The sequence below is a fragment of the Pelobates fuscus genome, chromosome 9 (assembly GCF_036172605.1).
Source record: "Pelobates fuscus isolate aPelFus1 chromosome 9, aPelFus1.pri, whole genome shotgun sequence".
NCBI classification, from domain to species: domain Eukaryota; kingdom Metazoa; phylum Chordata; class Amphibia; order Anura; family Pelobatidae; genus Pelobates; species Pelobates fuscus.
Genome location: NC_086325.1, coordinates 153417643 through 153561821, shown reverse-complemented (window position 1 = coordinate 153561821; position 144179 = coordinate 153417643). Strand labels below are relative to the sequence as shown.

The following is a 144179-nucleotide window of genomic DNA, read 5'->3' as shown; positions in this document are numbered from 1 at the left end:
GGACACTAGGTCCCCCCTCGTTCTAATGTAGGGCCTCCACCCACTGCTCAGGGGTGGGGCCAGGGGGGAGGACACTAGGTCCCCTTCATTCTAATGTAGGGCCGCCCACACCGCTCAGGGGTGGGGGCCAGGGGGAGGACATTAGGTTCCCCCCTAACTAGTATTTAGAGCCCCCACCCACCGCTCAGGGGTGGGGGCCAGGGGGAGGACATTAGGTCCCCCCCATTATTTTATTTTAGGGCCCCCACCCACCGCTCAGGGATGGGGCAGGGGGGGAGGACAATAGGTCCCCCCCTATTATTTTATTTTAGGGCCCCCACCCGCCGCTCAGGGATGGGGGCCGGGGGGGCAAAAGGTCCCCCCTTATTCTAATTTAGGGCCCCCACCCGCTGCTCATGGGTGGGGGCCGGGGGGGGGGCAATAATCCCCACCTTTAGTTTAAAAGCAGGGAGGGGGGACCCTTTTTTTTAACAGTGCGGTATAGCGAGTAGGGGCATAATTTACTAATACTAAGTAATCTTTACTTAGTATTAGTAAATTTGGCTGAAAGACCAATTTAGGTCTTTCAGTCTTTTGGTAGATAACTCCCTAATACCGTGGGAATTAGGGAGTTATCTACCAAGGGGCTGCAAGAGAAGTTCCGAAATTCCGAAGTGCCGAAGTGTAGAAGTGCCGAAGTTGCCGAAGTTCTGAAGTGTTGAAGTGCCGAATTGCCAAAGTGCCGAATTGCCGAGGTCTCGAAGTTCCGAAATTACAGAATTTCCGAAGTGTCGAAGTGCTGAAGTTCCGAAGTTCAGAAGTTACGAAGTGTCGAAGTGCCGAAGTTGCCGAAGTGCCGGATTGCCGAATTCCCGAATCGAACCGAAATTTTTTCCCATGCACATGCCTAATACATACTTTGATATATTATCTATAAGTGCTGTATTTTTATAGTTGAGATTTTTAAATCTCTCCGTGCTGGATTTACTCTTGAGTTTGTTTGAAGCGCTCACACACCTTTATACATTTTTTGTTCAATACACTTTTTAATTGCTCTCTTGTGTGGTGAAGCAGCCCTGATATAATTTTATTCAACTGGTTACTTATTTTCCATTAATTTATATTCAGTTACTGATTTTTTATAATTTCTCTATATATTTAAATTAATTAATAAAATAAATTTAACCCCTGAGGGTTAAAAAAATAAAAGTTGACCCTCAAGGGTTAAAAAAAATCAGCAGCCCTGATATAATTTTATTCAACTGGTTACTTATTTTCCATTAATTTATATTCAGTTACTGATTTTTTACAATTTCTCTATATATTTAAATTAATTAATAAAATAAATTTAACCCCTGAGGGTTAAAAAAATAAAAGTTGACCCTCAAGGGTTAAAAAAAATAAATCAGCTCACAGTACAATGTAGTCCCTGCCAATTTATCACTGTAGTCAGTGATCAATTGGCAGGAAGAGATTCATTTTTATTTAAAATTGATAAAGGGGGGTGGGATTTTGAACTAACTTTATTTATTATTTTAACAGAAGGTAGATCAGCAGTGATCCGTCTCCCTGCACTTAACACAGAATGCGGAAGAGCAGGCGGATCAGAAGTCCCTACAGCACATGTGCTCACAGCTGCAGGGACAGCGGCGATCTGGGGTTAACATTAGCGCATAACGGACCCGGTTCAGTGCTTTCCTGGCATGACGGACCGGGTCCGTCATTCATCATTAAGGGGTCAACCCCTTAACGACCAAATTATGGTCTATGCCGTCAGGTAGTGCAGGGCTTTAACTTGCATTGATTACCTCTTCTCACCAACCCCTCTCTGTCGGCGTCCCCCAAGGATCTGTCCTCGGCCCCCTACTGTTCTCTATCTATACTGCCTCCCTTGGTAAACTCATCAGCTCCTTTGGTTTCCAATATCATTTATATGCAGATGACACGCAAATCTACCTGTCCTCCCCTGATCTCTCTCCGCCCACCTTGACTCGTGTTTCTGACTGCCTCTCTGCTATTTCCAACTGGATGGCTGCTCACTTCCTTAAACTCAACCTGTCCAAAACAGAACTTCTAGTTTTTCCTCCCTCAAGTGCTGCTACTCCTGTTGTCTCCATCCAAGTCAACGGCGCTACTATCACCTCTATCTCGCAGGCTCGCTGCCTAGAGGTTCTTTTCGATTCTGACCTCTCTTTTACTCCCCATGTCCAATCGATAGTCAAATCCTGTCGCTTCCAACTCAAGAACATAGCGCGCATCCGCCCATATCTAACGCCGGACGCGGCTAAGATATTGGTTCATGCTGTTGTTCTCTCTCGCCTCGACTACTGCAATCCCCTTCTAACCGGTCTTACATGTTCCCAGCTTGCACCGCTGCAATCTGTAATGAACGCGGCTGCGAGGCTTATTTTCCTGTCCGGTCGCACCTCCCACGCCTCCACGCTCTGTCAGTCCCTGCATTGGCTTCCAGTTAGATATAGGGCCCAATTCAAAATTCTGGCACTTGCTTACAAATCCCTACATAATGCTGCTCCAACATACCTATCCTCCCTCATACACAAGTATGTCCCGTCGAGACCCCTGCGCTCATCCCAAGACCTACGCCTATCCTCTGCCCGGATCACGCTCGCCTTCAAGACTTCTCTAGGGCTGCACCTATTCTGTGGAACTCACTTCCCTCCTCAATCAGACTTTCACCCAGCCTCCACTCCTTCAAAAAATCTTTGAAAACTCACTTCTTCGTTAAAGCGTATCAATTAAACTGTCAGCAGGCTTCTCATCCCCCACCCCTTGACTCCTTCCCTGCAACTGTCAAAAATGACCTACCAAGCACTCAATAAACCCTTCTCTAACAAACTATTTAATTCCCCTACTTTAACCCGTTTGTGTCACTATACCCCACTCCCTCTAGCATGTAAGCTCATTGAGCAGGGCCCTCAACCCCCTCTGTTCCTGTACGTCCAGTGGTCTGATCTCAATTATGTGTCTGTTAGTCCACCCATTGTACAGCGCTACGGAATTTGTTGGCGCTATATAAATAATAAAATAATAATAATAATAATATTAATAATTACATAGATGCTTAGATGCTTTAAAAATACCAGTAGAGCTTAATAACTGCTAGTGCCAAGGAGCCCCAGGCGTCTTTTGTCAGCTGAAACCACAGTTAGTGGCCGCAGACTGACAGATGAGCTATGTTAGCGCTAATTTAAATACTGCAGCTGAGTATTCATGCTAAGCCGTGGTAATTCTGAAGTGTGCCCCAGTTTAATAGAGGAAGATACCTGAGGGTCCCTTCTGTCAGCTGGGGTGAGAATTAGACAATTAGTGTCTAATTTGACAGATGAGCTATGTGCATTGCTCAAAGTGAGAGCTGTACATGGTCCTTTAAATTTATTTAAACACAGCAGCTGAGCGATCGTGCTCAGCCATGGTGATTTTTAGTCTGCCCTCATGATGGGATAGAACCCCAGGGTTTGAAATGACTGTGCATGTCCCTCTGCTCAGTGATTAATGCTGTCCAGCTGTCCAGCTCCGAAGCTGCAGCATGAGAGGGTGATCTCCTTTTAATGGTGCAATTACACAGTACAGAATGCTCACTGAGCCCTTTGTAATGTGTGAGCTGGCAAATCCTTCTGCTGATAATAGATCCAATATGCACCGGGTGTGTTGAAATTATTAAATTATTATTAAATTATTAAATATAAAAGTGAGAATTTTCCATTCTCTATTCTCTATTTCTATTTTTTAATGTTTTATTCCTTTTTAATATTGTGCTATGTATACATATAGGATATGAAAAGAAAGTCCTGTTTCTCCTTTAAAAAAGATAAACAGGTGATACTCAAAAAATTAGAATATCATGCAAAAGTTCATTTATTTCAGTAATGCAACGTAAAAGGGGAAACTAATATATGAGATTGACGCATTACATGCAAAGCAAGATAGTTCAAGCCGTGATTTGTCATAAGTGCGATGATTATGGCTTACAGCTCATGAAAACCCCAAATCCACAATCTCAGTAAATAAGAATATTACATGCAATCAGTAAAACAAGGAGTGTACATAGAACAATATCGGACCTCTGAAAAGTAGAAGCATGCATATGGACTCAGTACTTGGTTTGGGCCCCTTTTGCAGCAATTACTGCCTCAATGGAAGCTATCAGCCTGTGGCACTGCTGAGGTGTTACGGAAGACCAGGATGCTTCAATAGCGGCCTATAGCTCTTCTGCATTGTTCGGTCTCATGTCTCACCTTTCTCTTGGCAATGCCCCATAGATTCTCTATGGGGTTCAGGTCAAGCGAGTTTGCTGGCCAATCAAGCACAGTAATCCCATGGTCCTTGAACCAGGCTTTGGTGCTTTTGGCAGTGTGGGCAGGTGCCATGTCCTGCTGGAAAATTAAGTCAGCATCCCCATAAAGCTCGTCTGTGAAAGGAAGCATGAAGTGCTCCAAAATCTCCTGGTAGACGGCTGCATTGACTCTGGACTTAATGAAGCACAGTGGACCAACAACAGCAGATGACATGGCTCCCTAAATCAACACAGACTATGGAAACTTCACACTGGACTTCAAGCATCTTGCAGTGTGTGCCTCTCCATTCTTCCTCCAGACTCTGGCTCCTGGGATTCCAAATGAGATGCAAAAGTTGCTCTCATCAGAAAAGAGGACTTTGGACCAATGAGCAACAGACCAGGTCTGTTTCTCTTTAGCCCAGGTAAGACACTTCTGATGTTGTTTGTTGTTCAGGAGTGGCTTGACAAGAGGAATATGACATCTGAAGCCCATGCCCAGGATCCGTCTGTGTGTGGTGGCTCTTGATGCACTGACTCCAGCCTCAGTTCACTCTTGTGAAAGTCACATTGGAATGACCTTTTCCTGACAATCCTCTCCAGGCTGCGGTCATCCCTGCTGCTTGTGCACCTTTTTCTTCCACACTTTTCCCTTTCACATAACTTTCTATTAATGTGCTTTGATACAGCACTTTGGGAACATCCAACTTTGCAATTACCCTTTGAGGCTTTCCCTCCTTATAGAGGGTGTCAATGATGGTTTTCTGCACAACTGTCAGGTTAGCAGTCTTCCCCATGATTATGATTCCTACTGAACCAGACTGAGAGACCATTTAAAGGCTCAGAAACCCTTTGCAGGTGTTATGGCTTACTTAGCTATTTAGAGTGGGACACTGTGAGCCTAGAATATTGCACCTTTTCACAATATTCTAATTTATTGAGATTTTGGATTTGGGGTTTTCATGAGCTGTAAGCCATAATCATCGCACGTATCTTGTTTTGCATGTAATGCGTCTATCTCATATATTAGTTTCCCCTTTCACGTTGCATTACTGAAATAAATGCGCGATATTCAAATTTTTTGTGTATCACCATTTATAATATGTATGGGTGCACAATAACAGAAAGGTATAAAATTGTGGTAAAATGATCGCATGGGAAAAGTTAGTCTTGGTCCTTAAGAGATAAAGATACTATATAAAATGGAATCTCCTAATCTTTTAATGATTTCAGTGATGTATCAGATTTAAAATTTAAAACACACGGTACATTCCCTACTAGCATGGGGTAGGCATGTCTGTATGTCTGTGGGTCTTTGCAGTTATTTCAGTCATATTCTGATATTTTCTTTAACTTTTTGCAAATACTTTTTGTGTTCCCTTGCACTGGCATAAGTCATGACCTGTATATCGCAATTCATATTATTGCATTGTACTGTTTGTTTTGATTCCTGTGGTGTTCTCTCTCCTGTACCTCAATTAATTTATTTTTATTTGCCTAAATTTAAGGGATGAGTGTAGGTCAGATCTCTCCTTGGATTAAGAAGATATTATCCCCCAAATTGAAAATTATAACCCTGAATATTATGTTTTGCAAGTATTCAACTAGTTGTAGCTTTAACATCTGTACAGACTCTGATAAAACCACCTCTTCAGGCAAAGAATTTCACATCCTTACTGTTTTTACTGTAAAAAACCTTTCCTTTGCCTTAGACTAAATCTCTTTTGTTTCAGTCTAAATGCGTGACCTTGTGTCCAATGTATAGTCTTGTTTATAAATAGGCTCATCAATTTATTTTCAAAGGAAATGCCAAAAGGTTTCTAATCCTGCTCTTGGCACTCGCTTTCTTTTTCCCCACTATTCCATTTTCAAGCTCACATTTGCTAAATCTAGGCTAATAATAGGGCAAGTTGTCCTTTAATTTACCAACCTGAAGTAATGACTGATGTCGCGAACATAAAATTTTCGGCCATAGACTTCACCGCCATAGACTTCAATGGGCAGGCGAATTTTAAAACCCACAGGGACTCTTTCTGGCCACAATAGTGCTGGAAACGTTTTTTCAAGGGGACTAACACCTGGACTGTGGCATGCCGGAGGGGGATCCATGGCAAAACTCCCATGGAAAATTACACAGTTGATCCAGAGTCTGGTTTTAATCCATAAAGGGCATACATCACCTAACATTCCTAAATCACAATGGATATGGATTGACAACTGATATATGACATATTGACACCTTGACATATGGATTGACACCTGTCCTCAGAGACCCTGATACACACTGACACAGAGCAGAATAGGGACTGTTCCCCCTACATAGGGTCACTTGGCAGATATGGACTGACACCTGTCCTCAGAGACCCTGATACACACTCACACAGAGCAGAATAGGGACTGTTCCCCCTAAATAGGGTCACTTGGCAGATATGGATTGACACCTATCCTAAGGATCGCTGATACACACTGACACAGAGCAGAATAGAGACTGTTCCCCCTACATAGGGTCACTTGGCAGATATGGATTGACACCTGTCCTCAGGGACCCTGATACACACTGACACAGAGCAGAATAGGGACTGTTCCTCCTACATAGGGTCACCATTTTTAGCCCAAGGCAGCTCATCTCATCAGACCTTTTTTAGTCAAATGTATCGCCCACTGTCAGTCCCTTCGGGATCCATCCCTCATTCATCTTAATAAAGGTGAGGTAATCTAGACTTTTTTGACCTAGGCGACTTCTCTTTTCAGCGACAATACCTCCTGCTGCACTGAAGGTCCTTTCTGACAGGACACTTGAAGCGGGGCAGGCCAGAAGTTCTATCGCAAATTGGGATAGCTCAGGCCGCAGGTCAAGCCTGCACACCCAGGAATGTCCTCCATCAACAACACGTCTTTAAAGCATCCTGTCCTTGCCGGCGTGGTCGTGGGAGGAGGAGGATTACTTTCACCTCTTCCCCTGTTAGATTCCCGTTGTTCTGTGACATCACCCTTATACGCTGTGTAAAGCATACTTTTTAATTTATTTTGCAAATGCTGCATCCTTTCCGACTTGTTGTAATTTGGTAACATTTCAGCCACTTTCTGCTTGTACCGGGGGTCTAGTAGCATGGACACCCAGTACAGGTCGTTCTCCTTCAGCCTTTTTATACGAGGGTCCCTCAACAGGCACGACAGCCTGAAAGACCTCATTTGCACAAGGTTGGATGCCGAGCTACTCATTTCCCGTTCCTCCTCCTCAGTGATCTCAATGAAGGTATGTTCTTCCCCTCAGCCACGTACAACACCATGGGTACCAGATAGGTGACAACGAGCACCCTGGGATGCCTGTTGTGGTTGGTCTTCCTCCTCCTCCTCCTCAAAGCCACATTCCTCCTCTGACACCTCTTCCTCACAATCCTCTTCCAGAGTTGCCGCAGGTCCAGCAAGCGATGCTGATAAGGCTGTTTCTGGTGGTGATGGTGACCACAACTCTTCCTCTTCCTCTTCACGCTCATCTACGGCCTGATCCAGCACTCTTCGCAGGGCACGCTCCAGGAAGAAAACAAATGGTATGATGTCGCTGATGGTGCCTTCGGTGCGACTGACTAGGTTTGTCACCTCCTCAAAAGGACGCATGAGCCTACAGGCATTGCGCATGAGCGTCCAGTAACGTGGCAAAATATTCCCAGCTCCCCAGAGGCTGTCCTAGCACCCCGGTCATACAAATATTCATTAACAGCTTTTTCTTGTTGGAGCAGGCGGTCGAACGTTAGGAGTGTTGAATTCCAACGTGTCGGGCTGTCGCAAATCAAGCGCCTCACTGGCATGTTGTTTCGCCGCTGGATATCTGCAAAGTGCGCCATGGCCGTGTAGGAATGCCTGAAATGGCCACACACCTTCCTGGCCTGCTTCAGGACGTCCTGTAAGCCTGTGTACTTATGCACAAAGCGTTGTACGATAAGATTACACACATGTGCCATGCACGGCACATGTGTCAACTTGCCAAACTTCAATGCCGCCAACAAATTTGTTCCGTTGTCACAAACCACTTTGCCGATATCCAGTTGCTGCGGAGTCAACCACTTTTCCACCTGTGCGTTCAGGGCAGACAGGAGTGCTTGTCCGGTAAAACTCTCTGCTTTCAAGCAAGTCAAACCCAAGATGGCGTGACACTGCCGTATCCGGGATGTGGAATAGTACCTGGGGAGCTGGGGGGGTGCCGTTGATGTGGAGCAAGACGCAGCAGCAGAAGAGGACTCAGCCGAGGAGGTTATGGAAGAGGATGGAGTAGGAGGAGTAGAGGAGGAGGCAGCAGGCCTGCCTGCAAGTCGTGGCGGTGTCACCAACTCCTCTGCAGAGCAACGCATTCCATGCTTGGCAGCCGTCAGCAGGTTTACCCAATGCGCAGTGTAGGTGATATACCTGCCCTGACCATGCTTTGCAGACCAGGTATCAGTGGTCAGATGGACCCTTGCCCCAACACTGTGTGCCAGACATGCCATTACTTCCTTTTGCACAATCGAGTACAGGTTGGGGATTGCCTTTTGTGAAAAGAAATTTCGTCCGGGTACCTTCCACTGCGGTGTCCCAATAGCTACAAATTTTTTGAACGCCTCAGACTCCACCAGCTTGTATGGTAAAAGCTGTTGGGCTAATAGTTCAGACAAGCCAGCTGTCAGACGCTGGGCAAGGGGGTGACTTTCTGACATTGGCTTCTTACGCTTAAACATGTCCTTGACAGACACCTGACTGTGGGCAGATGAGCGGGAACTGCTCAAGCCGAGAGACGGAGTGGCGGATGGTTGAGAGGGGGCAAGGAGGACAGCAGTTGTTGACGTGGCTGAAGATGCTGGAACAGGAGGAGGATGGCGGCTTTGAGTTTGTGTGCTGCTTGTACTCATGTGTTGATCCCATAGGCGTTTGTGATGTGCGATCATGTGCCTACGCAAAACAATTGTTCCTAGGTGGGTGTTGGACTTCCCACGACTCCGTTTCTTTTGGCACATGTTGCAAATGGCATCGCTGTTGTCAGAGGCAGACACAGAAAAAAAATTCCACACTGCTGAGCTCTGCAATTACGGCATTCTGGTGGTGGACACAGCATGCGTTTATTGGCGTGCTGTTGGGCTGACCCCGGGTGCCGATGCATGCTGTCTGACTGTGCCACTAGCTCCTTGCGACAACCTCCACCTGCTTCCCTCGTCTCCTCCTCCTCTCTGTCTCCCCATCTGAACTTTCGTCCAGTTCTTCTTCTTGCCGAGCAGGCACCCACGTGACATCCATGGACGCATCGTCATCATCAACCGCTTCACTTGCATCTGAAAACTCAGCAAAGGAAGCAGCAGCGGGTACAACATCATCATCATCACACCGTACGTCCATGTGTTTAATGCTGCCTGACTGAGACATATCCCTGTTATCTACATCCTCTGGCAATAATGGTTGCGCATCACTCATTTCTTCAAACGGATGTGCAAATAACTCCTCTGACAGATAAAGTGAAGTGGCTGTGGTGCTAGTGTTGGTGGTGGCGGCAGGCGGGTGCCCGAAGCTAAGCTGGAGGAGGATGGTGCGTCAAGGTTCCGAGCGGAAGCTGTAGAAGATTGGGTGTCCTGTGTAAGCCAGTCAACTATGTCCTCAGAACTTTTCAAGTTCAGGGTACGTGGCCTCTGAAAATTGGGCATTATTCTAGGGCAAAAGGGAATCACAGCACCACGACCACCACGGCCTGCCTCTGCCTGTCATTTTTTTGGGATTAGTGGTACTATGCGTGCAAGCTACTGTGAGACCAGATATGAGTGGCACTGTGCAGTGGCAGAGGTTGGCAGAGTACACGATGTAGGCCTGACACACCTGCTTGAAGACAACTAACTGCTATTCAATCTATAACAGTGAAAAAAGTTTTTTTGTTTTTAAATGCACGCTATTGTGTCACCTGATATGAGTGGCAATGTGCACTGGCAGAGGTTGGCAGAGTACATGCTGTAGGCTTGACACACCCGCTTGCAGACAACTAACTGCTATTCAATCTATAACAGTGAAAAAAGTTTTTTGGTTTTAAATGCATGCTATTGTGACACCAGATATGAGTGGCAATGTGCACTGGCAGAAGTTGGCAGTGTACACGCTGTAGGCCTGACACCCGCTTGCAGACAACTAACTGCTATTCAATCTATTACAGTGAAAATAATTTTTTTGTTTTTAAATGCACGCTATTGTGACACCAGATATGAGTGGCACTGTGCAGTGGCAGAGGTTGGCAGAGTACACGCTGTAGGCCTGACACACCTGCTTGAAGACAACTAACTGCTATTCAATCTATAACAGTGAAAAACGGTTTTTGGTTTTAAATGCACGCTATTGTGACACCAGATATGAGTGGCAATGTGCACTGGCAGAGGTTGACAGCGTACACACTGTAGGCCTGACACAGGCGCTTGAAGACAACTAACTGCTATTCAATCTATAACAGTGAAAAACGTTTTTTGGTTTTAAATGCACGCTATTGTGACACCAGATATGAGTGGCACTGTGCAGTGGCAGAGGTTGGCAGAGTACATGCTGTAAGCCTGACACACCCGCTTGAAGACAACTAACTGCTATTCAATCTATAACAGTGAAACATTTTTTTTGTTTTTAAATGCACGCTATTGTGACACCAGATATGAGTGGCAATGTGCACTGGCAGAGGTTGGCAGAGTACACGCTGTAGGCCTGACACACCAGCTTGCAGACAACTAACTGCTATTCAATCTATTACAGTGAAAATAAAAGGTTTGTTTTTAAATGCACGCTATTGTGACACCAGATATGAGTGGCACTGTGCAGTGGCAGAGGTTGGCAAAGTACACGCTGTAGGCCTGACACACACGCTTGAAGACAACTAACTGCTATTCAATCTATAACAGTGAAAAAAGTTTTTGGGTTTTAAATGCACGCTATTGTGACACCAGATATGAGTGGCAATGTGCACTGGCAGAGGTTGGCATAGTACACGCTGTAGGCATGACACAGGCACTTGAAGACAACTAACTGCTATTCAATCTATAACAGTGAAAAACTTTTTTGGTTTTAAATGCACGCTATTGTGACACCAGATATGAGTGGCACTGTGCAGTGGCAGAGGTTGGCAGAATACACGCTCTTGGCCTGACACACCCGCTTGAAGACAACTAACTGCTATTCAATCTATAACAGTGAAAAATGTTTTTTGGTTTTAAATGCACACTATTTTGACACCAGATATGAGTGGCATTGTGCACTGGCAGAGGTTGGCAGAGTACACGCTGTAGGCCTGACACACACGCTTGAAGTCAACTAACAGCTATTCAATCTATAACAGTGAAAAAAGTTTTTTGGTTTCAAATGCACGCTATTGTGACACCAGATATGAGTGGCAATGTGCACTGGCAGAGGTTGGCAGAGTACACGCTGTTGGCCTGACACAAAGACGCTTGCAGACAACTAACTGCTATTCAATCTATTACAGTGAAAATATTTTTTTTGTTTTTAAATGCACGCTATTGTGACACCAGATATGAGTGGCACTGTGCAGTGACAGAGGTTGGCAGAGTACACGCTGTAGGCTTGACACACCCGCTTGAAGACAACTAACTGCTATTCAATCTATAACAGTGAAAAAAGTTTTTTGGTTTTAAATGCACGCTATTGTGACACCAGATATGAGTGGCACTGTGCACTGGCAGAGGTTGGCAGAGTACATGCTGTAGGCCTGAGACCTGCTTGAAGACAACTAACTGCTATTCAATCTATAACAGTGAAAAAAGTTTTTTTGTTTTAAATGCACGCTATTGTGACAGCAGATATGAGTGGCAATGTGCACTGGCAGAGGTTGGCAGAGTATACGCTGTAGGCCTGACACCCGCTTGAAGACAACTAACTGCTATTCAATCTATAACAGTGAAAAAAGTGTTTTGGTTTTAAATGCACGCTTTTGTGACACCAGATATGAGTGTCACTGTGCACTGGCAGAGGTTGGCAGAGTACACGCTGTTGGCCTGACACACAGACGCTTGCAGACAACTAACTGCTATTCAATCTATTACAGTGAAAAACATTTTTTGGTTTCAAATGCACGCTATTGTGACACCAGATATGAGTGGCACTGTGCACTGGCAGAGGTTGGCAGAGTACACGCTGTTGGCCTGACACACAGACGCCTGCAGACAACTAACTGCTATTCAATCTATAACAGTGAAAAACATTTTTTGTTTTTAAATGCACGCTATTGTGACACCAGATATGAGTTGCACTGTGCACTGGCAGAGGTTGGCAGAGTACACGCTGTAGGCCTGACACACAGACACTTGCAGACAACTTACTGCTATTCAATCTATTACAGTGAAAATATTTTTTTTGTTTTTAAATGCAAGCTATTGTGACACCAGATATGAGTGGTGGCACTGGGCAAGTGGGCACAGTATCCACTGTGATCCTGACACAGAAGCTGACAGGCAGGCAACTGCAATTAGATTACACCGGAAAAAAAAGCAGACTGATGTTCTAGCCCTAAAAAGGGCTTTTTGGGGTGCTGTCCTTACAGCAGAGATCAGATGAGTACTTCAGGACTGTAGTGGACACTGAATACACTAGCCTAGCTATCCATTTCCCTATCAAATGAGCAGCAGCTACACTTTCCCTCCTCTATTTAAGAATGCAGCTTCAGAATGAATCTAAAATGGATGTTGTACAGGAGGTGGGAGGGTCTGGAAGGGAGGGTCTGCCCCTGATTGGCTGTAATGTGTCTGCTGACCGTGCGGCACAGGGTCAAAGTTTACTCAATGATGACGAATAGGGGGCAGATCGAACCGCGCATGTGTTCGCCCGCCGTTCGCCAGGTACTATGTTCGCCAGGAACTATTCGCCAGCGAACAGTTCGGTACATCACTACTATTGAATACTTTACTGTGTATAGACCTTTGCCTTACATTATTGATAGTTCCTCACCACGGATGTTGCTGTTTTCCATTTATTTAAATAGTCTTGATTGATAAGTGTAACATCGTGGCATGCTCCCTGAGTAGATAATATGCAGCAATTAACAAAGAAGGGACTGCCTGTATATGTTATTCCACTATGATACAAAGGATCTCTTGTGTCCCCACCCTATTTTTAGTGTTCTCACTTTGCACACCAATTATTCCTTTGTTTAAACTTGGATTCCTTCTACGGGTTGTCACCTGCCTCAACCCTTTTTATGTGAGTGAATGAATGAGAAACATTTCTACAACTCCTACTCCTGTCTTTGTTTTATTGCCTAGTCCTACTGTAGCACAGCTTGCTTTGTCTGTATTTAAAGGGATACTATAAGCACCCAGACCTCTTCGTCTAATTAAAGTGGTCTGGGGGCTGTGTCCCTATTGCTCTTAGTCCTGCAATGTAAAACATTGCAGTTTTAGAGAAACAGCAATGTTTACATTGCAGCACTGAGACAGCCACTAGAGGTGCTTCCAGGATCTTACCGGACTTTAGGTCGGTCAACACTGGACGCCCTTACGCTCTGCACGAGAAAATCCAGCATTTGTGAAAACCCTATAGGAAAACATTGATTTAATGCTTTCCTATGGGCAGGGCCTAATGAGCTCGCCGCCATGCACATTATCCACCATCATGGATGATGTTGGAGGAGGCAGAGCACAGACCCAGCGCCGAGTGACATCAGTACTGGAATTGGGTGAGTAAAAGTTTTTTTTTGCCTTTTATTGGCCGGGGGCAAAGGGGCTGAGGAGGGTGGATAGGGGAGGCAGAGGGAGCTATAGTGTTAGGAATACAGCTTTGTATTACTAACACTATAGTATCCCTTTAATAGCAAGAGCAAATAGATTCTCTTTAAAAATGTATCCTAGCATAAAAAGCAAACCATTGCTTTCCATGTGACTCTCTTGTGCAAAAACAATGGGAGGGGGAGAGTCCTTTATAAAAAAAAATGCAACCTAAGCCCTTAATATGAGTCACACAACCTTCAGGTAATTCTGTAATATATAATATATAATATTCATTATGAAGTATTTAGGCAGACTCCGGTGAACAACAAATTACTTGAATCATGGTCCAACTGGTTAACAAACCAAAATGTTACCAGCCCGAGAAAAATGTCCTTAACAATAGATACAAAAGATGAAAATCTTAATGAGACATTATAATTATGGCTGTATAATATTATGATTCCAAAATGGCAAGGTCCAGACACACAGGGGGATGCAACACTATAATCACTAGGAGTATTTAGCTCCTGATTACACTTACTCATTAGTATATTAAGGAAGCAATATGCAAACATATTTTCAACATAAATAATTTTTCAGTAAACATGAAACAAGTGAAAACTTCAATGATAAAGTACTGGTTAATCAGTTATATTAATTTAAAGGGACACTCAGGAACCCTAAAGCACTTCAGTTTGTTGAAATGCTTTATCTGTGAATCGCGTGTCCTTCTTTCATTTTACAAAATGAGCAGATTTCAGAATTGACACTTATTTTAAACCTAAATTAAACTTGTCACATCCCCCCTGGTTGTCAATCAAATAGCCGGTCCTGTTACTTCCTGGTTTGGTTAGCTCAGTGGAACTAAACTCAAAAAGCAGCAATAGCCCAGAGCACCTGGCTTGTAAAGACTTCTCATTGAGCTGCATTGGGAAATCTGTGATTGGACAGCCACATAAACTCAGGGTGTGGTTAGAAGGGAAGGGTGTCCAGTTATAAAGGGGAACCCAACACTCACAAACCCTAATCTGCTAAGCAAAATATAACATTATATAATGTTATGGGGTTATTGCATGTTTTGGGGTCCCTGTGATATGTTTTATAATACTGTATTTCTCTGCCTGTGATAATTATATTAACCATTGTGTTCAGTAATCATATCACAGGCAAAGGGGATGATTTTGTGTGGGAGTGTCTGTGTGTATTGTACGGATTGATTGGTTGTATTTCAAAACCCTGTGGGCAGTACTATGTTTGTAGAATGTGAATAAAAGAGGTTGTATGTGCCAGTACAGTCAGTTCTACTTCACCCTCAATTTGGAGTGCCGTCTATTATTGGGGGAATCTGCTACAAGGGATTGCTATGCTCTGCATATTTCCTTGCTGTAATCACTCCTAAGCTCTTGTAAGAGCTTGTTAGTTTTGCTCTCTGGAGGAGTCTACGGTGGTTATGGTGTCTGCTGCAGTGCTTGGAGTCCTCAGGAAGCACTAGGAGCATCCTTCAACGGAGGTACCCAGTCGGGGTGCCAGGTGATCCGTTACAATTGGTGGCAAGCGGTGGGAAGGCGTCCTAGTGTGAGGAGAAGAAGCTCGGAGACACTGGTAACGTTTGGAGTTACAAATTGAGGGCAACGCTAGTATCCGTACAGTGCCCCTGGCTGCAGCAGGATGGAATCGGCTAGTTTTCGGACAGCGTTCCATGATGATGATGAGGAGGTGGCCGCGGACTACAGGGATGCAGACAGAAAGGAACTCTGGTATGATGCCCTGGAAGATGCCCAGTGGCGGCGAGGTGAGAGTCTCCCCAGTGATGAGCAGCGGCTACAGAAGCGTGTGGTGATGCGGATGTATCTATTGGGAGAGCAGCCCCTGGATGAGTGGTTGACAAGACAAGAGACCCTGGTATGGCAAGAGATCTGGCTGGACATACCAGGCCCTCTGGTGGCATACCGTTCGACTTACCCCCTGGACGGCCGAGCACGACTTACCGGAGGGGGATGATTATGATGACCCGGGTTTATTATGGGATCCCTTGGAGGACGACATTGATCTTGGCAGCACGGAAGGGTCTAGGTTTTGGGACATCTACGACTACCGGATGGGCATGTATGTCTGGGCTGACGAACGTGAGGTGAGCAAAGACATGACCCACCTGGTAACAAGGGAGTGGGAGCTGGAGCAGGACTACCAACACCTGCTCAGCTTTGTGCAGCCCCAACCTACACGACAAGCAGAACCAGACCTCATTGACTGATCCTGGGATGACCTCCAGATGGCAGGTAGAGATGGGACCGAGGTCTCTCTACCGGCCCTACAGGGATGCTGGGCAGCCAACCCAGATCTCCAGCGACAGTGTGAGTACCAGGGAGCCGAAGGTGCCGTCCTTCCTCCCCAGCAGCAGTGTGAGTTCCAGGGAGCTGAAGGTGTCGTCCTTCCTCCCCAGCGGCAGTGTGAGTTCCAGGGAGCCGAAGGTGTCGTCCTTCCTCCCCATCGGCAGTGTGAGTTCCAGGGAGTCGAAGGTGCCATCTTTCCTCCCCAGTGGCAGTGTGAGTTCCAGTGAGCCGAATGTGTTGTCCTTCCTCCCCAGCGGCAGTGTGAGTTCCAGGGAGCCGAAGGTGTTGTCCTTCCTCCCCAGCGGCAGTGTGAGTTCCAGGGAGCCGAAGGTGCCGTCCTTCCTCCCCAGCGGCAGTGTGAGTCCCAGGGAGCCGAAGGTGTCGTCCTTCCTGCCCAGCGGCAGTGTGAGTTCCAGGGAGCCGAAGGTGCCGTCCTTCCTCCCCAGCGGCAGTGTGAGTTCCAGGGAGTCGAAGGTGCCATCTTTCCTCCCCAGTGGCAGTGTGAGTTCCAGGGAGCCGAAGGTGTTGTCCTTCCTCCCCAGCGGCAGTGTGAGTTCCAGGGAGCTGAAGGTGTCGTCCTTCCTCCCCAACGGCAGTGTGAGTTCCAGGGAGCCGAAGGTGCCGTCCTTCCTCCCCAGCGGCAGTGTGAGTCCCAGGGAGCCGAAGGTGTCGTCCTTCCTGCCCAGCGGCAGTGTGAGTTCCAGGGAGCCGAAGGTGCCGTCCTTCCTCCCCAGCGGCAGTGTGAGTTCCAGGGAACCGAAGGTATTGTCCTTCCTACTCAGCGGCAGTGTGAGTTCCAGGGACCAAAGGAATTGTCCTTCCTCCCCAGCGGCAGAGTGAGTTCCAGGGAGAGGAGACAACCGGTCTCTTTCCCCAGCGGCAGTGTGCCCCCCAGGGAGCCGTAGGTGCCGTCCTTCCTCCCCAGTGACAGAGTGAGTTCCAGGGAGTGAAGACAACCGGTCCTCCTCCCCAGTGGCAACTTACCCCACAAAAAGGGGACACTAATCTCCCAGAAGGTGCAGATGGGACCATGGTCTCTGCACCCGACCTACAGGGATGCTGGAGGAGGGGGTAAGTACTATTTCCCCTCCCCAGCCAAGGCCTAACCCAGCTGCCCCAGCAGAAGCGCTGGCATCGGGGCAGAGTGCAGTTGGCCTCTGCCCCCCAAACCCCCACAGTGTGTTACCCAATGACCTCAGAGGAATACCCAGGTGCAGTAACTGTTTGTTGTGGGTGGGCTGCTCTTGTACTTTACTGTTGTGGGTGTGTTGTCAGACTAACTCAGGCACCGACCGACAGAATGTCAGGTACCTTGTTAGTCTATTCCCCAAAGGGGAGATATGTGGCGAAAGTGACCTCGCCACTGGTTTTTGGAGGGGCCTGTTTGCCAGCCTCCTGCCCTGCGACTATGGCCCTGGGATGTATTGCCCTTCTAGGAACTGATTTGGGCATATTGTATTTTATTATGCTGCTGCTGGCCCTTTAAGGACCATCTGGGGACATACTGTGGAGTTACTTGGTGGCCACCATTTCATGTATCAGAGGCACATGGTGAGAACAATGGATGAAGCACATGGTGAGAACAATGGATGGCGGCCATTTTAACTCACAGACACTGTTTTGACTTTTCTACACAGTGCCATCTCGCTGGTATTTGGTGCACAAAGACATCGTTCAGTAGTTTTAAATTACAGAACAGGGGACACATTTAAGAGTAATTATTCTTCATATAGCTTGTATATGTTCTGCGGAATCTGCATATCTTCCAAACTACTGAACGAATCTGGGTGAATCCCCTGGTTCCAAGGATATATTTATGGGGGTTATTGCATGTTTTGGGGTCCCTGTGATATGTTTTATAATACTGTATTTCTCTGCCTGTGATAATTATATTAACCATTGTGTTCAGTAATCATATCACAGACAGAGGGGAGGATTTTGTGTGGGAGTGTCTGTGTGTATTGTACGGATTGATTGGTTGTATTTCAAAACCCTGTGGGCAGTTCTATGTTTGTAGAATGTGAATAAAAGAGGCTGTATGTGCCAGTACAGTCAGCTCTACTTCACCCTCAATTTGTAGTGCTGTCTCTTATTGGGGAAATCTGCTACAAGGGATTGCTATGTTCTGCATATTCCCTTGCTGTAATCACTCCTAAGCTCTTGTAAGAGCTTGTTAGTTTTGCTCTCTGGAGGAGTCTACGGTGGTTATGGTGTCTGCTGCAGTGCTTGGAGTCCTCAGGAAGCGCTAGGAGCATCCTTCAACGGAGGTACCCAGTCGGGGTGCCAGGTGATCCGTTACAACCAGTAAAAATATTCTATTAAACAATATAATATATCCACCTTTTATGTTTCATTATGTTTGAAAGGGTGATAATTATGACACTAAAAAAAAACTAAACACAAAAAAATAGCATTAGGCAGTTTCAATATAAGATATTTCTAATGCCACGTGTAAATGAAAGACTTCCTGCCTCAAAATACATTAAATTAATAATTAGCTTATAAACACACAATATGAAGTAAGAACAATTTTACAACGCATGGTTCAAAATACAAAACAAATAAATAATAAACCAACAAACTCACATTGCCAAGAAACAATGATTCAGTTTGGATTAATTTCCTCCCATCCCAAGGATAAAATATTCCCACCCCAACAACTTCAACAAGATTAACCAAACAAACTTCACTTAAATATATTTACAGTGGCCCCTGGACATGTGAGTATGGTTAAACCACAAAGTAACTACGTTGACATTCGGTAAGTTCAGGTATAATACCAATTTGTATGTAAGGAAATGTCTATTGAATATTTTTGTTTCAAGGTTGGTTCCAGATAGTTGATAACAGGTTTCAATGCAATGGCAAAAAAACAAACAAACAAAAAACAAGCAAAAAAAAAAAGAATTAACCCTTTTCAAAGTACAGAACTTTTTTTTTTTTGAGCATATAACTCAATTATTCAGGCACATGCAAATGTGACGAATAAAAAACTTTAACAAAAAATATGCTAAAGCTAAAGGGATACTCTGGGCACCATGAAAACTTCCTTGAAATTAAGTAGTTATGGTTCAAGGAGGTACAAAGAGATGGCTTACCTCAGGGGGTTAGAATGGTAAAGCTTGTACGAAATGATGACCCTCTTACAAGGTTATTCTTTAGGGAATGTGGACAAATGAGACACACAGACAAGTGTATGTAAAAAAACATATATTAATATTAGTTGTTAAGGCTACCGTTACAGTTTTGTTATCAGTATAAGCATAAAAATATTGTATTAATACATAGGCCCTGAACACAATATAATATAATATTTATACTTATGTATAAATCGCTTGATTTCCTTGGTCTGCCATGCTGGTCACCAGAGCTGCCATCAGAAATTTCGGGGCCCCTGACACAGTTCAAAGTGTGGGCCCCCTGGGCCCGCCCCCGAGGGCCCATTCTGAGTCCACCCACAAGGATGGCCTGTGTGGTGTGTAAAATGGATACAGATTGCACATTTGTATAATGAATGTAGTTTTGTGTGTTTTAGATAAAGTGTGTGTTTGTGTAGTGAATGCAGAGTGTTTGTGTTGTGGTTTTAGTGTGTGTATGGTGAATGTTGTGTGTGTTTGTGTTGTGGTTTAAGTGTGTGTATGGTGAATGCAGTGTGTGTTTGTGTTGTGGTTTTAGTGTGTGTATGCAGTGTGTGTGTTGTGGTTTTAGTGTGTGTATGGTGAATGCAGTGTGTGTTTGTGTTGTGGTTTTAGTGTGTGTATGCAGTGTGTGTGTTGTGGTTTTAGTGTGTGTATGGTGAATGCAGTGTGTGTTTGTGTTGTGGTTTTAGTGTGTGTATGCAGTGTGTGTGTTGTGGTTTTAGTGTTTGTATGCAGTGTGTGTTTGTGTTGTGGTTTTAGTGTGTGTATGCAGTGTGTGTGTTGTGGTTTTAGTGTGTGTATGGTGAATGCAGTGTTTGTTTTTGTTGTGGTTTTAGTGTGTGTATGGTGAATACAGTGTGTGTTTGTGTTGTGCTTTTAGTGTGTGTATGGTGAATGCAGTGTGTGTGTTGTAGTTTTAGTGTGTATATGGTGAATGCAGTGCGTGTTTGTATTGTGGTTTTAGTGTGTGTATGGTGAATGCAGTGTGTGTTTGTGTTGTGGTTTTAGTGTGTGTATGGTGAATGCAGTGTGTGTTTGTGTTGTGGTTTTAGTGTGTGTATGGTGAATGCAGTGCATGTTTGTGTTGTGGTTTTAGTGTGTGTATGGTGAATGCAGTGCGTGTTTGTGTTGTGGTTTTAGTGTGTGTATGGTGAATGCAGTGCGTGTTTATGTTGTGGTTTTAGTGTGTGTATGGTGAACGCAGTGTGTGTTTGTGTTGTGGTTTTAGTGTGGGTATGGTGAATACAGTGTGTGTGTTGTAGTTTTAGTGTGTGTATGGTGAATGCAATGTGTGTTTGTGCTGTAGTTTTAGTGTGTGTATGGTGAATGCAGTGTGTGTTTGTGTTGTGCTTTTAGTGTGTGTATGGTGAATGCAGTACATGTTTGTGTTGTGGTTTTAGTGTGTGTATGGTGAACGCAGTGCGTGTTTGTGTTGTGGTTTTAGTGTGTGTATGGTGAATGCAGTGTGTGTTTGTGTTGTGGTTTTCGTGTGTGCAGTGTGTGTGTTGTGGTTTTAGTGTGTGTATGCAGTGTGTGTTTGTGTTATGGTTTTAGTGTGTGTATGGTGAATGCAGTGTGTGTTTGTGTTGTGGTTTTAGTGTGTGTATGGTGAATGCAGTGTGTGTTTGTGTTGTGGTTTTAGAGTGTGTATGGTGAATGCAGTGTGTGTTTGTGTTGTGGTTTTAGTGTGTGTATGGTGAATTGAAAAGCAGACTTGATGAGTCAGAACAGGTGGGGCGCCCCCTAGTAGATAACTAAACATATATACAGAGAATTTAAAACATAACCTTTAATTGTTACTGCAATAAGATAATCATGCCTATAATAGGAAACTTGAAAAAAGGAAAGAAAATTTATAAAAACACAGGAGAATAAAGATGGGAGAACGTGTCTGGATGGGGATAATTGTCTCAAGGGAGTCACCTTAAGAATATAGCAAAAAATCCCCTCATCATGTATAGTCCGTCTCTCAGTAACAGTACCCCAGGAGAATGTCCTTAATACGGAAACATTCCTACCACAAATGCTACAGAACACTCCCTTCAAAATCCCCTGACAGTGACGAAATCAAAGTCTGTTGGGGTGAGAAAGTAGCAAATAGTCGTCTACTTGGGAGAAAAAGGAGGTAGCACAAAGTGGTGATAAGGGAGGTCTATATACAATGTGATCAGCCCTTAGTCAGGATTCGACAGCTGGATGGATACAGTGTAGCAGGTTACGTGACAACTGCTTAAACACTGTATCTGGGAGAGGGGAATTATTGAGGGAAGTAAGCGTGGCACAGAAAACGTGTGAACTAAAGGATAGCACTGAAAATAGCCTCTCCTACGATACACATAACGTTATCTGACGAATAACTGGAGATTCCCCGTCAATCACACCTTCACCTTCCCAACCCTCTCTTTCCTCTAATGAATCAAAACGAAAGTGCTGAAAATCAACTAACTGGCTGAGCATACACAGAGAGACAGTACTAGTAGGAGACCAGGTTCTCAACTATCCTTCCTGCCTGCTACCTAACACGTGTTTCGGCGCTGCTAAACCCGCCTTCTTCTGAGGTTTAACAGGTGATGTGGGCATCGGCGACTCCTTAAATAGCCCTATACACTCAGTTAAAACTGGGGGCGCGTGTATCGTGTTCGCGCCAAAAACGGCCGAACGTGGTCAAGCCCCGCCCCCAGTGACGATCCATCCTCTGATAGGTGAGTATTGGGTGAATGAATGGTGCATTCGTTAACCCTGTGTGTACCGCAATTGCGTGGCTATTGAATTAGATAGATTGTATCTGTGTAGATCTGCAAACATGGGTGAATATATTCAAATGTGCATAAGAGGAATATATAGTCGGAATTAAACTTGGTGGGGTATATGTAGCCAACATGGTTTAAAACAGACCATAGGTATTTACCATGATAGATTGCAGGATCGAAATTCAATGAAATTACCGTATATGTGGGAGCTGGGACTAGGTAATAAATCAACCGATCTATAGATAGTCCATATCCCATTATTTTGAATAATTAATATACAAAGGTGTAGAACCCAAGGGAAACATAAAGCAATTTATGTTATATTGACAGAAGCTATATAACTGGTCATAGTGACCATGGGTTTAGTACACCAGTGCCAATCACCAAACATGGTCCTAAAATCAGGTAAATTTATCAGATGTAAATGGATAAGTTGTTTTTTAATTTATAAACGAGTGTATATATTCAGGGTTAAGTGATCCACCGATGCTTTGACTGAAAAAAAAGGAAAAAAGTGAAAATGTATACAGTGTGAATAAAAAATATGTACATATATAATACAATTGTGTAAGTATTATTCCTTGGTGCCATTACTTTTCAATAAAGGGAGTGAATGTAAACCCCTCATTTAATCCATTGGGGGCCAATGTTTTGAATCTATAGATCCAGTAACACTCTCTTTTGAGGAGGGTATGGTCAAGATCACCTCCTCTGCGACCAACAGTCACTTTCTCAATCGCACACCTTCGGGATCCCCAGAGTGTTGGTTTCTTATGTGTCTCGCCACTGGGGTATCCCTCTGGTTTCTCACCGAGTGTATGTGCTCCATGATTCGCCTTTTGAAGGGGCGGATCGTTTTGCCCACATATCTGAGGCCACATGCACAGACCAGAAGGTAAACTAGTCCCTTGGTGCTACAATTAAAGAATTGCTTAACATTACAGACCATTTGATCACATGAATCTTTGAGGAGTTTGGAGTCTTTGCAGATGTATCTGCACACCACACATTTACCAGATTTATATGTCCCCTGTACAGAGAGCCAGTTGTAACCAGGTTTTGTAGAGGAGAAGTGACTAGGCACTAACATCTCTTTTAGGTTTCTACCTCTCCGAGCTGTAAGGGATACATATGGGGTCACAGCCCCTTTAAAGTGGGGGTCTTGAGAGATGAGTGGCCAAAATCTGCCCAATATCTTTTTTGCCTGATCCCACCCTGAATCGAAATTCACAATACAGCGGATGAGTGCTTGTTCGTTAGGGATTGGTTTATTCTTTAGAAGTTCCATTCTATCGCTGTGAGGCGCTCTCTGGTATGCTTGCTTTAGACAGCGGTTAGGATATCCCCTCTCCTTAAATCTGACTTTGAGGGACTTAGCCTGGGAGATGAATTCATCCATACTCGAACAGTTCCTCCTCAGCCGGAGGTATTGTCCATCAGGAATGCCTCTCTTTAGTGTGGTCGGGTGGTGACTTTACCACCTCAACATGGTATTAGTTGAGGTGGGTTTCCTGTATAGTGTTGTCTCAACGGTCTGTTGAGAGGTGGTACTGAGCGTACAATCAAGGAAATTAAGGGAAGTACCCCCTATTTCCATCGTAAACTTCAAATTAAGGTCATTGGAGTTCAAATTCTCCACAAAAGTCATGAAGCATTCCCTTGTGCCTGTCCAGACCACTAGGACGTCATCTATATACCTTTTCCACATGAAAATGTGCTTGATGTATTCAGTATTTATGTCAGTGAAGACCACATTCTCCTCCCACCAACCCAGGTGCAGGTTCGCATATGATGGGGCACAAGATGTACCCATATCTGTTCCCTGCACCTGGTGGTAGTATAGGCCATCAAAAATAAAGAAATTGTGAGTTAGGACAAACTGTAACAAATCTAGTACAAAGGAGGTGTGACGTTGGTGTTTAGACCCACGTGTTTCCAGGTAGTGTTTAGTGTGCCTTAACCCAACAGACTTTGATTTTTGTCACTGTCAGGGGATTTTGAAGGGAGTGTTCTGTAGCATTTGTGGTAGGAATGTTTCCGTATTAAGGACATTCTCCTGGGGTATTGTTACTGAGAGATGGACTATACATGATGAGGGGATTTTTTGCCATATTCTTAAGGTGACTCCCTTGAGACAATTATCCCCATCCAGACACGTTCTCCCATCTTTATCCTCCTGTATTTTTATATATTTTCTTTCCTTTTTTCAAGTTTCCTATTATAGGCATGATTATCTTAATGCAGTAACAATTAAAGGTTATGTTTTAAATTCTCTATATATATGTATAGTTATCTACTAGGGGGCGCCCCACCTGTTCTGACTCATCAAGTCTGCTTTTCTATCTATACACTTATGTGAGGGTTACCCCCTATCCGGGGCGCCCCTAGACACACACCCAGTTGTTCCCTTTTTGGGTATCCAACTTTCTCTCTGTGTATGGTGAATGCAGTGCGTGCTTGTGTTGTGATTTTAGTGTGTGTATGGTGAATGCAGTGTGTGTTTGTGTTGTGGTTTTAATGTGTGTATGCAGTGTTTGTGTTGTGGTTTTAGTGTGTGTATGCAGTGTGTGTTTGTGTTGTGGTTTTAGTGTGTGCATGGTGAATGCAGTGTGTGTTTGTGTTGTGGTTTTAGTGTGTGTATGCAGTGATTGTGTTGTGGTTTTAGTGTGTGTATGCAGTGCGTGTTTGTGTTGTGGTTTTAGTGTGTGTATGGTGAATGCAGTGTGTGTTTGTGTTGTGGTTTTAGTGTGTGTATGCAGTGTGTGTGTTGTGGTTTTAGTGTGTGTATGGTGAATGCAGTGTGTGTTTGTGTTGTGGTTTTAGTGTGTGTATGCAGTGTCTGTGTTGTGGTTTTAGTGTGTGTATGGTGAATGCAGTGTGTGTTTGTGTTGTGGTTTTAGTGTGTGTATGCAGTGTGTGTGTTGTGGTTTTAGTGTTTGTATGCAGTGTGTGTTTGTGTTGTGGTTTTAGTGTGTGTATGCAGTGTGTGTGTTGTGGTTTTAGTGTGTGTATGCAGTGTGTGTTTGTGTTGTGGTTTTAGTGTGTGTATGCAGTGTGTGTTTGTGGTTTTAGTGTGTGTATGCAGTGTGTGTTTGTGTTGTGGTTTTAGTGTGTGTATGCAGTGTGTGTGAATGTTGTGGTTTTAGTGTGTGTGTGTTGTGGTTTTAGTGTGTGTATGCAGTGTGTGTGTTGTGGTTTTAGTGTGTATGCAGTGTGTGTTTGTGTTGTGGTTTTAGTGTGTTTATGCAGTGTGTGTGTGTGTTGTGGTTTTAGTGTGTGTATGCAGTGTGTGTGTTGTGGTTTTAGTGTGTGTTGTGGTTTTTAGTGTGTGTATGCAGTGTGTATGTTGTGGTTTTAGTGTGTGTATGGTGAATGCAGTGTGTGTTTGTGTTGTGGTTTTAGTGTGTGTATGCAGTGTGTGTGTTGTGGTTTTAGTGTGTGTATGGTGAATGCAGTGTGTGTTTGTGTTGTGGTTTTAGTGTGTGTATGCAGTGTGTGTGTTGTGGTTTTAGTGTTTGTATGCAGTGTGTGTTTGTGTTGTGGTTTTAGTGTGTGTATGCAGTGTGTGTGTTGTGGTTTTAGTGTGTGTATGCAGTGTGTGTTTGTGTTGTGGTTTTGGTGTGTGTATGCAGTGTGTGTTTGTGGTTTTAGTGTGTGTATGCAGTGTGTGTTTGTGTTGTGGTTTTAGTGTGTGTATGCAGTGTGTGTGTGTGTTGTGGTTTTAGTGTATGTGTTGTGGTTTTAGTGTGTGTATGCAGTGTGTGTGTTGTGGTTTTAGTGTGTATACAGTGTGTGTTTGTGTTGTGGTTTTAGTGTGTGTATGCAGTGTGTGTGTGTGTGTGTTGTGGTTTTAGTGTGTGTATGCAGTGTGTGTGTTGTGGTTTTAGTGTGTGTGTTGTGGTTTTAGTGTGTGTATGCAGTGTGTGTTGTGGTTTTAGTGTATGTAAATGTGGGGGCTGTATGTAAAATAGGGGGCTGCTTGGGGGGAGGGTGGGTGGTGTGAGGGGAGCTTTTTTGGTGGCATTTACATTTTATTCCCCCCTCCCTGCTTCTTACCTGGCCAGGGAGGGGTGTTCCGGTGGTATAGTGGAGGGAGCCAGCCGCTGTAGAATGCAGACAGGGACCAGCCAGCACATCTTTACTCTCCAGCAGCTCCTGCCTGTAAGTCTCGCGAGCTGTGCCTGTTTGCCGCGTTGAGCGTTGCCATGGTAACCCGTGACAACGCTCTGCCGGCCGCGGAGCTCGCGAGAGTTACGGGCAGGAGCAGCTGGAAAGTTAAGATGTGGCTGGCTGGTCCCCGTCTGCATTCTACAGGTAGCCGGGGGCCGAGGTGAACATATAGATAGCGATAATCGCTATCTATATGTGCACAAATTAAATGTGGGGCCTGGGACTCCCTGAGCAGTCCGGGCCCCCCAGGACCGCCGGGCCCATGACAACAGTTATGGTTGTCATGCCCTGATGGCGGCCCTGCTGGTCACACTGTCGCCACTCACATGTTCCTCCCGAGGGCTTACCTCATTGGCTGATCTCCTCCCAACTTCCCTGCAGAACTGTTTTTATACAAATTTTTCCCTTTAATCTCTCCCCCTCCGAGCTATACTAGAACATTCTAGAAGTTTTAGTTTTGGCAGGTGAGGAGCAGGCCAGAACTGCTTTCGAAAAACTAATATTTGCATGGTTACACCTAGATGTTAATTACTCTGACATTCTGATCTCCTGCTAACATGACCCTTGCAATGCGTATACACCTCTCCTCTTTGTAAAATTTATATTAAAGATGTACACAATATTTCTTACATACCCCACCTTGATGCTAGTTACTCTGACATTGTGATCTCCTGATAACATGTATGGTAACTGGTTGCAGGAAGACTGCTGGAGAGATGTAAGCTATTGTTGTTGTAGCTGGGTGCTGTAGAATGCATCGGAAACCTTTGTCAATAAAGACACCACTATCAAGTAGACAATCCCATGTTGTGAAATCAGTCACATGCACGGAAAGTTATATATATACGTTGTCGTACCGTCTTGAGTATGAATTTCTTGCTAGTTGACACTCTCAGACTATCAGCAGTCCCCAGACTGTGGCTACCTGATAAAACCTCGGAACGGATTTGACTTGAATAAGTAGAGTTAATGGTTACTGAATTTTTTATTTTTTATTTATGTTTATTAAATTTCATTACTCACAGCATATATCCATGCACTAAGCATTCGCTGAATTAAACAAATCAATGTACAAATTATACATATCTTATACAAAGTATACATAATCAAATTAAATTCTACATATATTCATTCCTAGAAAGGTAAATTACATCGTGATTATCATAATACATGCTTGAATATATACATATATATATATTTTTTTTTTTTACAGAAAAAGTAAAAAAAAATGAAAAAAACTCCAACATCAAGACAAAAAAAAAAAGAAAGAAAACATTTGGTTTATTATCCTTAAGTTTGTTATCTTTTTTTTTTTTTTCCCCTGGAGAGGTATAAAGTACTTTATATATAGTAATTATTTGGTCTTTTCTTATATATTATACATTCAGTTTTTCTTTTAAGCCCAATATAGTCAAGCAAAGTCGAATATAGGCAATCTGCGTTGTTTATTATTTCTTTTCTCGCAATTTTCAGTATCTTTATTTTAGCAATGTATGCTATAACTGTGTTAGGTTAAATGCAGACATTCCTTTCCCCCTTTTGTCTTTCCTTTTTTCCCTTTTCTTTATTTTTTTAAAATTTTATTTATAATTCTTTATTGTTTGTTTTTCAGGAACACAAAAACCTATACAAAAGACAAAACGACAAAAAAATAAATAAAAAATAAAATAAAAATAAAAACCATACAAAACATATAAATACAAAACACAATATACTTGTACAACATTGTGTCTCTGTCAGAAAACCAGATCGGAGAGAAATCTGGAGAGGAGTCTCACTCATCGCTTTCTTTTCTTTTCTTGCCCCACCTTCACCTTTCTATTACTTTTTAGCAATCTGCGAGGAGTTAAAATGAAATAGGGATGGATAAAAGTGACAGATAGCAGGGTTTATTAATATAGAATAGTGTTGAACAGAAATTCAAACTGGAAAATCAGGATAAAAGAGTTGGCTTGGAGAATTTATCTTATGAGGAGCATGGGGTTGACAGCCAGATCTGGATCACGGAAGTGGGGAAAAACCCCTGCAAAACTCTCTTTTCCATTTTTCATTTACATTTGGGTGTTGGGGTAAACTAAATGCAGAGGGGGACACTACACTATTAGGAATACAGGTTTATATTCCTAATGCTATAGTGTTTCTTTCAATAAAACTTAACTTTTTTCAACAACAAGTTTAAGGGGATGGGGACACTGCACCCAGACTACTTCAATGAGATGTCGAGGTCTAGGTGCCTATAGTGCCCACATAAAAAATAAAGCCATTGGGAAACTCACCACATAACAAATACACTTATGAATCATCAGCTTGTGAGAAGTAAAAAAAAAAATCCCATTAGGAAAAAATGTAGAATTGCACAATCTTTCCTCTTACATTATTAGGTTACTAACCCACATTGCCCTCCCCCTGGAAACAGGGAGGTAGCATCTGTTCATTATCTCAGACACCTGAGACCCGTGGTTTCCAGGTGTAATATTTTCATGTTCAGCAGCGTAAAAAGCAGTAACTTGGAAAGGAAATCACAATACTTTCACTAGTACCCATCCTCTATCTGTGTCTGCGAGAAATAGCCCTATCCCACAGCCATGGACAAATGTAAGTACAATTTTTACTGCTTTGTGTGTTTAGAACTCCTGTACTGTGATTAAGAGGTCCAACGGGTTTTATTTCTAGGAAAATGTTATGTAACTCGACTGCCACCAGGGATCTCTCCTACCACCAGGGGAGGGTATAGTGGAAACTCTAATTTGGACATATTCAATTAAAACTCTTAGCAGGAGATCGAAGTATATTGGTGAAATATTCGCCCAACGCTTGCAGATCAGTTGATCAATTGTTTATACAGCACCAACATATTTTGCAGAGTTGTACAATAGATAAACGCGACAGAGATTTAATTGTAACACAACATGTATAACATTACAACTGTAGGTGAAGAGCTTACTGACCAAACAAGCTTGTAATCAAATGGGATGTACGGCATTGTGTAATATCTGATGCCCCACTATACACTAATTAAAGTAATTAGCAGTATGTGTTTCAATATGGAAATATCCATCAATATCTCTTGAGAATGTGGGAATAGCTAAATAACACATTGGGTGTTTTACTTGTTACTACTGTATATGAGTTCACACTGATAAATTGCACTATGGAAAACCTGTGATAAGTATGCTAATAGGATTAATGTGGTATTACTGTGAGATGCTATAGCTGCCTATTTGCAGAGCAATGAACGGTGACTATACTTATAATCTGGCACTGTATTTTACCGACTAAGCGTACTGAATTAACTGCAGAAAAAAAAAATATTACAAATAATAGGGCAGAAAATGATATAACATTAATGTAACTGTAAACTCTCAATATAAGGGTGAAGCTGTCTGCAATGATGATTTGAAAATATAAATTGTATAAAATAAATTAAACATGAGAGAAATGAAAATGAAAAAGGGATGAAAAGGTTTGACAGATGGTCAAACTTTTCCATCAAACTTTTTCATTCATGTTTGAGCTTCTATTCAAACCTAGAAAAGTGTTGAACAGAAGCTCACACTTTAAAATCAGGATAAATTGGACGGGTCGGAGAATTTATCTTATGAGGAGCATGGGTTTCGATGACTAGAAGGGGTGGCGTGATCGATAGGCAGATCTAGATTACAGAACTTAAAAAAAATTGAGTAAAGCCCTATTTTCTATCTTTTATTAGATTTGGGTTGCGGATGAAACTAATTGCAGAGAAGAACAGTACAGCATTAGGAACACAGGTCTGCCTTCCTAATGCTATATCGTTCCTTTAATTATTCATAGTTTGACTTTTAGATTTGGATTCAATGCCATTCACTGTATAGTAAATATGCCTGGCCTTACTTTATTTTATCTTAGCTTGCTCAATGTGCTACTCTGCTCCTGTTACACTGAACATGCAGGGTCTTATTCACTAAACTCGTAATTGTGAAAAATTGAGTTGGAATTAGAGACGTCCGGCTAATATTGCTGAATTGGAATTAGTTTTCAGTTTGGGTATATCGTTTCCTGAAGTTTAGCGATTAAAACTTAATATGTTACAGTGTTACTATCGCTCATTAACTCCGATGTGTTATATTATGTGTTATATATATTTTCGGGGGCAGGTTGTAAATAAAGACCCTTTACCTATATAGCACAGCAGTGTGTCTCCTAATCCTCTTTATCCCTTTTTTGTTATTCTTCAATCGCCACAATCCCCTTTGTATATTATTATTATTATTATTTTATTATTTATATTGCGCCATCAGATTCCATAGCGTTGTACAATGGGATATCTCTCCGAACCCCATTTACCCCCTGGTGTGTCTCTCATAACCCCCTCTTTACCCAACTCTTTCCTAAATTCCTGTAGCCTTTCTGTGTGTCTGTTAATCACCCTTATCCGCACGTTTGTCTTCTAAACACCTTTACTCCCTTGTATATTACTTAACCCCACCCCGACTGTCACCCAGGGAGGTCCAACCCTGGTCCCCTTTAGTATGCATAGGACAGATTTAACTCTAATTAATAAAATATGAATTCCATTGTACGGGATTCCTTTGTGTGGGGTTCCAGTGTTCCTTCACGGAGTAAATCAGTTTCCTGTGTTCTAAATTGGTCAGAGGGTACCGAAGAAAGGCAACCAAACCTTTGCTCTTAGCAAAATTATAAAAAGAACATCTAAACTACTTAAACACTGATCAATCAGTTATAACTGAGGCAGGAGCCATTAATTATTATTTCTTCACTTTTCGAGTGAGTAATATTTACCGGGCACAAAATAAAGGATAATGATTTGTAAAGAAAACCTTGTTGGCTCAAACCTGTACAACTGATGTTGAGCACCTGTTGTAGAAGTGAAAAGGGTGAATCACATCAGAAATTAAATATTAGCTGTTTGATCTATTTACCTTTCATTTGCAGGAAGTAGAGAAAGATTTTATTTTAAACGGAGATGCATTCGATTTAGACTGGTTTTAGTATGCACTGCATCAGTGGGACACTGGTTATATATATGACCTTAGTTTGATGGCCCATTATTTAATTGTAAAACTGTCTCATTGATCCATGATCCAAGTGCATTATAATTTGTAGCAAAATGATTTATGAAAATAACTTCACGAGACTCTTTCCAGTGCCCATAAGGCACATCCACTGATATTTTAGAACTACAACATCCATGAAGCTGTAGGACTGTGTTCTTTAAACACCTTTGTATCAAGCTTTTAGATACTCCTGGTCTAAGGTATATAATGGAGGTATACGCTGATACAATATACATTTTTTCTGAACCTTAATGACTATGATCTGAGTATTCCATCTAATTAAAAAGCAATTTTAATTTAATTTGGTGTACTTAAACTCCAGGATTGAGTACACTAAACTTAGATAGGATAGAGAAAGCAGACTAAAGAATTGTAAGGTCAATGTTCCATGTTTAAGAAGACCCCAAAATGACAAAACTCCACCGAATACTTAGCTTTATCTTAGAGTCCAACCTAATAGTCGAACATAATTACCGATTGGGAGACCTGATTGTTAGGGAGGAAATAATCTGTTCAACAGAAAGTTTATTGGCAAAAATAAATAATACAAAAATAAAATAGAATTCAGTTGGTGTTATGGCAGGTAACTTGTAACACTAAAATAATGCAATGTAGAACTGTAAAACAAGTTATAGAAGAATCTAAAAATATAAAACGTATTTAAAGCAGCACTGTCTACCCCACTCCTCTGCCTCGAAAAATGAGTATTTCATAAAGATAGGATCTTTATGAAATACTCATTTTGACTGTGTTAGAATTCCACTCAAATTCCAACCCAGTCAAGAAATATACTGAGACAAAGTAATGCCTACCATGACTTTGTATTTCTCCTCCACCTGACTTTCTAAGAGTCAAATACGAGTCTAAGAGTCAACCTCGACAGATGCAGGGAATTGGCGGTATCTATGGTGAATCCCGGAGTCATGTCGGCTCCTGGCCAGTGGTGTATTTTGGATTTGTGCTGCCCTAGGCATGACTAAATTCGGGCACCCCCAAAATCTAAATTGGCCCCCCTAATTCGTGTCAAGGCTACTTTTTTGACTGACAGACACATGCCCTCATTGATACATGCACTGATATACACTCACTGACAGATACACAGTCATTGGAACACACATACAGTCATTGGCACACACTGTTTAACCAACACACACTTTCACTGACAGACACACACTGACGCACCCACTCACTGACAGGTACACACTCTCAGATACACATAAAATTACACACACTCACAGGCACACCCATTCTCATTGAAAGACACATACACACTTTCACTCACTCACAGACACACACTGACAGCTACACTCACTCACTCACTCACTCACTCACAGTAAGGTGGACAGCCCCAGAACACAAGGCAAACAAGGCATGTGTCTGGGAGCTTGGGGTGGCATTTTTTGGCGCTCCCCCTGAAAGTGCCGCCCTAGGCAAATGCCTTGTTTGCCTTGTGGTAAATACATCCCTGCTCCTGGCGCTGAAGAACTAGGAGTTGAAAAGGAGCATAATGATTAAGGTGACGGCACCTGCGAGGGACAGGTTTAGGCAAGTAACAATGTTTTCTATATATAATCCAGAAACTGACTTGACGGATTTAACATTGATAGAGGTAATGAAAATTTTAGGTCAAACTAGGCTGGTGTAAATGTGGTCATTTCTTGGTAAATGTCTCGATTTAGTAAAAATGCTAAGTATTATCTACTAAACAGCGAGGTTTATCAAGTAAAGTGTTCATTTTTGGGAAATCAAATTTAATTCAAATTACATTTTAAAATTTTAGGCTGAAATACCCCCCCAAAAAATAAATAAAATTGGCTCAGATTTAGACATTTTACTTTAATGCCACATAATTCACACTTTACTGAAAAACATATTGCACAAATTAGACAGAACAAAATCACTAACTATTCTGTCATAAATTATGTGTATTTGCATTGATATTCCAAGAGGGATAAGCCAAATGGCAAATGATTTCGGTAAACTAGAAAAATTGTCAGTTTTGGCAGCTGACATTTAACCCCTTAACAGGGCCGGACTGGGACAAAAATTCAGCCCGGGCAATCAAAGGCAGAGCAGCCCACTATTAGGGGCGGGGCCAGAAAGGGGGCATGTCATGTCACCACCATTGACACGCACACCCCCTTCCCCCCCCACTAAATGAGTATGTTAATGTGACTGCTCCAGAGCATCCAGTGCTCCTGGCTAAAATAAATGCCAGGATTTTTTTGGGGGGGGAAGGGGGGGGTTGAGTTTGTGCTGCGTTTGCTGGCGATTTGTCTCTGGTGTCCTCAATAGTGGGATACCAGAGATCAAAACAGGAACCGGACTGTTAAAGAGTGTTGTGCATGTGTGGGGATGTTCCTTGTGTTGTTGTAAATGTTTGGACGTTGCATGTGTGTAGAGCAATTGTGTGTGTGTGAAGAGGTCTGTTTGTGGCGTACTACATGTGGCTAGTGGCTGTAGTGTGTGTGTCTCTGGGTTGTAAAGTATGTGTGTTTGTGTGTGTGTGTATTTATATAGGGCCTGTGGAGTGTGTGCATGTAAGGAGCTGTACTGTGTGTTTGTGAGTGTATTTAGGGGCTCTAGTGTGTGCATGCATATGGGAGCTGTAGAGCACATGTGTATAGGGGGGATAATGTATGCATAGGTGGTGTAGTGTGTACAAGGGGTGCAGAATATGTATTTATAGGGGATATAAATTAGTGTGGGTGCATGCAGGGGGTGTGATGTGTGTGTTTATAGGGGTATAACGTATGAGAGTGCAGGGAGTGTAGTGTAGGTTTATGGGGTATAGAGTGTGTTTAGTGTGTGTATGTGAGTGTCAGGGGAATAGTGTGTATATAAGGGGTATAGAGTGTGTGTAGTGTGTTTGTGTGTAAGTGCAGGAGGTGCAGTGTGGATATAGGGGTATAGAGTGTGTATTGTGTGTTAATGCAGGGGCTGTAGTGTGTATGTAGGGGTATAGAGTGTATGCAGTGTGTTAATGCAGGGGGTGTAGTGTGTTTGTGTGTTAGTGCAGGGGGTGCTGTGTGTGTAGTGTGTTAGTGCAGGGGGTGCTGTGTGTGTAGTGTGTTAGTGCAGGGGGTGCTGTGTGTGTAGTGTGTTAGTGCAGGGGAGCAGTATGTTTGTGTGTTAGTGTGTTAGTGCAGTGCGTGTTAGTGCAGTGCGTGTTAGTGCAGTGTGTGTTAGTGCAGTGCGTGTTAGTGCAGTGCGTGTTAGTGCAATGTGTGTTTGTGTGTTACTGCATTGTGTGTTAGTGCAGTGTGTGTTAGTGCAGGGGAGCAGTATGTTTGTGAGTTAGTGCAGTGTGTTTTAGTGCAGTGTGTGTTTGTGTGTTACTGCAGTGCGTGTTACTGCAGTGCGTGTTACTGCAGTGCGTGTTAGTGCAGTGCGTGTTAGTGCAGTGCGTGTTAGTGCAGTGTGTGTTAGTGCAGTGTGTGTTTGTGTGTTACTGCAGTGTGTATTAGTGCAGTGTGTGTTTGTGTGTTACTGCAGTGTGTGTTAGTGCAGTGTGTGTTAGTGCAGGGGAGCAGAATGTGTGTGTGTGTTAGTGGTGCAGTGAGTGTTACTGCAGAGTGTGTTTGTGTTTTACTGCAGTGTGTGTATTAGTGCAGTGTGTGTTTGTGTGTTACTGCAGTGAGCGTTAGTGCAGTGAGCGTTAGTGCAGTGTGTGTTAGTGCAGTGTGTGTTAGTGCAGTGTGTGTTAATGCAGGGGAGCAGAATGTGTGTGTGTTAGTGGTGCAGTGAGTGTTAGTGCAGTGTGTGTTTGTGTGTTAATGCAGGGGAGCAGAATGTGTGTGTGTTAGTGGTGCAGTGAGTGTTAGTGCAGGGGTGCAGTGTGTGTAGTGTGTTTGTATGTGTGTAATGTGTTTGTGTGTGTATATGGCCTTAAATTATTATTATTATTATTATTACAAAGTAAAAAAAAAAAAAAATCAATTTATTCCCCCTTTTAACTTTTATGTGGGGGAGGGAACATTCACATACCACCTGGTGGTCCAGTGAGGGGGGGGCTACGCCACACACACATCCCTGGCGGTCCAACGGCAGGTAATTCAGTCTGTACCCCGCAGGGTACAGACCATCTCTCTCTCTCCGTCTCGCGAGCGCCGTTTTTTCAGAGCGTTGCCGCGGGTTACCATGGCAACGCTCTGATAATCTCGGAGCTTGCGAGAAGAAGAGAACGGAAGCTGCTCGCCGTGCGCGGAGGGAGACCGGCTCCCTTCCCGATCTCCCCATCGGCCCATGATGGGATAGAACTCCATCTTGGGGCCGGTGCTGCTGCGCATGGGCCGGCAGGGGAGATCTCTTGATCTTTCCTGCCGGCCTCGGCCCATGGCCATCGCGGCCCACCGGGCATTTGCCCGGTTTGCCCGATGGCCAGTCCGGGCCTGCCCCTTAAGGACAGAGCTTCAGAAGCTTGTCTTTCACTTAATGACAACAGCATTTTTTGTTGTTTGCGTTCAACTGCAATTTGCATTTTACTAATTTATTGCACCGACACATATTATATACCGTTTTTTAAAGGACAGAAAGGGCTTGAATTTGATGTTACATATATATATATATAAATGCTTATTTATTATAAAAAAATACAGAAAAATGCAAAAAAAAAGGAAAAATTGTATGTTTATTTACAGTTTTTGCAATGATAATGTGTGCTTAACCCCTTAAGGACACATGACATGTTATTCCAGAAGTTTGATCCTTAAGGGGTTAATTAGTGCAGGTTAAGGAAAGTAATTAAAAATAAATTAATTTAGTTGTTCTGATTTACAGAATATATAATGTGTCTAGGATTTTAAGGTTTTTTTTTTGGTAGTTACAGGTCACAAAACACAAGGAGTAAAATAAACTTTTAATGTGGAGAGATTTTAGAATTTGGTATGTTTATCTTGTAAGCTTGATAGCCATAAAAGAAAACAAAATTGCCACAGAAAAGTATATATTTATATAAAGTAAACATCACAGGCTATTTACCTAACGTTATTTTGACACTTTCTATGTAGCCATTTCACCGCCAATCTCTGCAAAATATTGGAGTAAAATTGTGTTTTGTTTTTTTTTTACACACAAACTTATAACAAAGAACTTCTCATGTGTATTTTGTAAAGTTGGTGTGTGCTATTCCTTTACAAAACTTTATTTTGTGTTCAGCTACATCTGCTGAGTACAACGATACCCCCATTGTATGTCTTTGGCACTATTTCGTGCAGCTACTGTGCCATATAGGAGACTTGTTCATTTCAGTATTTACAGTAGAATTTTGAGAGACGGATTTAATGGGCCTATGCTTCAATTTGGGATAATATTGCAGTTGACTGTTCAAAAAAAAACCACAAAGTCCTACCATTTGTAAAAGTAGACACCCCAGGGTATCTTATATGGTGCTTATTGTGCCTTAACATGCCCCCGTTTTTTCACCAATATATGCCAAAGTATGTGGTAAAAAATAATTTTGGGCATTTTTTACATATGGATTCAATTTTTGCTGTGCATTTTGTATATTTCATATGTGCCACTAAGTTCAAAGCCCCAAAATTATGATCAGCTAAGTCTTCTGAGTAAAATGATACCTCCAATGAAACAAAGGCATTGTGGATTGACGTCTGCATCAGATATATGCCCACTTTTTTATACCATGCCCTTGTTTTTCGCATGATCAAATACGGCTGCATCAGTTGATCGGACAGGTCAACTCCCCCCATATGCCGACTGTATTGCTGTATGCAGACTGGCACCCGTTTACATTCCTCTCTGCCACGAACTGCGACCCTGCGAGTGCTTTCACCATGGATAGTGGTTAAGATGAAAACATCCTTTTTATCTCTGTACTTGAGTGCCAGCAGTTCATTCTGGCAGAGAGCTGCTGTTTCACCCCTTTTAATTTTTTTCCCCGCTAGAGCCTTTGGGAAACCTGTGCGACTCTTCTGAATAGTGCCACAGGCCACGGTCTCGAAACAGTATAACATTTTTAAAAGTGGGATGCTATTATAAAAGTTATCAATGTATAAATGATAACCTTTATTAAGTAGTGGCATTATTAAGTCCCAGACAATTTTCCCACTTGTCCCTACTATATCTGGGCAACCTGGGGGATCAAGGTGGCTATCCCTCCCTTTGTATACACGGAAGGTGTATACGTAGACACTGCCACTTTCACACAATTTATAACATTTTATCCCATATCGGGATCTTTTGGATGGGATATATTGTCTAAACCCCAGTCTTCCCTTATACTTCATGAGGGACTCATCAATGGAAATGTGTTTATTGGGGGTATATATAGTGGCAAATTTATTGTTAAAGTGGGCTATTAGAGGGCGTATTTTATATAGCAGATCATACTGCAGATGACCTTCTGGGGGGCACTTGTCATTGTCACTAAAATGCATAAATCACAGTATGTCTTCATATCTTTCCCTAGTCATTGTCTGGGCAAAAATGGGGGTATTGCAAATAGGATGTTTTGACCAATAATTATCCCCATTAACATGGTCAGTGCCCAGAATTGTTAAATTTCTGGCACACTGGTTGGGCTCCATCTCTCTTTCCTGGCGATAAGAGAGTCTTGATTGCATGCAAGATACTGCTCCGCATACAGATTAGTCTGGGTGACTATCTCCCCAAAAATCTCATCCCCCAAGAACAGCTGCATAACATCCAGCGCACTATAGGCAGACAGGTCAGCCTGTATGCCAGGATTGGCTGTAAACTCTGGGATGTCTGGTGAATTAGGGGGTACCCATTCATCTGCGCCATGTTCAACATTAGGGGAATCGGCGATTTCCCATGATGGTCCTGCAGTATCTGGCACATAGTCCCTGTCCCCTGCGTCACTCCCTGCGTCACTCTCTGAGGCAGTGTCGGTCGCCTCTGAGTCGGCCGCTATCAGTGCATAAGCCTCCTCTGCACTGTACTTCCTAAGCATTGTCTACTACGGTAACAAAACTTTAACTAAACTTTTTTTTTTTTTATTCTTTTTTTTTTCACCTCTAACTAGCTTTTCACTAAATTCCCCAATTCCCACTAAATTCCACCCACCCAACTGACTAAATCACAAATTAATAAAATAAAATATTAAAATTTAACCCCTTTAGGGTTAAAAATAAAATGTAACCCTTGAAGGTAAAAAATAAATAAAAAAATAGATCACCGTAAAGTAGTGATCAATCAGCAGGGAAAGGGTTATTATTTTTTTTTTTTTTTTAAATACAGGGTAAAGGGATTAGGAACCTTTTATAATAGTTTAATTCTCTTCAGGGACACAAAGTATCAACAATCCGTCTCTCTCCACTTCAAAAACCCACAAGAGGTGGAGGGAGGTGGATCAGATATCCCAGCAGCATTGTGACTGCTGTGACTGTCTGTCACAGTGATCACATGTACTGGGACATCGCAATTTGCTGTTGCTGGTCTGCCCCTGACTCAACGGCACTGAAGAGGTTAACACAGTAAAGGAGTTTAAGCATGTGTGGGATAGGCATAAAGCTATCCTAACTATAAGATAAGGCCAGGGACTAATGAAAGTATTTAAAAAAAATTGGGCAGACTAGATGGGCCGAATGGTTCTTATCTGCTGTCACATTCTATGTTTCTATGTATTTGCTAAAGTGAGTATTCAAATTAATTTTACATTTAAGGCAAGAGTAGTCAAAGGTAAAGCCAAAATTTTCCATTTTGGCTAGTTTGACCTGAAATTTTAAATTCACTTTAAATTCTCTTTGTGAATAAACCTGACATTATTTTAGCCTGCATTTTGCAATTTGACGTTTAGTTTACTGTTTAGTGAACAAACCCCTGACTTTAACCAGTTGCATACTCCATGCATTAAATGAGCCTTTATTTATTAAAATCAAGGCATGCGAAAATAATAATTTGAACACCAATCAATTGAAACAGAAACATTTACAAATTCTGAATTCATATCATGTCTCCTGGCCAAAACAAAAAGGACTTACCCTGTATGCAGACTTAATACTAATAACCTCAAAATGTAACAAATGTTCAAATAATTCTCAAGTGAGATAACACAGCTAACATTTACTGAAAAACAAATAAAAAGAAAACAATGCTAATTGCGCAACCCCATTCCCAATGAAAAAAAAAAAAAAGAAAGAAAGATAAGAAATAACATAGTATCAAAGCAAAAAAATACTTTATAGGTTTGTATCTGTCCCGGTACTTATTCATAAACTTATGAACATTGTCTACATTGAAAATTGTTGCAGTTGTAAACTAGCCAATAATGTGTTTATCCTGCTTGCAATAAAACAAAATAAAACACTAGAAAGAATTGTAACAGATGTATATAAAAGAAAATTAAAATGTGTGTAATATACTACCTAACAGAATATCAATAGAAGAATTGCTATAAATAATTAAATTAATAAATAAATCAGAGCAAATTGCAATATTAAGAAACAAAGAGATGACATCACTGTACAAAGCTAATATGCTAAAGAAATATTAAACAAAGCCACAGGAAACAGTACACACCTTAGTTTTATAGTCCCTGTGAACGTGTGTCATGTCATTAAACTACCACATTAATAATGCCACTTGCACAATGGATAAAGATAAATCTGTCACTGTTTAACTATACAATTACCGAGTTCAAAGACCATAGATGAGTTCAGGTATAACAGATCGATAAACAGTAACAAATATGTTAGTAACTATGTTGGAGCATGTTTTTAGAACTAAAGGTGACATACTAGATTTTTTGTTAGAAAAACTCTACACAGTATGCTCTTCGGCAATTTTTTTTATTGTGTAATATCTACTAGATTTGAAGATTTATTTTGGAGCTGGCTGCAATTTGCCTGAATTTGGGCTGATCGGGTAATCGGCCAGTCACCTATCTTGGAAAATACAAGTTGCTCAATGCCCGAATGTACTCATTTTGATAAGGGTGATAGAATGGAGATTAGGCTGTTTTTTTTTTATTTTCTGAGGGTAAGAGGATGGGTGGGAGGAGTGGGGGAGAGAGGGGAGGCTAGAAGGTCATGGTAAATAAGCAGGTTTCCCATGATGGACAAGAGGACTGCCCAATTGTGTGTGTTGGATTTCCTGTCCAATCAAGAGGTAGAAAAATAAAAAAGATGATTAATGGTTAGAAGACAGCCAGTAAATGATTATTTTATTCACAGATCAAAAGGAGGAGCAGTAAAATTATCTATACTTCCAAGCTCGACTCTTCCAGACACTTCTGGGGTTATTCACTAAAAACCACGGAGAATGGCCAAATTCTGACTGCATTGACAATAGTCAAATTTTTTTAAAGCCAAATACGGTCGGTATTAGGTTGGTTCACGAGTGAATTTGAAGGATTTGCCCGGATGCATGCAGTGTCTGGATTAAAATCTGCATTTTTTTTGCATTGGAATCCTATGCAAAGTAAAGGATTCAAAAGATTCCCAAAGCACCAGGTTTAATAAAATTCAGGACCGAATGCATCCAGCAGGATGCTCATTCGTGAATTATCATTCGCTTGCTTTCATGCAGCAAACAATCATTTTATTTGGACATAATAATGATAAAAAAAGTCTCTCTTAACACAACCAACACATAACTCTATTATTAAAAACTGCCAACACAGAGTCAATTTATAAATGGAGTGCCTTCGGTTGCTCCAAGCAGGAAAAACCACAAGCACAAGTTTTATATAGATAAATTTTTTATTCTACTGTGTAAAACAAACTAAAGAGGAAGTATTTTATTTTGTTCACAATTGATTCACTGTGTTTAGGGTGGGTTATTTTCTGCACTGTGCGCACTTTATATTTTTGTGTGTGTTAGAACACTTAGTATTGAGAGCAGTTTGTGTCAATAAATTTTTGAAGTGCCTAAAACATTATTGTTTATTATTTATACAAAAGTGTGCAGTAGTTAGTCTAATAGACATCGGCTACTGGCATGTATATCAGTGACAGATCTCTGCCCATTTTACTTGTATATTGCTGTAAATATCTTCAATAATAGCATACAATTTAAAGGAAACTCTTTGCTTGGCAACATCCATTACATATCGTTATAAAAGCTTGTCTTGAGAATTACCTGGTAATTAAGAGTCCCAGAAGTCTTTTAATTCCAACCCAATGTCAATAAAGCTGAGGAAGGGAAAAAGAGACTCACAAAAGGGCTGCGTGTGGGGGTGTGAGAGACACACAGAGGGACTTGGGGGACAGAGATACACAGAGGGTCTGGAAAAGGAAAAGAGACACACAACGGGGCTGGGGTGGTTAAAGAGACACACTGAAGGGCTGCAAAAGGGGAGCAAGAGACACAAAGAGGGGCTGGGAAAGGGGAGAAACCCACTCAAAGGGGCTGAGGAAGGTTGGAAAGAAACACACAAAGGGCTGTGTGAAAAAGAGACATACAAAGGAGCAGGGGGATTAAGAGACACACAAAGGGGCTGGGGGAAGTGAGAGATACACGGTGGATGGAGCAGGTAAGAGACACATAGGGGCTAGAGGTAAGTAAGACACACAAGGAAGCAAAAAGGTCCATAAGAGACACACAAAGTGGGCAGGGGTTGTCAGAGACACACAAGGGAGGTGTAAGGCACTGAAAGTGGAAAAATCAGGAATAAGATAAAGAGGGGTGTCAGACACAAAATGGGGATAAGGTACACTAAAGGGGGAAATACATTCAAAACAAGGTATAAAAAACACAATAGGGTTAAGAGACACACAGCTGAAGATGCTTTTTTTTTTTTGAGGGGGGGAACAAAAAGCATCTTCGCCTGTATAGCCAAAATCCTTTCACCGGCACTGCTTAGGGTAAGGGTAATCTAGATTTGCTCTGTGCACAAGCCCCAGGTGCTTCTGGAAACAAGCCATACTAATGGATTTAGGCATCAAAAAGACACGCTGCTGGGAAGGAGTTCCATTATTAGCTGTAGCATAGCTAAACTGTGAATTGAGGTACTGAGTACGAAAACTTGACAGGCCACATACAGACAAGAATGTCATGGACAGTTTGCAAACAAAATAAAATATAGGGATATTGTTCGAATCCTTGATGCGGAACTAAAAAAGCAGAAATAGCTGTAGGAAAACAAGTTCTGGGGGATTCTAAACTGCGGTGTGTCACCATCAGCCATAACAATGGGCACAAAAATAACATTCTGAAGATGAAGCACTGGATGTTCTAGGCAGGCAGACCGAAGGCAGCAAGCATTGAAACTGCGGATCCCCTCTAACCCCCAACACAAAGCAAATAAAAAGTACAAACAACAAGTAGCGCCAATATAAAAACAACTAATAAAGCAAACTATTGGATAAAAAAGGAAACATAAAGAAGATACTATAGAATATATAAAACAAAGTAAAAAAAACATTAAATAAAATAAGGAATAAAATAAAGTCCAGAAATTCTTCTAATGGCCTGAGTTCGTTTGCAATTTTTTTCCACCCTCATTAGGTGGAAATGTGGATAGAAGAGAGAGAAAAGGAATACTAATAGTGTAGTATTTAGAATACCCAATATGCACAGGCACTCTTTTTATCCCTAATGGTGCTAGGTATCAAGGTAGCACACGTTAAATACCTTAAATAAATTCAATAAATACATATGATACCACACTCAATTATAGATATAAAGTAAAATATCTGTTTATTATTTCATCTATTAAAAATTAAATATTTCTTACTTCCAGTGAAAATTTATAAATATATACCTACGGCAATAAACAGGTTTATTACTAAAGTTATATCCTATGTGATACTTCAATTTTGATAGTTATGGCTCGCTTCAGGTATGATGTGGACCTTTACCGACAAAAGGTCACTCCGGGTCATTCTAAGCTTAGCGTGTCTTTATGCAATCTATAGCTATATACGGAGTAGACCTTTCCGTTTCCAAATTACTTATAAATACTGTTTTCTTTAACCATTCTAGATGATATTTTTGATTTATCACTAAAAATAGTTCAGTGTCTGAAGACCCGAAAAGGCACTGTAATAATATTGTAATAAATGAAACAATGACTCAAATAAATATAAGATAAAAGTGTATTGGATGAATGTAACAGAATGCAAAAATAGTCAGTAAATAATTAATCTTACCAAAGTTTAGTGGCTTACAGCATGTATGATGTCCGTGTGCAAGTGAGAATTTGAATGTATGCCTGAGTGAATGAATGTTAAGGAATGACAACGTCCTATCCTTTCTCCTTCAGTTAAATAGGCATTTTGTCCTCTATAAAAGCAGCCCCCACCTGTGTGATTTTCCCAAAAAGGTTTTCTAACTTGTTACATGATGTAATGTATTGCATATCTAAGTTTGGGATATTCCCTAAATGGCTCTTGCCTGTAATTAGCTTACGAAGTGTTTTTGTATACATTTAACTGACAGCACATGTGTTTGTTCTAATTTAACTTTAACCTTGTGGAAATGTCATTGAAAGTGTAACGTTTTTCAAATCTAAGCAAAAGGGCCTGCAATATTTCATACACCTATTGTACATTAGTATTAAATATATATACATATATATTGCAAACTGCACATTAAATAATGATCCATACTCCACACTCCCCCACTTGTTTTTCTTCTATGACAAAACCAAAAAGAAAAAACAAGAGAAAAACTGTGAAAAATCTAAAACAAAACAACACTTGTGCCCAAGAGAAGAGAAAGAGAGAAAGAGAGAAAAATAAATTGCATACAAGTGGTACCAGCAGAAACACAGGAATAAGAAATATAACACAGAGTGACGTAGTAAACTGTGTTAACGCTACATTAAAGTTCTTTAGAGATTTTGATTGAAGAAGTCAAATACCAGTATCAAATCTGGAAGTCCAATAGAAGGAATATCAGCGACATAGCAAGAAATATAGTTCATGGAGAGTTCAGAATTAGAGTCCAGGCCGCAGAATGAAATAGCAATTTGCAGCATGAGATTCACCCATAAAATAGCAACAATAGACATTCACAGCAACCAAACAGGAAGTTTGAGAAGTAGGATAACCATGATAGCTCCTCAACTCCTTAGGTATATGCAAAGTTTAGGAAATCTTCGTCAGAGGTAGTATGCAAAGTCTTCATCCTAGTACCGATCGTACCCATAGACAGTAGAGCAGTCAGTAGGAATTCTTCTTAGAAATAGAAATTCTTCACAGATAAGTGTAATAAAAGCAGCTGGATGTACGTTGACAGAGAAAGTTACTGATAATAGAGTGTAGCTGGTAAACCTGTCATCAGAATGTACCACTTAGTATTTAACTTAAAGATACAGAAACGCCCAAGTGCTGTTTAAAAATAAAGTAAGGAACCAGTCATGACATAGAAGAAAAGCAAAATGGAGATCTAAAAGAAAACAAAAATAATGTAAGATCATGGACACAGAATACAATCCAAAATTAACGAGGAGTGGGAAGCTGAGAGGGATCCAAAGATACAGAATAACCATTTAGTGTATATAATGGGAGAAGACGTTTATGCTTAGACTCTAAGTCCTCCAATACAGCCACCTTTTTACACAGATTACGATGTAAAAGTTTGAAATAGCAACCACTGATACAGATGAATAAAAATAAAATCAGTTGTAAGAGAGAAATAACTACAACTGGATGCAACATTATATTAAAAAAATGTGTAGCAGTATTACTGTATCCCAAAACAGATTCCCACCATGAGGTCTGACCATCTTGTTTAACAGCAGCAGAGACCTGTTTAAGAATCCCTTGTTTATGTGTGACAGTAATTTGAGCTTGGTGCGAAACACTCTTTAATGAATTAAGCAATGTTGTAATTGATGTTGAGTCAGTTAACCATTTTTTCATCTCAGAACCCATACCCAAGGGCAAATCTGACATGGAAAAATCAACAATACGTTCCCATGATAAATCCAAACTTATGTTAGTAAGTTGAGGCATAGTGAAGTTCCATACTGAAGAAGCAATATAAGACACAGGAATGGAATTACACCACGTGCCAGGCAATAAGTGAGTGCTGAGAAGGGATTCATCCATTGTTTTAAAAATAATTTGATCAGGCTGAAATAAGTGAAAACAAACACGATCTAACCCCAAGTAGTAGACAGGATTTGTAACATTAAATTGACCATGAAAACTACATTCATCCTGATGAACCCAACATGTTTCAGTAGTAGTTTTATATTGGGATGGAGAACATATATAAGAATTAGCATTCGAGTGACACAAGGAAATGTCTACAAGGGTCCAGTTGGAACTATCCGTACCCTGGGCTACCCATTGATGTGAAAGTTCAGGCAACAATAATGAACCATTAGACGGTAGGCCAATTGTAGCTAAACGATAAATAATAGCATCTTTGCCTGCCCATGGTATTAATGTTTGAATGGCACATCTTTCAAGTGAGCAGTCAGATAGAAGAACTTCCCACCACAAAAGATGAGTCATCGCAAAGTCAGTCACAGATTTTGAAGCAGCAAGACTCAACGAAGCAGGCCATCTACCAGACCATAAACTTTGCAACTGAAGTTTAAGATCGGCAGACAGATCAGCCTGAACCTGTGAACATAGCATTGCCCATGCAGTATCATGAGTAACATTGTAAACTGAGTCGACCAGAGTGTGAAACTTATCAGAAATAATCTCAGTTGTATCTACCATAACATGAGTTTGATGCTGTTGAAGCTTAACAATATTAGTATTAATACCATATTGGGTATCCAGACCCGTAAAAGTATGAGAGGCTAAAGAAGCAAGTTTATATCTTAGAATTTCTGAATTAATTTGGGCAGCTGATCCCACGACACTACCATATGTACCTAACCCAGTAGCTAAAATATCTCGTCTAGGGCGATGGTGTGATCGAAGTGATACATTATATAACATGCTTTCATGAAACCACCACTGAAAAGCTCTTTCCTGTACTGATACGAATGGCGTACAATTGGAATATTGTGTGGAAACCAACCATTTATTTAATTGTAAGTGCCAGGTAACCAAACGATATGAAACATCATATGCTACTTGTGTAGCAGAGTCTAAACGAACTTGAATAGGGTCACCTTCCTTAAATGGAGGTGTGGTAGATTCTGGTATAGGAGTAGAGGGAGATACAAAAGCTATAGGAGTAGAAGGTTGAGCTATTTCATCAATTCTAACTATAAACTGTGGAATACCATTGTCTGTACATTGCCATTCACCTACAGAATCAGAGGGGTTGGAAGTATCAACCAAAATAGTCGCAGGCATTGCAACCGAAGTAGAGTACTGGACTTCTGGACTTCCACAGGTATTAATATTATCCATGTTAGCCATAGGGCGGCGGTTAGAATTATGAAAAATGCCAGAAGTAGTGGATTGCAAATCAATACTGCATATCAAACAAATATTTTTATCAAGATGCGGAAGTGCACCATATTCTGGAATCAGAAGATGTGTTTTATTAATAAACCATAGCTGAGCATAGTCAAATTTTGGAACACTTGCAATAAAAAGTGCAACAAATTGTGGGGATGCAGAACTATGAGAAATATGATATATGGGACGGTTAGATTTAACACTATTACGCTGAAAGTTAGACAATAAGGAAAAGATAAGGTCAATGCTGGTAGTGGGGTGTGAGACTAAATATATAGGTTTAAAAGGAGCAAGTACTTCAGAAGAAGTGACAAGACGCTTCTGCAGATTATGATTATCTGGATGCCAAATGTTAGTAAAGGTATAGAGCAAACACATCACTGTAACGCATCCCATCAAGCAACATGTCCAAGATGCCATAGTCTAATTTGTAGGTTATGAAAACCAATAAAATAATTAGTTATGATCAAACTGTAAGTTACGGACACCAAACTTCAAATATAACATGAAAAATGTGGATAAGGAGATTATTACACAACGTTACTATTTATTATTAGTAAATACATAAAAGTATCACACTATGCTAGGAAAACATGCAACACATGCAGAAAGTAGTCTAGCCAAAGCTAGTTTTGTACATCCGGTAGGACTGTTTTTATTTTTCTTTGTCCATATGAAGATTAGATGTAAAGGCGCCGATCATTCATAATGAACAGTAGAGTCTGGAACAGCCGTTCTAGAGTCTCAGTCCCTTTGTACACTTTCTGAAAAACAAAGTAAATATAGAATAACAAACACAGGGCTTTAAGAGCCCTTAAACAATTTAAGCTGCATTGCATGCTTGTAGACATTTAAACCATCTGATTTTTGAATAAGATAAACTGAGGGTCCCACTTTGTCCACAATAAGATATGGACCTTCCCAGCAATCTTTAGGAAATTTCCTAGGGTTTTTCTGTCCTTGTTTAAGCATGCACACAGAATCTCCCACTTGGTATTCAGTGAGGTCAGATTTTTTATCAAAATCACTTTTACTTTTTAAGGCAGACACCGCATCTGTGTGCAGCGCCTGTCCTTGTACAGTGGTGAGCCATAGAGAATGTTCTTTGGCCCATTCTTCATTGCATAGTGCTACCGAGGTAGATAAATCCATAGGAAGCAAAAGGCGTTCCCAGGAAGGCATACTGCGTCCAAAAAGAACTTCATAAGGAGACATCTGAATATGCCTGTTAACTCTAGATCTCATTCGAGCAAGGACAAAAGGCAGTAAAATATCCCAATTTTTACCATTGGCATTACAGATTTTGCTAAGTTCCTTTTTTATCTGGCCATTCATCCTTTCAACCATGCCTCCGCTTTGAGGGTGATAAGCAATATGGAAATCCCAAGGGAGATCTAACCAACTTGTGATCTCTTTCAGGATAGTATTGACAAATTCACCGCCATTATCTGAATCCATTTGTTTTGGAATCCCAAAGTGACAGAAAACATTTTGCACTAGGATTTTGGCAGTTGTGCCAGCTGTTTTGTTAGGGGTAGCAAAAGCTTCAATCCATCGACTAAACGAGTCAATGACAACCAATATGTAACGATTTTTACGGGCTGTCAATGGCAGTTTACCTACATAGTCAACCTGCAGTCTGTCCCAAGGTCCAGTAGGAGCATGTCGCATTAGTGCTCCACGTGTTAGTTGTCTTGCTTGGTGTGCACAAACAATACATCTGTCAATGTGATCTTGAATATCTCTTCTCATAGTAGGCCACCATCCCAGTTTAGACATCCTATCCATACATTCTTGTAATTTGGGATGTCCCCCTGCAATGGAACCATGTACCCATGCTAGCAAACATTTTACCAAATGAGAGGGAATAACCCAGACAGGACCATGTTCAGTGTCTTTGACTAAAATGTCATGCAGAATGTACAATTTTTCTTTACCTAACTTAGGTGCAGGGTCATCAAAAAGCGGAGCGAGTACCAAATCGTACTCTTGATGTTCTCTAAGTACAGACCATTGTGTGCTATCATCGTCAGGGGCATACAACTGTACTGGTGCAAGTGGTGTATGATACAATGCATCTTCCTCTTCCCATAGTGGAATATCAGGAAGACATGCAGCCTCTTTTGCAAATTTATCTGCAAGACTATTCCCGTATGCCAATGGGCCCTTAGATCTATGTGCCTTTACCTTGATGAGTTTGATAAAGCCTATATGATCTTTAGACAAATCCTGTATGCGTTCCCATAAGCCTTTGTGCTGTACTATACTGCCATCAGTGGACTGCCATTTATTGTTGACCCAAAATGTAAGAAGAATCAAAGCTCCTCTGAAAACATACATAGAGTCAGTGACTACAAAGTGTGTACCACCTTTCCCAATTTTGTCTCTGATCAAAGTCAGTAGTGCAGCTAATTCAGCAAACTGTGCTCCTGCCCTTTTACAAGCATACTGAAACATATCAAGAATTGTTCTACCTTCAAGAAGTACACCTGCAAAACCTGTCATGCGCTTACCATCGATGACTGATGAACTAGCATCAATGTACCAAACAGGGTTATTTCCCACATCAGCAGGGCTGCCTTCTTTAAAAACAGAATGTGCTTTAGGAGCAAGCATAGGATGACATACATGATCCTGACCTTGAATAAGAACACCCAACACATGTACAGAAGGTTCCTTTAATGGTTCCACTGTAATGTGTTCAGTGAGCAGCGTAGTCATCCATCTCACCACACGTTCATTCCGAATGTCACTTAAAGCCAAATTATGTTTTTTCAGCAAAAGCAGGGGATTATGATGTGAACGAATCACAATGTGCTGACCGCTGAGAAGATATCTCAGTCTTTGTATGGTCCAGTATGTAGCTAGGGCAATTTTCTCACAAGGACCAAATTTCAATTCAGGTGGTGTCATTTTGCGACTCAAGTATGCAATAGGGGCTAGTATATCACCATGGTATTGGGCCACTACTGCACCAAGTGTTGTATCAGACACACTAGAGTATAAATAAAATGGTTTGTCTGATGCTGGAGTGCCCAAAACGGGTGCACTAGCTAATGCAGATTTGAGAGACGAAAATGTCTGTGTGTGAGAATCATTCCATTCAAATTTGTTTTGTTTCAGTAGGTCATATAATGGTTCTGCAAGCAAAGCATAATTAGCAACAAATTCTCTGCAGAATCCGGTAAGCCCAAGAAACTGCTGTAAAGATTTCACATCTACTGGTCTTGGTAGGGAGAGAATATGTTTAACCCTATCCTCAAGAATACTTCTGCCTGTTGGACTAAGTTCCAATCCAAGGTAATTAACCTTCTGTTGGACCAGCTGACACTTGTCAGGGTTAAGTTTCAAGCCATGCTTTCTAAGGCAGTCCAAAACCTTTTTTAACAGATGAATGTTGCTTTCTCGGGTATCATTTGCGATTAACAAGTCATCAACATACTGAACAACTTTGTTATGCAAATTATGAGACTTTAGAGCTTGTGCTAACATGCTGTGAAAAATTGCAGGGCTATCACAGTAACCTTGAGGAAGAACTGTCCAGCAATACTGTTTAGATTGAAAAGAAAATGCAGTACGATACTGAGTTTCAGGAGTGACTTGTACACTATAAAACCCATTTGCAAGATCTAACACGGTATAGTACTGCATTTCAGGAGTTAATTTAGCAATCAGTTCAGGGTAAGAGGCCACAACAGGTGCTGTTCTAAAAACAGTCTCATTTAGTCGTCTGTAGTCAATGGTTAAACGCCAAGTGTTGTCTTTTTTACGAATAGGCCACACAGGACTCGATCCTGCAGTTTGGCATGGTCGAATTAACCCTCTCAGTAGCAATTGGTCAATGATAACCTCTAAATCTTTTTCTGCCTCACGTGGAATTGGATACTGTTTAACATATGGGTGGTGTGAACCATCCAAAGAAACCATTAATTGTGATTTACCACAATCCAGACTATCTTTAGCCCATACATCGGCATATTCATGCCACCAAGATTCTGTATCCACAGGAGGAGCAGGAGGGTGTTTGATTTTAATACCCTTTACGGCCCCAACATCCTCATGTGGATAGACAACATGCACAGGAGGCAAATCGGAGTCTAAACCGATCAGAGCATGCTCAGAAGGGCTAGGACTCTCCACAATATTCCAAAGCATGTGATTTATTAAATCAATGATAAACCCAAACTTTACAATATCCGGAGCTCCCAACAGAGATAACGCATCTTTTTCCAAAAACACATCAGAACGTATAGTCTTAGAGCCAATCGTCAATGTCCTAGGTTCAACATACACTGTTTTTGGCATTCCAGTAACCCCCACAATGCAAGCAGTAGTAAATTTGTCAGTTTTAGGTGTACCAGATATTAGTGTAGCAGCTGCCCCTGTATCGATTAGAGTGTTAATTTTCTCCCCATCTACCAACATAGTACACATTGGTCGTCCCCATTTATCTAGATTCAGAGGCCAGTCGAGACAAAGAGGAGAGGAGAAAACACATCCCTAGCAGGAGGACAGGGGGGGAAGGGAAGGTGTTAGAGCTGCAACAGGCGTTAAATTAGCTTGCTCTACTTGTTTTCTAAGTAGCTCAACAGAATGTTGTAACGCTTTCTGAGAGGCAATAATATCCCTCAAGGGAATCCACTCACCATCTTTTCCTATGCCACGTCTTGTAGTATTAAATCTACCTCTAAAGCCACCCCGTCCACGGTACTGTGGACCTTCAGTCTGCCAAGTATTAGAGGCATTATTTAATTGCTGTCCATCTCTCCAAGATCTTTGAGCCTGATATGTTATTTCAGAAATCGGAGAGGGTTTAAAACATCTATCCATTTCAATTTGCAAACGGTCAAGCCATGAATTAAAGTCCACATTCCTCATGTCACCGTAACAGATGGTCATAACATGAGAAATGTTACTTGGTACAAGAGTGAAAATTAACTCCCGCACTGCTGGATCCAATTTAAGGTCAGCTTGTATTTCAGAACGTTTTTCTGAAGAAGTAGCCCCATTAGCAAGAGCAGCTAGGAAAACAATTACTCTGTTAGCAGTTTCTGTGATTGACTCATTAGGAAGTGAGATAAAAGCTTTGTTAATCTGGAACGGACTAGACAAATGAAATAGCTTATGGCAACACCGTTCTAACAGCTGAGGAAAGGTTTGTGCAAAACCTTCTATAACAGCTGAACAGGATCCCAGACCTTTTAGAAAAATCTCTATTAATTGTGAATCCGAAGAACCCCAGCGAAGGAGTTTTCCGATCCAATGTGTAAATCTATTGAAATCCTCAACAGTACCCTTATTCACTGGAGCTTGTCCGATCTCAGATAAAACAGCTCTGGCTTCCGTAGCTTTAATAGATGTAGTAGGGGACATGTGTACGTTAACGGGATCAGAAATCACAACATGTCGTTTAGATTTAGCCTCGTTAAGGTCACTTTGCAGCTGTTTGTTAGTAGACTTAAGGTCTTGCGTAGTATCATGCAATATGCTAGCAGTTTTTTCCTGTTTTCTAGTAGTAGCCTTAAGTTTGTCATTTACACGTTGTAACTCGTCATTGTCAAGCCTAAAACGTTCAAGGTTAGTTTTAGTCTCAGTTAATAGTCGTGCAGCCTCAGACAACTCTGCTTCTAAGTTTCGTCTCTGCTGGTTTTCTTGCGAAAACGATTGTTTTACATTATGTAAAGTCATTTCCATATCATTATATTCTTTTTCTATTCTAGCATGATGTGCAGAAATTTCCTTCAATTTGTCATCTGATAACACTTCGTTAGCCTCTAATTGAGGACCACGTGTTATAGGATTACAAGGAACAAGATCAGTTTTAGAATGTTCAATTGGCAATTCTGGATACAAATGTGTATACGTGGGAGGAGCAGTGGGGACAGAAGTTACTTGTGAAGGAAACTCAATATTTTCATTTTTATGCTCCATCCATATTGCATTGTCGTCTTCATTAATTAAAGCAGAAGGAAGATCGACTGACAAGGTGGCAATCTGATACCATTTGTTTTCATGAGCAACAGGGGATTTTTTAAATATAGCACTTCCCCGTGCTTTACCTCCTAGTTTTAAAGAAGGAGAGTGCTTAGTACGCAGGCATTGTAAGGTGTCTACAGCTTGATCAAGAATTATATTTTTGGATTCTAACTTATGAACTTTATCTTGTAAGAATCCAGCAGTGTGAGCTGCATTTTGTGCCTGGGTGCGGTAATCTTCTATTTGTACATGCAGCGTATTAATAAGAGAAGCTTGCAGATTAAAACTAACTTGCAACTGTTCAATCATTTGAAGGGACATTAATAGCATATCTAGTAAAGCTTGCAAACTTCTACCCTTTTTTACTTTGTCATCTTTAAGCTGCATTAATGAGGGTAATACTTGAAAAATGTCCTCTAGAAACAGTGCATCACTTATATTTTCGCCCAACTTAAATGGACCTCCATATTTTTTTATCCAACATTTGATAAATTCTTGAAACACAGAAGGGAAAGAAAACAAAACAGGGGAATCAACGGATCTCTGTTCAGTATTTAAATCAATAGGGTCACTTGAACTAGTTTCAAGATTACCTATCCTATTTGGAAACTTAAAGAAAGACATACTTACAAAACAAGAATCCTCCCGACAACTGAGTACACCGTGTTCTCCACTGCAAAAGACACGACTAAACCTCCCAAGGACGAGGCCCCCAGAATGTCGGTTTCGGTGATACTTCAATTTTGATAGTTATGGCTCGCTTCAGGTATGATGTGGACCTTTACCGACAAAAGGTCACTCCGGGTCATTCTAAGCTTAGCGTGTCTTTATGCAATCTATAGCTATATACGGAGTAGACCTTTCCGTTTCCAAATTACTTATAAATACTGTTTTCTTTAACCATTCTAGATGATATTTTTGATTTATCACTAAAAATAGTTCAGTGTCTGAAGACCCGAAAAGGCACTGTAATAATATTGTAATAAATGAAACATTGACTCATATAAATATAAGATAAAAGTGTATTGGATGAATGTAACAGAATGCAAAAATAGTCAGTAAATAATTAATCTTACCAAAGTTTAGTGGCTTACAGCATGTATGATGTCCGTGTGCAAGTGAGAATTTGAATGTATGCCTGAGTGAATGAATGTTAAGGAATGACAACGTCCTATCCTTTCTCCTTCAGTTAAATAGGCATTTTGTCCTCTATAAAAGCAGCCCCCACCTGTGTGATTTTCCCAAAAAGGTTTTCTAACTTGTTACATGATGTAATGTATTGCATATCTAAGTTTGGGATATTCCCTAAATGGCTCTTGCCTGTAATTAGCTTACGAAGTGTTTTTGTATACATTTAACTGACAGCACATGTGTTTGTTCTAATTTAACTTTAACCTTGTGGAAATGTCATTGAAAGTGTAACGTTTTTCAAATCTAAGCAAAAGGGCCTGCAATATTTCATACACCTATTGTACATTAGTATTAAATATATATACATATATATTGCAAACTGCACATTAAATAATGATCCATACTCCACAGATTCAACTATGCAACACCGTAGGTGGTATGCCTTGACAAAAAGAAAAAAAGTCCCTAATTGATATGCCACCTCAATAACCAGTATTGTAGTTTGAATGAAAGTTATATGGGTAAAGACCCTGTCTGCAATCAGACATGCTTGTCTGCGTTAAAAATTGCAAAGAAACAAATGTGAAAAAAATGTGAAAAAAAGAAGAAAAAACAGAAACAAACTTGAAAAATTTAAAAAATTTATATACAGTCACAGTCCAAGTGTGTACACACTAAAAACTATACCAAAACATGCACCCATCTGTGGGTGCTATGGGATGGATCTCACCACTCCTGTCTGAGCTGATGAGTCTTGGTGTTATAGCTTGTCCAAATCTGTGTGTGTTACAACAGCATGTATCGAAATGATTGCAGATGCCTTAAAACAGTCTCTGGTTGCGTCTGGTTTCCTTGGGTTCTGGCTGTCGCTAGCATATCTGGGCTGCGCGCTCGGGACTTCAAAGGGAATATATATATAGTGCGTGCTTATATATTACTCAATCATCTGGGGCGACAAGACATAGCCTTACATATTATTGGTATATTTATTTTTCTAATTCAAAATATTGGTCCTTTCAGAGTAAAACATTTAATTTTACAGTAAGCATACCCACATGCAGACACAGACACACTCACACAAGCTCATTGATGCACAGACTTACAGACAGACAATCTCATGGATATACATACGCTAATTGACATAAAAAACAGAAGCTCACTGATGCACACAAATAGGGTCACTGACAGACAAACTCACATACACACACAGACAAGCGTATTGGTACACAAACACATTTAGTACAGAAAAACTCTGACACGCACAAGCTTACTACAGACAAGCTCACTGTTACACACCCACATGCTCACTACAGACAAGCACAATGACACACACATGCTCTCTACATACAAGCTAACACACACATGCACACTACAGGCAAACTCACTGTCACACACATGCTCACCACAGACAAGCCCACTAAGACACACACATGCTTTCAACAGACAAGCCCACTGACACACATGCTCACTACAGATAAGCTCACTGCCACACTCACATAAGCCCTCTTTAGGAGCAGGCACACACACACACAAGATCACCCAGGAGCAGACACACACACACACACATACAAGGTCACTCACTAGCAGCCACACACACACACACACACACACAAGCTCACTCAGGAGCAGGCACACACACATACAAGTTCACTCAGTAGCAGCCACACACATACAAGCTCACTCACTAGCAGCGACACACACACACAGGTTTCCTCACTTGCAGCCACACACACACAGATACACAGAAGATCACTCACTAGCAGCCAAACACATACAAGCTCACTCACTAGCAACTACACACACACACACAAGCTCACTCACTAGCAGCGACACACACACACAGGCTCCCTCACTTGCAGCCACACACACACAGATACGCACAAGCTCACTCACCAGCAGCCACACACATACAAGCTCACTCACTTGCAGCCACACACACACAGATACACACAAGCTCACTCACCAGCAGCCATACACAAATACAAGCTCACTCACTAGCAGCTACACACACACACACACACACACACACAAGCTTACTGACAAGCAGACACATACACACATAGGTTCCCTCACTAGCAGCCACACACACAAGCTCACTCACTAGCAGCCACACACACAAGCTCACTAACTAGCAGCCACACACATGCAAGCTCACTCACTAGCAGACACACACACATACAAGCTCACTCACTAGCAGACACACACACATACAAGCTCACTCACTAGCAGCCACACACACACACAAGCTCACTCAATAGCAGCCACACACACACACACACACAAAACTCACTCACTAGCAGCCACGCAAACACACAAGTTCACTCACTAGCAGCCACACACACACACAAGCTCACTCACTAGCAGCACCACACACACACAACTCACTCATTAGCAGCCACACACACACAAGTTCACTCACTAGCAGACACACACACACACATACTTCTCACGGGCGGTTCCCTTCCTATGGAATAGCCTGCCTACCGCCATCAGACTCTCCCCTAGTCTTGCATCTTTTAAGAAGTGCCTTAAAACCCATCTCTTTAGGAAAGCTTATGGCCTCCAAGACTAACCCTTACCTCACATACCTGTCTCTTGCCCTCTCCTAAAGGGCAGCCCACCTTATTTGATTGTAAATTCCTGTCCTAATGTGTTTTACACCCCACCTCCTATAGAATGTAAGCTCGTTTGAGCAGGGTCCTCTTCAACCTATTGTTCCTGTAAGTTTGTTTGTAATTGTCCTATTTATAGTTAAATCCCCCTCTCATAATATTGTAAAGCGCTACGGAATCTGTTGGCGCTATATAAATGGCAATAATAAATAAATAAATAAATACAAGCTCACTCATTAGCAGCCACACACACACACACACAAGCTCACTCACTAGAAGCCACACAAAAACACACACACACACACACACACACACACACACACACACACACACACACACACACACACAAACACACAAGCTTACCTGGCACTGGAAGGTGAAGTTGCCATTTTGTGACCTCTTCCTCCCAGAGAGGTCAGCAACGTGTGTGCAGGGGCAGAGCTGGTGTACAAGAGGCGGAGCTTCTGTTCAGGAGGCGGGGCTTGCGTGCAGGGCATGCAGCCAAAATTGCAGTAAATATTTAAGGGAGACTGACAGGTCTCCATCCGGCCGCCAGCAGTCTAATTGCGGCCGCACCAGCCCCTACCTCCTCCCTCTTTACTCCCCTCGGACTGAGACAGGCTTGCACAGTCCGAGGGGAAAATCAGACAGACATGTTGGGTGCTGGGCAGTGTGCTCAAGATAGCTGTATCAGAGTTGCTGAATTTAGGTTTTTACAATTATGGGACCCCACATATATCTCAGGAGAGTCATGTGTACGAATATGATGTCTTATATTGGTATCTGTAGCCTGTACCATATAAAAAAAACTATTTTGCTTCCCAACACTATGTTAGTGTATGAGTTATAGTGCATGTGTGTTAGTGTACTAGTGAGTGTGTATGTTAGTGTATGAGTATTGTTAAGTCTTTGGATTTGTGTTAATATGTATCTATGTTTTGGAGTCATATTTTATGTATGCATATTATTATGTCTGTAATGGTTTGTTAGTGCATGTCTGTGTATGCGTGTTTTTTATTCTATGATCGAGTGTTTCTTATTTCTTTCTTTCAGTGTATGTATGTTATTTTGTTTCTTTGATTGTGTGCTAGTGCAAGTCTGTCTGTGTATGCAAGTCTATCTCTGTATGCTTGTGTGTGTCTGTGTTTTGAACATGTTGCTAATTAGGTTGTGGTATGGGCTTGTTATGTATGTGAATGACTGACTATTTATTTATGTCTGTGCTTGTGGATAATTACATGAATGCATGGACAACTCGGTTGTTATGTCTAATTAGGTTACCAAGCAACACAGACTTTTATTATTATTGTTATTGCTATTATTATAATTATTATTTTTTTAATTAAACCACCAATACAGTGGAGATGTGCACAAAATAGTCTTCATACATAATGTAAAAACCAAAGAAAAAGTTACCTACGCTATTTAAACAAATGGAGGTGATTTAGTTACTTACTCCAATGGCCATTGGAAGCAATGCCCGCCTGCCAGCGTCAAGGCAGACCCCCCTAGATGGGTCCTACACTGACCTTTCACCTTGCTTCCTTGAGCTTCTGGCAAAGCTATCTCTAATGAGACAGAGAGGGGTATTTTTTCTATACACCCCTATATACTTATTAACCCTTAATAGGGAACACATGGGATGGGCGGCATTATGTGATACATAATGTGTTAATGTAAAAAAAAAAAATATATATATATATATATATATATATATATACAAATAACAGTCCAAACCATATTTGCAAATTCACTGTTCATATTGAAACAAGTAAATAGATGATGTCTACGAGGTGATCCTTATGGTCGGAAGACTGGACACTTACAAAAAAAAAGTGCCCTATCTTGGACATATGAATAGCATGGGATGTATACACTATGCATCATGGAAAAGGAAAATCCTCGATCTCACAGTCAACTTTCAATTTTCTATATATATATATATATATATGCACACACACGCGCGCGCACACACACACACACACACACATTTATATTACATAAATATGTATAATTTGCAATATTCAGTCTTCCCTATTATTTGTATAACTCTTTTTTTTATTTTTTTTTAATGAGTAGACACAAGTATGAAGACTATCACTTGATTGGTACAGATACTTTTATACAACTTGAGTGTTCCTCCACCGTATCGGTTTTATTTGTCACTATTTGGAGCTGCATGTGAGAAAATAATAACATTCATATAGGAGCTCCACCTGCTGGTATACCATTGTTGGTACTTGTTAAATTTCACTTTTTCTTTTAAATGCCTATACATCAAACATTTGTGGCACAATGGTAGAGTAGAGACATATGGTCTGCTGTGTCCTTTGCTTCAAAACGTTAATAGGTCACATGGCCTGGCAGCCATCTTAATTTTGGCAACTACCGTATTTTTCCGTGTATAAGACGACCCCTATTTTTAGAGCCCAAAATTAAGAAATCAATAATAGAACAACTTTGATATTTTACAGGTGACTGCTGAGGAGAGCAACACACTTCTGACTCTAATGCCTCCCCTGTGCTATAGTACTCTGTGAAGTTAATGACTCTATAGTACACACTGAGAGACTACAGCTCCCACAATGCAGCAGGTGGTGTGAGGGCATGCTGGGACATCACAGTAATATTCTCTCTGCTCCCTGATCCCCATTTCCTCCCCCATAAATATAAATCAGAAAGCAAGACCTACCCCAGATGGACCATACCTTAATATGGCTACTCCTTTTTTGGTGTGGCATGTCTCTGGAGCTCTAAGTTTCCCTGATACTCTGGTCCTTGCCTGCAGGGATATGGCAGTATCGGTCCAAAGGAAGGGGTGGTCTGTGTATTTATAAGCCAGGTAACCCTTCCCATAACTTCAGGATTATATATATATATAAATCCACAAAAGTTTCTTGCACTCACGCTCAGAGGGTTTCAAGTAACGGGTGCACAGTTCCTGGGCTGCAAAATGTATAGATAGCAAATGAAGTTGGCTGCATTCCCGTCTTTAAAATTTTAAAATATTTATTGAATCAAAGAAATAAAAATGATCAACGTTTCAGTCCCTCCTGGGACTTTCTTCAGGATCAAAACATACAATATGTTTTTATCCTGAAGAAAGTCCCAGGAGGGACTGAAACCATGTACGTGACTCTTCCTCTGTATCTTGTGATACTTGTCATAAAAGAAAATTGGAGAAATTCCTAGTGAAATATGTCAATCTAATAAAGTGAACAATAAAGAGAATTGCAGACTGCTCACCTTCTATAGAGCCTATTACACCTGACTCTTAGTGTCCCCTATACAGACATTTGTGTCTGTATAGGGAACACATGCCCTTTGTGTCTGTATAGGGGACACATGCGCTTCTTTAGAGATAGGACCTATTTCCTTGTAATTGAGATAGGATCTATTTCCTTGTAATTGTTACACTTATATGGTTCCTGGGTAGATTTATCAACGTGCTATGATTAGAAATATGTGGAGCAAAGTATAAAAGTGAGTAATCATCAATGAAATGTTATCTGTTGATTTCACTGGCTTCTGTGGTGACTGTACCCGAACTTTGTCCATTTTGATAAACCTCTGCCTTGGTGTTTAGCATGTTTTACATTTAGTGTGGCAGACAGACACCAACCAATACAATAGAGTTTGATCCCCATAAGCTTACAATCTAAAGAGAATTAGGATACTGTCAGGATTACAGTATCCAGAACGCAGAACTGTGTCACACCTAAGACTAAGGATAACGTATAACCGGACTTTAGAATGGCCGGACTGAACGTATCCAAGAAAAGTCAAAATACTTGCTGAGGTCAGGAACACAGAATCAAGACACAATGATGAAGGAAAGCCAAAAGTCAAGGATACCAGAATTCAGGAAAGTCAAAACGAAGCCAAAGTCAAATACCAGAAAATCAAGATCAGCAACGCACTCTCGGATTACCATCAGGATGAAACCACGACAGGGCAATGAGGAAAAGGAGAGCTGGGTTTAAATACCCCTCCTGTGGGTCCGATTGGCCATAACCGGCCTTTGACCCCAAAAGCAATTACCAGGTTTCCATGTGCATGATTGCTGCTCGGCACAACTTTTCCTGTCAGGACGGTAATGTTGCTCGGCACAACTTTTCCTGTCAGGACGGTAATGTGGCTCGTCATAACTTTTCCTGTCAGGATGGTAAATGCCATTAACCACATTTTTATGTGCGGATGGATACGTGACAGATACATGAAATGGAAGGTCCAGATGAGGTCAGAAAGATTCCTTAGGATAAAAGGCAAGAATATTGTGTGAAGATATAATGTGCTTTACATTTTATTTGAATGCTATTTAAAAGATATAGAGTTACTTTTAAACCAGGTTGTAGGTCTGTGGTTAAGTGCAATGTTGGATGAAACGAGTTAGGTAACTGTGGGGATGTGACTAATTTATAATCTGAATTTGCAATAAAGAGCTTTATGGAAACCTGGGATTTCTCAACTGTTTGAGTGCTTGATGAGAGAACAGTTTTTCCACATTTTGGGATATTGGAGTGGCTGGGAAACTGCTCATCTGGAGGATCCACAAGGATGACAGTATTTTGGTGAGCTAATTAGGGATTGAAGCACACAAGGTTGGACAAGGGGATAAGAACAATGAAGGGACAAGGGAAGACGTAGAGTGGACACAAATTAGGAAACAAGGAGCACTAGAGAACATGGGCTAAAATTCTAAATGTCCAATGCCCCTCCAGAGAATGGGTTCTCCCTGCCTCCCACTTGTTCCTCAGCCCACCTCTCTACCTGGTTGTCTGATGTGCAAAGCACAAGAATGACACAGACACCCACCCCTCCTTTGTGAGTCAATTTTGCTGCTGGTTGTCTCACGATACCTGAGCCTATCTGTGCACATGCGCTGCTGTGCTGGGTAATCAGAAAGCAGAATAAAGCAGTTGTAAGTCCGGCACCTTACTTCTCTGTGCAACACAGTTCTTGATATATAAAAATGCTAACTTCTGTTAGATTGCAAGCTCTTGGGACCATTGTCTGCTTTTCCTGGTCACCTTATGCAAGGCTGCAGTTGACATTTCTGTTTATGTTCTTTACACTTATATCTAGGTAAAGATTATATAAAGAAATTCCCCAGTGTATGTTATGGTGTACAGACTAGTGTGTTTAATCTTTTGTAATCTTGCTGACCCCTTAATTGAATCAAATTCCCTCCCTTATATAACAAACCCAACCAGAAAAACATTGATTTCTATATATACAAATTCCATTCCCATCTTTCAATGTGTCAATATTTTATCTTTCTAAATTTCAACTTTGCTCCTCTGTGAATACTATAATTTATAGATATAAAAATAAATACAAAATTGCTCCTTCTTTAGGGAGGGGAGAGCACAAAGGGACAAGGGCAGAGTGGAAGAGATTACAAAGAAATGGGGGAAGGCGTGAAATAGACACACACAGGGGCTGCTGGGGGAGAAAGAAGCACACAGAGGGACATGATGGAGGAGAAAGATACACAGATGGGCTGAGGATGAAAGAGACACACAGAAGGGCCTGGGGGAGAAAAATAAACAGAGGTGCTGGGGGTGAAACAAACACAGAGAGCCTGGGGGGAGACACACAGAGAGGCTGGATGTGAAAGAAACACATAGAGGGGCTGGAGGAGGCAAAAAAGGGACACACAGAGGGACTGGGGGGGGGGGGAGACAGATGGTCCGGGAGGGAAAGAGACACACACAAAGGAGCTGGGAAGAGCAAAAGACACAAAGCGACTGAGAGAGAAGGAAACACACAATAGGGATTAAGGGCTGAGGGGAGTACCTTCTAGTTCTTGAACCATTGGAGGGTTTACTATATCTTGTTGCATCATATTAAGTGTTATTTTTCAGGTTATGGGGCACAAAAGGAGGACATGCGTTTTTCTGTCAGCTTATCTTTTTTCTTGTTTAGAGTTATTTTTAGGGTCTTATTTCCTAGACATCATCTTTCCGAGAAAGAACAAAAAAATCCAGAAAACCTTTTTTTTTTGTAATTTATTAATTCAATTTAGCCACTGCCACAGATTTCCATACAGCGATTTTAAAGCAATAAGACAGTTACAGCTCCAGAAATCTCGATTATATTTCCTTTGTAGTGTTCGTTTGCTGTTACACCAGTTAGTCACAGACCAGGCTTTTCTAATTGATTCGGCAAACGTATTCCTATACCTTTAAACTGAGCTATATAGCTAAATAGCTCCTTTATGTTTTATAGAATTGTTTCAGTACACTCCCCAAATTACAATAACAAGGCTGGGGACAGTTCAGCTCCTAAGATCACATTTACTGTTCTGTTTTTAAAGCAGAATATTTTTACAGCAAATTGCATTCACTGGGACTTGATTTTCTTGTGGAGCAAAAGTATGCTTAAATTACAGGGAGTGGTTCGCTCTTTTTATATTTTCTCCCCCTTTCCCTTCTCACTCTTTCCAGTCAAATGTCAAAGTACGTAACACTACAGGAATACAAATCCAAATAAACAGCAATCTCTGATTCTATACACTCACACTTGTTTCTGTCCTTTGATTTCATCGCGTTATCAGATGATTCCTTTACAGAGACACACAGATCCCTGTGCAGTGAAATGGTTCGGTTGGGCACTTCCGAAATTCGGGACTTCGGCAATTCGGGACTTTGGCAATTCAGGATTTCGGTAATTCAGGATTTCGGCAATCTGGCCCTTCGGTTAGGCACTTCTGAAATTCGGGACTTTGGCAATTCCCTAACCCCTACCTTTAATCCTACCCCTAACCCTACCCCTAACACCTAACCACCACCACAACCACTTACACATCTAGGGTTAAGGGTAGGGTTAGGGTTAGGGTTAGATTCCTGTCATCATTTACATCATTTTCCCTCGCTCTCTTGTGTTGCCACTTTTCCGAAATCCGAAGCACTCGGCACTTCTGAAATTCGGCAATACAGCAATTCATCGATTCCGACATTCAAAAGCATCCGAATTGCCAAAATTTGTCCGAATTTACAGTCGGAACGAAACAAATTGCACATTTCTAGTCACTATACTTGTGTACTGTGCCAAATTACCTTTTGTTTTAGATTCATTTATTTTATCCTATTTACTTCCTGGCTTCCTGACTACTCCCAAAAAATCCTAGGTGGGGATCATACCACCGGGCCCTTATCCATAGAGCAACAGAGAGCACTATTATCTGCCCTTTTTTTATTCTTGTCATTTTGGGTTCAACAAAACTACCTCTCCTTTGGACACTTATCCACATATCCTGTAAGCGGGGATTATACCACTTTACGCTACTACAACTGGAGCTGGTCATAGCTCCATTAAATGTAAGTAAGGTACCGCTGTTTTTTTTTTTTTAATTCATACCAAGCTTATATTGACTATTGGATTTCCTGTTCTTTCTGTTTTACATATCTATATTGATTTTACCAAGGAACCTACTTTCCAGTAGAATATTCTTCCATCTACTCCTACCATCCACTCATAAACTTAAATTGCATTTAAAGGGCTATTCCTTTTTTATTCTGGACTATTTAATCTGATTATTGGGGGGGGGGGGGGGGAGAAACTCAGCCAAAACTAGTCATATCAAAGTCATGCAATTTTTTTTTGGGTGGGGGGGAGGAGGGGACAGGGGGGACTTGTTGATTCTTGCTCCAAGTCCGTAGAGTTTCCAGTTACACCCAATGTAGCTTTAAAAAATCACATTTTTATTTAAGAAAGATGAGAAAACCAAAACCTGTTACACAAGTTATCTTATCTCTACCACATTTAAAAACAATTACATTTCAAGATGCAAATTTTCAGTAAAAACAACATATATGCGGGACTAAAAAGAACCAAACAAAAAAAGGAGCCAGACTTCTTATGATTGTAATGCCCCTATATTGGTGGATAACAGTTTCGAACTAAACAAACGAAAATAGGAGTCTTAATCACTGAATAATACACCCAAAGAAAGAGTGAAGGAATAGCATGTGAAGAACACTTATTTATACATAGTACCCAGTAAAAACAAACTTTTATTTATGAAATAACAAAATAATGTGTGGAGGCACCCACCCACACTTACATTAAAATGTCTAATGCATGAAAAGTGATGCCTAGAATCATTTCAGTATTGGTCTAGAACAGGGTTTCCCAATTAATTTTTCCCTTGGAACCCTTTGACATGGTATAGCAGCTCAAACCTTTCAATGAGCAGAGTGTAATGTTCTGTTTTGCTGGCAAATTCCTTTTATATCTGGTTTAATTGTTGACAATTGTATTCGCATGTCTGCAATTGCGTCAAGTCGATTTCGAAACTTTTTTTTCCTTGTATGATAAACATATGTCATTTAATTTTGTGAAGCCAACAGGCTTCTGAATGCAGAGTGGTGTCTACCCATTTCTTCACATAGAATTTGAAATAGTCGTGACTGTAATGGTCGACCTTTTTTAAAATTAATAATCTGGACCGATTCGTCTAGCACAGACAGTGCATGTCTGTGAAAAACACAGTGAGAACTGGTGCTGTTTTTTGCTCCATTTCTTATTCGTGTCACAGTGCCTTCCACTTTCCCAACCATTGCTCTGGCACCATCACTGCACACATCTACACATTTGTCACAATTTATACTGTGTGTGTTCATGAATAGTGATGTCGCGAACATAACATTTTCCGTTCGCGAATGGCGAACGCGAACTTCTGCAAATGTTCGCGAACGGGCGAACCGGGCGAACTGCCATAGACTTCAACAGGCAGGCAAATTTTAAAACCCACAGGGACTCTTTCTGGCCACAATAGTGATGGAAAAGTTGTTTCAATGGGACTAACACCTGGACTGTGGCATGCCGGAGGGGGATCCATGGCAAAACTCCCATGGAAAATTACATAGTTGATGCAGAGTCTGGTTTTAATCCATAAAAGGGATAAATCAACTAACATTCCTAAATTGTTTGGAATAACGTGCTTTAAAACATCAGGTATGATGTTGTATCGATCAGGTAGTGTAAGGGTTACGCCCGCTTCACAGTAACAGACCAAACTCCCCGTTTAACGCACCGCAAACAGTCCATTTGCACAACCGCAAACTCTCCATTTGCACAAGGTTGGATACCAAGATAGCCATGTCCCGTTCCTTGTCCTCACTGATGTCATTGAAGGTCTCTTCCTCCACCCAGCCACGTACAACACCAAGGGTCCCCGAAAGGTGACAACAAGCCCCCTGTATTTTGTTTTTAAATGTACACTACTGTTACACCAGATTTGAGTTGCACTGGTGTGACACTGTGCCCTGGCAGGCCCTGAAACGCACACGTGTGAAGGAAACTGACTGCTATTATTTCACAATCAAATTTCTAGTTTTTTTTTTAATGTACACTACTGTTACACCAGATAAAAAGGGCTTTTTGGGGTGCTGTCCTTACAGCAGAGATCAGATGAGTCCTTCAGGACTGTAGTGGACACTGAATACACTAGCCTAGCTATCAATTTCCCTATTAAATCAGCAGCAGCTACACTGTCCCTCCTATCACTAAGAATGCAGCTTCTGGGGGCGGGGCCTAGCTGTCATGGAGGAAAGACGCACTTCGTGTGAGCTAAATGAATGCAGCTTCAGAATTAATCTAAATTGTATGCTGTCTAGGAGGTGGGAGGGTCTGGGAGGGAGGGTCTGCTGCTGATTGGCTTGAATGTGTCTGCTGACTGTGAGGTACATGGTCAAAGTTTACTCAATGATGATGAATAGGGGGCGGACCGAACATCGCATATGTTCGCCATCCATGGCGAACGCGAACAAGCTATGTTCGCCAGGAACTATTCGCCACGAACCGTTCGGGACATCACTATTCATGAACTTCTGGATTAAAGATCTTCTAACCAGTGGTATGAGTTTTCAAAGTTTCACACAGAAGCAAGTCTTCTTCAATCTGTGTGTCAAAATTATATGTAAAAAAACAACAAAATTGAATGTCCTGCAACATCTATGGACTTGTCTAATTGCAGTGAGTACCCATCACATTGATGCAGTCATTCATGCCGCCCTATGAAGTCCTGAGCGCACTACGCGCATGCGTGCAGTGTGCGCGGCCGTGAGCTGAGCTGACTGACAGCTCAGCTCACGGTCTTTGCCCACCCCCTCTCCTCTGCTGACAGGCAGGAGAGAGAAGGCGCGCACACAGTGCCTTCTCTCTCCTGCAAACGTCAGACGTATTTTAATACGTCTGACGTGTACATGGCCTTTTTAGGCCATACATGATAGGAAGTCCCTCTGGTGGCCGTCTGAGTGACGGCCACTGGAGGTATTCCTATCAATCAATGTAAACACTGTATTTTCTCTCAAAATACAGTGTTTACATTAGATTGCCTGCAGGGAGCTATAGATCTCACCTGAACAACCTCATTAAGATGTAGTTGTTCAGGTGACTATAGTGTCCCTTTAAAATACATGCCACTATTTCTTTTGCACATGGTTTTATTAGTGATTCCCCAACTGTGTGTGCTTCTCCTGCAAGTGCTATGCAGTAACTCACTCTGTAAGAAGCCTCTGTGGCTTTTTCATTAGCATTTTGAAATTTCTTGCTCATAAATTGTTTACTCTTCTGATACTCCTTTAGCTTTCGCTTAAAAAAGTCAATGTCTTACGTGGCGGGGCGGGGTGGGGGGGATGGGCGGGGGCGTGGCCCGTGAAGGGCGCCCCTTTACACCCCCCCCCTCATCCACCTGCGCCCCTGGACGAGTGGCACCTCATTACGCGGAACACCTCGGTCCCGCATCCCCTTCCCCCACTCCCACCCCCCCTCCCCCCCTTTTTTTTTTATTTTTTTTTTCCCTCTTCCTCTCCTTATTCTCTCCCTCTCTTCCCTCCTCTCTCTCTTCCATATCACCTTCTGTTACTGTGCTCTCTTTTCTACACCACTGGCTCTCTTTCCCTGACCCCACGCAATAATTTGTCCCCATTGCCCGTGCATACTAGTTTCACCAACAGTCTACTAGTAGGGTAAGATGGGCTGGGGCCTCAGGTGCCATGCGGATGCTCCGCTAAATCATTGCTGCCCTCCACTATAGACTGAACCTACAGATTTCACCGCCCGCACGACAAAATAGGGCCCGCGCGAGGTAATGGGACCCAATAGAAACCCATCATCCCTCAATAATTTACAGGACGACGAGTCTCCTCTCTGACTTATCTCTTCAGGTCAACCTTACCACAGATGTTATAATAGCCCCTATCCGCTTCAAAGATACTCCTCGGCTGTACACGGCCATTATGATGACTGGCGTATCTTGTCCATACACTACACAGTCACTATCTGGCTCACACAGAATTGATAAACCTACCCTTTTGCAACCGATTATAGGATACAGATGTTTGCATATTTACTACATGTACTGTAACGAAGCTAACAATGTTGCTACTGTACTACCTTTTACTTGCTAATATTGTTTTGGTGTTCATCACTTTATATTTATATGGCTGCTCCCACTGTTGCGAGACCTGCGTGTCTCCTATTTTACTATCTTATCGCATTGTTATACGTATCCGATGACACGAATAAAAGCCGTTTGAACACCAAAAAAGTCAATGTCTTTATCTTTGTACTCTGCGTGGTTTTGCTCAAAATGACGGCGTAATTTAGCAGGTGCTAATGAACTGTTTGGCAATATTTTATTGCAAAGTATGCATTGTGCTTCAGGGCAATCTTCATTTCTGGCACTTGTGAATTCAAATTACAAGTAGCTATCATCATATTTACTTTTCTTTGTTTGAGAAGAAGATTGGCTAGCCTTGTGTGCTTTTCAGATACAACTATTTCGGGCATGTTTTCTGGATTTTTAGTTGTATCTACTGTCTCAATTTCTAAAGATGCGGAACAGGTAGAAGTAGTAATAATTTTTCTCAATAGTTCCCCAGCTTTAACCAGCTTTCCAAATTCATGGTTGTTTATTGGTAAAGAAAAAAAATAAAGAAAAAATGACAGATCTCACAACCTGACTGTGAGGACCTCCAGCGTCGCTCAAAACCCCATAGGAAAGCATTGAAATGATTTTTCAATGCTTTCCTATGGAGAGACGTAATGCGCATGCGCATTAGGTCCCCTCGGCCGGTGGGCGAGATCAGTCTCGCCCACTGGCCGACGCAATGGATAGGAGGAGCGTCGCGGTGGCGGAGACAGCGGCGAGGGACATCGCCGCTGCCTCAGGTAAGTGACTGAAGGGGTTTTCACCCCTTCAGTAACCGAGGATTGGGGGGTGGGAGGGAGAGGATTGTTTTCCTGGCACTGGAGATTCCCTTTAAGCAGGATTTTTTAGTTAGACGGGGAGCAAAAAGATTTATACACTTTGAAAAGTTTTTTGCCCGTGACAGAATCTTTCAATGCCCATGTCAGTCTTTCAATACCCCTGTGAGAGCCTTTTAATGTCCCTTACAGAGCCTTTTAATGTCCCTAACAGAGAATTTCAATGCCCCTGACAGTTTTTCAATGCCCCTGACAGAGCCTTTAAATGTCCGTTACAGAGCCTTTTAATGTCCCTAACAGAGAATTTCAATGCCCCTGACAGAGTTTTTAAATCCCTTTTACAGAGCCTTTTAATGTCCCTAACAGAGTCTTTCAACGCCCCTCAGAGAGTCCTGACCGTACAGGAACAGCAGGTAGCGACCATCTTGGATGTAGCGAAATGCCGCGGAACCCCAATATTTTCTCAAATTGGGAAACGCTGGTCTAGAGCAGGGGTGCCCAAAAGGTAAATCCCTAGATGTTTTCAAACTACAACTTTGGTAGCAAGTGCTGCAGAGTCAGTGTGGACTAAGGGCAGGCTAGGAACAGATTCTGTTAAGTTTCCCAACTGTGCCTTAGAGGGCATCCCTTAAAAAAGGATAACCCTATGTATAATAGCATTAGCTGCACAAATTTCTCCCCCCCCCCCATTAAACAGTTTCATATATAAGTTAATTCAGATAAGATATATATACAGAGAGTAAGCCTTATGTGGTAGTTATAAGTACTACAATAGTCGTCACATAAATGTATGGTACATATCAGGGAGGCAAAACTGTGTCATTCCTCCCGAAGATGTATGAGTTACCATATAACTTATAGTGAAGTGACCATGTACTGGACCCTGTTTGAGCCCCTGGTGCGGGTTTCGCCATTTCTTCTTGACTGATTTTGTTTGGTGAAAAATTGCATATTTTTATATGTTAAAATGTGAGGTCATGTAGCTTATTTAGGTCTATATCCCATTGTGATCCATCCACCCTAGTAATAGTGTATCATATTGCCTATAGAAAACATCATGGTTTAATGTATCCTCACTAGGAGTCGCACATTTGTTTTGAAAGGCTGCCCACAAGACTGATACACATTCCATTCCATTCAGGTAGATACATTAGTAAATTAGCAGGAGCTTAGTTCACACTTTGTATGGGGTGGGTAGAGAAGAGATATTTGCCTAGTTGCCAAAATAATATTAGGTTACAGGTGTGCTGTAGGTTCCAAGAAAACTCTTTCAGGAAAGCGGTACACTGTGGAGGCATTGTTTGTTGTTTGTTTTTGTTTGTTGCATGTTTACTAGTGCACTCACTGATGGGGCAGGAGGGGTGGAAAAAGATGGGCCTTAATACCACATAAAATGCTAAACACATTGCTCAACCAGCTTTCTTGGTTAACTGGGGTCACAGCCCGTAGGATGAAGCAGGGGCAGGGTATCTTGTTCAGCCCTTACTCATCATTATTACTCACGACCCCTGCACTGGAGTTTGGGAATAACAGTTGGACATTCGGTAGGGGAAACCCAGGTAAGTTTTGTTTTAGATCCCTGTGGCATATCGTGAGGGTGTTGGAAAGACATCCTCTAGGTTGCCTAGGTAGTTTAGAGTTTAGTGGGGTTCTGGGGATTTTTAAATACTATTTTTATTTTTTTAATCTTTCTGGCTATTGGTGCTAATTACTTGAAATGTTTGAGAACCTATCTTGAACATACTTTGTTATCTATTTATTATTATTCATTTTATTATGACTACTATTAAAAGGACACTCTAGACTTCTAAGACACTTTAGCTTCCTGAAAAGCTTTATATGTGAAGAGTGTGTCCTCTTTTTTTCATTTTGCAAAAAGTGCAGATTTCAGTAGAAATTTACACTTTTAAAAATTAACCTGGTAACACCCCCTTTGCTTTCAAGCAGACAACTGATACTGTTACTTCCTGGTTTTGTTAGCTCACTGCAGCTGAAGTCTGTGATTTGAGAGTCACAGAAAGTCTGGCAGGGGTTAGAAGGGCAGAGCTTGCAAAGGCAGCAGATTAGAGATCTACAGGTTTTGCAAGCTGTTTTTATATATACCCACAATGGAAAAATGCATAATTAAATGCATGCAAGTTCCGCGATATAGCGGTCCCCAACTTTCAATAACCCCACCTAACCTACTCGATACAACACAACCCTCCCACATACCTTACCTTCTCCCAACTCTTCAGTATATAAAACTACAATGCCAACCCAATGTAATTCGACGGCGAACTAAAGACTCTAGAGGGAAAGACGTTTCACACCCAACTACACCCTCAGACTTGATAGGATACCGATAGCTACAGCACAGACTCCACCGTCAGGGCATGTATACCCGCCCAACTGCACACTAGCAGTCCATAACCGGAATGTTTGTGATACACATCAGACCACGGCAGCCCTGCCGGTTGACAGACGGGCTCACACGTCGACACATGTACCACTGTCTCACTCACCAAGGCTAAGGCGTGCCTACCAACACAACCCAATATCTCTATGGTAAAACGCTACGGGTAAGCCGCTATGAATGTACACTGTATTTTCACCTGATTGCTTACAACGTCGATATGTTGCTGAAGATGATGTCAATATACTGTCACTGCTGAACCCAGTAGATCTTTCACGCATATCATTGTCGTACCTCACTGAAAGTTAAGCAATCCCTCTCTCTAGTTACCTATTGAAAATAAAAGACTTTATATATGAATAAATAAATAAAAAAAATAAAAAAAAGAGAACATACTGGCAGAATGTAACTGAGGGTCGGACCCAAATATGACCAAAGATGTTGGAATTGTGATACTGAATTGTTGACCCCCACTATCTTTTCTGTATCCCTTGTCCCTAAAAACTTCAATAAAAATCTTTGTACCAAAAAAAAAAAAATGCATGCAAGTTTTCATTTGGGGTATATCTATTAGACAGTGATTTGTATTTATTGTGTATTTGGGCAGTGGAGTGACCGTTTAATGCGTAATGTGGACATAGACCAGTGTCAAGCAGCCAAAACATATTATCGAGAAATAAACACATTTCAAAGTTTCCTTTAGAAGTTGGATTAAAAGTCAAGTTTAATGAATATATTTCTCCTTTAATTCCTTTATTGTGCAGCAAGCAGGCTTCCGGTTTTATCAGCTAAATATTTTAAAATATTACGAGTAGCAAAATGCATTGCCCCGTTCGACTACTTACTTTTGTTAAAATAAAATAATTCATTTTAAACTGTTCAAATGTAAGTGACCCTGAAATTAATGTAATGGGAGACTTTTGATTTAATAGAATTGAATTGAATTTAATAAAATTAAAGCATTACAAGTCACAAGCATTTGCGGATTGTCATTATTATTCTTATTATAAACATTCAAATAGCACCAACTTATTCTGTAGCGCTTTACAATATTATAAAGGGGGACATTTAACAATAAACATTAAATGAGACAATTATAAAATGTTTCAGGAACAATAGGTTGCACAATTTTTGATTTTAATTAATTATCCAGCTCGACTGTCATAACAGCTTGGCTATTTTAACCTAATTTTTAAAGTTTGGTCCATACGTAGCTACAATTGATTGGCGTTCAAACTTGGCGACACTCAGCATAGGATGGCAACGTACACTGACGACCTTTTATTTTTCTTGACATACCCAGAAACCACACTACCAAACATCATGGTAATTACAACTTTTACATGGTGCTAAGCAATATGCCACATTTTCAAGGGTCAGACACAAAAATTAAGTACCTGGGGATTTGGCTCTCAGTGAGATTCTCTGACTTCTTATCACCCCTGGGCTCTTACCAAGTGGACTAACAGGAGTGGTCCCACCCACACATAACTTGGTACAGATGGATCCATTTGATCAAGATGAATCTCCTTCTTCCTCGTCTTCTTTACCTCTTCTAGACCATTCCTATTGGGATACCATGTTTTTTACTACATTACGAACTTTGTTGGTGCGGTACTTCTAGTGGGCACAGAGATCACATCATAAATTTGACCAGTTGGCTATGCCGAAACATAGAGGCGGTGTGGCACTGCTAATCTCTAAAACATATAACACAGATTGTTATTTAAAATGGAGTAAGATAGGTGTTGTTAAAATATGGAAAATATTGATTAAGGAACAGCTCACACACAAAAATACAGTTTCAAACTTTGCAAGATTGCTTAAAATCACGTACCACAACAAACAAATATATGGATTCAGTTCCACCGTATGGCCGTATCATGGTAATACTTAAATTTGTCCTTATTTAATACCTGTATTCTTCATTTTTCTACAAAGTATATACCGGTAAACTCTTTTCAAATGTGCATACAACTTACTGGCAACACTGCCATCTAGAGGCATCCTTGGCTTTTTAACTAAAAAAGCTTTATCTGATATGTTCTTTTGCATTCGTAATAACCTGGTGTATCTCTCGTTCCATCTCCAATACATACCATGTAGACTTCTCAGCAGGTGCAAGAGCCCAGAGTGCGGTCATGAAAAGACCTGTGTCTAATTCTGGCACCATTTCATTGTGTACCCTGAGCCCCTTGTAAAACTGAGAGAGTAAAAACACCTTAAATTAAATTATTTGTACCACTTTACCGCATCATATTAGGAGTTAAATAGGCACTATAGCCACCCAGACCGCTTTAGCTCATTGAAGTGGTCTCGTTGCACTGTTCCTATTGCACTTAGTGCTGCAATTAAAAACATTGCCATTTTAGAGAAACGGCAATGTTTACATTGCAGCATTAAGTCTGCTACCAGTGGCTGTCTACCAGACAGGCATTACTGAGCTTCCTGAATCAAATTGGACCTTTGGTTCAATATCTGATGCTGGACGTCCGCACGTTCTGCAGAAGGACATCCAGCATCAGCTATTTCGATCAGCTATCATCGATTCAATGCTTTCCAATGGGGACGGTCTAATGCGTGTGAGGCACTTTCCGCGCATGCGCCTTAGCGCCCACCCCCCTCGTCGAGCAATGTCTGAGGAAACAGAGCCGTGCGTTTTTAACCCTTTATTTACCCTTTTTTTTACCACCGCGGGGAGGCAGAGGGAGGGATCTGGCAGCTTTACATTCCTGGCACTATAGTATTCCTTTACTTTTACAGCATTGTGTGTAGACAGAGGTTTAATTCAGGGGAATGAAGGGTTAATATCTAATATATTTTCTTTTTAAATAGTATAACAGGTAATATAATAATGACATAAATACAATAATGCCTGAAAACAGATAGATACGTGAAATACACATACAAATGATAGTTTCCTATATAATTGAGATAAGTGAAAGGGTTAATGCTGTAATGGACTCATCTCCCCTCGGTTCTCGATCCCTCGGTCACCAAAATCAACGTTGATGGAGAATCATTGTCAGCAAAAAGACACGGACACCAACAAGATGCTTTGACAAGATTTCTCACTCTGTATTACTTCGAAGCTAGCATTTATACACAGTTTCTCACGTAAGCCGTGAAATTTATCGTTTCCTTGTAGTTAATAGCACATCTTACTGAAGTACTAAGCTCATAAACACCAATTCATTTCAAACCATATAACTCATACTCAGCATCCAATGTCTCACAAAACAGTATCTTTGTAGAAACACATAATGGGTACCCAGCAGATATGCCAATACAGAAATCACATTTATGGGAACGCAACTACACACTCTGTCTCCCTCTTAGGAAACATAGATAGAAAGGGAAGATTACTTAGACCATCTGGATGAAGTACCCAGGTGTCTGAATAAGCACCGAAACGCACATCAGGTTTCTTCTTTCTTTCACTTATTTTTTCACTAGGGCACTGTCACTATGTGTAGGTAACCAACAATCTAAGTATGGTTCTACACATTAGATCACTATAACTTTCACTTCCTAATTTTTCACCTCACTACACTGGACTTGATGTATGGGAGTAGTTAACTATACCACAAGACCTACACTTTTATCATCCCCTTTCTTCTCAAGATATGGGTAAGATATACTGTGAGTCTTAAGTATAACTTTCTGATCTCATTACGGTTATCTTACCCTTTGATATGGAGATGATTGCAGGCTTGTCTTGTGAATAATCTGGTAGACTATTTTAATCTCTTTTGGCTTCATTTTGATATTTCCATATATGTCATTTGTGGCCTTTAGAGCACTCTAAATCAAGAATACTCCCAGCCTAAGGACCAGTGATCCTAGTCAATACTTTACTTAGCAATTTTAAGCTAAGTCTATCTATTGTCTGTAGCTATGAGAATTGACCTACCATGATTAAAGTCTATTATCTGTAGCTACGGTCTCAAAAACCTGTATCTACCTGAGATACCCTGTATCTATCTTAGATACTAACCTGGGTTACCAAAACCCTATATATTTAGACCAAATGTCTAATAAACCGGAGACCTCTTATAGTGACTAGGATACTAGTCACAAAAATAGGATACTTTGAGGTGTGCCACTAAGGCTAGATTTTCTACCCAATTCGGGTATTTGACCACCAATTTGGTTATGCTTGCTATATGACTTTTTACGTTCATATCATCAAATAATTTGGAAGATCCCAATTTTCTCATTCCAGTACTTACTTCAGACACCTGGGTACTTCATCCAGATGGTCTAAGTAATCTTCCCTTTCCATTATCAGAGCCAATCTGCAGAGGGCAGCCATACCTGGGAATAATTTCAGTAACAATAATCTTCACTACAGTCCTAGCATCTTCCCTAGATGTCACAAAGGCCCAGATTCTGAGTATTAAGAAAAAGAATCATATAACCGCTTAAGTGCTGGGCTGTCATGTGTTGTGTGGTGAGATTTGTTATAAGCTGAGTGACCTGGTGACTGGCATGAAGTATTGTAGGATGCCCTAGTGTGATAGTAGTAGCAATTTCAACAGCCATTGCACATGCTGTCAATGCTCTGAGACACGCCGGCATACCCTGTACCGGAGCTGGAACTACTTTGGAAAAGAATGCTATGGGACGCATACCGCCTCCGTGCTCTTGTGCACAGACCACGGCCATGGTTTTACAATTGTCCCAAGCATACAAATGAAATGGTTTACAATACACAGGTAGTCCTAAAGCCGGGGCTTGCACAATAACAACTTTAAGGGCAATATATGCAGCTAGCATGTGTGGTGACCAGCAGACATTTTCAGGACTGTCAGAACGTACAGCCTCCCTTAGGATTGAGTCATAATGGGAGCATTCAGGGATCCACTGGCGGCAGTAATTAATCATGCCGAGGAAGGTGAGCAACTCCTTCCGAGTAGTGGGTGTAGGAATCCTCTGAATGACCTCAATACGTTTTGGACTCAATTGTCTGGAGCCTGAAGCCAGAACAAAACCTAAGTAATCAACCTTTGATTTACACAATTGCATTTTGTGTTTAACAACCTTGTGACCCACAGTTGCTGACAGCATCCACAGTGCTTGCCTCATAGCTAGGGCTACATAACAACAAATCATCAACATTTTGCAAAAGGACGGAACCATGACCGGGGATCCATGTTTTTTAGAGTATGTTGGAGTACCAACGAATAAACAGCTGGGGAATCCACATAGCCTTGGGTAAGCGTGTCCAGGTAAACTGACAGCCTTCAAAAAATAAAAACCATTAGTAGCTGTGTCTCTTGATCAATAGGTATAGACAAAAAAATGCATTACTTAAATCAATGACAGTGAAGCAAGTGGCATCATGTGGAATGGCTGTAATGAGGGATGTCACATCAGGGACAATGGGTGAAATGGGCACAATTAAACTATTCAGGGCTCTAAAGTCCTGAACTAAGCAATATGCTGGCCAGTGGTGTTGGGAGTGGGTCTGGTGTTGTTCTTGTCTACCAGGCGTATTTTGAGAATTGTGGGGTTGTTGGGGTGTGGACTCTCATTCCTCCAGTGGCCATGCTGGCCACAGTCGAAACAAGTGTTCCTCCTTGGTTACCCCTGCCCCTATAACCCTGATTTCCCTGTCTCCATCCCCTTGCCCCTCTTTGACCACCCCTTCCATGGGCTCTATGTGCTCCATCCCATCCTCTCTCTCAGGTCTGTGTAGGTGGACAGTGTTGCAATCCCTGAGCATAATAAGCAACCTTACTTCCTAAATCTTTTCTTAAGTCAAAACAACCTGCATTTTCCTTTTCTATAACCTTGGTAAGAAAATCTTAGCCACCCAAATTGGACCAGTCTGAAATCATTTATTTCACAAGCAAAGAATACTGTGGCAACATATTACCAAGGCATGACTGTATTTTAAGGAGATCCATATCATCTCCAGACATCAAACCTGCCTCATCCTTCCAACACTTGTAAAATCTCTTTACAAAAATCATTTTACCAATCTCTTCCTTTGTACCTTGCTTATATGCCAAAGCAGTGGATATAGACTGCTTATTCTTCCATAATCTCAACATTTCAACTTCCACCTCATTCCACATTTTAGCACATCTTACTGAAGTACTAAGCTCATAAACACCAATTCATTTCAAACCATATAACTCATATTCAGCATCCAATGTCTCACAAAACAGTATCTTTGTAGAAACACATAATGGGTATCCAGCAGATATGCCAATACAGAAATCACATTTATGGGCACACAACTACACACTCTGTCTCCCTCCTTGGAAACACGGATAGACACAATATGAAAGCAGTCTTAAACTAACACCTCCAAATCTCCATTCCCATACAGCTATATCAGACCACAACACAGAGCCTCTCTGAGCTGATAGAACTACTCCAACTCCAACTACTCTTGGCCAAAACGCTAGTATTCAACAGCTAATAAAACAGTTATTTGCTAGGTTATTTGGCTGGCATTTTTATCAGTATCACTAGACTGAGACAAACTGATTTAAATATAATTTAAAACAATACAGCAACATATAAATTAAACCACTTTCAAGTTAAGCTGCACACTTCACACATTATCACAGTCACCATTTACACAGAATAAACAGTTAACAGCTGTATTCAGAACATATTATTGTATTAGATTTATTTTAGGGATTCTTATGTATACATTTTCTTAATTAACTTCATTACTTTTGTAAAGGATCCTGCTATCCGTGCAGCGCTGATCCTTGTAGCGTCTCCCGAAATCCAAGCTGAAAAGAGTGAAGTAGTGATTATAGCTCCCAATTCCCCAAACATGAGTCGAGACTTCATGAAGGGGTAAAACGAATGTGTTTATTGATGGCCAAACTCAGCCCTTTTATGATGGTCTTCCAGCAAGGACACTCCCACATGGGACCTTGTGGAAGACTGAAACAGAATATACAGAACCAATCACTGTACTTTACAAATATTACACAAACCCACAGGAAGAGTGTAACCCCTCCTCTCTATCCTGGAGATAATTAACTTACCCCTCCTCTCTATCCTGGAGATAATTAACTTAAGTGGTTGCAGAAAACCTAATTATCTCCGGGCAGAGAGAAACATGTGCTTTTTACCTTTTAACAAAACTGTATTAAAATCAATAACTCATGTTTCGCTGAACGAAGTCCCCATGTTCCACACACCCCCAGATAGCTTGGATCTGAGCGCATATTATAGGCGAATAGCGCTCAGATCCCACGAACACAGTTCTCAATAACGTTGAGTAAAGTTTAAGTTCACCAGCTGTCCGTGCAAATGTACCCGAAAAGAGTTCCAGAGCGTCGATGACAAATTACCGCTGAGTATTCGGCGATTTAAAATGGCCGCCGCCACGTGTTCGGCAAACGAACGCCGGCCACCTAGGCATTTGACAATTAAGCTGCGGTTAACCGCAGCTTCTGGGTGGCTAACAAGCAACACACTCTGCAGACTGGGTGGTCGACCCTTCGGTAGTTTGTTCGTCGGTACGAACAGCCTTAGTCGAGCGGTAATGGAAGTTAAACTGCACGAACCCACATACGAGTGTAACAGGGGAAATGTACAATCCAAGCAAGTAAGGCGAACGATGTGATCCAGAGACAGAGGGCTCTGTCCCAAGTGCCTTAAGACCCCATGACTTAACGGGCCAGCATCCCAGGGTAAGAGGCTAGCAATCCGGCTCCTCCAAGAGACAGGGGGGCAGGGCAGTTTGTCACATGCAAACCCAGTAACAAAAGCCATTTTGTCACAACTTTAATCTACTATAGTATTATATATAAAGAAAGGATCCATTTATATAGCGCACTTACAACTCAACTATTTGTATAAAACTTCCATTAACTAATCTGAGATGATGCTGCATCAACTTAAATCTTATAGAAATTGAACAAACATCTGGACCAGATTACACAGACATGGTTTCACCAGAATCTTTCAGAACTCTCAGAGACTTACATTTTTTATTTTTATACTATACCATGTTTAAAAGGCATGGCAAACCTTAGACCGGTCAGTCTCCAAGAGCCTTAGTACAACAGGTAGAAACCTCTGTCCATGATTTCTGATCCAGGCTATATACCACCATTTAAAATAACACATAATGTGAGACATAGAAGACACAAGCAGTAGTTATTGTACTGGATCATCTGTAGCAATAAAAAGGTTAGCTTACAGCACAAAATAAAGCATGTGTTGGACCACTGAAAATGTAGATGTTGCTCTGTTATTTTCAAACATAAATCATGTTTACAGTATGGATCCTTTGCAACAAACACACAGGGCAGGGAAGATGTGCTGATTGGTGTTCTATACAATTAATACCATATGGGGAATTAACTTTCAAATACTAATGAAGTGCCTTTGTTGTCTCAGTATAAAACTACTGAGCTCATCATTTAAACAATGTAACTCATTTACATTTATCCCACTCTCATAAAAAGTGTAGTGGGCTTATAGTATTTTTAAAGCAACAAGCTTACAATAAAACAGAGTAATAAACGTATACTTCTATGCGACAGAAAGAATAAAGCAAAAAGATTTAAGTAGGTCTATCAGGTACAACCTGTGAGTCAGTTCTTTTCTAATATACAGTACTGCTATCTTGCAGAAAGAAAAGTCCTGCACTCACTCCCATCACTACTGGGCGGCAGCAAGGACTACAATACACATCAGCCCTAATATATAATAAAAACCAAAGAAAAACAAGTTACCTGTGTTCTCTCCTTAATCCCTATGTATTTTTAAAACCTCCATTTTTTTAAAAAGTACTGCTACCTTATATATACATATATACATATACACACACATATATACATATATACATACACACACATATACATGTACACATATTGGTCACTCAGGACTGCTGATCCATCCCACTTCTAGACACCAAGCTGAAAGGGTTAATGCTGTAATGGACTCAACTACCCTCGGTTCTCGATCCCTCGGTCACCAAAATCAACGTTGATGGAGAATCATTGTCAGCAAAAAGACACGGACACCAACAAGATGCTTTGACAAGATTTCTCGCTCTGTATTACTTCGAAGCTAGCATTTATACACAGTTTCTCACGTAAGCTGTGAAATTTATTGTTTCCTTGTAGTTAATAGTACATACTTGTCTGACATTAAAAGATAAGCATTTGAATAAAGACGGGACAGGAACATCCGGAGGTCAAGCAAGGTCGCACATCCTCTAGAAAGAAGACCTTGGTACAAAATACATCTGCCAAAGTCAGCATAATTATTTCAAACATTATTTTAAAGCATACAAAGCAAAACGAGTTTAACTGTTTCATATCCTTTCAGTCAGCAATAGTGATTATAAACCTTATCTAAGCATAAAATACATATGGACAAGAAAAGTTAACTATTTCATATTCCTACAATAAGTAAAGAATATACAGAAGTTGAAATAAATTCAAAGCTTGACAAAAGCCCTGTTGTGGGCCGAAACGTTGTTTCGATTTTGCTCCACTAAATCTGCCAACTGGATTGAACTTGAGTGCCTGGACGATCATTACTTTTTTGCAAATCACATTGTGAGGACTGGCCAACCTCAGTCCCAGTTTCACCCTGTGATCCAGGAGAGTGAGGTATCCATATTGTTAAAAATATATCTGGGAGAGGTCATACAACTTCCCGTTTGGCCTGAAGATCCTAATCTTTTGCCACTTGGCAATGCTCCCTCTTCTCAGTCATTCAGTTTTACTTCCAGTCTATCATTGCCACGAGTACTCAGTTCTATCCCTTCTGCATTACAACTTGTTTTGTTGGTGGTTCCATGTTTGTAGTAACGTTACCATGGTTGCAATTCTACTATTATCTTACATTAACTTGTACTATACTGTGCACTAGTTTTATTGTTTGCTGAGATGTTCGTTGTGGTCTAGACTCTTTTCGTTAATTTATATTTATGTCTTCATCACCAGGCACGGTATTCTTTGACACTGCAAATATATATATATATATATATATATATGTTGCAATCAAATGATAAGCTTGTGGACTTAACCTAAAATGAAGCTACATCTTTGAATATGTTGGGTGGTTACATTTACACTGTGGTTAGATTTTTACCTCCTCTTCTCCTGGGACATGTGCGCTCCTTTGATCTGTATGTGTCATGTATTCATCCGCATATAAAAATGCGGTTAATGACATTTACTGTCCACACAGAAAAAGTTGTGCCGAGCAGCAACCTAATCCACAGAAGGGTTAATGCTGAGCAGCAATTATGCAAATGAAACCTGGTAACTGAATTTGGGTTCAAAGGCCGGTTACAGCCTATCAGATCTAGAGGAGGGGTATTTAGGCCCAGTTCTCATCCTGCTCAGTGCCCTGTCGTGGTTTCCCTTGTGGTTGTCCGAGAGCGCGTTCCTGTTTATAGTTTTCTACCTGGTTTTTGACTTTGGCTTTGTTTATTGACTTCTCTGTATTCTGGTATCCTGACTCCTGGCTTTCCTCATCGCTGTGTCCCTTTCTGTGTTCCCTGACCTCGGCTAGTATTTTTGACTATTCTTTGTACGTTAAATCCGGCCATTCTAAGGACCGGTAATACGTTACTTATTTGTCATCGGTGCTATACAGTTCTACGTGCTGGATCAAACAGTTATCCTGACAGTATGCACAAGATACGGCTGCGGAGAGATAGGATTAAATTGGAGCATAGTAATAACTTCAGATGTGTGGAAAGAGAGAAGTGGTTGGAGAATAGAATGAAATGTGTAATGCGGGAATCACAACATCAAATAGAATGTTGCCTTCCTACAATACCCTTAAACGCCATATGAGTATATCTGGAGGTAAAATAGAAATCACTCAGATTATGGGAGCATAGAAAATATATAAAATGCTAATTACTATCTACAACAAAATGCCAGAATGACAAAATCTTTAAATATCAACATGGTTGAAGACAAAAAGATTGAAAAACACCTTTAGCTGGCTTTTAACCCATGAATGCCAAGTCATTTAAAGTAAAGACTCACAGACAGGATATAAGAAGCAAAATAGACAAATACAAATGGTCAGATAAAATACTGATGGGTGTTTGTAAGGAACCTTATGACATTTCTGGGATTGTAACTTTCTGAAAATTCCAACTGAATGTCCAAATATTGGCCGCATTTTAGCACAATGAATCTATATAGTCAGTGAAAAAAACAAAAAAAAACATCTGGACATTAGGGATCTGAAGCAATTGTTATTTAAAAGTATTTTTCCCTGCAATGTGTTATATGGTTTGCCTATGAGTTTTTATTTGTATATTTATTGATATGGAACATTTCCAGGTTTTGTAGCGTGGGTTGATTCTGGACAAGAAAATGGTAATTGGGATATGGATGGCGATAGTCAGATGTGTTTTTTTGGAAATGAGTGAAATTAAAGTAAATGCACTACAATTAAATATATATTACCAGAATAATCGATGTATGCAAACAAAAATGTATTTCGGAACTACCAGAAGCAGATGGCCAAAGCTTGGCACAGAAAACAAAACACTGTGCTTGTTGTAGAACCATTATGCATCTTTCAAATAGAAGATCTGCCTTTACATGATTTATTTGGGTCCTCATCGATACCACCACGCATGCTTCCAAACCAGTGGCTTTCATTCATACTTGGACCACACTCACTCATAATATTGCAGCTTTTAGCAATAGAGACTAGAGATCAGCAATATAGGACTTTGCTGGTAGGAAGAGGAGACGAGGATAACATTGTAACATTTTTCCACCATTTTTCTTTTTCAGGGGAAAATTTCTGTTTAAGAAAAGGGTGCCTATATGTTTTTTGTATGCTGAGTGTTTTTTCAATCTCATTCACCTGGTGAGTCCGTGATATAGACATCTTATAGACAATAAAGAGCAATAAGATACTCATAAGAAATGTATTCAATATTCATTATGCAATGCTCTACCTGCCAAATAGGATTTAACAGTGGTATATGGAAGGCTTAACCCCTTAAGGACCAAACCTCTGGAATAAAAGGGAATCATGACATGTCACACATGTCATGTGTCCTTAAGGGGTTAAAATGGTGGGGTGCCAGACTCCACCCACATATTGTGACCCCACCCCCTGTTTTTGAAACCCCACCTCCTGAAATATTGAAATGATTTCAAATATTAAAAAAGCTGAAAAAAAACCCAAACAAACAATATAAACCCCAAATGTTATTTCACTACTTTGTCTCTGGAAGGTATGACCGGCACCGGCAAAGAAATGAGAACTGCACACGCCTAGTGCTGAAATGGTTAAATCATATTATAAATAACTTATTATACGGGGAATTGTTTAGGCTAATGAGTTACACTATTCCTGCTCTGATACAATAATTTATGCAAACATAATAAATTATTACAATTGTCAGAACAGAAAAATCCAATAAAAAAAAAAGAATATGTGAGAATAAAGGATAATACACCCCCACCACCCTTTAATTGATCTCTGCTTGATCTCTGCTTCTACTGATAGAGTCCCTCCTTCATCCTTCTGAGGTAGATAAAATGAGTACCATTAAATTGGGTAATAGTAACAACCCCTGGATGTACTTGAAAACCAGAATAATCTGAACGCACCTTTCCTGGTAAAATACTTTGTTATTTTTATTAATACCTTAGTGCAGGCTTCCCCAAACTCTGGCCCTCCAGATGTCGCTGAACTACAATGCCCATGATTCTCAGCCTAGCTATTTCATTCATAGAATCATGGGAGTTGTAGTTCAGCAACATCTGGAGGGCCGGATTATGGGGAAGCCTGCCTTAGTGCCTTTTCAAACATTGTGGTTGCAGATTCAGTTCTTGTGTGAATCAACTCACCCTTTCATCTTTCCGAGTTTAATAAGAAAAAGGGATGATTGAGCACGATTATCCCTAAGGATGTGCTTGCTAGTGTAAAAAAAAATCATTGTGTTACCTATCTACTACACATAGAAAAAATACAAAAAAAAAGCTTCAATCAATTACGTATTTTGCTTGGTGACTGATCTTTTTCCGAGTTCCCTTATTTTTGTGATTGAGGCTTTGTTTTTTGTATTTTTGCTATGTGTTTTGCCCCCTGATTATTTAACTATCAGTATTTTGACAGTTTTCATTTTACCATTTTGTCACCTACCCAGCCACAACTACTTAGTATATTTACATTTTTTTTTTTTGCAATTTTACCAAACATATGTCATTAACACAGATAATTTGACAGGTCTATGAGTAACTCAAAATTTAATTTATTAACTCATTAATCAGCCCTGTAAAGTTAATACTGATTTATAAAATTCTGATATGTTAATCATCAACATTTGGATTAAAATATAACTAAGATGTTTTTTTTTCTTTTTCAGGTACACCATTGGGGCCAATGAATGGCAAAATCAGTTTTTCTGCCAAAAAGTGTTGATGTGAGTAATTTTAAATGAAGGCAAATAAACATGATGCATTGTATTTTACACAAATGTAATTCATTATTCGGCTTAATTGCATTTGAAATTAGTCCAACCCTTTCATCCCCCACAATTTATAAAGGTGATCTTCTAATATTATTCTGAAACAAAGAAACAGAGAAAGAATATAAGAGCCACAATGCTTGCTGTTGACAGAAATAGTTCAATGGAAAAAAGAATACCCCAGAACGTATTGCCAACAGATTTGCAAGTTCCGGATCCAACAAAATAGCTCAAATGTAAGATTTGGGAGAGGACTTTAAGTCACAAACAGCTATCTCATCCTTGACTTCGCACGTTATTACCAAAATCTCTTGTAGCAAGTGTACAGGTATCCAGAAACAATTTAGAATGTCAGGGAAAGGCCTCTTTAACCTTGTGAAAGTGTGTTAGTTAGCTTTGCTCCGCCCCCAGGACGTCATCAGTAGTGATGATCTCTTGACCAATCCAATGCATCTCATAAGAGAACCATTGGTTAGTAGAATGTATATGCAGTAATCGTTGTACTGAATTGGCAATGCTTCTCGTAGAGAGGCATTGAACTCAATGAGAAGCATTTACAAACATTTTGAACAAGAGCTGAAAGAGTGTTAGGCAGAGGCTCGTCTTAGTGTCCGATTGACAGCTGGGAGGGTGCGACCTAAGACCTTTAAAAAAGTGCCAGGCTTTCTTGAAATCAACACTTATATAAAATAGACTATAGGGATCACTCTGCCAGCTGGAGTGAGTAAGGGGAAAGGACTGTTCATTTAAATAAAATGTCAGCAGTCAAAAGTGGATTACTAAATGTAGACTGGTTACAGGCTAAATAAAACTCATAAAATAAACTTTTGACTCTAATAACAACCCAGAGGGATTTATATTAATAAAAGTTAAAGGGACACTATAGGCACCCACAACGCTTCATCTCATTAAAGATGTCTGGGTGCAGTGCCCTGTGCCCTTAACCCTGCAGCTGAAAACATTGTTTATATTGCAGGGTTAAGACTGCCCCTAGTGGTTGTCTACCGGACAGTCACTAGAGGCGCTTGCTACTGTTTCACCGGGTTTTACCCTGTGAAACGACGCTGGGCATCCTCACGCTTTGCATGAGGATATCCAGCGTCTTGCAAATCACCATAGGCCTATGGTAAAGACCTAATGCGTGGATGGCGGTCACTGCGCATGCGCATTAGGCTCCGCTTCTCACTGACGCCAGAGTAGGCGCAGATGGCACAAGTGCTGAGGGACCTTGGTGCTGGAATAAGGTAAGTGAATTAAAGGGTTTGTAACCCTTTCATTGCTGCAAGGGGCCGAAGAACACTATAGTGTTAGGAATACAGCTTTGTATTTCTAACACTATAGTGTTCCTTTAATAAACATAGAATAGATTTCTGGCCTGATATTCCTATTTAATGTTAATGATATATAAAATGCTAGTTTGTGTTGTTTGGGAAACTTGTGTGATAATAAAAATTCTTATTGTATTATAGCCTCAACCGGACAGGAAAGCTTGACCATTTAAAGGAGGTTAAACTTCAAAGGTAAAACAGTTTTATTTTAATTCCATGTGCAGATTATGGCACTATAGGCAAGGTTTATGAGGGACACTAAGCAAAAAAAAATTTGCATTTTAATATATGTAAAACATGAATATACACTAAACATTTTTCTTTTTTAGAAAACAAAAACCTCTTCTGTGCCTTCTGCATATTTCCCATCCATATAACCAAAGTTCATAAATTCCATAGGTGCCAATGGTACAGAATTTGCTGTGAGAAATGTTACATTTTGCATTTTGGGGTACAGTCTCAGCAAAAATAGGTCGTGGGGATCCATCATGCATTTTGATATCTGCCGGGTAGATTTCAAAAGGCAGGAGTAGACTGCACACTAGTACCATGCTTCAGCAGTGCACTGAGTATGGTCTAACTTTAGCGGGCAGACAGTCAGTAAGCCTTGCCTCCCTTTTTTAGGGGTGGACCTACTTCTTTCACGGACCGACCTGCCCTTGTACAAAGCTCTGTGCTGCCAGTTATCTTCCCAGCCAAGGTGTGAAATCGATCACATAGGTTCTGAAATCCAAGAATGAAAAAAAAAAATACAATGTTAGACCATAAACACATTTAAAACCTCCTTAGTTTCCCAGCCTTTATTTGTGTCTTTGAGCTCTACCCTTAAAGAGCACAAAAGAGATGTAAGAACATAGGGGGATTTTTTAATGTTTTTATGGTCTTTTGTTATGTTTAGTTTCTCTTTCCCATTCTGGGTTTTAATAACATATGTGTTTGTATCGGGTTTTAATAGTGGTGTATCCTGGTTTTGTACTGCCCTAGGCATGACAAAACTCAGGCACCCCGCGACCCCTGCCCCGCCTACACACTCACTGACAGACACATATACATTCAGTGTCAGACACACATACACTAGCTAACAGACATACACACTCACTAACAGACAAATACAGTCACTAGCAGACGCACACATTCACTAACAGACACGCATACACTCTCACTAACAGACATGTATACACACTAACAGACACACACTCACTAACTAACAGACACCCACACACTCATTAACAGACACACATACACATTAACACAGTCACATTTTTTCTTTAATTCAATCCCCCCAGCCTCCTTACCTTTGGGAATGCTGGGGTGGATTAACACTTTCCCTAGGGTCCAGTGGGGCTGCTGGGCTGCTGGGTGGCCGGCCGGTGACTGCAGTCAGCGAGGGAGCACTGATCCTTCTGTTCAGCTCCCTCTCGCTCCACGTAGTGATGCGGAATAACGTCATATTCCGGTTCTGGCATCACTGCGGTGCGTGCGAGGGAGCTGAACAGGAGGATTAGTGCTCCCTCGCCGCCCGAATGGAAAGCTCTGCCGCTCCCAGCCTGGGGTGCCCTGAGGTGGCCGCCCGGCCAGCTCCTGGGTCCCCCAGTACAAGAGGCTGGCAAGGCATTTGACAGGGCGAATGGGGGGGGCGGCTTTATTGCCACCCTCTAGAAAGTGCCGCCCAAGGCAAATGCCTTGTTTGACTCTGGGTAAATACACCCAGGGCCGGCGCGTCCATAAGGCGGCACAGGTGGCCGCCTTAGGGCGCACCGGCTCTGGGGGCGCAAAATTCCAGTGACCGGCAGGAGGGAAGTGCTCCCTCCTGCCTGGTCACCTCCTGGATCCCCGGAGCGGAGCGGCGCGGCGTGTGGCTGAACTGAATTAGGAGGAGGCGAGGGAGCTCTGATCTCTCTGACCGGCTCCCTCGCGCGCCTTTTGCTGATGCCGCGGGAGCCGGAATATGACGTCATATTCTGGCTCCCGCGGCATCAGAAAACAGCCTGCGAGGGAGCCGGTCAGAGAGATCAGAGCTCCCTCGCCGCCTCCTAATCCACTTCAGCCGCACGCCTCCCAGCAGCCCCACTGGACCACCAATGAGAGACCCACGCCAGCTCTCCAGGTAGGGAGGCTGGGTGGGACATTTAAATTTAAATTATTATTAATTCTTTATTAATTACTGTGTGTGTATGTGTGTGTGCATGTGAGTGTGTATGTCAGTGTGTCTGTGAGTGTGTGTGTGTGTGTGCATGTGAGTATGTGTGTCTGTCAGTGTGTGTGTAAGTGTGTCTATGAGTTTGTGTGTCTGTCGGTGTGAGTGTGTATGTCAGTGTGTGTGTGCGCATGTGAGTATGTGTGTCTGTCAGTGTGTGTGTGTTCGAGTATGTGTCTGTGAGTTTGTGTGTGTGTGTGTGAGTATGTATTTTTCTGTATGCCTGTCTGTATGTATGTATCTGTATGACGGTATGCCTCTGTATGTATGTATGTGTCTGTATGCCTGTATGTCTTGTACGTATGTCTCTGTATGCATGTATGTAACTGGATGTATGTTTGTCTCTGAATGTCTGTATATATGTCTCTGTATGCATGTATGTAACTGTATGCCTTTATGTCTCTGTATGTACGTATGTCTTTGTATGCATGTTTCTGTATGTATGTATGTGTCTATATGGCGGTATGCCTCTGTATGTATGTATGTGTCTGTATGACGGTATGCCTCTGTATGTATGTATGTGTCTGTATGCCTGTCTATATGTATGTGTCTGTATGACGTTATGTCTCTGTATGCATGCATGTATCTGTATGTGTGTATGTCTTTGTATGCCTGTATGTATGTATGTATGTATGTGTATGCATGCCTGTATGTCTCTGTATGTATGTTTCTTTATGCCTGTATGTCTGTATGTATGTGCCTGAATGTCTTTGGATGTATGTGTCTGTATGCCTGTCTATATGTATGGGTCTGTATAACGTCATGTCTATGTATGCATGCATGTATCTGTATGTGTGTATGTCTTTGTATGCCTGTATGTATGTATGTATGTATGTATGTGTCTGCATGCCTGTATGTCTCTGTATGTATGTTTCTTTATGCCTGTATGTCTGTATGTATGTGCCTGAATGTCTTTGTATGTATGTTTCTGTATGCCTGTCTGTATGTATGTGTCTGTATGACGGTATGCCTCTGTATGCATGTATGTCTTTATATGCCTGCATGTCTCTGTATGCATGTATATCTCTGCTTGTATGTCTCTGACTGTATGTGTCTGTATGTCTCTGTATGATTATTGCTGTCTTTGTATGACAGTGTACCTGTATGACTTTGACTGTGTGACTGAAAAATGATGCCTGTGTGCCTGTGGCTTGGGAGGAAAGACACACAGGTGAAGATGCATATATTTTTTTTTTTTAATGAGGGTTGGGGGCGCCAAAATGCATCTTCGCCTGTGTAACTAAAAATCCTAGCACCGGCCCTGAATACACCCCTGGGTTATAACATGAATTGTGGAGACCACGACTGACCATTTTACCAACATTGTGTGTATAGTCGATTCCCTAAAACCCTCGATATGTTCAGTGAAAATCTATTCATATGTCTTATGATCATGTCAGATACATTTTTGCTTATTCATGTCAAATGGGGCAGGAAAAATAGATGGGCTGGGGGCTCTTTCAATTTCAGCTATTTTGGTCTATACATTTTTATTTCATGTAATAGTGTATGTATTCTTGTTTTTCATAATTTTTCTTTCATTGTTTAATTTCCTCATATTCAAGGTAACATGGGGAAATGAAACAATAGCATTGATTTAAATCCACTTTGCTTGTTGATCAGTTTTATGAATCTAATATTTCTATTTTCTATTAATTCAAATATGCACTATTTTTCTGTTTTTGTTTTTTGTTTTCAGAATGTTGTACGACAAGCCGGACACTGTGAAACCTGTGTGAGTTTGGTTAATTTACAATCTAAAATATTTTTTATATATTCTTAAGGAGTGCAAAAACTATTTAGGTTTATTACTAAAAGTTTGAATTTGAGAAGAATTTACAGGGAATTTCAAACTTTAGTAGGATTATTCACAAAACACTGGACATTGTCCAAATGGACAAAACCTGGTGAAAATTACCCAATTCCGACCACATTGGCAATTCGCAGATTTATGGAAGCCAAATGGGGTCAGGATTTGGTAAGTTCAACCTATTCTGTAAAATTAATTTTAATGCATTTGGAAAATCACTAATTTCCACATCTGAACCAATTTACAGCACCTGATTCGGAGATGTATCAATGACTGCACATCGCTGATGATAAACCAGATGCATCCGGCACATGCGTGACGGATGGGGGCCATAATATTCATATTCATAGTGCCCAATTCATGGGGGCTAGGGGAAGGGACAATAGGCTTTTATTAGAACATGTTACACTGCCAACAGTTACACTGCCAACATTTTGGTCACTAATCGTGATCTTTCTCAAGCCATTATCTATAAGCAAATAACAGAGTATATATACACATACATAAAGTGGAAACACATACATTAACTTAAATAAAACAAAACATGTCAATCAATTGCGAATAAAAATACCTGAAGTGTCTATCTGTCCCTGTGGATGATGGCCGACACCATAGCCAAATAAGCAGATCTAATGACTGGGACCAGAAACTGCATGACGTCACATGTTGCCTAATACCGGAACCCAGGGCTAATACAACAAATATGCCTCCCATAACCAAGGAGATAAACTGACTCCTCAGGGCAGACCATAATAAAAATAAAAAAGACGACTATGGCCTCAACTAAATAACACCCAGAGTAGGCCGATAGGGAATAATACAATGCACACGGGGAATCATAATATTTGACAATATACTGTATTGTGAGACCATCACAGAAAAAAATGATTTGTTCATAGTATATATCAATTCATATCTTAATAAAAAAAAAACTCATATATTTAATTAATTCATAAAAACTTCACATATTAATCAATATAAATAAAAAAAATGAATACAAACGAATGTAAATTATCATGCTAATAAATAAAAGGTGATACTGATTACCCAGTGTCATATAAGTGAACAAACAAAGTATTATCAAGATAGGTGTATTCAGAAGCTCAATATAGTAATTACAAAACTCCATATAGAAAACACTACTGCCATCTAGTGGCTAAGATATATAATAAAAACTCTAGTGAAACCTTATCAAATGTCTGCCATCTAGTGGGTAAAACATATAACTACAGTGCAAAAAGAGATTCATAAAAAATACAATACTTACACAGTTCTACAAAAATGCAATCCTAGTGCAAATGTTATAATAAAAGCTAATAAAATGCCAACCGTGCCTAAATTGCCCAAGTTAAATATCTATATATGAATATTCATAGTCTCCAGTACATATGAATTGCAGACACACACACACTCACTAACTGACACCCACACAATCATTAACAGACACACACACACTCACACACACACTCACTAACATTTAAATTCCAACATTTAACGCCAACACTACATATAAACACACCTCTGCATTGAAATGCAAACACTACACATAAATACACTCCTATGTTCACATACATGTACCCCATACAAAAACATGCTTAGGTAGGGCAAATGGTAGATCCCCAGCTGGCAAAGAATAGTGGAAGACGCACAACAGCTGACAATCTACGTTTTGGCCAGCATTGCAGTAGAGTTGGGCTCCAAACTATTTCTTGCACCAAGGCCGCGGGGCAGAAAGTAGGAAGTTGCCGGCATTTGTCTCTTCTGCTACCAGTCATGCACCCTGTTTATGAGTTTCTCTCTCCAAGTTGGCAGACTGTTGTACAGGAGTGACATTTTCCCTTTAATATTAGGATCACATAGGGAAATTAACACCAGTAAACAACAAATTTGGCTCTCAAAATGGACTATAAAGATCTTACATAGTTACACAGTTACATAGCTGAAAAGAGACTTGCGTCCATCAAGTTCAGCCTTCCTCACATTTGTTTTTTGCTGTTGATCCAAAAGAAGGCAAAAAAAAAACCAGTTTGAAGCACTTCCAATTTTGCAACAAGCTAGGAAAAAAAGTCCTTCTTGACCCCAGAATGGGTTTTTTAGAAGATATTATATACACTTTTCTGCTCATCCCAGGTTCCAAACTAGCTTGCTGAGGAGGGGTCAGGGGTTGCAGAAATTTCAGTTTTATGAGAGGCATTTAATATATTCCAAAACCTATTCAAAACTCGAAACACACTATGCTATACACTTATGTACAGACGCTTGTGAAATCTTTGTAGCCAGGTCAGACCATCTCGGTGAATCCAGACAATTAATTTGAGGCCGAACATTTTATATTTTATATATAATGCCCCAAAAAACAAATTAGCATCTAAAATCACTTCCAAACTTTAACTGCATGACTCTTCACTGAACTTAAAATGTAGATGTAGCCGATCCAGTAATAATTCCCCTGCACTGTATAAAAAACTCCTCTGCACTGTTTGGTTTACAACAGGAAAATAAAATATTTCTTCATTACTGTATCATTTTAGGGAATTTTTCAGACATGAATACAATGTAACCCATTGCTTCTAAGAAACAGTTCACCTCACAGGTCTTAGGGAACAGCTTCCAAACTAATCCTGACCATGCTGAAATTAATCATATCACCTCTACTGGGTATCCATTCTATGCATCTACTACACACATCACATTAGTTAACCATATTTTTACAATAAAATAATAAATATAAAACGCATTAATTGATAATAATATAGCAATGGACGATGAACCATGCCCACTGGGCATAACAGTCTTTGCAAGCCCTCCTTAAAATAAAACAAAACAAGAACTAGAGATGCAGCCCCAACCATTGGCCAAGCTACTTGTATATCATGGCACAGGAGTGAGTTGACTCGACAAACAAAATCAACTCACTCCTCCTTTTTTTCCCCTTTGTGTGATACAAGCACTGAGTGTATCTTCTAAATAAATGAATCACATGGAAAAAAATGTTCATCATGTGATTTATTCAACCACAAATAATATAAACCAAATAATCTGGGATGTTATATAAAAAGAGAGTACAATATTTCTAATTCTCTATGTAAATACAATACCATTTCTAGGAGAACGGATATCCTAATGATGACCCCATGGTTTGCCCCCATTGTTTGGAACAGCACCTACAACATCAATATACTGAATGCCCAGTTCCATCAGCGAGGAGTCCGCATCGGAGTTACAGTGTTTGCCATTAAAAAGTAAGTAATGTTGATTTAGTGAAGATAACTTTATTACAAATAGGTCTAAGGTAAATGTTCTAGACATCAGGAGTATAAATTATACCAGGGACATAACAAGACATGGAAATATTTTGGGACCCCATGATGACTTAAAGGGATTCTCTTTCCTCAAAACTATGAAGTTGTTTCGAGAGCTGACAGAGAAGCATCATGGACATACAGGGCACGAACAGCTATTGACGTGATCTGTCTATTAAATACTTCTCTATAAGACATCAAGCTTCTCATAGAGAAGCAATGGACACATATCCCACGTCACTGGATGTAAAGAAAATTCAGTTATTGAAGTTATTTTTGTCTGAAGTCCCTAGTGGCTTTCTGAATGAAAACCACTAATAACGCTGCATCTCAAGGACGGCATTCTTTACAAGGCGGCAGAAATAACTTCACTAAAATTACGTTTTGCCTGGATCAAAGTTAATCACCTCCGCCCTTTGTTGCTGTCCCTTTTTTAACATCAACATAAGTACCCTGTGTTGTTATGGTACTACAGTAAAGGATCAATTGCAATTTGTCTGGATAAATGATGAGGGATTGAGAATTTCTCAAAATGATGTAAAACGTTTAGAGGTTTGAGCTCTGGGAATTTAAATTTTTATAGTTCTTAAATTTTTTTATTTTTTTTATAGATTCTACCAAAGTTTTACACAAATTGGCAGACAGCATTCATAGTTTCGTAGTACTATGACCACTACTTTAAGCCGTATATGTTGATTGATTTCCAATTGAATGTATGGGCCACCTATGAAATCAAATCTACATTAGGCAACTAATTAGGAGTTAATTACAACTGAGCATCAATATTTAATTGCTAATAGTTTCAGAATTTTGACCAGTATTCAATACAGTTGCAATCGTGAAATAGCCCAAAATGTTTTTGCAACCCCGTCCACCAGTGCCCCACTTCACAGGACGCCAATGTTAGGGATGTGGATTGGTGGAGAGATGAAAGCGAGAAGTTAGCATAGGGTATGTGTATTCTTATAAATGCTTCCTGTGAGTTTCCCTACGGCACCACCTCCAGAAGATACATGACGCATGGGAGGTATAACTGTTCTACTGTTTTCTTTCGATAATATATTGTCATTAGGCCCATCATAATTCTGCCTGTGGCATGAAACAAGCATCTGAATCGGAATTTTTAATAGTTATTTTTATTTATTCATTAAGTTTAAAAGTTATTTTTAATAGTTGCTAATATGTATATATACATTTTTTATGCTTATATTTTCATTGGCTGAAGATAAAGGTTTAAGGGCAACAGTAACTGGGTATATACATTTTTAAGGTTTTCGGGGTTCCTTTGACCCTACCGAACCAGTGAACTGGATATACTTTTATCTTTTGATATGCAGGCTAGAAGCCTGGGAACTCCGAGTCTGCCAAATACATACCATCCTACATGACAGCATACCTGTAAAGTCATGACTAACTGGGCTTCAACCTACTGCGCGTATACAGGGATAATCACCACCATCCTTAGTAATAAGGGGGTCATATGTATCTATATCTTATGTATTGGTCTAACTACCTATTAACTTGTCTCCATTATATGTAAATACAATTTTGCTTGCATTTTAGGTATATTGTGTTTGTCAAAAAATTTGTAGAAACTGCTGAAAAATTCTTTATGGCGGGATTTAATGTCAACTACTACATATTCACCGATCGAGCAGAGGACGTTCGACAGAACAACTTTACTCTTAACGAAGGGAGACGTGTTATAATTCTCGACGTTCCCAGCTATGAAAGATGGCAGGAAGTGTCCATGAGGCGCATGGAAATGATTCGAAATTACACTAAAGAAAGATTCATTAATGAGGTTGATTACTTAGTTTGTGTGGATGTGGACATGGAGTTCAGCGACGATGTCGGAGTGGAGATTCTTAGTGATTTATTTGGGACCATGCATCCTAGTTTTTATGAAGCATCTCGACAGCATTTCACCTATGAACGGAGACCAGAATCTGAAGCCTACATTCCAGATGATGAGGGAGACTTTTACTATGCCGGAGGCTTCTTTGGGGGTACATTAGAAGAGGTTTACAAACTAACAAACTACTGCCACAACGCCATGATAACCGATATGGGGAAAAATATTGAAGCCCGTTGGCATGATGAGAGTTATATAAACAAATATTTTCTGTATCACAAACCAACCAAGGTCCTTTCTCCTGAGTATCTATGGGACAACAGATTTGGTGTTCCAGGGATCCTCAAAAGACGAAGATTTGTTGCTGTTCCGAAAGACCATAATGCAATTCGTAACTAAATCAAGGGCAATCTAGAAGCCAGATTCAAGTTATGCTTCTCGTAGCATTATCACTACCTCTCATTTTCTATAAACATAGTTGGATTATCCAGAAAATGAACATTGCATTTTAAATGAACTTTGTGAAATTCGTGAAAATATTTTCACTGTGTGAGATGCAGGGAGCATGTTGAAAATATATTTTTATATATTAGTTTTTTTAAAATGTGGTCTATTTAATGCATTAAAAAGGGGTATGGATTGTGTAATATATATATATATATATATATATATACACAGACACTGCACACACTTATTTATGGAATATTGTTAAGACTTGAAGAATTAAATAAAACAAGCTAGTAAATTAGGTGGACAGCGCTAAGAATTATTATAATAAAATCATACATACACAGGGAGCCGCAGATTGTGTCTTACTCTTAAAAAAAGGAAATAAAAGTACAATGATAGTGCAGTATGTTATGAATAATATGGTGATAAAAATATATTCCAAAGGGGCACTCACGTTTTCCAGAGCTTAAAAAGCTCTATTTTAGAAGTCTGGACTGATCAATCCCCGTCTAAGGATTTCTTTTTGATTTGCTAGAGCAATGACCTTCTCTAGAGTATGGAGCTTTATGTGGAACAATCCCCACCTAGGGATATATGTAGAATCGGAACAGCAGAGTGATGGTGAGAGTATAAGGAGCTCAAGAGTGACTGGGTATTAAAACAGAATCTTTATTAGACGGGCATTGTTCTGTCCAGGCTCCTAAAATAGAGCTTTTTAAGCTCTGGAAAACGTGAGTGCCCCTTTGGAATATATTTTTATCACCATATTATTCATAACATACTGCACTATCATTGTACTTTTATTTCCTTTTTTTAAGAGTAAGACACATAATTGCAAAATCTGCTGCTACCTGTGTATGTATGATTTTATTATAATAATTCTTAGTGCTGTCCACCTAATTTACTAGCTCGTTTTGTTCTATTGTTCACAAGGTAAAATGAACTTGTTGGTGAATAGCTGCTTTATTAGATAGAGAGCACTTATCACTTTTTTTCACTTGAAGAATGAAATACTTTAATATATATGCACAAAATCAAAGTCATGCCATGTTGTGTTTGCGAAGAATGTACACAATGTATACACACGTGGTTGGCTCTGGAATTGGTCAATGGACTCAGGTAGTACTTATCACTGTCCACTAGTTTCTTTTAAGGTTACACGTAGCACCATAACCGCTTCAGTATTTTGTAGTGCTTATGGTTGACTACCATTTTCTTTACCCTTTTAATATGCACTATTAGTAAAGAAAAATTTTGACAAGTGTAAGGACTCTCTTTCTCTATTTTTTCTGTTGTCCTGAAGAAAGGTTACTCTATAAAATGAAACATTGAAACAATAAACTCAACAAGTCCTCTTTTTGTGTGTGTTTGTATATAATATATGCAATGTCTATTGATGTATTACTGTGTGTTACTTAGATATGCTATATCGTTGTGTGTCATCTGATGTGTCACTGTGTGTGTCTTCGGATGTATTTGTGTGTAAGTGAACTTGCACCACGTGTCTCTTATCAGGTGAGCGTGTTAAATATTTCTACAATAGTACATTAAGAATATAATACATTTCTGCCAAAAAAAACTCAAAAGAAAACCAACTGATGTGAATTCCTAATATGTTACAAATTTTTATGTTCAAGTAGTTAAGGTAAAATGTAAGATAATAATGTATTTTCATCAATCAGCTTGAAACAATATTACGGCCTTTCCTGCATCATTTTGCTAAATTATTTTAATTTATCCTCCTCGAAGCTCTGAGTGTTTTTTTCCCATATTACCTGAATATGTTGTAATATCTGAATGGTTCACAAACATAATTGTGCATTTATTAATGCAATTTGTCTTCTTCTGTGTACACTGAAGTTTATGCAGTACAGATTTACAAGACACATAAAAATTATAATATGCTGTTTGTGTCAAAATTAAAATTACAAAAATTTTCCAACATAAATATTTTTTTTAACGAATATTTAATTTTGAATTAAGAGTTACAAATAAATATCACCACATTTTTTATTTCAGTATACAATTTGTAAGCCAGTGATGAAAGTGAAATGGTGAGGGGTCTGGCTAATTTTGCAAGGCACGGTACATTAAATGCAAAACACATATTGATATAAAAAGTAAAACACATAGCAACACATAACAAGTCGACAAAAGAGACAACAAACAAAATTACTCTGCTATTTTACAGTAAACCTTGCACAGAAAATTAATACAACTTTGGGTTAAAAGAAAACAGAGAAAAAATATAAAAGTGAAACACACATTTCCCGTGCTTGCAACTTACTGAAGGTGATTGTAGATAATTGTGGTCCTTTCTTCCTGGTTCAGATGCCAAAATTGGGTAGTCGTTAATGGGTCCCTACTAGTGGACATTTCTTCCTTATTAGGCCAACCCCAGAGGTAGTGCTATGTATAAATCTACATGATTTGAAAGGATGTAATTTATCAAGACATAAATGAAACACCTTTGTATTGCTCAAAAAAACCCAATTCGCTGGAGTTTATTAGGGAAATACTCTGGTTCAATTTAAAAGTATGTTAAGGAGGGGGTGACCCATCGTCGGGACATTCCCTTAAGTCCAGTTACGTTGATTGGGATGTACTGTACCAATGGATTCCTTTCTCTGCTTTTTTATATATTCACACAAACTGCAAGCCACTTCTGACCCAAGATTTTGCACAAGAAGAATATCTTCTGTGTCCTGGTCTGTTTCCTTGCAAGTTTACTTTACATTTATTTTGGACATTATTGTGGACATTTTTTTTTTTAACCATTTTATCTGCTATTTATCATATTTTATGATAGTCTTTTTATACATTTTTTTTTTAATAGATTTTAACAGTATAAATATATTATCGGCGTTACCTTTCTCACTTTTTTCTATATCAAATTGCCATGATTGCTAAACACTCAAACAAAAATAAAACCTGAGAAAACCTGTTTAAACCAAGACACAGAAAAGACCACTTAAAAATAAATTTTCTCAAGAAATATTTGTGCAATATTAAGGTGCGACAGAACGCCTATGGCCGAAATATTTTATTATAATAGATATTAAGATTCATTCATTCACCAACATGTTCTGCAGTGCTTTACACATTTACAATGAGGAATGTGGAGCAAGAGATGAATGAAAGAACAAAAGTCTTAACGTGAACAGGAAGTAAAGAAGGCCTCGCTTCCTGTAGGGTCTGCCCTTGGTAGACTGGCCTACTTATTGGCAGGCAGTCTGGCATGCCTTCATGCTAGCTAAACTTTCAATTCAACAGACAGACTTGTCTCTTTGGGCAGAGCCAGAGACACACATTGCACCACTGCACAGCCCTCTTTTACCCCTCCCACAGATGTATGGAATTATATGACACTATAGTGGCACTTGTGGCCTTCAGTGTATCTAGTAAACGCACTGTGAATAAACTGGTGGAAAGTGACTTACCAGCAACTACTGGAGAAAATGGAAATACGTTAAGCAATTATATTATGTATTGGAAAGTCTTTACTCCTAAACTGTTGTTTTATGAGGCTTTACTTGCAAATATACAAGGCATTTTTTTCACAGACCAGATGCAAAATACACCCGAATTTCAAGGTAACCCTAAGATCTAATTAACCACTTGAGATGCACTGCAGGTGTTACTGGGCCTTACACTAAATGAGTCGTGATATAGACAAAATCAATGTTTTTAGTTTTCTGTTTACCATAACTGTAGAATGTGCGACTTTTCTCTCTGCACAGTTCTCAAAATTTCCATGACGGACGACTCCATCGAAGAGTTGCCCTGAAAATCTCCTTATGGATCAGGAATAAAATTATTTCATACATATACGTAGTAAGCAACCTATCTAAGACTGATTTGATTTTGATATTTTTGGGGTAAACATTTGCGTTAAACGTATTTATTCATTCTGAATGCACCTGCACTGCTTGAGCTGCTGTTGGCAAAAATTACGAATGAAAAAAAGTGAATTTTTGCAAAGTATCATTAGCATGTATTCCCCATGTATTCCGGAAGGCTAAAGATGAAGTTTTAACTTGTATAATTGTGTTTAATTTCAGGTCAATGTGATGTATTTAAAGTATCCCGGGCCATAGTATTTTACCATAGATTTCTTGGATTTATTTCCAATTCGATTCTCTTCTTGGAGGTACCATTCTCTTCCTTTGCCCCCTTGTGAACCATACAGTGTGCATCATCATATACAGTTGCAAGAAAAAGTATGTGAGCCCTTTGGAATGATATGGATTTCTGCACAAATTGGTCATAAAATGTGATCTGATCATCATCTAAGTCACAACAATACACAATCACAGTCTGCTTAAACTAATAACACATAAAGAATGAAATGTTGCCATGTTTTTTATTGAACACACCATGTAAACATGGTCTGATGGGTGTGTGTCTGGGTGTGTGTGTCTGTGAGTGTATGTGTGAGTGTGTGTCTGTGAGTGTATGCGTGTGTGTATGCGTGTGTGTCTGTGAGTGTATGTGTGTGTGTGTCTGTGAGTGTATGTGTGTGTGTGTCTGTGTGTGTCTGTGAGTGTGTGTCTGAGAGTGTATGTGTGTGTCTGTGAGTGTGTGTGTGTCTGAGTATATGTGTGTGTGAGTGTCTGTGAGTGTATGTGTGTGTGTGTCTGTGAGTGTGTGTGGCTGTGAGGGTATCTGTGAGTGTGTCTGTGTATGAGTGTATGTGTGTGTTTGAGTGTGTTTGTGCACCTGTCAGTGTGTGTGCGCACGCGTTTATATATGCATACAAGTGTATATTATATTTTTTTGGGGGGGAGGATGGATCTTGGGTGAGTTCCTACACTTTATTCCCCAGGACTTGACCCCTGACAGGAAGCTATTGATAGTCATATAATGTGTTCATTTGCTCCGAATTGTTTTAAAGTCTTTTTCAACATGGACAAGTCTCTTTCTCTGGACAAGAGTTGGAGAGCCATAATAATAGTTCCACGCATACTCAGGAGATAGAAGTTTGGTTGGTTTGTAGTGAAGAAAATATTTGTTTAAATAGCTTTCATCATGCCACAGGGCCTCTATATTATTTGCTTTGTCAGCCAGCATGGCATTATTGCAAAAGTTAGCCAATTTATAAATCTCTTGTACTCTACCCCCAAAGTAGCATCCTGTGTAGTAAAAATCTCCTTCGTCAAATGGAATATATCCTTCAGACTGAGGGCGGCGTTCGTGTGTGAACTCTTTGCGGGAAGCTCCAAAAAACCCTGGATGAATAACTCCAAAAACATCACTTAGTATCTCTACTCCAACATGATCTGAAAAAATCAGGTCCACGTCAGCACACACTAAGTAATCTACTTCGTTGATGAAACGTTGAAGGGAATAATTCCAGATTATTTCCATTCTCCGCATAGTTATATCTTGCCATCTTTGGTATGATTTGACTTCTATGATGTCCATGCTTCTCCCGTCACCAAGACTAAATTTGGAAATGTCTTGGGTGCGATCAGTGAAAATATAGTAATGAACCTTGTGTCCTATTATAAAGAATTTTTCAGCTGATTCAATAAAGTTTTTGAGAAAAATTACATATCTGGAAAGCAAACCATGCAAAACATTGTTTAATGTCTGGACAAGAAAACCAGTTCTAAGCAATTAGAAAAATATAAGACAAGTAATTCAATGTTACATTGGCAATGCTACAGACTCTCTTTCAGTTTTTTGGCCTTTGTGTCTAAATACCACTACTTTTAAATAAACTAAGAGGGTTATCCAATAAAGTCCAAATTATCCCGTACCAAATAGGGCAAAGTCATTTGGTGCTTGAAAGCTTTTTCTGTATTCTGGGTACATATTGATTTATTTTTTATTAGTAAATGTGAGATAGCAAGGAAGACACCAGATGAAAATAAGAGTTTAAATGTTAGTTAAAGACCAAAGGAGGGCGGACACACATTGAATAAGGTGAGCGGAGCTGAACCGAGGATAGTGGGGAGAAGCAAAAGAGGATCTGCAGAACCCCTCTTCAGTTTCTGAGAACAAACCGATATAAAGTTAAGTTTATTGGAGGGAGAAGGTAAAGATTTCTTGCATCATCTGTTTGATATTGTAATTAAATTAGATTTTTGATGGTTAGGCATTTAAATATTTGCTAAGACAAGGTGTTGAGGTAAATAGGTAAATTTGGTTAGCAAAAGAGAGGGCTACATAGGCACATGTGCAATTATTGTGTTGGATGTGTGATATAGTGTGTGCCATGGTTAGTGTTGCGATCACACCAAAGAGCGTGCTCTCTCCTTTATAGTGAACGGGGCAGAGTTATAAGAGGATGTTTCAAAAGCAGGCCAGGAGAAAGTTTAGATATGTGCAGAAGTTTGAAATCAGTGGAGAAATGTTGCGGTTCAATAGTTTTGTTCTTCTTATGGTCGGTTGAGGAGAATATACAGAATGCAGAAAAAAAAGTGGCAATCAAAGGATGAGGAAAAGAGTGGTAGAGAAATCAGAGACTGATAAAAGTTTAGGAAATAATCAACTATGAGTAGCCAGGTTAATCCATGGAATGAGACCAAGTGATGAAGACCTTCAAAAGGATTGTGAGGTTTCTGTGGTGATAGGAGAGTTAGGTATATGTAATATACTAAACATATATAATAAATATGTTATAGCATAGAGAATTTCAGATGAGAGGAACTTCTGAAGTAGAGACGGCAGTAAGAAGGCATGGAAATATTACTTGTGAGAGCCACAAAAAAAAAAGGTGTAGCAGCATAATAATACATGTGCTACGTACTTTTTAATGGCAAATACTGTGAGTCCAATGCGGACTTTTCGCTGATGGAATTGAGCATTCAATATATCACTGTTGTAGGTGCCATTCCAAACAATAGGTGCAAGCCAAGAAGTCAGCATCAGAACAACAGTCCTCCTAGAAATAATATTGATATAAGTATATATACTTGTATAACTAATTTATGTAAGTTACAGTCAGTGCTACAATATGATGTCAAGGCATTATCTGAATCAACGTACAATAATGCCCATCACACCCCCAACCTGTGTTTTTTATTTTGTCAGTAGAAAAATAAATTGTCTTCACCAAACAAGGGGACACGTTATTGGTTTTATAGGTTATAGGCTATGTCCTGGACATAACAGAGAAGGAAATTAGTGCAAATGTAATTATGGATACAGTCCAGGTGGTAACTAAAACAACCAAGTTCGGTGAAATGATGGGCAGAGAGCCTTAAATATCCTTAGTGGTTTAATAAAGTACTTTTCTATCCTGAACGTGAACACTGCTGCCTCCTGATCCTTTTATCCTTCGTGGGGATAACAACTACCTATACGCTCGTGCCTGTAAGTTTTCATCTACTTTACAATTGTATGTCACAGTATGCACAATATATTCTTCTCTCTTTTTTTTTTTTATATCCACACAGAGAAAGTCTTCACTATATCCCAGAGTGGGGATTATACCACTCCATTCTATATTCTAGGAGCCAGGAGCCCCAGGAGATATAATGTGGAGTGGTATAATCCCCACCAATTTGTACTTACTTTCCTCTGGTATTTTTTTATAGTAAGTACTACACTATATATTTTTTAATCTTGTTCTTCCTTTATTTATATGAGATATCGTATAAGGAATTACCATTGGACATTCGAAAAACATGCCATATCCACAGGTGGGGATCATACTTCTCAAGCACTTAAGTAGGAGTTGAATTCAAACTCCTGAAAATGTAAGTGCTATTTGTATTCCTTATTTTCTCACTACCTTAAGAAATACTAAACTATCAGTTTTCGTCTGTTTTTTTTTTTCTCTTATAGTTTTTTTAAACCAGTAAGGAGATTTAAGGTGTTCCATCCATTATTTCATTACATATGTCTGGGACATGTTTGCATACCTTACAGTCTTTGATTATAGTGGATACTAGCATATGAAAAGTAAAATGTACATAGGAGAATAGAAGACTCACGGTGGTTTGGTAATTTCAGGCTTCGTGTATAACATTCTAAAAATAGAATAAATACAAGGTTAGAGAATTATTAACTAACTTGGGGGTACCAAATAGTCCAAAATGAAGAACTCGATAGGAAGGACTGTAAATGAAGATCTGAATGGGAGAGGTATGTTAGTTGAAAAGAAAATGTCCAGCACATTAACAATAACAAATAAAGGAACATAGGTAATTGTCACGACTAGTAATGTGGTCCAGCACGCAGAAACTATGTAAACATATACATAAGTAAGAAAAGGAAAATAATAGGAAAGAGCGTAAACCGGTCCTTAGAATGGCCGGACTAATACGCTAGAGACAGAGAATGGTCAAAGGGAAAGCCGAGGTCAAGGAAGCCAGAAAATACTCAATACCGATAAACAAGCCAAGTCAGGGAAACCAGAGATCAGAATAACCAGGGAAATGCCAAGGATCAGGATACCAGGAAATCAGAAACACGAGAATAGCACTTTCAGGAAACCAGGAAACTGAAACCACGACATGGCAAAGTAATGGGGAAAGCTAGGGGTTTAAATACCCCTCTCTAGGCTATGATTGGTCAGAGGGCGACCTCTGACCCCAAAACGTGCGTGTGCGTTGACGTCGTGACGTCACGCACACGTTGGTATAATTCTCGGGGGCGGGGCTGGTAATAGACGCGACCACGCGGTCGGCGCCATCTTGGATCCGGGCGCGATGCCCGGAAGAACTATGTGCGCGGTTCCCGGCTCGCCGACGAGCAGGTAAGCTCGTGTAGTCGGAGCGGTCGTGCCGGTCGGGCACGACCGTGAGGCTCGGCGGGCCGGCGACCGCAACAGTACCCCCCACCGGGCGGGAAGGACCCGGCTTAAGAGGAAAGCGGTTGTGAAACGACCGGATAAGACGGGGCGCATGGACCCGGTCAGCAGGAATCCAACAACGTTCCTCGGGACCATAACCCTTCCAGTCAGCGAGATAGGACAAGACACCTCTGGATAATTTGGAGTCCATGATAGAATGGACTTCGTATTCTTCTTGATCACCCACTACCAAGGGTGGAGGAGGAGTGGATACCCTGGTGTAGCGATTGCAAGTAAGGGGCTTGAGCAGAGACACATGGAAAGTATTCGCTATTCTCATATGAGCCGGTAGTGCCAAAGAATAGGTCACTGGATTAATACGTTGGGTAACTCGAAAAGGACCAATGTACCGAGGGGCAAATTTCATGGATGGGACCTTAAGTTTGATATGTCTCGTGGAGAGCCACACCCTGTCACCTGGAAGATAGACAGGATTAGCGCCCCGTTTCTTGTCAGCTTGGACCTTTGCTCGGAATGAGGCTTTTTGCAGAGCTGAATGGACGGAATCCCAGGTATCATGAATCGATTCTAAACGGGTGTCCAAAGCGGGGATTTCTGTGTCTGAGAATGCAGAAGGTAAAACAGCGGGGTGATAACCCTGATTAACAAAGAATGGACTGTGATTAGAAGATTCATGAGTGGCGTTGTTTCTGGCGAACTCAGCCATGGGTAAGAGCTCATACCAGTTAGATTGATTGGCATTTATAAAGCAACGTAAATAGGCTTCTAAAGACTGATTCGCCCTCTCTGCTGCTCCATTTGTTTGAGGGTGATATGCTGATGAAAAGGAGAGTTCGATGCCCAATTGTTTGCAAAAGGAACGCCAAAACCTAGAAACAAACTGGGTACCTCTGTCAGATACTATGTTTTTGGGTACACCGTGCAACCGAAAGATCTCTCTCAAGAATATTTGAACAAGATCTTGAGCAGATGGTAATTTCTTAAGTGGGACGAAATGTGCCATCTTCATGAATCTATCAATAACCATAAGGACTGTATTAAACCCGTTTGAACTGGGTAGATCCACAATGAAATCCATGGCCAAGTGGGTCCAGGGGGCACTAGGTATGGGCAGTGGTTGTAACAGTCCAGGAGGTGACCTAGGAGGAACTTTAGAAACTGCACATATTTGACATGCCCCAACATAATCTTTGATGTCGTTTCTGAGAGCAGGCCACCAAAATCTCCTGGAGACGGCTGAGAGAGTTTTATGGACTCCAGGATGGCCCGCTGTGAGGTTGTCATGGAACAAATCTAGTATCTTCTTTTGAAACTGAGGTGACACATATAGTTTGTCCGGAGGTTTTCCCACAGGTGCCTGAGTTTGATCTGCTATTATGGCACAGAAGAGTGGAGAAGACACTTCGGAAACAGTAGTGGCAATGAGGCATTCAGGAGGTACAATAGGATATATCTCCTGTTCTGGTACTTCATCTGTCTCAAACTGCCGAGAAAGTGCATCTGCCTTGATGTTTTTAGTACCAGGCCGGTACGTAATTACGAAATTGAATCGGGAGAGAAACAATGACCACCTAGCCTGACGAGAGGACAGTCTCTTAGCTTCCCCAATATAAGCCAAATTCTTATGATCAGTAAAGATCAAAAGTGGCTCTTTGGAACCTTCTAAGAGATGCCTCCATTCCTTAAGGGCAAGTACAATGGCCAAAAGTTCCCTATTCCCTATGTCGTAATTCCTCTCTGCAGGTGTGAGTTTGCGAGAGTAAAATCCACAGGGATGTAAAGGCGTATCAGGACTTTCTCTTTGAGACAGAATGGCTCCAACTCCTGTTTCTGATGCATCCACCTCTAGGATAAATGGTTTGGATGGATCAGGATGGGTCAGGACAGGTGCTGAGGAAAATAAAAATTTTAATTGTTCAAATGCCTCTCTTGCTTCTTTGGGCCAAGATATACAATTTGTTCCTTTTTTTGTTAAATTGGTTATAGGGGAAATCACGGAGGAAAATCCCCTTATGAATTTGCGGTAGTAATTCGCAAAACCTATAAAGCGTTGAGTAGCTTTAAGGCCCTTGGGTAATGGCCACTGTAAGACTGCCTCCAGTTTACGAGGATCCATCTGGAAACCAGACGGAGATATAACGTATCCAAGGAATTGTATCTCCGTTTGGTCAAACTGGCATTTCTCCAGTTTACAGTAAAGGCCGTTTTGTAACAGGGTTTTCAGTACAATTCTCACATGTTCGTGATGTGTCTCTAGGTCTGGGGAATAGATGAGAATGTCGTCCAAATACACTAGAACGAACATGTGAAGGTACTCTCTTAGGACATCGTTAATAAAATCCTGGAATACCGCTGGAGCGTTACATAATCCAAACGGCATAACCAGGTATTCGTAATGTCCCATTCTTGTGTTAAATGCGGTCTTCCATTCGTGACCGTCCTTAATCCTGACTAGATTGTATGCACTTCGGAGATCGAGCTTGGTAAAGACTCGAGCTCCCTTCAATCTGTCAAATAGTTCTGATATAAGGGGAATAGGGTAGGCGTTTTTAATGGTAATCCTATTCAAACCCCTATAATCAATACAAGGGCGTAGGTCTCCTTCTTTTTTAGAGACAAAGAAGAATCCAGCCCCGGCTGGTGAGGAGGACCTACGGATATGACCCTTTCTGAGAGCCTCCTTAATGTATTCCTCTAAACAAAGATTTTCCTGGGGGGACAAGGCATAGATTCCTCCCTTGGGAGGCATAGTCCCTGGTAATAAGTTTATGGTACAGTCATAAGGTCTATGAGGAGGTAACCCTTCTGACTGGACCTTGTTAAATACCTCTTTCAAATCCATATACTGTTGTGGAATTTGTGTGGTCAAGGGAGGTGTAACAGGAACATTAATGGTGCCAATAGGTTGTGGGATTTGTTTAAAGCAGACATCTTTGCATCTCTCACCCCAACTCACAATCTCTCCTTCAATCCAATCCAAACGCGGATTGTGTTTAAGGAGCCAAGGGAAACCGAGTATTATCGGAACTGTAGGTGAAGAGATAATTTGGAAGGTCATTTCTTCAGAATGGAGAACACCCACTGAAACAGTGATTGGCAGAGTTTCGTGTGTGATGAAAGGCTGGGTAAGAGGCCTCCCATCAATGGCCTCGACTGCTATAGGTTTCTCTTTATGTCTTAAGGGCAGGAGATGTTTTGCAGAGAATTCCTTGTCTAGGAAATTCTCCGCTGCCCCAGAGTCAATCATAGCCTCACATTGAATAGTAGTGTTCTCGAAAGATAAGGTTACTTTGATAAGGAAACGGTTCTTAGTCAATTTAGGGGACATATACATCACACCTAAGGTCGGTCCCCGTACGTGCCTTAGGTGTGCAAGTTTTCCGGCCGAACCGGGCATGATGACCTTAGATGCCCTTTCTTGCCACAATACATACATAACCCCTCGTTACGTCTGTGTTGTCTCTCTGCCTCAGTGAGTTTAGCACTACCCAATTGCATGGGTTCTGGTTCTGGAAGAGGCGTCTGGCTACTCACCACTGGGTTAGAGAAACGAGGAGCTATGGACAAATTAGAGCGTCTGTTACGTTGTTTGTTTTTCTCTCTCTCTCTGAGCCGGTTGTCAATGTCTATCATGTAGGCAATAAACTCATTTAGACTAACCGGAAGGTCTCTAGCTGCAGTCTCATCTTGTATATTCTCAGTTAAACCTTCAGAGAAAGCAGCCACCAGACCGCTATTGGTCCAATCAACCTCAGACGCTAAAGTCCTGAACTCTATAGCATAATCGGCTACAGAACGACTGCCTTGCTTGATTCGCATAAGGGCTTTGGCAGCGTTCTTCTCCCTGCCTTTGGGTTCAAATGTAGCTTTAAAAGCCGTAAGAAAAGTATTGTAATCACGAGCTACTGCGTCACCACTTTCCCATAAGGGGTTAGCCCAGGTCAAAGCTTTTCCAGATAATTGGTTCATCAGATAGCCTATTTTAGATCTATCTGTTGGGAATGAACCTGGAGAGGCCTCAAAGTGGTATTCAATTTGGTTTAAAAAACCTCTGAATTCCTTAGAATCACCTCCATAGCGTGGGGGCGGTGACAAGGTTATGGACGGTGGTTTATGTGGTACGGGAACCACTACAGGTGGCGGAACCACAGGTGGTACCGGAGGGACCTCTAAATAGGCAGTCCTCTGGAGCAAGGTCTGAAATGCCTGGGCAAATTGGTCTAACCTGTGGTCCATATCCTCCACCCTACTCTCACATGCGATCATATGCTTGCATAGTTCTGCAGGATCCATGGCCATGTCGTAATGTCACGACTAGTAATGTGGTCCAGCACGCAGAAACTATGTAAACATATACATAAGTAAGAAAAGGAAAATAATAGGAAAGAGCGTAAACCGGTCCTTAGAATGGCCGGACTAATACGCTAGAGACAGAGAATGGTCAAAGGGAAAGCCGAGGTCAAGGAAGCCAGAAAATACTCAATACCGATAAACAAGCCAAGTCAGGGAAACCAGAGATCAGAATAACCAGGGAAACGCCAAGGATCAGGATACCAGGAAATCAGAAACACGAGAATAGCACTTTCAGGAAACCAGGAAACTGAAACCACGACATGGCAAAGTAATGGGGAAAGCTAGGGGTTTAAATACCCCTCTCTAGGCTATGATTGGTCAGAGGGCGACCTCTGACCCCAAAACGTGCGTGTGCGTTGACGTCGTGACGTCACGCACACGTTGGTATAATTCTCGGGGGCGGGGCTGGTAATAGACGCGACCACGCGGTCGGCGCCATCTTGGATCCGGGCGCGATGCCCGGAAGAACTATGTGCGCGGTTCCCGGCTCGCCGACGAGCAGGTAAGCTCGTGTAGTCGGAGCGGTCGTGCCGGTCGGGCACGACCGTGAGGCTCGGCGGGCCGGCGACCGCAACAGTAATGCAATAAAAAAGGCATTCATACTATAAGAACAATACCATAGAGAAATTGGGAGTTCTCTAAATGCCATAGTTAATTTATACTAGGGATATCAAGCCTGTAGCTCTTCTTAAACGTAACATGGAGCACAACCAGAACAGACTGCCCATTAAACCCCTAATTAGTTTTTTTGTTGTTAAGATTAACCTTACACTAACCCTACAACCAACACTATGTTTACACTAATTCTAACCATACATCTACCCTAAACCTAGCCATAACCTTAACTCTACACTATGCCTAAACCATCATTGAACTTTACCCTACCCCCGACACCAATTCTAGCCATGTTCTAACACTAAACCTACACAAACCCTAACAGTAACCCTAACCTTAATTTTACCTCTAACATTAACCCTACACTATCACTAACCCATAATTAACCCTAACCCAACATGAATCCTTACCCTACCCTTACACCAACCCAAATCCTACCCTAAGAGTAACCCTAACTCAAAGGGATTACCTCTGTTGGTATACTGGGGGATTTTCCATAATAAACATTACAGATCTCCCTCTCATGCAGCTCATCTGTCAGTCTAGGGGCACTAAATATGGTCTCCCATTACCATTAAGTTAATATTACCATTAAGTTAGGTAGGAGAGCAGCAGGTGGGTAGAGCAGATGTTTCACCTAATACCAAGAAGTAGAATTACCTTTGCAGTTTTTCTTCTTTCCGTTGTGTTAGAGGCGAGATGTTAGTGAGATCATTAGTACTGTGGAGGTACATGAAAATATATTATTAATGACTGTTAGTTTGTACTAAGGCGTTTATATTATTATTATATATCCCTTGCATTGTGAATAAGAAAATATTGTATCACATGAAACATTCAACAATAAAAAAATGCAACCTGCATGCAGTGGAGCTCAGGTACTCAAGGCAGGTACCTCCACTGATTTCCCTCCTTCGAACCATAGACTACAGTTGAATGAATATGGCCATTTTCCCAATACACTAGTCAAGATTTATTGAGGAAACCAGGAACACTTTTTTTGGAACAGCTCACACATATTTATATACAATGGAATGTATTTTATAACACTATTCTTGTGAAATATTTATCTCATACTGGAGTCTGCTAGCAAAAAAAAAAGCTGTTTGCTGGCATTAGCCAGCTTCCTAGCTCACTTCCTAGCTCTGGGCAGAGAGATAGGATGGGCTTAGCCTCCACCCTTGCAAATCCTGAAATAAACATTAATCTGAAGCTGAAATGTAATATAGGTACCAAAAGAACATTTTGTCTTAGTAAGTGTGAAGGGAGGTGTGGTGTTTGCCAAGTCACCAAAATGTTGTGTTTTCCCAAACTACATAAATTATGTATACGTTCACATATAAACTCTGGTTTGTCTACTTTAACAAATATTTATTCAGAGACAAAACAATTACAAAATACAAATAATGACACACAATCTAACTAACTAAACCAATAACAACAACCCCCACATTCTAACTAACTAACTAACCACAACAACTGGTTATAACATAATAATAATAATTATCTATCTAAACTATGAGATCTGAAATAGGAAAGGGGGACACAGGAATTATAGTATGTGAGAGAAAGAAAATAGTCAAATAGGGGTTGCATTACCCCACAGGAGGATGTGTGAGTCACAGTAGGTGTGGCTATGGGGTGCAGAAATACAAAACAAAATTTGAAAGACACATTTTATCCATCAGCCCCTAGACACCGTTCCTCTCTCCCTCAGACATCCCCCTTACCATTTACCACTCTTCTCTGAGACTACTTCCCGCTCTACACTTACACCCCACTGCCATCTTCAAGTTCCATTTCTTACCTCACCTCAGTCTCTGACACATTTATTTTTTTATGCAACAAAACACTTTTCCCTCTAGTACTCTTAGTCAAACTCCGTCCCTCACCTTAGAAAGACTATTTGCTCCTTTATCTTTTTTTTTTGGATACTGTTCGCCTGCAGGCTCAAACTATCATTGTATGGCCTGGTGTAGCAAAAATAATCACAGAGCTGGTAGGAATATGCTAGTACTCTGATTCCTCATAAAACAAAGAGTCAGACGTTGGGACCATTTGTGGAAGACAGAGGCCCAGGAGCTCCCTTGTAGCTCAGTACTAAGCAGCCAATCGTCTGATCTCCTCAAAAGCCAGCCAGTACAGGTAAGTGGAAAACCAACATAGAGTAGAAGAAGCATATTGTCTATGACTAAGCCCTGTATAAATATCGATGGACCAAAAAATCTGTATTGCACATTGAGTGAAAAGTCTGACAAATTATACTCACTTTATTTCTTTGCAGAACAGTCTGCATTTTAGTTCATTGCAATTATATCTGTACAATAAACTAGAAGGGTGACAAAAAAAAAAAAAATGAAATGTTATAATTTAGATTTATTTTAAAGCATTAATATTTAGCATCTACTTATCATCAAAAGGCAACTCACTGAAGGTTATTTTCTAAAGTGGTTGTTAAAGAGCAGTCTTTTTTATTAGCAACAGCCGGTATATATTTAACACTCTAAAACTATTGACTAGTTTCCAAACTCCAGGCCCTTGTTTTGTTACTTACCGCTGCTCCCAACATCCCACCTTCCAGAAATGATTGTCATTTTAGCAGTCACTAACCAGGGCCTCAAACATAAGGTAGTAAAGATGCTTTTTCTAAGTCATCGCCAATACAATCGAGCCTGGACACTATAAAAGGCTAACTCAGACGCATTCCACCTGGGATAAGGTTTAGTGTGATGGATGCCGAAGATCAGGCCCGTCGCTACCCGACAGGCAAACCAAGCAACTGCTTGGGGCCCCGAGCTGGCCTGGGGCCCCAAGCAGAGCCGGTGCTTCCTATAAGGCTGCAGCCGCCTGAGCGCTCTATAGAGAGCCTCAGGCGGCTGCAGCACTCCTTTCTTGTCAGTGGCGTAATAAGTGGGGGGCAGGGGGGCGGGGAGGGGGCTGCCCGCTCCGGGTGCCACTGTCCAGGGGGGTGCCATGACTTCACGTGTCATGTGTCGCCCCCCCGGCCCCAATCATCACGCTGCGCTCAGCCGCACCTTTGAGAAGGGGGAGGAGTCTTTGGGACGCGGCGTGATGACGCCGTACACAGCGCCGCTGTCAATCCGCCTTCACGATTCTTCAGCGCAAGGATCCAGTGGTCGGTCTCGGAGGGAAGGCATCATCAAAACGTGAGTAGTAATTTATGTGTTTTTGTAATTTATGTAATGTTATTTAATTAATTAAAGGGGGTGTATTAATTATGGGGGGTGTATATTAATTATGGGGGTGTATTAAGCATGGGGGGTGTATATTAATTATGGGGTGTATTAATAATGGGGGAGTGTATTAATTATGGGGGGGTCAGCCAAATGAGACTGTAGTAATGGTGCTGGTGCCTTTAACCCCTTAAGGACCAAACTTCTGGAATAAAATGGAATAATGACGTGTCACACACGTCATGTGTCCTTAAGGGGTTAAGGGGAGCCTTTTGAGATACTGGCTTTTACATTTAAAGTGGATCCATTTTGTACATAATATTTTAAGAACATAGTAGATGTTAATTATTTTAATAAAAGTTTTAGCTTTTAAGTTTGTTCTGTCAGAATATATTAGTCTCAATTAATTTAATTTAACTTAAGTAACCCCCCCCCTGCCCAATGACATTGTGTAAGAAAAAAGAGTGCCTTAGAACGTTTCTCTGTAATTTTTTATATCTTTTTTTATATAACTGCGCATTGTGATTACCTTTTCCATTTGAACTCACCAGATAGAAAGGATAATCAAGAAGATAAAAATTCCGTAGCAAAAGTTAATTCGAGTGACTTTCCCCCCTGTAACAGAGAGTATGAGATATTAAATTGGCAATTGGACTTATATTAAGATAAAGTTCATTACAATACAACCTTTTAAGGGTTACAATCCTGGTATCTCCTACACCAAAACATGCACATAAACCCATTGAGGACAAACTACTTCCTATCAATGTCATGATATACACTGATCAGCCACAACATTAACGCCTAGTATCATATAGATAAATTAACCCCATTGATCATGTAGATAAATTAACCCCATTGTATAACGGGGTTAGATAAACAGGCTTGATTTATATATTCTACACTCTCATTAAAGTTAGGGACAGACTTATCCATGTGAAAACCTTTAGACACATAATTTGTTTAACACTTTTGACCCTTGTGATTTGGTTTAGAATTAATTTAAGATTGGGATTAGGTTTGAGATTAGGGTTAAGGGTTAAGAGTAGGATTAAGGTTATAATATATATATAGGGTTAGGCACACGATTAGGGTATGGGTTAGAATTAGGGTGACATTTATGGTTAGATTTAGAGTTAGATTTGGGATTAGTATTTCGTTTAGGATTAGGGTGTGCTTTAGGATTATGGATTTTAATTAAAATTAAATTACTTTGGAAAGGTATACATATGTAGCATTGGAGATGTTGACTTCAGTTTGGATAATTTTATTACAGTGCGACACATGATAAATAAGCAGTAAAAATACAAGGTGTATGTAAAAATGAAGAAATAAAAATATCACAAACTTTGAAAAACAAAATAGCATATGCAAGTCCCCATGGAATCCTCTTTTGAAAATAGTATGCATTTATGGAATAATTTAAATATGTACCTGCAAAATGCCAGAAAATGCACCATATACCCAATCTTCAATTTGCCTTTAAAAATCTTTACTTTTACAGTATTGTATGAATTGGCCCCAGCAGCACCCCATGTATGTATGTTCAGGTGAGTGCACCCCCCCGTTTTCATATGTATGTATGTATACATGTGTGTATGTGTGTGTGTGTGTGTGTGTGTGTATGTATGTATATATGTATGTATGTATACATGTGTGTGTGTGTGTGTGTGTGTGTGTGTGTATGTTTACATGTGTGTATGTATGTATATATGTATGTATGTATGTATGATGTGTGTATGTATGCATATGTGTTTGTGTCTGTGTCTTTAAGTGTATGTATGAGTGTATATATATGTATGTATAAATAAAAAAAAAAAAATATCTGTTAGAGACTGACTATCAGTTATAGAATATTCTTACTGGTTGCTACAACTTTAAAAAGGGCCACAATGTATTTTACTGAAAAGCATTGCATGCATTCTTAATTTACAATGTTCACTAAAAGCACATCTTTATTGCTACTAAAACCATTGCTGGGTGCAATCTAAAACAATAAATCTAACCTGAAGTAGATAATTAACACTGTTAACCCATGTCAACCTGGTACGAATGGAGAGCCAAAAACGTGATCAAAACCCAACAATTCCGCAACCAATTGCATCGTTTCTTAAGTATTGCAACTGGTTATCACAAAAAAAAAGAATAAATTAATATTTAAAAATACCAACCTACAATGCAGCCTAGAGAATGTCTGTCCAGCACGCACACAATATGCCACAGGGTTCTAGAAAACAAAAAAGGCTTGGGTTCTTCTAACAAATTTTATCAGATGAGCCCAAAAAGTGCCTATCAATGTGCTGCAATGCAAAAATGGCTACAATAATGCTTGTGTGGGCTGTGATGAGCTTTATTCAGATCTCTAATGGTGTCTTTTAGGTTGTATGCTACTCAAACTTTCTTCCCCATATGGTAACTCATTACAAACATCTCAATCGTGATAGATTCTGCTTGTCACACTCACCCTCACAAACACCTACAGTTTGCCCTTCTAACAACGCCACAGAATGCTTCAAAAAATGAAGGAAAGAAAAAAGGAAAAAGTGAGTGAGCAATTGACCACCTATTTACCCTTCCCACCTTGAGAAAAACAAAGCTTTCCCACATATCCAGTCTGCAGCGTCAGTGACCGCCCTTCAGTGTGGGAAAAGACAGTGCTCTATCAGTTTTCACAAGTTCATCTACGGAGGTAGCAGGCACTGCAAGACTCAGTCTACAACCACTACAACGAAAGGTAGCAGCAAGAGTGATTTCATTAAAAAAACATTTTTTAATGAGGTGGATGAACAAGAGGATGACCGGTCCCAATTAACATTACTGTGGCTCAAACTTTGCCACATCTCTAAATGGAATAGTTGCCCTATTATTGTCCAATCCTCATGCCCCATCGGGCAATAAATGCCAATAAAGTGATGGGGAGATATACTGTGGTTTGCTCTCTACAGTTTCAAAATGCTTTCCAACATTTACAAAGTAAAGTTCCACCATGTGAAAATATAAAAGTACAAACGTGAGAGCACACTATATAACAAAAATACCACAATAGCTCAATTGGTGTGGAATTTAAAAATATAAATACAAACAGACCATAGGGTAATATAGTTAACACAGTTAAAATATATATACACTTTGCTGTGTCCAACTCACATAGTTCTGAGCCACTTAACAAAGCTGGCTAAGACTAGTGGCATGTTATGGAGTCTACAACGGATGATAGTGGTGGGTCAGGATATTTCTTTTGCCAATTCAGTGAATTCAATTTTACACCATACATGCTCCAAAGATGCAGGAAATAGGTGAAGAAAACGTAAATTTATTGGACAAAAATAAGTAATAAAAAACAACCTCACATAAAAACTAAAAGTTAGCTTGTCCACCTTTGGTGGTAGCCGAAACGCGTCAGTGGACAAGCAGACTTTAAGTTTTTATGTGAGGTCATTTTTATGTGAGATCGTCACTTTTGTACTTTTATATTTTCACTGTGTTGTCTGTGTTTTAGAGTGATTCACACAGGTGATTGAGCACCGTTTTTTTTTATCATATTCTTACTATTTGTATTTTAAAGTTCCACCATGTGTCGACATCCAGACATAGACAAGGTATAGAAAGCTTTCTCTTGCCTCAAATTTTAACTAGCCTTCATAGTATGGTTAAAATGCCCAGCAATCCCTCCTGCAACATTCAAGTATGGTTTGCACCTTTGTGATCTTTAATAATCCTACAAAAGAGCCCTCTTGACCATTTTAGAAGCTCTGTTGGTACCACAAACCCACCATCCACAATTTGCCACCATTTGTCTGACTGCCTGCACGATGTTTTCGGAAGTGTGCTTTTCACCCATCACTTTACCCATCACTGTAGCAAAATAAATTAATAACCCTACAGATCCATTCCATGCTTGGCATGCTGCTAAGGTTGGACCTCCTCCACTATAACCACCACATCCATGCACCTTAGTCTGCCACCATTGTGCCCTCAAGAAAAAAAAGGCATGCTAGCCAGTAGGAGCACTCCTTAAATCTGGGGATGATGAGGAGTTGAACTGTTCTTTCCAACCTGTCCCTATCGATTACTGGTAGTATCCTCAACTTCACACATACTCTGCCTTGGGTTGGTAGTAGCGGAGGAGGTACTGTTGCTGTTGCTCCCCCTTTTGTAAAATGCCTGTCATTGTAATGGTTTCACCCTGCCTTATGTTGGTGTTGAAAAAAGGGTTGCTGCTTGGTGGATTTATTACTACTGTAACATCACTGTGTTTGGTTACACTACACACAGCAGTTCGACACTTCAACACTTGCACATCACACAGTTAAATTTTTTTTTTTCTTCATCTTAAATGATACTGTACCCTTCCTGGAACACTTGTACTGCCACAGTTTTGGATGAGAGGATGTTAAACTACATGCTTTTTACAGAGTATTGTATCTTATAAATTGTTAGTTTTTAATTAAGTATTTCTGCAGAATATTCTGTGACTGCTACATTAAGTTCCCGAGATATAAATGGTGTTGTTGCCACCCATAATTGACATCAAGACTGCATATAGCAGGAGTCAGTGTTCTGTTGGCTCCTAACAAGTGAACACCTTTTTATTACTCCATGTGGTTAGAAAATGTGTTCAATATTCTGCACAATTGGTTTCCTCCTTTTTCTCTTTGAGGCATCACAGAGTATTTAAGGAAGAGGGTAATGTACCACCTAAAAGGTACAAATGCTGATAAATATGGAGTTAATATTCTGAGGGGGTCTCACAAATTTGAGTGTGATGGTTTGCAGTGTATGTCACATATAATATTTCAAAGCAATATTACACAATTTCTATTGTTTCATTTTGTAGGGGTTAGGGAGGGGGGGGGGAGGGGGGGTCCTAAAGAAATACCGACACTCCCGCTCTATAAGGTTGAGTGTGTATGTCTTATTGCTTTACTAGCGATGAACTAGTTTGTGGTGTGATCACCCACATTTGCTACACATTTAACAGTGTCTTACAGGGGAAACAAAGACAAATAATCCCCCAAAATAGATAGAATAATTAAAGGAAAATAGTAAAACATGAAGTGGGAGAGAAAAAACAAAAAGAGAAAGGGAAAAGAATAAGGCTCAATAGGCTGCCAAAGTCAACATATAACACTCTCACTAAACAATAGAGAAAATCACACACACAAAAAAAATATATTTTATAATTTTTTTGTGTGACTTTCTCTATTTTTTAGTATACATATTATTTTGTTATTTTGTGTATGATTTTCCCTATTTTATAGTGAGAGAGAGAGCAATTATAGAACATTTAAAACATTTACAATGATCATAAATATAAAGATCCTTGCTGCATCTGAAAGAAACCAGATTAAAGGATAGTAGTGTTTTCTGTAGGATACCTCTTTATTATATAAACAGTTAAAATCACTTACATAAGTCCAATGAAAATAGACACATTAGGAGTACAACTCCTTCTAAGCTATCCCATACGGTACTTCAATCCTCTAAAGTCTTCTAGTGATGGATTCCACATGAAAACTTCCGACTTCCACACTGTCTCCTTCATCCAACAGGACCAAAACTTGAACTAACTGTGGTGTGCGTTTCAGTAATCTCCATTATTTTGTGGGTCACAGGAGAAGACCACCAAACACATTTTGTACAATGACAGCCACTTCATCAGAGGCATCCTAACTGGTCCATAAATTCCTTTATATACCCCACTACTAAGAACTGTCGAATAAATCAATTAATAAAATAACGGAAAATTTGAAGAAAGAAAAAAACAAAACAAAAAATTACAAGTATAAAATACAAATATATATACCTGACAATCGTTGAGTGATTTAGAGACCAAATGATTTACCTCTAGATATATTAATCATAATAATCTACATACTCTTACATTTACACGGTCCCTCCAAAACAGAACTTAAATGATTGGTCAAAATATTTCGGAACTGAACACAAGACAGGAAACAAGTCAGATATTATAGAATGTCAAGTGCTACATTAAGAAGGCAATCTCCCAATATGAACACTCACTTTACCCATACATGAGCCCTAAGCTTAATGAGTCCAACTAGCAGAGATACTCCAGAACATTTACAATAGAAAGTAATTTACTATCCTTATTAGGAGTCTTTGTTCACCTAATCTATATTAACTCCTAATAAATTTCAATAAATCTCAACATTTGCATCAGGCTATTTTAATATAAAAAGTGAAATAACTCCACTAATGTTCAACAATTTTTGGATTATTACAGAAATGATTATTCAGGGCACATTCAGGAACAGAATTTATTATTTAATAGCAGTGCAGCTAGAACATGGAATGACCAGTGTTTATACATAATGCATCAATATGGCTTAGAACACACAAGACATCTTTCAAGCATTTTTACAAACAATATTTCAAGGCTTTTTTGAAGAGTAGATTAATACCCAAAAATATTTGGGTAATCAGTTTGTTTTAGTGTCTAGTGAATACCCCTGGCTTAGTTTTAATGTACTCAGGAAATAACATAAGTGTTGTTTTATTTCACTATTTCGATGTTCGTGATTTGTCTTATGCTGTCATGAAAAGAAAGTAATTCATATGCTTTTATATTACTCGAGTCTCTTTTTTTTTTCCTGTTTTTACAATTATGTCTAAATTTGGTAATTCTTGATCTTGGTAATTTTTGAGTCAGGACCTAAAACTGGGTTACCAATGGATGGAACAGGTACATCCATGATAGTAATTAAGTCCCACTAAACTTGTTCAATGTATCAGCCCTGCTTTCTCTTGTGTATACCTTAGACCATGGATATCACAACGGTTGATCCCTAGATGTTACAGAACAACAACTCCTGTGATGCTTTGACACTGTATAGAATGGTAAAGCTTCAGTAATGTTTTGTTTCCTTAAATATATTGGGATCTACCTTACGGGCACTGGGAAGAGTCTATTAAAGGTGTGATCCAAAAAGGTTTTTGCTATGTTTATTATATATATATATATATATATATATATATATATATGTATTATATTACACTTGAATAATGGGTGATTGATACAGTTTTACAATTAAAGAAATGACCAACAAAAAAATTGCGGTGGATGTAACCTAGTTTTCCATGATGTAGTGGGCACTAAGACCAATGGATTGCAATATTAATGGATTGCATATTATGTCTTCTTTTAAAGTATAATCCATCTCTACTTGTTGGTGACAAACAACGGTATATTGTTCAAAGAGGTGAGGTCTGATATAAATGTCTAATTGTTTTCACATTATGGCTCAGGTGCTACATCAGTTGTACAGGTTTAGGCTTATGGCGAGCTAGCACATATCTTTACAAAGCATAACCAACATTTCTAACATTATCATCAGTTATTTCAGTCACACCCAATAAATAGTGATGTCGCGAACACAACATTTTCGGTTCGCGAACAGCGGACACGAACTTCCGCAAACGTTCGCGAACCGGGCGAACCACCATTGACTTCAATGGTCAGGCGAATTTTAAAACCCACAGGGACTCTTTCTGGCCACAATAGTGATGGAAAAGTTGTTTCAAGGGGACTAACACCTGGACTGTGGCATGCTGGAGGGGGATCCATGGCAAAACTCCCATGGAAAATTACATAGTTGATGCAGAGTCTGGTTTTAATCCATAAAGGGCATAAATCACCTAAAATTACTAAATCACAATGGATTGACACCTGACATATGACATATTGACACCTTGACATATGGATTGACACCTGTCCTCAGAGACCCTGATACACACTGACACAGAGCAGAATAGGGACTGTTCCCCCTACATAGGGTCACTTGGCAGATATGGATTGACACCTATCCTAATGATCCCTGATAAACACTGACACAGAGCAGAATAGGGACTGTTCCCCCTACATAGGGTCACTTGGCAGATATGGATTGACACCTATCCTAATGATCCCTGATACACACTGACACAGAGCAGAATAGGGACTGTTCCCCCTACATAGGGTCACTTGGCAGATATGAATTGACACCTGTCCTCAGAGACCCTGATACACACTGACACAGAGCAGAATAGGGACTGTTCCCCCTACATAGGGTCACTTGGCAGATGTGGATTGACACCTATCCTAATGATCCCTGATACACACTGACACAGAGCAGAATAGGGACTGTTCCCCCTACATAGGGTCACTTGGCAGATATGGATTGACACCTATCCTAGTGATCCCTGAAACACCCTGACACAGAGCAGAATAGGGACTGTTCCCCCTACATAGGGTCACTTGGCAGATATGGATTGACACCTGTCCTCAGGGACCCTGATACACACTGACACAGAGCAGAATAGGGACTGTTCCCCCTACATAGGGTCACTTGGCAGATATGGATTGACACCTATCCTAATGATCCCTGATACACACTGACACAGAGCAGAATAGGGACTGTTCCCCCTACATAGGGTCACTTGGCAGATATGTATTGACACCTGTTCTCAGAGACGTTGATACACACTGACAGAGCAGAATAGGGACTGTTGCCCTTACATAGGGTCACTTGGCAGATATGGATTGACACCTGTCCTCAGGGACCCTGATACACACTGACACAGAGCAGAATAGGGACTGTTCCTCCTACATAGGGTCACCATTTTTAGCCCAAGGCTGCTCATCTCATCAGGACTTTTTTAGTTGAACTGTCAGTCCCTTCGGGATCCATCCCTCATTCTTCTTAATAAAGGTGAGGTAATCTAGACTTTATTGACCTAGGCGACTTCTCTTCTCAGTGACAATACCTCCTGCGGCACTGAATGTCCTTTCTGACAGGACACTTGAAGCGGGGCAGGCCAGAAGTTCTATCGCAAATTGGGATAGCTCAGGCCACAGGTCAAGCCTGCACACCCAGTAGTCAAGGGGTCCTCAGAGTGTCGATATCTGCAGTTAAGGCGAGGTAGTCTGCTACCCTGGGATGCCTGTTGTGGTTGGTCTTCCTCCTCCTCCTCCTCAAAGCCACATTCCTCCTCTGACTCCTCTTCCTTACAATCCTCTTTCAGCGTTGCCGCAGGTCCAGCAAGCGATGCTGATAAGGCTGTTTCTGGTGGTGATGGTGACCACAACTCTTCCTCTTCCTTTTCACGCTCATCTACGGCCTGATCCAGCACTCTTCGCAGGGCACGCTCCAGGAAGAAAACAAATGGTATGCTGTCGCTGATGGTGCCTTCGGTGCGACTGACTAGGTTTGTCACCTCCTCAAAAGGACGCATGAGCCTACAGGCATTGCGCATGAGCGTCCAGTAACGTGGCAAAAAAATTCCCAGCTCCCCAGAGGCTGTCCTAGCACCCTAGTCATACAAATATTCATTAACTGCTTTTTTTTTGTTAAAGCAGGCGGTCGAACATTAGGAGTGTTGAATTCCAATGTGTCAGGCTGTCGCAAATCAAGCGCCTCACTGGCATGTTGTTTTGCCGCTGGATATCTGCAAAGTGCACCATGGCCGTGTAGGAACGCCTGAAATGGCCACACACCTTCCTGGCCTGCTTCAGGATGTCCTGTAAGCCTGTGTGCTTATGCACAAAGCGTTGTACGATCAGATTACACACATGTGCCATGCGCGGCACATGTGTCAACTTGCCCAACTTCAATGCCGCCAACAAATTTGTTCCGTTGTCACAATCCACTTTGCCGATATCCAGTTGCTGCGGAGTCAGCAAAATAAATTAATAACCCTACAGATCCATTCCATGCTTGGCATGCTGCTAAGGTTGGACCTCCTCCACTATAACCACCACATCCATGCACCTTAGTCTGCCACCATTGTGCCCTCAAGAAAAAAAAGGCATGCTAGCCAGTAGGAGCACTCCTTAAATCTGGGGATGATGAGGAGTTGAACTGTTCTTTCCAACCTGTCCCTATCGATTACTGGTAGTATCCTCAACTTCACACATACTCTGCCTTGGGTTGGTAGTAGCGGAGGAGGTACTGTTGCTGTTGCTCCCCCTTTTGTAAAATGCCTGTCATTGTAATGGTTTCACCCTGCCTTATGTTGGTGTTGAAAAAAGGGTTGCTGCTTGGTGGATTTATTACTACTGTAACATCACTGTGTTTGGTTACACTACACACAGCAGTTCGACACTTCAACACTTGCACATCACACAGTTAAATTTTTTTTTTTCTTCATCTTAAATGATACTGTACCCTTCCTGGAACACTTGTACTGCCACAGTTTTGGATGAGAGGATGTTAAACTACATGCTTTTTACAGAGTATTGTATCTTATAAATTGTTAGTTTTTAATTAAGTATTTCTGCAGAATATTCTGTGACTGCTACATTAAGTTCCCGAGATATAAATGGTGTTGTTGCCACCCATAATTGACATCAAGACTGCATATAGCAGGAGTCAGTGTTCTGTTGGCTCCTAACAAGTGAACACCTTTTTATTACTCCATGTGGTTAGAAAATGTGTTCAATATTCTGCACAATTGGTTTCCTCCTTTTTCTCTTTGAGGCATCACAGAGTATTTAAGGAAGAGGGTAATGTACCACCTAAAAGGTACAAATGCTGATAAATATGGAGTTAATATTCTGAGGGGGTCTCACAAATTTGAGTGTGATGGTTTGCAGTGTATGTCACATATAATATTTCAAAGCAATATTACACAATTTCTATTGTTTCATTTTGTAGGGGTTAGGGAGGGGGGGGGAGGGGGGGGGTCCTAAAGAAATACCGACACTCCCGCTCTATAAGGTTGAGTGTGTATGTCTTATTGCTTTACTAGCGATGAACTAGTTTGTGGTGTGATCACCCACATTTGCTACACATTTAACAGTGTCTTACAGGGGAAACAAAGACAAATAATCCCCCAAAATAGATAGAATAATTAAAGGAAAATAGTAAAACATGAAGTGGGAGAGAAAAAACAAAAAGAGAAAGGGAAAAGAATAAGGCTCAATAGGCTGCCAAAGTCAACATATAACACTCTCACTAAACAATAGAGAAAATCACACACACAAAAAAAATATATTTTATAATTTTTTTGTGTGACTTTCTCTATTTTTTAGTATACATATTATTTTGTTATTTTGTGTATGATTTTCCCTATTTTATAGTGAGAGAGAGAGCAATTATAGAACATTTAAAACATTTACAATGATCATAAATATAAAGATCCTTGCTGCATCTGAAAGAAACCAGATTAAAGGATAGTAGTGTTTTCTGTAGGATACCTCTTTATTATATAAACAGTTAAAATCACTTACATAAGTCCAATGAAAATAGACACATTAGGAGTACAACTCCTTCTAAGCTATCCCATACGGTACTTCAATCCTCTAAAGTCTTCTAGTGATGGATTCCACATGAAAACTTCCGACTTCCACACTGTCTCCTTCATCCAACAGGACCAAAACTTGAACTAACTGTGGTGTGCGTTTCAGTAATCTCCATTATTTTGTGGGTCACAGGAGAAGACCACCAAACACATTTTGTACAATGACAGCCACTTCATCAGAGGCATCCTAACTGGTCCATAAATTCCTTTATATACCCCACTACTAAGAACTGTCGAATAAATCAATTAATAAAATAACGGAAAATTTGAAGAAAGAAAAAAACAAAACAAAAAATGACAAGTATAAAATACAAATATATATACCTGACAATCGTTGAGTGATTTAGAGACCAAATGATTTACCTCTAGATATATTAATCATAATAATCTACATACTCTTACATTTACACGGTCCCTCCAAAACAGAACTTAAATGATTGGTCAAAATATTTCGGAACTGAACACAAGACAGGAAACAAGTCAGATATTATAGAATGTCAAGTGCTACATTAAGAAGGCAATCTCCCAATATGAACACTCACTTTACCCATACATGAGCCCTAAGCTTAATGAGTCCAACTAGCAGAGATACTCCAGAACATTTACAATAGAAAGTAATTTACTATCCTTATTAGGAGTCTTTGTTCACCTAATCTATATTAACTCCTAATAAATTTCAATAAATCTCAACATTTGCATCAGGCTATTTTAATATAAAAAGTGAAATAACTCCACTAATGTTCAACAATTTTTGGATTATTACAGAAATGATTATTCAGGGCACATTCAGGAACAGAATTTATTATTTAATAGCAGTGCAGCTAGAACATGGAATGACCAGTGTTTATACATAATGCATCAATATGGCTTAGAACACACAAGACATCTTTCAAGCATTTTTACAAACAATATTTCAAGGCTTTTTTGAAGAGTAGATTAATACCCAAAAATATTTGGGTAATCAGTTTGTTTTAGTGTCTAGTGAATACCCCTGGCTTAGTTTTAATGTACTCAGGAAATAACATAAGTGTTGTTTTATTTCACTATTTCGATGTTCGTGATTTGTCTTATGCTGTCATGAAAAGAAAGTAATTCATATGCTTTTATATTACTCGAGTCTCTTTTTTTTTTTCTGTTTTTACAATTATGTCTAAATTTGGTAATTCTTGATCTTGGTAATTTTTGAGTCAGGACCTAAAACTGGGTTACCAATGGATGGAACAGGTACATCCATGATAGTAATTAAGTCCCACTAAACTTGTTCAATGTATCAGCCCTGCTTTCTCTTGTGTATACCTTAGACCATGGATATCACAACGGTTGATCCCTAGATGTTACAGAACAACAACTCCTGTGATGCTTTGACACTGTATAGAATGGTAAAGCTTCAGTAATGTTTTGTTTCCTTAAATATATTGGGATCTACCTTACGGGCACTGGGAAGAGTCTATTAAAGGTGTGATCCAAAAAGGTTTTTGCTATGTTTATTATATATATATATATATATATATATATATATATATATATATATATGTATTATATTACACTTGAATAATGGGTGATTGATACAGTTTTACAATTAAAGAAATGACCAACAAAAAAATTGCGGTGGATGTAACCTAGTTTTCCATGATGTAGTGGGCACTAAGACCAATGGATTGCAATATTAATGGATTGCATATTATGTCTTCTTTTAAAGTATAATCCATCTCTACTTGTTGGTGACAAACAACGGTATATTGTTCAAAGAGGTGAGGTCTGATATAAATGTCTAATTGTTTTCACATTATGGCTCAGGTGCTACATCAGTTGTACAGGTTTAGGCTTATGGCGAGCTAGCACATATCTTTACAAAGCATAACCAACATTTCTAACATTATCATCAGTTATTTCAGTCACACCCAATAAATAGTGATGTCGCGAACACAACATTTTCGGTTCGCGAACAGCGGACACGAACTTCCGCAAACGTTCGCGAACCGGGCGAACCACCATTGACTTCAATGGTCAGGCGAATTTTAAAACCCACAGGGACTCTTTCTGGCCACAATAGTGATGGAAAAGTTGTTTCAAGGGGACTAACACCTGGACTGTGGCATGCTGGAGGGGGATCCATGGCAAAACTCCCATGGAAAATTACATAGTTGATGCAGAGTCTGGTTTTAATCCATAAAGGGCATAAATCACCTAAAATTACTAAATCACAATGGATTGACACCTGACATATGACATATTGACACCTTGACATATGGATTGACACCTGTCCTCAGAGACCCTGATACACACTGACACAGAGCAGAATAGGGACTGTTCCCCCTACATAGGGTCACTTGGCAGATATGGATTGACACCTATCCTAATGATCCCTGATAAACACTGACACAGAGCAGAATAGGGACTGTTCCCCCTACATAGGGTCACTTGGCAGATATGGATTGACACCTATCCTAATGATCCCTGATACACACTGACACAGAGCAGAATAGGGACTGTTCCCCCTACATAGGGTCACTTGGCAGATATGAATTGACACCTGTCCTCAGAGACCCTGATACACACTGACACAGAGCAGAATAGGGACTGTTCCCCCTACATAGGGTCACTTGGCAGATGTGGATTGACACCTATCCTAATGATCCCTGATACACACTGACACAGAGCAGAATAGGGACTGTTCCCCCTACATAGGGTCACTTGGCAGATATGGATTGACACCTATCCTAGTGATCCCTGAAACACCCCGACACAGAGCAGAATAGGGACTGTTCCCCCTACATAGGGTCACTTGGCAGATATGGATTGACACCTGTCCTCAGGGACCCTGATACACACTGACACAGAGCAGAATAGGGACTGTTCCCCCTACATAGGGTCACTTGGCAGATATGGATTGACACCTATCCTAATGATCCCTGATACACACTGACACAGAGCAGAATAGGGACTGTTCCCCCTACATAGGGTCACTTGGCAGATATGTATTGACACCTGTTCTCAGAGACGTTGATACACACTGACAGAGCAGAATAGGGACTGTTGCCCTTACATAGGGTCACTTGGCAGATATGGATTGACACCTGTCCTCAGGGACCCTGATACACACTGACACAGAGCAGAATAGGGACTGTTCCTCCTACATAGGGTCACCATTTTTAGCCCAAGGCTGCTCATCTCATCAGGACTTTTTTAGTTGAACTGTCAGTCCCTTCGGGATCCATCCCTCATTCTTCTTAATAAAGGTGAGGTAATCTAGACTTTATTGACCTAGGCGACTTCTCTTCTCAGTGACAATACCTCCTGCGGCACTGAATGTCCTTTCTGACAGGACACATGAAGCGGGGCAGGCCAGAAGTTCTATCGCAAATTGGGATAGCTCAGGCCACAGGTCAAGCCTGCACACCCAGTAGTCAAGGGGTCCTCAGAGTGTCGATATCTGCAGTTAAGGCGAGGTAGTCTGCTACCCTGGGATGCCTGTTGTGGTTGGTCTTCCTCCTCCTCCTCCTCAAAGCCACATTCCTCCTCTGACTCCTCTTCCTTACAATCCTCTTTCAGCGTTGCCGCAGGTCCAGCAAGCGATGCTGATAAGGCTGTTTCTGGTGGTGATGGTGACCACAACTCTTCCTCTTCCTTTTCACGCTCATCTACGGCCTGATCCAGCACTCTTCGCAGGGCACGCTCCAGGAAGAAAACAAATGGTATGCTGTCGCTGATGGTGCCTTCGGTGCGACTGACTAGGTTTGTCACCTCCTCAAAAGGACGCATGAGCCTACAGGCATTGCGCATGAGCGTCCAGTAACGTGGCAAAAAAATTCCCAGCTCCCCAGAGGCTGTCCTAGCACCCTAGTCATACAAATATTCATTAACTGCTTTTTTTTTGTTAAAGCAGGCGGTCGAACATTAGGAGTGTTGAATTCCAATGTGTCAGGCTGTCGCAAATCAAGCGCCTCACTGGCATGTTGTTTTGCCGCTGGATATCTGCAAAGTGCACCATGGCCGTGTAGGAACGCCTGAAATGGCCACACACCTTCCTGGCCTGCTTCAGGACGTCCTGTAAGCCTGTGTGCTTATGCACAAAGCGTTGTACGATCAGATTACACACATGTGCCATGCGCGGCACATGTGTCAACTTGCCCAACTTCAATGCCGCCAACAAATTTGTTCCGTTGTCACAAACCACTTTGCCGATATCCAGTTGCTGCGGAGTCAGCCACTTTTCCACCTGTGCGTTCAGGGCGGACAGGAGTGCTTGTCCGGTGTGACTCTCTGCTTTCAAGCAAGTCAAACCCAAGACGGCGTGACACAGCCGTATCCGGGATGTGGAATAGTACCTCGGGAGCTGGGGGGGTGCCGTTGATGTGGAGCAAGAGGCAGCAGCAGAAGAGGACTCAGCCGAGGAGGTTATGGAAGAGCATGGAGTAGGAGGAGTAGAGGAGGTGGCAGCAGGCCTGCCTGCAAGTCGTGGCGGTGTCACCAACTCATCTGCAGAGCCACGCATTCCATGCTTGGAAGCCGTCAGCAGGTTTAACCAATGTGCAGCGTAGGTGATATACCTACCCTGACCATGCTTTGCAGACCAGGTATCAGTGCTCAGATGGACCCTTGCCCCAACACTGTGTGCCAGACATGCCATTACTTCCTTTTGCACAATCGAGTACAGGTTGGGGATTGCTTTTTGTGCAAAGAAATTTCGTCCGAGTACCTTCCACTGCGGTATCCCAATAGCCACAAATTTTTTGAACGCCTCAGACTCCACCAGCTTGTATGGTAAAAGCTGGCGGGCTAATAGTTCAGACAAGCCAGCTGTCAGACGCTGGGCAAGGGGGTGACTTTCTGACATTGGCTTCTTACGCTCAAACATGTCCTTGTAAGACACCTGACTGTGGGCAGATGAGCGGGAACTGCTCAAGGTGAGTGACGGAGTGGCGGATGGTTGAGAGGGGGCAGGGAGGACAGCAGTGGTTGACGTGGCTGAAGATGCTGGACCAGGAGGAGGATGGTGGCTTTGAGTTTGTGTGCTGCTTGTACTCATGTGTTGATCCCATAGGCGTTTGTGATGTGCGATCATGTGCCTACGCAAAGCAGTTGTATCTAGGTGCGTGTTGGACTTCCCACGACTCAGTTTCTTTTGGCACAGGTTGCAAATGGCATCGCTGTTGTCAGAGGCAGACACACAAAAAAAATGCCACACTGCTGAGCTCTGCAATGACGGCATTCTGGTGGTGGACACAGCATGCGTTGATTGGCGTGCTGTCGGGCTGACCCCGGGTGCCGATGCATGCTGTCTGACGGTGCCACTAGCTCCTTGCGACGACCTCCCCCTGCTTCCAACTCGTCTCCTCCTCCTCCTCTCTGTCTCCCCATCTGAACTTTCCCCCTGTTCTTCTTCTTGCCGAGCGGGCACCCACGTGACATCCATGGACGCATCGTCATCATCAACCGCTTCACTTGTATCTGACAACTCAGCAAAGGAAGCAGCAGCGGGTACAACATCATCATCATCACGCCGTACGTTCATGTGTGTAATGCTGCCTGCCTGAGACATATCCCTGTTATCTACATCCTCTGGCAATAATGGTTGCGCATCACTCATTTCTTCAAACGGATGTGTAAATAACTCCTCTGACATACCAAGTGAAGCGGCTGTGGTGCTAGTGTTGGTGGTGGCGGCAGGCGGGTGAGTGGTATCTTGAGAGGTGCCCGAACCTAAGCTGGAGGAGGATGGTGCGTCAAGGTTCCGAGCGGAAGCTGTAGAAGATTGGGTGTCCTGTGTTAGCCAGTCAACTATGTCCTCAGAACTTTTCAAGTTCAGGGTACGTGGCCTCTGAAAACTGGGCATTATTCTAGGGCAAAAGGGAATCACAGCACCACGACCACCACGGCCTGCCTCTGCCTGTCATTTTTTTTGGATTAGTGATACTATGCGTGCAAGCTACTGTGAGACCAGATATGAGTGGCAATGTGCACTGGCAGAGGTTGCCAGAGTACACGCTGTAGGACTGACACCCGCTTGAAGACAGCTAACTGCTATTCAATCTATAACAGTGGAAAACGTTTTTTGGTTTTAAATGCACGCTATAGTGACACCAGATATGAGTGGCAAAGTGCACTTGCAGAGGTTGGCAGAGTACACTCTGAAGGCCTGACACCCGCTTTAAGGACACTGACTGCTATTAGCTTACAGTGAAAAACTTTTTTTCTTTTTAAAGACAAGCTATAGAGATACCAGATATGAGTGGCAAAGTGCACTTGCAGAGGTTGGCAGAGTACACGCTGAAGGCCTGACACCCGCTTGAAGGACACTGACTGCTATTAGCTTACAGTGAAAAACTTTTTTCTTTTTAAAGGCACGCTATAGTGACACCAGATATGAGTGGCAAAGTGCACTTGCAGAGGTTGGCAGAATACACGCTGAAGGCCTGACACCCGCTTTAAGGACACTGACTGCTTTTAGCTTACAGTGAAAAACGTTTTTTATTTTTAAAGACACGCTATAGAGATACCAGATATGAGTGGCAAAGTGCACTTGCAGAGGTTGGCAGAGTACACGCTGAGGGCCTGACACCCGCTTTAAGGACACTGACTGCTATTAGCTGACAGTGAAAAACTTTTTTTCTTTTTAAAGGCACGCTATTGTGACACCAGATATGAGTGGCAAAGTACACTGGAAGAGGTTGGCAGAGTATACGCTGAAGGCCTGACACCCAGACGCTTGCAGACAACTAACTGCTATTCAATCTATTACAGTGAAAACATTTTTTTGTTTTTAACCCCTTAAGGACACATGACATGTGTGACATGTCATGATTCCCTTTTATTCCAGAAGTTTGGTCCTTAAGGGGTTAAATGCAAGCTTAAGCTATTATGACACCATATATGAGTGGTGGCACTGGGCAAGTGGGCACAGTATCCACTGTGAGCCTGACACAGAAGCTGGCAGGCAGGCAACTGCAATTACATTACACAGAAAAAAAAGGGCTTTTTGGGGTGCTGTCCTTACAGCAGAGATCAGATGAGTCCTTCAGGACTGCAGTGGACACTGAATACCCTAGCCTAGCTATCAATTTCCCTATCAAATGAGCATCAGCTACACTTTCCCTCCTCTATCTAAGAATGCAGCTTCAGAATGAATCTAAAATGGATGCTGGGAGGGAGGTGGGAGGGTCTGCTGCTAATTTGATGAAATGTGTCTGCTGACCGTGAGGCACAGGGTCAAAGTTTACTCAATGATGATGAATAGGGGGCGGATCGAACCGCACATGTGTTCGCCTGCCGTGGCAAACGCGAACACGCTATGTTCGCCAGGAACTATTCGCCAGCGAACAGTTCGGTACATCACTACCAATAAATAGGTCAACTGCTGGAGAAAAATCCTTGCTTTCAAAACACATTTAACAGACTTATTTTTAATGATTAACCCTGTTCTATATGGGATTAAAATGATCACCATATTAATACAAAGGTGGCTGTATGAAATGCTTCCACTTGTGTGTGGACCTGTCCACTAAACAAGAAAAGACTAGTGACTGGGCCCAGGAACAGCCCCCCATGCTCTCACCAGTGGACATTAGATGGGGGCTTCAATTAATAAAAATGGGTCACTGTCCACCCCCTGTGCCCTCATGGTGGTTCTACTATTTTAAAACATAATGTGGGGGGACACAGTGTTTCCCCCTTTTCTAACCCCGTGGGTATCATGTGGGAGCTATAATATATTATACAAAGAAAGTACTTAAAAAGGAAGATACTACCTAGATGGGAACCTAGAGACTTAACCCTAATTTTAGGAGGACTGTATCTCCAACAGGACTGTAAGAAGGCCACTATCACACTATTAGTTTCAATGTCCAATTTTAGTTCCATGCGATCGACGCTCGAACACCGCTGCCAGCATTCTCGCGAACATATGAACAGCGGCCACGCAGCCGCACCATTAGAACCATTAGCTCAGAGGTGGTCCACAGATCGGGTGTTGGTTCGGTTCCTGAGCAGTCCCAGGGAATCCCACAAACCAATGTCTTTAAACAGCCTTTTGGCTGGGTCTATAGTTCTGAGGTTGGTGGTTAACTAGTAAGTTCTTTCAGGAGCTTGTGGTGGGGGGGGGGGCAAGGTCGCCACACTGCTAATTACAGTCATTTTTGTATGGCAGTATGTATGATCATTAAATATACAATGCCTTTTAAAGATGCAACTGTTTTACAAACATTGGTTGAGCATTTAACCAATAAACTTCAATCTCTTGCTATGAGTTTTAATTGATTATATCCAAACAAGAGTTCTCACTCTATCCTCCCCTGGTGGTAGGAAAGATCCCTGGTGGCAGTCGAGTGACATAACTGATCTTCCCCCCCTTATGTGTTGCAACTCCCGTTTCTGTCTCCCTCCACATTAACGGCGCTACCATCAGCTTGACTCGCACTCAGCTTAACTGCACTTTTTTTTTGTTTATCATTATTTTTAAATCGTCACTCTATATGAGAGACGTTTTTTATATATATACAGACTATTTTCGCCCTTAAACAACATGGCGACCACGGACTCACCCATATATGGACTCAGGAAATACGATCACATGACGTGATGACGAAAGCGGAAGTGATGAAAGCGGAACACAGATCAATCCGCAATTATGGATATCCTTACAGATATAAAAGAAGAGCAGGAACACAGGAACACACACCGATTGACAAAGCCCACCGGGAAAACGCGTCTCGGACGTCCAGGAGGATCAAAGATTCACTTACTGTTTTTATACAGCTATTTTATTTTATACTTAGTGTTTTTTATATTGTTAAATACATTTTATTTCTTCCAACTCCTCCTTGTGGACTTAAGCAGTGTTCCTGATACTCACTTATAGGGTTTTGTGCCCCCTTATTGGCACATACACCATTACACCCAGAGCCAGGTCTATAGGCTCTGAATCAGGTGAGCAATTCTGTGTATTTTACCACCAATTGCAATGTACCTACATACTACACCATATTCGGTCTCCCTTTATATTTAAAGGAACAGCACTACTTCATTGTTGTAGGTTCCATGTTGCCTTTTAAAACACGTACGCCTGAGTGATCTGAACCTGTCCTGTTGAGACTCAGTACCATGTAAGTGGGTCTATATATTTCTATTATCAACCCACTATTTTTTGAACGTATCACGCGATTGCACTTTTTATCTTATGCCAATCTCTAGGCTATTGCATACATATCCAAGAGAGAGGGGAGGTGAGCTATTTTATTCGTACCCTTTAACGCTCCATCTATTGGCTGGTGTTGGTCTCCTACCACACAGCCTATCATTCTAAGTTATACCCTTGTGTTAAGCTGTGAGTGGATTACACACTGGTGGTAGCTGCACATATTTTTTCAACCCTTGTTTAAGCGCCTGGATACACAGTACTATCCCGTACTATTTGGGCTTATTGGATTTTAAAATACAAAGAAATGCCTTTGTGCTCATTGAACCAGTTCTACTTTACCCTCAATTTAGAGTCCTGTCTCTTATTGGGAGAAACAGCTACAAGGGATTGCTATGCTCTTCATACTCCCTGGGATAATCACTAAGCTCTTTTAAGAGCTTGTTCCTGCTTCGCTCTCTGAGGAAAGAGAGGTTCACCCACTGGAACCTGGGACCTTGTCGTAGGTCCAGGGTGGGTAGGAGACGGGGAGACCTCAACCAAGCTGCTGCGGTTCGTGATGTCTGTGGTGGTCATGGTGTCAAGTGGAGTGCTTGGAGCCCTCGGGAAGCACTAGGAGCATCCATCAACAGTGGTACCCAGTCGGGGTGCCAGGTGATCCGTTACAAGGCCTAATCCCAACCTACCCAGAAACCAACCCGAACTGGTCACTTCTTACAGAATGTCCTTGTATAGCAGAGATCAAAGGGAAAGACTTGCGTAAAGACGGAACTCTATGGAAAAACGGGGGATGGATTTACTACTTGTTGGGAGGTGAAAGGGATTGAGCGATATGTAGTTAAGGACTGCAAGAGTCTTTAAAAATGACAACATGGCAAAACAGAAGCATTTTAAAAAGTATATATTTTTGCGATATATTCTTCTGGTTTTCATGGTGATTGCTCCTGATTTAGCAATTTGTCCCAGTATTGCAGTTATTTTTTACCTTGATACATCCCATTTCAAATACACCTTTTCCCTGACTATAGGGAAATAACCAAAGTTTATTTTTTCTTTTATTATCAGAGATTGCAAGAAATGTTCCCCTAATACAGATAGAGTAACATAATATTTTACCCTATAGCAAAGACAGAAAGAGTTACAGTTTTCCCCTAGTACAAAATAAGTAACAAGCCTTTTCCCTCCTTGTACAGCAGACTGCATGTTTTATTATCTCTGCTATAGCTCTCACAGACCTTTATTTTATCCTGATATAAGAGAATACAGGAGATATTTCATCACACGCAGAGAGGAATTAGAACCTTTCCCCAATATAGAAAGAGCACAAAACCATTATGTTCTAACATAGGATACGAGGTACCTTTACTACAGTTGACTAACAAAACTGTTTTATATATATTTTTTAGACACTTTTCCCAATTTTAGATAGCATATGACCCTTGCCCCTAGGACCCTATTTGCCCTAAAACACAGAACCATTTCCTTAAAGGATCTCCCCCCCCCCCCCATAGTATAGGAGAACACTAGAATTTTTACCCCTGGTCCAATGCATTGCTTCCCCAAATAAATTATAACTTTTAATATATTTCTTAGATAACATTCTGTCAAATTTAAGGCTCCACTGTTTTTTTTATTTTATTTTACACAACTCATTTAAAAAAAACAAAAAAAAAACTCCTCCTTACCCCATCCATGCATTTTTTTGTTGTTGCAGTTTTCTGCACACAAGCAGTAAAATTGTACTTACATTTGTCCATGGCTGTGGGATAGGGCTATTTCTCGCAGACACAGATAGAGGATGGGTACTAGTGAACGTATTGTGATTTCCTTTCCAAGTTACTGCTTTTAACGCTGCTGCAGATGATAATAGTACACCTGGAAACCCCTGGTCTCAGGTGTTAATCACAGTGAGTCAATGCTCCCTCCCTGTTTCCAGGGAGTAAACTAATAATGTAAGAAGGAACAGTGACTTTTGTAATTTTACATTTTCCATTTTGTTTATATTATCTTTGATGGGATTTTTTTTCCACAAGGTGTTGATTCATGAATTTGTTAATTATATAATGAGTTTTCAAGTAGATTTATTCTTTAAATAGAATGAACAAAGGACTGTTTTTTTTTTTGCTTTATGTTTTTTTATCTTGCTACATTCTAATAAAATGTGCTTACTTACTCTCTCCAATCGACTTAGTGATTTTATTTTTTATAAACAATTTTCTTTAATTTTTTTTACAAAAATGTAACATTTGAATTAACAACATTATTCGTATTTCAACAGCCCACAGAGATTATTAAAACATTGTAGATTAATTCTCAACTGTTATTCCTTTAAGATGATGACTGAATACCACCATCTGAGAGATTAATATAGTCCTAAATTGAGTTGCAAATCCAAAATTAAATTACACATACTTTTTTATAACATAGCTAACACATACAACATGACAGACGTAGGGGTATCCACTGAGAACAAAAAAGGATGGACGAGAGCGATATTTTTTCTTTAATATATTAATTCGACCCAGAACCACATTCAGGAGTGAGATACATGGTGTCAGGATTACAGTATGTTCCAGCACGTAGAACTGTGTAACACAGGAGACTAATAGGAAACGTATCCTTAGAATGGACCAAAGAATAGTCAGGAATAGCCGAGGTCAGGGGACACAGAAAGGGACTCAACGATAAAGGAAAGCCAGAGGTCAGGGATACCAGAAAACAGGGAAGTCAAAATCAATGCCAAAGTCAAATAACCAGAAAAAACAGAATAAGGAACGAGCTCTCAGACAACCACTAGGGAAACCACGACAGGGCAATGAGGGAAGGTATTTTTAGTTTTAAAAACCTGCTTTACTATTCTGATTGGCTGAAATCGCTCTTTGACCCCAAAACGTGCACGTGCGCCGGCCGCAGCGGCCGGCGTCCATTAACATGCCACAAGTGTCAGTCATGCAGACGCACGGCCGCTGGGTGCAGAAACTGCAAGGTGAGGAAGAATATGTTACATTACCCCCCACCTGAAGACCGCCCACTGGGAGGGCAGGACCAGGCTTAAGGGAAATTTAGCATGAAAATAGCAAATCTTGCGGCCAGCATGTATATCAGAGGCCGGGACCCAAGAACGGTCGGCTGGTCCATAACCTTTCCAATCCACTGCAAAGTGCCCCTAGAAAATCTGGAATAAATTATGGAGGAGACCTTATACTCCTCCTGTCCAGAAACAACCAAGGGAGGCGGAGGAACACTCGGGACAGTATATCTACTGCAAACAAGAGGTTTGAGTAAAGACACATAAAAAAGGTATTAGGTATTTTTAAGGAGGATGGAAGGGCCAGAGAGTATGAAACAGGATTGAGCCTACGAAGGATACGGAAAGGCCCAAGGAACCTAGGAGCAAATGTCATGCTAGGGACTTTAGGCCTGATGTTGCATGAAGATAACCAAACCCTCTCACCCACTTGGTAAACAGGGATGGCACCTCACCGTTTATCAGCATAATGCTTGAAATGGTCAGCAACAGTCCCCAGCGCGGAGTGAACCTTGACCCAGATATCACGAATTGAAGCAAGACAGTCATCCAAAGTAGGAATGTGTCAGAAAAAACAGCCGGGAGGACAGTAGGGTGCCGGACAGTATTAACAAAAAATGGACTATGTCCAGAGGAGTCATGGTCAGCATTGTTTCTAGCAAACTCGGCCCATGGTAGTAATTCGGACCAATTGTCTTGAGTGCCATTAACAAAACAACGCAAATATAATTCCAAAGACTGGTTAGCCCTCTCAGCCGTACCATTAGTCTGGGGGTGATAAGAGGATGAAAAAGACAACTCAATCCACAATTGCTTATTAAAAGCCCTCCAGAACTGGATACAAACTGAGAGCCTCTATCAGATACATTATTGTGAGGAATGCCATGCAGACAGACAATCTCATGTATAAAGATCAGTACCAGGTCTTGTGATGATGGCAATTTCTTGAGTGGGACAAAATGAGCCATTTTAGAAAAACGGCCAACAACCATGAGAATAGTGGTATAACCATTAGAACTAGGATGTTCGACAATGAAATCCATGGACAAGTGGGATCATGGGACCTCAGGAACAGGAAGAGGTTGCAACAAGCCTCAAGGGAGTTTATGAGGAACTTTAGAAACCGCACAAACAGAACAAGCCTGCACATACTCCTTAACATTCTTCCTGAGAGAATCCCACTAAAATAATCTCATGATTGCAGAAGTGGATTTATTAATACCTGTGTGACCAGCAGTCACGTTGTCGTGAAACACTTTCATGATATTAACCCTTTCACCAAAAATGGAACGAACAATCTGTCCGGAGGTTTACTGCAGGGTGCCTGAGACTGAGCCTCCATGATGGAGCCAAGCAGCGGAGAGGACAATGAAAGGATAGTGTAAGCAATGATACATTCTGGGGGGATGATAGGGGATGTTTCTAGTTCTTGTAAAGACTCAGTATCAAACTGTCTGGATAAGGCGTTGGCCTTGACATTTTTAGAACCAGGTCTATAAGTTATAAGAAAATTAAAGTGAGAAAGGAATAGTGACCAACTAGCCTGTCTAGAAGACAACCATTTAGCATCACAATGTAAGCCAGGTTTTTGTGGTCAGTGTAACGGATCGCCTGGCACCCCGACTGGGTATCTCCGTTAAAGGATGCTCCTAGTGTTTCCTGAGGACTTCAAGCACTCTGGCAGACACCACAATCACCGAACCGAGGAAGCATATAAATCCTCTCAAGCAATGAATGCTGTAGACAGTTGAATAGGAAACCATACGAATAGGTTTACACTACTAGCAGTCAAACTGGAGCAGCATACAATAAATCCTCCCCCAAGAATGAGACGACACTTCACTTTGAGGGTTAAAACAGGAACTCTCTGTCCTGGCCCATACAGCCTCTTTTATTCCCAATCCCCAAACACAGTACAGCCCACAGGGTTTTACAGAACAATCAATCCGTACAATACACACAGGCACTCCCACACAAAATCCTCCTCTCTGTCTGTGATTAGTGATGTCGCGAACACAAAATTTTCGGTTCGCGAACGGCGGACGCGAACTTCCGCAAACGTTCCGCAACCACTTTGCCGATATCCAGTTGCTGCGGAGTCAGCCACTTTTCCACTTGTGTGTTCAGGGCGGACCGGAGTGCTTGTCAAACCCAAGACGGCGTGACACTGCCGTATCCGGGATGTGGAATAGTACCTGGAGAACTGGGGGTGTGCCGTTGATGTGGAGCAAGAAGCAGCAGCAGAAGAGGACTCAGCCGAGGAGGTTATGGAAGAGGATGGAGTAGGAGGAGTAGAGGAGGTTGCAGCAGGCCTGCCTGCAAGTCGTGGCGGTGTCACCAACTCCTCTGCAGAGCCACGCATTCCATGCTTGGCAGCCGTCAGCAGGTTTACCCAATGCACAGTGCAGGTGATATACCTGCCCTGACCATGCTTTGTAGACCAGGTATCAGTGGTCAGATTGACCCTTGCCCCAACACTGTGTGCCAGACATGCCATGACTTCCTTTTGCACAATCGAGTACAGATTGGGGATTGCCTTTTGTGAAAAGAAATTTCAGCCGGGTACCTTCCACTGCGGTGTCCCAATAGCTACAAATTTTTTGAACGCCTCAGACTCCACCAGCTTGTATGATAAAAGCTGACGGGCTAAGAGTTCAGTCAAGCCAGCTGTCAGATGCCGGGCATTGGCTCCTTTCGCTCAAACATGTCCTTGATAGACACCTGACTGTGGGCAGATGAGCAGGCACTGCTCAAGGCGAGAGATGGAGGGGCGGATGGTTGAGAGGGGGCAAGGAGGACAGCAGTGGCAAACGTGGCTGAAGATGCTGAACCAGGAGGAGGATGGCGGCTTTGAGTTTGTGTGCTGCTTGTACTCATGTGTTGATCCCATAGGCGTTTGTGATGTGCGATCATGTGCCTTCGCAAAGCAGTTGTACCTAGGTGGGTGTTGGACTTCCCACGACTCAGTTTCTTTTGGCACAGGTTGCAAATGGCATCGCTGTTGTCAGAGGCAGACACACAAAAAAAATGCCACACTGCTGAGCTCTACAATGACGGCATTCTGGTGGTGGCAACAGCATGCGTTGATTGGCGTACTGTCTGGCTGACCCCGGGTGCCGATTCATGCTGTCTGACTGTGCCACGACCTCCCCCTGCTTCCAACTCGTCTCCTCCTCCTCCTCCTCCTCTCTCTCTCCCAATCTGAACTTTCCCCCTCTTCTTCTCTTCTAGCAGGCACCCACGTGACATCCACGAACGCATCGTCATCATCAACCGCTTCACTTGTATCTGACAACTCAGCAAAGGAAGCAGCAGTGGGTACAACATCATCATCATCATCATCACACCGTACGTGTGTAATGCTGCCTGACTGAGACATATCCCTGTTATCTACATCCTCTGGCAATAATGGTTGCACATCACTCATTTCTTCCAACTGATGTGTAAATAACTCCTCTGACATACCAAGTGAAGCGGCTGTGGTGCTAGTGTTGGTGGTGGCGGCAGGCGGGCGAGTGGTAACTTGAGAGGTGCCCGAAGCTAAGCTGGAGGCGGATGGTGCGCCGAGGTTCCGAGCGGAAGCTGTAGAAGATTGGGTGTCCTGTGTTAGCCAGTCAACTATGTCCTAAGAACTTTTCAAGTTCAGGGTACGTGGCCTCTGAACACTGGGCATTATTCTAGGGCCAAAGGGAATCACAGAACCACGACCACGATGGCCCCTGCGGGGTGGCCTGCCTCTGCCTGTCATTTTTTTTTGATTAGTGGTACTATGCGTGCAAGCTACTGTGACAACAGATATGAGTGGCACTGGTGTGACACTGTGCCCTGGCAGGCCCTGAAACGCACACTCGTGAAGGAAACTGACTGCTATTATATGACAGTCCAAAAAGTTTAGTTTTTTTTTAAAATGCAAGCTATTAGGACACCAGTGAGTGAGTGGTGGCACTGGGCAGGCCCTGAAACGCACACTAGTGAAGGAAACTGACTGCTATTATATTACAGTTAAAAAAGTTTTGTTTTTGTTAAATGCAAGCTATTGGGACACCCTGTCCAGCGTATACACACCCTAATAATTTAATAAAAGCACAATATAAAGCTTTAATAATATTTAAACTAAAGCAGGATTTGGTCTTAAAACCAGCTGACAGGGGTGGTGTTATAATGATGCTGGACAGGATTGATTACATCATAGAGTTAAACAGTCAATTAATGGGGACACACATAAGGCTATTATTCAGAGAAGCTCACTGGAAATTAGGGAATTTAAAACCCTGACTTCAATAGGCCCTAATTATTATGATTTCAATCCGTTATTATAGACATTGTCATATTGGTTTTAATTTTTGGATTTTAACTATTTTTTTGTTTTTGCAGATTATTCTTAGTCTGTGATACTGGTGCTGGGGACATATCTACTAAATGCACATAAATGAATTCTGGACCAGTCAGGTCTTTATCTCTTATAATTTAATCATAGAAAATTGAATGACTTTGATTACTTAATATAGATCTCTGATAGATTTATTGAATAAATTCTTTAATATGATCGTTTTTCACTTTATGCACTTTATCTTAGAATAATGGGTTTTACACCTGCTTTTTATATTTGGTTATATAGATACTTTTTATTGTGATATTTCATATAATACACTTCAACACTTAAAATATAATTATGAACTAGAACTACTCACAGCTTTGGAATCTGTCTATTAACATGTACACTGTCTATCCAAATTCTGTAGACCTTTCTTATATACAACACGTCTCTTTATGTGTGTACATATAACTTTTGGAACACATATACTGATTGTTTATCTTTATCACTTTTATATATGTTCTTCTTTTTTTACATACGTATGTATTCTATATTATATATGTCAGAGAATCAAATATTATCATACTAAAGTTATTAATAGTAATGCTTGAAGAGAAATTGGACTCAATCTGGCTTTGATTCATTTTATTGTTTATTACTGTGATATTTACATTTTATTTTTTTCTAATTTTGTCTCCATATCCCAGGGATGGTACTGATTGAGAAAGCTTCCAATTGAGTTAATTGACACTCGTGACACAGCTGTTAGCCTTTACTATCAATGTGGCCTTTCTGGGGGTTGTATATGGATGTAATTTTAACTAATTGTTTGATTGGATCTTGTTAATTGTTAATCACTTGTATTCCTATAAAAATGAATGTATACATGCACTTAGTAGCTTGACAAAGACCGTGTAGGTCGAAACGTTGCGATGGAGTGGGTTCAATAAAATTGCCTGATTTGTACCTTGGAGTGCCTCGACTTTTCTATTTTGTTATTCAGCATTTTGGTCTCTGGTACTGAGACTGTCTGAGTTGCACCCAGCTACATACTGCTTAAAGGGATAGAGTGCAGTTCCACACCCTACCATAACCAGATATGAGTGGTGGCACTGGGCAAGTGGGCACAGTATACGCTGCCAGCCTGACACACACGCTGGCAGACAACTAACTGCTATTCAATCTATTACAGTCAAAATTGTATATATTTTTTAAAATGTACACTACTGTTACACCAGATATGAGTTGCACTGGTGTGACACTGTGCCCTGGCAGGCCCTGAAACGCACACTTGTGAAAGAAACTGACTGCTATTATATTACAGTACAAAAAGTTTTTTGGTTTTTTTAAATGCAAGCTATTGTGACACCAGTGAGTGAGTGGTGGCACTGGGCAGGCCCTGAAACGCACACTAGTGAAGGAAACTGACTGCTATTATATTACAGTCAAAAAAGTTTTGTTTTTGTTAAATGCAAGCTATTGGGACACCAGTGAGTGAGTGGTGGCACTGGGCAAGTGGGCACAGTATACGCTGTGAGCCTGACACACACACTGGCAGACAACTAACTGTTATTCAATCTATAACAGTCAAAAAAAATTTTTTTTTTAAATGTGCACTACTGTTACACCAGATATGAGTTGCACTGGTGTGACACTGCCCTGGCAGGCCCTGAAACGCACACTAGTGAAGGAAACTGACTGCTATTATATTACAGTCAAAAAAGTTTTGTTTTTGTTAAATGCAAGCTATTGGGACACCAGTGAGTGAGTGGTGGCACTGGGCAAGTGGGCACAGTATACGCTGTGAGCCTGACACACACACTGGCAGACAACTAACTGTTATTCAATCTATAACAGTCAAAAAAATTTTTTTTTTTAAATGTGCACTACTGTTACACCAGATATGAGTTGCACTGGTGTGACACTGCCCTGGCAGGCCCTGAAACGCACACTAGTGAAGGAAACTGACTGCTATTATATTACAGTCAAAAAAGTTTTTTTTTGTTAAATGCAAGCTATTGTGACACCAGATATGAGTGGTGGCACTGGGCATGTGGGCACAGTATACGCTGTGAGCCTGACACACACGCTGGCAGACAACTAACTGCTATTCAATCTATTACAGTCAAAATTGTATTTTGTTTTTTTTTAAAAAATGTACACTACTGTTACACCAGATATGAGTAGCACTGGTGTGACACTGTGCCCTGGCAGGCCCTGAAGCGCACACTATTGAAGGAAACTGACTGCTATTATATTACAGTCCAAAAAGTTTTTTTTTGTTAAATGCCAGCTATTGTGACACCAGTGAGTGAGTGGTGGCACTGGGCAGGCCCTGAAACGCACACTAGTGAAGGAAACTGACTGCTATTATACTACATTAAAAAAAGTATTTTTTTGTTTAAATGCAAGCTATTGTGACACCAGTGAGTGAGTGGTGGCACTGGGCAAGTGGGCACAGTATATGCTGTGAGCCTGACACACAGGGTGGCTGGCTGGCAGGCAACTGCAATTACATTACACAGAAAAAAAAAGCAGACTGATGTTCTAGCCCTAAAAAGGGCTTTTTTGGGTTCTGTCCTTACAGCAGAGATCAGATGAGTCCTTCAGGACTGTAGTGGACAGTGAATACACTAACCTAGCTAGCAATTTCCCTATTAAATCAGCAGCAGCTACACTGTCCCTACTCTCACTAAGAATGCAGCTTCACAATGAATGTAAAATGGATGCTGTCCAGGAGGTGAGAGGGTCTGGGAGGGAGGGTCTGCTGCTGAATGGCTGGAATGTGTCTGCTGACTGTGAGGTACAGGCCAGGGTCAAAGTTTACTCAATGATGATGAATAGGGGGCGGACCGAACAGCGCATGTGTTCGCCGTCGGTGGCGAACGCGAACAAGCGATTTTCGCCAGGAACTATTCGCCAGCGAACAGTTCGGCACATCACTAATCATCGATTTATCAGCACCATGTATGTACATAGTGGGGAATTTTACGATGCTACCTTATACATAAATTAACCCCATTAAACCCTCCCAATAACGACAGAAAACTTAGTATGGATGAAACAGGCCACAGAAGTTTTATAACATAAATAAATAAATACTGCATAACACATCCATAACTTTATTTATTCAAAATCTTCTTTCTGTAACCAAAATTGTTAAACATAAATTAACATATATACATATATAACAACACACAGTGTTATACAGTAACCCAACCGCCCTTGCCAATAAACGTACCGTGGTTCCTAATCACCACTTTCTCTCACCTCCCCCCTCGTCATAAATCATACCATTCCAATGCTCGCCATCAGCCGACCTTATCCATGCTCAATGGGCACGATACCTCAGGCAACCTAAAGTTAACCATTTAAAGCAGGGGAGGTTGAGACTTGCCGACTTATTAACTCACTCCAACCATAAAAAGATAACCCCACAAATTTAATTGGCAAGGACATACCCCCGGCTAGCTGCGACTAACTACCAAAAAAGGGGTGGGCAGGCGGGAAGCTGTCTTCTGGCCCGGTTCCCAAGTGGCACTGAGGTAAGACCACTTCCCCCACTAACTACATAGAAACTTAATCCCACCTACACATACTTCCTAAACCACTCCCCCGCATCTATCCCCACACTCCAACATGTGCCCTTGTCCGCTTAGCTGCGCTATCTCCCCAGGGCCTCATTCCTCCACTATCCCTAGTCTCAATTCCCTCATGCCCTCTGACGAATTCTCTCTGCAATATGCCACTATTGACAATGCCACCTGGGCCATTTTGGCTACAGGAAATGGAGCATGGCTCAGTAAAACAGACATTGTCAACGCTTTCAAGTTACTCCCCATTCACCCCTCACCCCACATCTGCACAGCGTTAAGTGTGGCAGGGTTTATATTATTTCTTCTCATGGCTCACGTTCGGCTCCAAGAGCAGCCCCAAAATATTTGATATCTTCACTGAAACTTAGTGTTGGTTGCTACTTAATATGTGCAAATGTCCGACTGTAATTCACTATTTTTTTTTTTTTATATATA

General features: G+C 40.9%; 2 protein-coding genes across 3 annotated transcripts; one reads left to right on the top strand and one right to left on the bottom strand.

Moving 5' to 3' along the window:
* Positions 1–28813: 28813 nt before the first annotated feature.
* Positions 28814–95688, top strand: LOC134573212 (histo-blood group ABO system transferase 1-like). Of its 2 annotated transcripts, XM_063432794.1 has the most exons (7): positions 28814–28968; positions 82816–82891; positions 84402–84458; positions 85973–86023; positions 89728–89763; positions 92946–93080; positions 94704–95688. In XM_063432794.1, the coding sequence occupies exons 1-7, from the start codon at positions 28959–28961 to the stop codon at positions 95392–95394; spliced, it is 1056 nt and encodes a 351-aa protein (XP_063288864.1). In that variant the 5' UTR covers positions 28814–28958; the 3' UTR covers positions 95395–95688. The 2 variants fall into 2 exon arrangements, with proteins under 2 accessions (XP_063288864.1, XP_063288865.1); XM_063432795.1 differs by lacking the exons at positions 28814–28968; positions 82816–82891; positions 84402–84458; positions 85973–86023 and adding an exon at positions 86187–86531 and having other exon boundaries at positions 94704–95687.
* A 4626-nt stretch (positions 95689–100314) lies between these two features.
* On the bottom strand, positions 100315–103426 carry LOC134573211 (histo-blood group ABO system transferase-like). The gene is made up of 3 exons (XM_063432793.1): positions 103389–103426; positions 102200–102334; positions 100315–101002 (listed from the first exon to the last, which is right to left on the bottom strand). Exons 1-3 carry the CDS (start codon positions 103421–103423, stop codon positions 100315–100317), a joined length of 858 nt encoding a protein of 285 aa, XP_063288863.1. The 5' UTR covers positions 103424–103426.
* Positions 103427–144179: the final 40753 nt, after the last annotated feature.

Coding starts and splice junctions, on each gene's coding strand:
- LOC134573212 (XM_063432794.1), top strand. Junction 86,024..89,727: donor AAGGAGGTTAAACTTCAAAG/GTAAAACAGTTT, acceptor TTTTGTTTTCAG/AATGTTGTACGACAAGCCGG. Junction 93,081..94,703: donor ACAGTGTTTGCCATTAAAAA/GTAAGTAATGTT, acceptor CTTGCATTTTAG/GTATATTGTGTTTGTCAAAA.
- LOC134573211 (XM_063432793.1), bottom strand. CDS start 103,423: ATGTTATACACGAAGCCTGAAATTACCAAACCACC. Junction 102,335..103,388: donor CCTGAAATTACCAAACCACC/GTGAGTCTTCTA, acceptor TATTATTTCTAG/GAGGACTGTTGTTCTGATGC. Junction 101,003..102,199: donor ACAGTATTTGCCATTAAAAA/GTACGTAGCACA, acceptor TTTGCTTTCCAG/ATATGTAATTTTTCTCAAAA.